General features: G+C 38.3%; 2 protein-coding genes across 12 annotated transcripts; one reads left to right on the top strand and one right to left on the bottom strand.

The window, feature by feature from the left end:
- Positions 1–61,201: 61,201 nt before the first annotated feature.
- GCFC2 (GC-rich sequence DNA-binding factor 2) lies at positions 61,202–109,812 on the top strand. Of its 11 annotated transcripts, none has more exons than XM_077843042.1 (17): positions 61,217–61,564; positions 65,193–65,291; positions 69,884–70,108; positions 71,253–71,350; positions 76,117–76,232; positions 81,081–81,267; positions 83,648–83,771; positions 84,723–84,804; positions 85,300–85,412; positions 86,364–86,563; positions 88,625–88,775; positions 92,487–92,608; positions 99,605–99,681; positions 101,847–101,913; positions 103,625–103,771; positions 107,230–107,354; positions 108,150–109,812. In XM_077843042.1, the coding sequence occupies exons 1-17, from the start codon at positions 61,279–61,281 to the stop codon at positions 108,265–108,267; spliced, it is 2,337 nt and encodes a 778-aa protein (XP_077699168.1). In that variant the 5' UTR covers positions 61,217–61,278; the 3' UTR covers positions 108,268–109,812. The 11 variants fall into 11 exon arrangements, 8 of the variants coding, with proteins under 8 accessions (XP_077699175.1, XP_077699174.1, XP_077699173.1 ...); XM_077843044.1 differs by lacking the exon at positions 61,217–61,564 and adding an exon at positions 61,651–61,808; XM_077843045.1 differs by lacking the exon at positions 61,217–61,564 and adding an exon at positions 61,871–61,891.
- An 8,910-nt stretch (positions 109,813–118,722) lies between these two features.
- MRPL19 (mitochondrial ribosomal protein L19) lies at positions 118,723–125,249 on the bottom strand. The gene is made up of 6 exons (XM_077843050.1): positions 125,100–125,249; positions 124,810–124,927; positions 122,589–122,707; positions 122,250–122,384; positions 119,258–119,439; positions 118,723–119,107 (listed from the first exon to the last, which is right to left on the bottom strand). Exons 1-6 carry the CDS (start codon positions 125,200–125,202, stop codon positions 118,886–118,888), a joined length of 879 nt encoding a protein of 292 aa, XP_077699176.1. The 5' UTR covers positions 125,203–125,249; the 3' UTR covers positions 118,723–118,885.
- Between the last annotated feature and the right edge of the window lie 18,930 nt (positions 125,250–144,179).

Genomic DNA, 144,179 nt, shown 5'->3' with positions numbered 1-144,179 from the left:
TATATTGATGTTGATTTCTGATTAGTCCATTCATTATTTAGTAGCATGTTATTTAGTCTCCATGTATTTGTGTTCTTTCCAGATTTTTTTTCTTGTGGTTGATTTCTAGTTTCATGGTGTTATGGTCAGAAAAGATGAATGATATGAGTTCAACCTTTTTGAATTTATTGAGACTTGTTTTATGGCTTAATATGTGATCTATTTCTGGAGAATGATCCATGTGCTCTTGAATATGTATTCTGCTGTTTTAGGATGGGAAGTTCTGAATATAGATGTTAGATCCATCTGATACAATGTGTCATTCAAAGCCACTATTTCCTTGTTGATTTTCTGTGTCTTTTGATTATTTAGTCTATTTGCATTTAAAGTAATTACTGCACCAAAAATCCTAAGATACCTAGAAATAAACCTAACCAAAGGGGTATAGGATCTGTACTCTAAAAACTACAGAGCACTTATGAAAGAAGTTGAGGAAGACACAAAGAAATGGAAAAACATTCCATGCTCATGGATTGGAAGAATAAATATTGTTAAAATGTCTACACTACCCAGAGCATAGACATTTTAACATGTCTATGTTACACGTCTATGTTACCATTTACACATTCAATGCAATCCCTATCAAAATATGATGGACATTTTTCCAAAGTTGGAACAAATAATCCTAAGATTTGTCTGGAACCAAAAAAGACCCTGAATAGCCAGAGGAATATTGAATAAGAAAACCAAAGCTGGGAGTATCACAATGCCTGACTTCAAGCTCTATAACAAAGCTGTGATCATCAAGACAGCATGGTACTAGCACAAAAACACATAGATCAATGGAACATTATAGAGAACCCAGAAATGGACCCCCAACTCTGTGGTCAACTAATCTTAAAGCAGGAAATAACATCCACTGGAAAAAGGATAGTCTCTTCAATAAAAGGTGTTGGGAAAATTGAACAACCACATACAGAAGAATGAAACTAGACCATTCTCTTATGCCCTACACAAAGATAAACTCAAAAGGATGAAAGACCTAAATGTGAGAATCTATCAAAAGCCTAGAGGAGAACACAGACAGCAATCTTTTTGACCTTGGCCACAACAACTTCTTACAAGACATATCTCTAAAGACAAGGGAAACAAAAGCAAAAATGAACTATTGGAACTTTATCAAGATAAAAGGCTCTTCACAGCAAAGGAAACAGTCAACAAAACTAAAAGGCAACCTATAGAATGGGAGAAGATACTTGAAAATGACCTATCAGATAAAGGGCTAGTATCTAAGATCTATAAAGGACTTACCAACTCAACACCCAAAAAAAACAATCCAGTCAAGAAATAGGCAGAAAACATGAAAGACATTTCTCCAAAGAAGACCAAAATATGGCCAATAGGCACATGAAAAAATGTTCCTCATCACTTGTCATCAGGGAAATACAAAGCAAAACCACAGTGAGATATCACTTTACACTGGTGAGAATGGCTAAAATTAGTAAAACAGAAAACAACAAATGTTGGAGAGGATATGGAGAAAAGAGAACCCTCTTACACTATTGGTGGGAATGCAAGTTGGTACAGCCATTCTGGAGAACAGTATGGAGGTTCCTCAAGAAGTTAAAAATAGAGCTACCTTACAATGCAGTAATTGCACTACTGGGTGTTTACCAAAGATACAGATGTAGTGAAAAAAAGGGATACCTGCACCCCAATGTTCATAGCAGCAATGTCCACAGTAGCCAAACTGTGGAAGAAGCCAAGATGTCCTTCAACAGATGAATGGGTAAAGAAGATATGATATGATATATATATATATATTGATATATATATATATATATATATATATATATATAATGGAATATTACTCAGCCATCAAAGAGGATGGATATCTACCATTTACATCAATGTGGATAGAACTGGAGGGTATAATGTTAAGTGAAATAAGTCAATCGAAGAAAGACAAATATCATATGGTTTCACTCATATGTGGAATATAAGAAATAGTGCAAGAGACTATAAGGGAAGGAGGAGAAACTGAGTGAGGAAAAATCAGAGAGAAAGACAACCATGAGAGACTCTTAATTCTGGGAAACAAACTGAGGGTTGCTGAAGGGGAGGTGGGTGAAGAGATGGGGTAACTGGGTGTTATACTGTATGTTGGCAAATTGAAATTAAATTTTAAAATAAATAAATAATTAGATATGTATGTACTTATTACCATTTTCTTAATTGTTTTCTGATTGTTTTTGTAGTTCTGTGTTCCTTTCTTCTTTTCCTGCTCTCTCGTCTTGTGGTTTGAAGACTTCTTTAGTGATATGCTTTAATTCCTTTCTCTTTATTTTTCATGCATCATCTATAGGTTTTTCATCTCTGATTACTACTGGATTTATATATAACATCCTATGTGTATAGCAGTCTGTATTAAGTTGATGGTTGCTTAAATTTGAATACATCCTAAAAACACAAAATTTGTACTCCCTCCTCCACGTTTTATGTACATGATGTTATATTTTACATCTTTTTCTTTTGTGTATCCCTTGACTATTTTTGTAGATATAATTGATTTTACTACTTTTATGTTTTAACCTCCATACTGACTTTATAAGTGATTAGTCTACTACCTTTAATATGTTTGCTTTTACCTGTGCAATTTTTTCCTTTCATAATTTTCTTACCTCTAATTATGGCTACCTCATTCCACATGAGGAATTCTCTTTAACATTTCTTACATGGCTGGTTTAGTAATGATGAACTCCTTTATTATGGAGGGCTGGTTCCCAGCCACCTCTGCAACTTCTACCATTTTCAATGTGGCCTTCTCTCTATGGCCAGCTGTGGAAGGACTGTTCTGCTAGCCTTCAGATTGCTTTCAGAGTTAGTCATATAAATGTGTGTCCACAGGACAAAGTGAGTTCAGGATCCTCTTACTCCACCATCTTCCCTAGATGAGCACCATTTTGTACATTTTTTTTTACCTTTACCACTACTTTCACCTTTCCTTCTATTCTGTCATTTATTAATTCATTATACTGACATTTATTGAGTGCCTATTAATGTTCTAGGCACTATGTTAGACGTAGGATATATATACTTCTCCTGCCCACATGGAATATATAACCTATTGGAGGAGACAAAAGAAGAGAATTAACATAAACAAATACAGGGGTAAAATTTACCATATGTCCAGTAAAGAAATTGCTTAAGATGAAGTGATAGAAAATAATGAGTGGTTGTGGGGAGAGTGGACATGCCTACTTAGAGTTTAAGGAAAGCCTCTGGCCTAGTTTAAGATAATACTAGCAACTACTATAACAGATAAACTACAGAATATCTATGGTCTAACACAATATATTTTTATTTTTCGTTCACATATAATCCCATCAGTTGTTAACTAGGCAGCCTTCCGGGTAGTGATTCAGAGATCCAGGCTCCTTTAATCCTCTGTCACCTCCTAGGACCTCAGAATCTTTTTTTTAATCCAATGGATAGAAACAGAGAGGATAGAAAAGCCAAGGCCACTTTTTAAGTCCTTTAGCACAGAAGTGGCCACATCACTTGTGCACACACTCCATCATGAAAAGTGGTCACATGACCCCATACAGATGCAAGGGGAAATGGGAAATGTAGTCGGTAGCTTATCAGCCATGTCCCTGAGACAACTACATGCTATGGAAAGGAACACAGATGTTGGCATCTCTGCCCTCAAATTCCTCTGAGGAAAAGATACTAAAGAAAAGATCTGAGGTGCCTGGGTGGTTCAGTAGGTTAAGTGTCTGCCTTCAGCTCAGGTCATGATCCCAGGGTCCTGGTATTGAGTCTCATGTAGGGCTCCCTTCTCTGAGGGGAGACTGCTCTGCTTTTCCCCCTGCTTGTTCTCTCTCTCTCTTTCTCTCTCTCTCTCTCTCTGTCAAATTAATAAAAAAAATCTCTAAATACAAAGAAAGAAGAGATCTAAAGCATAGCATGAGTCAGACTTGTGGAAAGCTATGGGAGGGTGGGTTGAGCCAGAAGGAACTAATATGGGAAAGCCAGCCTCCCAACAGAAAGAGCCTTTTGTGTTCAAAGGTCAGACAAAAAAGACTAAAGTGAAGTGGACAAGGAAAACAGAGGAATTTACTGATGTTAAGGCAGAAAAGGAGACAGATCTGTGGGTTTCTAGGGGCCACACTAAGGAGTTTGGGTTTTTTTTTTATCATCAAGATATCAAAATATTTTTATAATATTTGGATAATATTATCCAAGTTAATTTTCAAAATTATTTATCTACAAGTCATGAAAAGATTGGCAAGAGGTGAGAGGTGAGATTGAGAGACTAATCATGACTCTTATTGTCTAAGCCAAAGGTTGTTGTGGATTGAGCAAATGTAATGATCATGAAAATGGAAAGAACAGAATCTAGCAACACCAAGAAGCAGTAATTCTTTTGCTTGACCAGATGTGCATGTCTCATTCATCTGAGATGAATGGCATATGGTTAGCTGCCAGGCCTTGCATTTTGGCAATGCCTAGTGGCCCTGGGACTCAGGTGGCTAGAAAGAAAGGCCCCAGGAAGAGAAACATAAATGATGGGAGACACACCAGCATCCTAGTGCTCACATTTAGGAAGAAACTCTAGATGAAAGTGAGTTTAGGGCAGCCCCGGTGGCCCAGCGGGTTAGCGCCACCTTCAGCCCAGGGCATGATCCTGGAGCCTCGGGATCGAGTCCCACATCGGGCTCCCTGCATGGAGCCTGCTTCTCCCTCTTCCTGTGTCTCTGCCTCTCTCTGTGTGTGTCTCTCATGAATAAATGAATAAAATATTTTTAAAAAGAAAGATTAGAATATTTAAAAAAAAAAAGAAAGTGAGTTTAGCACACAAATATTGACAAACTACAAAGACAAAATGGGTTGGACCTCTCTTGTAAACCATGGACATGAATACAAGCAAATAATAATAATCTGTGTATCCAGATCAGCCATGTTTATCCGGTATTTATCAGGCTTAGGCAGTAGAATGCTTCCCCTTTATCTAGACTTTTAGTATACCGCTGTGGGTGAGAATTTAAAATGTTAAGGGATGTGTAGCCTTTATTTGATCTAAGACTTTGGTTTTGAAAAGTGAAAATGTTAGGGTTCCTTTTGCACATCAAAATACCATGTTAGACAAATCTGAGTATCAAAGGATCTGAGAACAGAAGATGGACATAATTCCAAATTTGAGAGATCAGTGGAAGATGTTCACTTCACAGAATTCAATGTGTTGTTCTCCCAACTTACCTGGAGGAATATCTACAAGCTTAGCTGCCTCTGATAGATTTTCTGAGAAAAGAAACCAACCACTAGCCTGTTTCAGAAACCCACAGATAAGGGGTTTGTTAGTGCTCCAATATATTTCTGGTGTGTTTTAAATGACCCTGGATTCTACATGCTGTCTACATGGTGCTTTGCAAGAACACAGAAGATTTCATTTCTGCCTAAAAGGGCTAAGATACAAATGATTCGTCTAAAGAGCTGCTTACTTGACACAGGGTTAGTATAACTGATATGAATGAAAATAAGGAGATTGGAAGGCTTTACCCAAGGCAGGCAGCCCATTGTCTGGCATAGAAGTGATTCCATTCATAGAATTAGGTGTAATGACAGAAAAGGGAGCCCAACATGGAATTATACTAATAAGGAAAGAAAATATCATCATTAATTTCTGAAAAACCAGCTCACTGCAAAGTAAGGCTTGATAAGCCCTTTTTTGGAAATCCTGGATGATTCTACTAGACTTCCTCACTTAAATAGTATTAATGATATGAATACTTAAAGGAATACTTTGGCAATTTTCATTAAAGCTTTTGAAGAGGATCAAAGCCACCAGTGGGTGGACACAGGCAGATTCTGATTAAAAAGAATGTTTAATCAGTTTTTATCCAGCTTCTTGGCTACATGGACCTCAGTCATTTTGCAAGAACCTTTGTTGAGCTGTTTTGGGAACAGACTGACTTGCCAAGTATGATTAACAACCGCGAAGGGTTGTAAAACTTAGGCATTCCTCTCTGCAGGTTCCAAACTCCAAGCATAAAGAAATGATATTTTTTAAAATAAAAGGAAAGGACTACCTCTTCGCTTTCATTTCCAAAGGCAGCCTTGTAGACTAGTACTTTTCCCAGGAACCAGATGATCAGATTGACCGGCCAGCACTGCCACGTCCCAGCTGGAGGACTCTGGCAGGGTGTTTAACCCCTCCAAGCCACACCTTTCATTTCTACAAAACAAAGATGTTAGAATCAATGGCCTCTAAACTGACTCTTTTCTGTTCTAATGTGGAGCCTCTCAGACACAGTAACAGATTGGAAGCTTCACGTTGAGTAGTAAAGACCACAGAAAGCACCCATTAGGAAGGCCAGTGAAGACACTGACAGATTGGGCGGCTTTGCCTGTGTTCCTCTGGATGGGGAAGCAACATGCCAAGTGTCAGTTTCAGTGCTGAGCTTCCCCCCACAGATCTAAGCTTGCACCACACTCAGAGCTCCAACCAACCTTAATGGGACCTGGTGCACACATCAATGCTGGGAGCAGCGGCTGTGCTACAGAAACCCCTAGAACGGAGCCAAAAGGAAAACTATGGCTGTAAATTAAAGCTTGCCTTTTGAGCAGGCTGAATTTGATTTTCAGAGGAATAAAATGTCTTGATTTTTATGGGCTCCCTGAGAACACCTACACTTTACCTTATGGGGGGAAAGTAGGATTAGAAACACTGTTTTTAGTGAATTAATTCTTTCAAAACGATGGTGTCACAGAACAAAAGAGTATCCCATGGTCTCCCAGTGTTTCTGTTTTCACGGTGTGGCTTGTCACATCACATGATAATAGTCTGGGATGCAATGCAACAGAAGAGAATGCAGAACCATTTTAAATCATTTTTGTTTGTTGTCAGTAAGTTGCACTTACAAAATTAGTAGCACCCTGGCACAGAGCTTGGCAAATCGGTCAAGAAATCATTTCAATTGCCTTTACAGTTTTTAATAAAATTTAATTTGATTATCAGCTGGATATCATCAGCACACAAGATGCTCAGTATATAGAATATGATAGGAGAAACTGAGGCAGAAAATTAATAGTATTTCAGAGCATTCTGGAGTGGAATGTAATTTTTAAATGGATAGTGGGGAAGAGAGAATACCTATCATACAGAATAAAGCTGTGCTAAAAGATGTTCCTAGTTTACCTGAATATTTAAATAGGCCATTTTCAACCTATTGCTTTCTAAATACCCTGAATTTCTTCCTTTGAATACAGCAGCAATGGCAAATAACATTAGTTTATTAAGTGCTTCTGTTCGGGGATATTGTTTTAAATATTCCATTTAGTCATTCAGCAAAGGGTTACTGAGCACTGACTCCTCACCCTGTACCTATGAGGTGCTAGGCGTAGAGCCACCCACGCCCTCAGCACCCACCTTACGCCCTAGAGGGGTGACAGAAAACTGTGGAAGGAGCCTCGGTGTCCATCAAAAGATGAATGGATAAAGAAGATGTGGTTTACGTATACAATGGAATATTACTCAGCCATTAGAAACGACAAATACCCACCATTTGCTTCAACATGGATGGAACTGGAGGGTATTATGCTGAGTGAAATAAGTCAATCGGAGAAGGACAAACATTTTATGGTCTCATTCATTTGGGGAATATAAAAAATAGTGAAAAGAAATAAAGGGGAAAAGAGAAAAAATAAGTGGGAAATATCAGAAAGGGAGACAACATGAGAGACTCCTAACTCTGGGAACGGAACTAGGGGTGGTGGTAGGGGAGGTGGGCCGGGGTGGGGGTGACTGGGTGATGGGCACTGATGGGGGCACTTGATGGGATGAGCACTGGGTGTTGTTCTATATGTTGACAAATTGAACACCAATAAAAAATAACTTTATAAAAAAAATAAAAAAATAAAATGATTTTGGCCTGTCAAAAAACAAAAAATAGAGGGGTGGCAGAAACTGAATAAACACACTCATCCATACATGATTACAGACTGTGAACAGTGTGATTTAAAAAAAAAAAAAAAAAAACTAAGATGCTCAAGGAGAATGTAACAGAGAGAGAAGGGAAATCCTCACTGAGAAAATGTCATTTGAGTCCACACCTGAAAACATCCATCTGGCAGCTAGTGGGAGGATAAGTACTGCAGAGATGGAGATCTTGAGGTCAACTAAAGCTTAGAGAAATTAACTTTGCTGAAAGCAATGCAGCTAGTAAGCCGCAAGCAAGGAGTCAAAGGCACGGGGAATACCAGAACTCCAATAACAAAGCTGCCCATGGAAATTAACAATAATTCATTCTCTATTATTACATAGATGAATTCATCACATCTCATGCCTCAGATCAAATGCCTCTTCTCTGAAGGTATTGGAAACTAAACTTCTTCTTTCGTGTACAGTATCCTACAATGCCTGGGCAAATCATTATTGTTATTACTATTATTTGGCTCCCTCAAAAGCTCCAGGCGTTGGAGCACTGCCAATGACAGGAGATACGAGGTTCACTGAACCAGAAGAATCGTACCATAAATCCTGATGCCATTTTCAGAACAGTAAAAAGCAAACAACCCATAACATTATAGAGCAAGATGAACAAATATCACCTTCCCCCCGAATATCAGAATAAAGTGCATTAGATAAATAGAAGGCCCACCATCTGATACAAAGGGTGCAAAGAACTGCTGATGGGAAACAAGTGAACAAAATCAATCCCGCTCTCTTGACTGGATATACCAGGTTACCCAGTAGTTATCTGTGGAGCTGTCAGAGCCATCTGACCAGGATCCACTCCTAATCAGCCTCTGTTTCTGTTTCTTCCCAAGTAGCATCTCAAAAGTAAATAAGTCATTACCTCAAGAGTCTCTTCAAAATCATACAGCCAAGTTTAGAGCAAAGAAACGGAACTTGGAGATGCTGATAAGGCTGGATCTGTGCCAGGTACCCTTCAGGGTCATTTTCAAGAAAGATAAACTCCTAACTCTCATACAGATATAAAACAAACATATATTAAAGATTTCATTTAACTCATTACTCACTGAAGGAACTAGCAAGATGGAAAAACTGATTCAAATGAGAAGCCAAAGAAGACACATAATCAGAAATATTAAAATTAATGGGTTCAGAAATATTAAAATTAATGGGCAAATGGCAACAAAACGGTTCCCTTCCACAGTAGAGAACAGACCGTTGAACTTCCACTGGAAAGGACAGAATTCACATGTCTATACATTGCCAGGTGGACAAGGGAGACCTCCAGGCCCAGAGACCTCCTTCCAGCCTGTCCCTTGGATGTCACCAGATGGTCTTAAGCTTGTCACAAGAAAAGAATCCAAGGCCAGACCAGACAGTGTCTGAGAGGTGCAAGTGAAGAGTTGATTAAATGAGAGAGAGCTCACTCTCTCGATGTGAGAGTGGGCGAGCTGAAGGAGAACTGCATGCCCTAGGGTTTGGGCCTCTTTTATTGGCAGCTGTTAATGAAGGAGAATATTCATTATTCGAGGAGGGGATGTTTTGGGGAGCAGGGTTTTATGCCTTTTCTCCATCACTTGCTCAGGGTCTCTGTCCTTTGTCTTAGGCCTGTCTGGTTTGATCCACCTTTCTAATGGCTTTTTTTTTTTTTTAGTGCTACCAAGACGGAATCTCTGATTTTCCCAATAGCTGACCCTGACACCACCCCTCCCAGCATTGCTGGCCTCCAGGCCTCCTGTTAAAACCTACCTCTGCCTACTCGGACATATATGCAGGAATTATTTTGCATTGCCTTCCATTTTCTACGCAAAATGGCAAAATAGCACAAAGACAATGGAAGTCTGAATTGGGTAAGCCTGGGGTTGTGCTCTAGAAAGTGCATGGCTTTCCACTGAGGCACCAAATCTTCCACGCACAGATAAAATAACCATCCTGGCAGAACCAGTCCTTGCAGATGGATCCCTGCATAACATAAGAATCAAGGAAACTTTAAAATAAAAGACTTAATTCTTCCTGTGGAAAATAAAAAAGAGTCCCCTCTCCTTTTTCTTAGAGCATTGACTTTAGAGAGTTTATTTAAACTTAAAATGGTAGGTATTTTCTCCTCTCTTTGAGATCTCTGTAAATCTTTTTGAAAACTAGATAGGACTTTTGTCAGCTTTATGACCCAGGAATGTCTTTCTTAAGGACCTAGGAGCCATTTTTCTGAAATGCAAACATCAACGGAGAAAGCACTCCTATTTCTGTGAGAGGCTAGGAACCCAACTTTGGTGGGTGCCTTGCTCCAAATTGCAAAACTACCTTTTGTAATAAAGATATTCGTTTTTCCTCTAGATAAAGCCCATTTAGCAAACACAGGTGATCACCCCAATTACAAAATAAAGTTAAGATGAACTGTGTGACCAAAGGTACTAGCAAGCCCTCTTCTTTGAGGACTAGCTATTGTTTACCTTGAAACCATGTACAGAATAGATTGTCTGCTTGGCTCTACTAGGGAATGAAGTTCCTTTCTGTCTTTGTAATCTCTTAGCAACTGTATGACGCACATCACATTCTGGCTTAATACTTACTCAATAATAAATCCATTTTCTATCTCTACTACTTTTGTGAAGAGGTTTCCTAGATTGGAAAAAGATTTTCTTTTTAATTATATTTCCCCAGCAGTAATCGACCTGTCCAGGTATACCATGAATCCTAGAAGCATTCAGCCAGATAAGAATCCTATGAACCAAACCACTTGCTTCTGCTGGTCATTACTTCCTTGCCTCTAAACACAATGTGAAACTTTTGCAATCAACAAAAGAGCACTGAACAAATTGCACCCATGCCAAACATCCAATAGGCCATCAGTAATGGTATGGGTTGAGGTATACAATCAGGAGGCCTGAGGACACAGGGAGGCCCAGGAAAAGGGGAAATGTTGGGAACAAAGACGTCATCCCTTGATTGTTGTTACTGTCATCTCCAAGCATGGAAAGCTGGCTCCCGGAATATCACCAACACAACCTGTTGATAGATAAAGCTGAATTTATTGCTTATTACAATTAAGAGAGAAAACTACCCAGCAGTGCTTTGGCAACATCTAAGAAGTGGGAAAGTAAGGTCAGAATGTATTAAAAATTGGAACTTTGATTTAAACCAAGTCTGGGGGCGGGGGTTTGAGGGAAAAATTGGGGGGTTTTATTAGGTTTGTGTAAGGATTACAATACAATAGTCCAGGATTGGTGGAAACAGTAAGGTGAGGATTTTGAGGAGAGGAGTTTAAAAACTCTTAAGGCTTAAATTGTCTGTTGATGTTTTCTATTGAAGAGTTGACAGGTCTTTGGGGAAGTTCCTATAATGAACAATCACACCACTTGCCCAAATAGTTAAAGTTCTGCTAATGAAGACAGAGGGATAGCATAAAGTAACAATGTAGACAGTAAGGCTGGCTTTAATGTAGACATTAAAGGCTGAATGTGGAGGTAGATGCTTTTGATTATTAGGAACTCAGGCCAAAACTCAAATGTGCAAGAAATATTATTCTTATTTTTCTCTAACATAGCTTATATTCTATTTCAGATCCTGTTAAGTTTTGTAATGTTCATATTTATTAATATTATCCTGAATAGACATGAAAGGTTTCTGGAGCCGAGCAGATTATCCATGGACAACGAAAAATACAGCAAGATTTGTTTTCCCACAGGCCCTGATTATACTGGAAAATTCATCTCAGCCCATTGGATCCATCATGCCTCTTTTCTCAGGGCTGTATCTATGTTTCAGGGTCTCTCAAAGAACAAGGCAAGGGGAAGGAGCCCTTTCTGGTTTTCTGTGTCATCTATTCTCCAAGGAGCCCTCTCATCTGGCTCTTGGTTATCAGTCCATTGTTTACCCCTGAGTTATCCCTTCTCCCTTTCATCTGGTACCTTCCCCTGGCAGCAACTCTCTCTCTCTCTCTCTCTCACCTAGATGCTTTGGACTAAGGGAGTACCACAGCTTCAGATGGTCAACTCTGAGACTGTCCAATTGTCCCTTTGGATCTCAACTCCCCCTCTATGTTTTCTACCTTCCCAGGGTACATGGTACAAGACCCCTGTGTATGAGGAGATAGCACATACACAGATAGCCATGTACATCTCTGCTCTCATCTCCCTCTGTCTAGCTCCTGCAACCCAGGAAATCTTAAGAGTTGGGGAAAGCCCTTGCAGCTCTTACACATTCCATATATGTCTCTCCTCTGTATAATAGGGTTTCTCAACCTTACCACCTCCCTCCCCCTACCCACTAATGTGATAATTCTTTGTAGCGGGCACTTGCTTGCCCTGTGGATTGGATGATGTTTAGTAGCCTCCTACACACTCTCAATAGATACCCCCTAGTGGTGACAACCAGAAAGGCAAAATGTTTCTTGCGGGAGAAAAATGGCCCCATGTCAAAAATCACTAAAAGGCTTGAATTTTTGTGAAGACACCAGGAGGAAAGTCCCTGATTGTTTCCTTCCTGCTTGCCTCATCTCTCCCCTGAGATCTTGAACTCAGGACAGGTTCCCTGGGTGATGGGGCAAGGCAAAACGAAAGTAAATTTGGTGAAGGGAGAACACAGATTAATATTTCATAATAGTATCCCTTTACCTGAACACTCCATCTCAGTGCTACTCAAAGTCATTTGGTTGCTCATTAAAAATGCAGAATCTCAGGTCCCACCCCATACTAAATTAGAGTCTTGGTTGTATTTTAACAAGCTTTCTGGGTGATTCTTATGCCACGTAGAAATAAAGAAAGACCATCCAAATGAGCACAAGCAGAGGCTTACTAGTCAGAGCTGGCCGTAGCAAAGGAATCTGCCACACACTGGCAAAGACTTAAAGGCAGGGAGGAGAAAGGGAAGGCTTCCAGTGTACCCTGATTGGAGGTTCTTGATGAAAGGAAGCTGAAGGAGGCTAACTAGAAGTGAGACATTCTATGAGATTGGTTTGGGAACATATTTCACTTTCTCTGGTTCGCCCTAAGTTGAGAATGGGAACAAAAATTAGCAAAGCTGGCAGTTATGAACCAAGACCTAACTGCTCTGGGCAAATGGCTATAAACGTTGTGGTTTGGCTTCCCAGTCTGATTGCTGCATGGGTTGTGGGTCAGGTTCTATTGTCATATGTAGTCTGGCAATTGTCTGTTTGTATATTCCATCTCTCAGTCACTCAAGCTTGAGAAACATTGCCCTTTCCAAAATATCTGACTGAGACAAGTGCTAAGGATTTGAAGAAGGTGCCCTTCTGTAGGTAAACTGTAGCTGACAGTTTAGCAGAGAACATGAAAACTACCTGCCATAAAAACCACACTGCAGCAGAGGGCCATTAGGATGGCCAAAACAAGGTGCCCTGAGAATGGGGAGAAGGGAGATGAGGGAAGGCCCCCAGATGGTGTAGCATGTGTGGTGAACCTTGAAGAATCAGTGAGATTTCAAAACAAAAAAAAGCAAACATAAGATGAAACTGCTACTTCTGAAAAAAATAAAATATTTTTAGCCAAGAATGAGAGTATACAGGGCTCAAAACTAAAATCTGGTCTCTTTAGATTGTAGGGAAGGGATTGTTCCTACAATTCTCCTAGCATCCTACATATTATTTTTTGCTGTATCTGTCTCTTTGTACCAGAAAAGAGATAAACACCAGGGCTGTTACAGATTGATGTGTGTCCAGAAGCAAATGGCCCAACCTTCTGGCCAGGAGTATCTCTGTCCCTGATCAGCCCTTAAAGACTAAAGACACTTAAATAGCAGCACCTGTGTAGCAGGAGGAAGCCTGGAAGGACAAAGAAGGTGGGTGGTCATGCAAATAACTTGTGCATAGTGGAGAGGGAACAAGAAGGAGGGGTCAGAATGGAGAATTGAGCCAACCCTGGAACAAAAGGAAGACGCAAAATGAGGAAGGAAGGGCCAGAGGGGACAAGCATTTCTGGAGAACCCATTGTGAGCCCAGGAGGAAGAAGGGGCCAAAGTCTCCATGAAGAAAAAGAAGAGGCAATGAACTACTTCATACCAGTGGGATTACAGAAAAGTGGAAGGGCAAAGTGATCACGTGTCCAGGGTTATGTTCCCTCATGTGTGGGAAGTCCTAATGCCCAAAGTCTGTTAACTGCCCATCGCCACCCACATAGCCCAGAGTGGGGAGCCCAATGGTTGGAGCTGCCCAGTGAGTCCCAGAGCAGGGGAGAAAGGGGAGGAGCACAGGGCAATCGGTGCAGGGAGGTGCCTAGGGCTTGCTTCCTTCCCAGGGAACAAGGAGGATACAACATGTCTCTGTCCATCTCCCTTCCAGAGCCCATAGTTCCTCTGCCTTTCCCCCTCTCACTCCTGGTGCTCAACTCTTATCTTTATATGAGGAAAGCAAGCAGGTAATCTTCTAAGCTCTCTTGTCCTCCAAGAAATTTGTTAAGGCACATCCTCCTAGGTTTTCATCAATGTCCAAACACGAGCATTCCTTCAAATCCACAACAACATTTGCCCCTAATTCCTCTCTCAACCAAAAAATTGTTTCCAATTAATTTTCCCTGAGTAGCTGAAGCAAAGAGCCATTGCACATGGGTCAGGCAGGTACAACTGTCCCAGAGAGAACCAGCCCTCAGCTAAAGGGGAAATTGAGTGCAATTAGCCCTTCTATGAGAGAAAACTAAGAAAGGAAATTAATATTTGATGGCACTTTTATATAAACTCATACTCAATTTGAATAACAACACTGGGAAGCTCACACTATGATCCATGGTGCATTCACCTGTGTATCAGTAAAATACTGAGGCTGAGGGGTTGGCAAGCCAAGCCACTCCAGAAAACAGAGAAACTGAGACCTGAGCTCTGCTATGCTGCACAGTCTTCTCTCTTTGCCTCTATGACAACTTATCTCTGCCCACCCAGGAGATTAGCTTCGCGGTGTCTCTCTCCTTCAATTCCCATTGAATCTTGCTTTTTAGAAAGAATTCATTGCCAGTCATTTAAAACTCAGTCTATTTTCCCATGTGTGTACTAGAGAACCTTGGTACTATGTATTATGGGTTCCATAGGCAAATAAGTGTGGAAAGCAGAGGACTAAACAAATGTAAACATAGGTTTACTGCGGGACTTTCTCAGAGCCTTGGTTGTGACCATGTATACTGTGGAATAAGAAGCAGATATGGTGGTAGGATGGAATGGGGTACTGAGAAGGTGCATTGTGATTATCCAAAAGGGAATATGCTCACAATGTCTGGGGCCAGGTTGATTAGATTCTAATCCTAAGTCTGTCAGTGGGGTCTTGGACAAATTACAAGGCTTCCTATGCTTTATAAAATTGAGATAATAGAATTTACCGCTTTCTTGGTTTTGTTATAAAAGCTAAGTGAAATGATACATACCAGGTACCTTTAGATTAAATCTGTGTCACAGCCTCTCAGGCCTCCTGCTGCGGTGCTCACTTCCAGCAGCACATATACTAAAACAGGCCTCCTGCCGTGGGGAGTGGAGTTGACTGACAGCCCCAGCTGCCAGCATCTGAATCTACCACAGCACTTGTGTAGGCACCACACTTTTCCTCTAGCAGTGCACTCAGTGTGTCCCAGTACAAGCCCATTCCTGTGGGACATAGGACTTCTCCAGCAGGTGACTTCAGCTCTAGAGCTCCCATGCTCACTAAAACTTTGTCCTAGTGCTGCACTGTAACCGGAGATTCTTCCTACCTAATCCTCTGTCCTTCTCCCTCTGCTTTCCTGCCTGTGCCTGCTTTTCCTTTTATTGCCTTTCTTTTTATTCTGCAGGTGCTTTCCTAGTAAGTCTCTTGTATGTCTAATCCCATTTTGGCTTCGATTTTCTGGAAGACCAGAACTGACATGCGATGCTACAGCAGGGCAGAGCCCACAAAATTAGTTTGCCCATGGAGTCCCTTACTCAGGAAGCTACTTTGGGACACATTCCATGCAATGCATTTGGGAAACTAGTGAATATATCCACCTGTCAAGTTTGTCCGTAGGTAAAGACATTTTAGCCATCTGTTAACGGGAGGGGAGAGAGGGGATACAAGGGCAGAAGGATCCTCATGTTAATCTGAAATCAAATTGTATACCAACAAACTACTCAACTTAGCACATATTACTGGCTCTAGTTGGCATAGTAAATAAACTCTGCTGGTATTTGCAGACAGGAAATAATCTGTGAAACTCTAAATTTCCTTCCTGCCATAGGACACTGTGAATCTGAATTTAGCTCTGTGAGAACCCAATTTCCCCTGGAGAGGGCAGGGGGAGCAAGGACTGTATAACACCAGCCCTCAGAACTGTCATTCAACAATGCCCTCACTCATTTAACAAAGAAGTATTGAGTTGTCAGTACGCACTGGCTCCCTTCCTAGGTGCCAAGGATGAAGTGACACAACAGTCAGATGTGGAAACAACTTCACCAAATGTGATAAAGACTGTAAGGGAGTGTTAAATTCTGCAAGAACATAGAAGAGAAAGAACTTGACTTTGCCTAACACTGAGGAGTCTTTCAGGGTGACAAGCAGTAAAGGGCATTCCAGGTGGAGAGAACACCGTGTGAAAGAAAAAGCATGCCTTGCGCAGAAAGCAGACTCTAATCTTAGTGTCTAGAATTAGAGTCCAGGGTGGGAGGATACTGAAAAGAAAGGCAGAGATCAGACCCCAGTGTGCATTCCCCAGCACATTAAGGACTGTGCGTGACCCTGGGGTACCTAGCAGGACAGAGTGAAACAATCAATGAGGAATCTAAAGATGATGTCAATGAGGATGTGCATATACTCCCGCATGGGGAATTTGTTGGGAAAAAATGTAAAAAACCTTTGTCAGTATTTTTTTTAAGTGGGCTCCACACCTAGCACAGAGCCCAGTGCAAGGCTTGAACTCATCACCTTGAGATCAAGACCTGAACTGAGAGCAAAAGTTGGGTGCTTAACCGACTGAGCCATCCAGGTGCCCCTGTTGCTGATATTTCTTAAATTTGTGTATATGCATGGTCTATAACACAATAACAATGCATTCACCTGTGTATCAAAATAAAAGTAAAGGTTTCTCATATAAAAACAAACAAAACAAAACAAAACAAAACAAAGATTGTACCCTTGCTCATGTAGAAGAGACAAAGAGCCATGCAGTCTGGTTTGGAACTGAGCTCCAAACAATATCAGAGCCTGGAAACCTCCCTTGAGTAAGTGGAGCCCAAACTGGTACTTTCAAGGCCCTATCAGTTCATGATATGAGTGTAATAAAGCAGGAATGGAGCACATGAGAATTTGCACAGGAGCACACATGTGTTATGGCTTTATCCCCAGAAGAAAGTAAGCCCATTCTGTTGAAAATCATCAATATAGAATTGATTTAAAGCACTTACAAGTAATAAAATGCCCATGTTTTCTATCATCACAATAAAATAAATACTAATAGAATATGGCTTGGGAAAAATTGAGATTTCAGAGGGGCCTGTGAATTTTTCTAACAAGTAGCAAGGTAAACTGCAGTTAACCAAAAGTACAGAAAATTTCTAAATTTGAAAAAATACAGTTCTAGAGTCCTTGTGTCATGCAACTCTTCTTTACACCCTCATTTTACTCTGTGCTCACAATTTTTTTAATCTCATTTTAAAAACCCATACATATTTTATGAACTGAGCCTAAATGTCCCATCATCACAAATTCCTAGGACTCCTTCTGCTCAAGAACTGATCATTAGCGAATTCATTTTGTATTCTAGTGGTTGTCAAAGGCAGTTCGGAAGGTGTTACATTGAGTTTTGACATTAATTGATGAACACTTAAACTCATCATAACTCTGCCGGGATTCAGAACAGCAGAAATTAGAAAGATGAATTTCAGGAGATGAATCCATTGAAAAGAAATGTGACTTCAGAGTCATTACTGGTGAACGCTCAGAGTTCCGTGACATCCACACAGAATAAGCACTTGGGCTGCAGTCGAGCACGGGACTCCAGTGGGAACAAGGGGTTATTCTGCATGTGTCAAGCAAAGCTGGACCCAATCACACTTCTCTGTCCTGGCCCTGCATGAAAATGAGGTTTGCCTTATTCTGTTAACTAGTCAAAGAAGAACATCTCCACAAGGTAGAAAGAAAACTCTTTAGGTGGAAATCACAAGGAGTTCTTATTTCTATTACTACCGAAGGATTTGAAGAAATAGAAAATGTCACTCTTGGCCTAGCAGACAGGATGCAGGGCCAAGGAATTCCATCAGCTCTGACAAGCATGTCTTAAAGTCATGGAGCTGAGAGGGAAATAGAGCAGTTTTCATTGGTGGCAACGGGTACCTGCCTAGCGATGCTATTCGAATGGCTCGTTGGGAGCTCAATGTGTTGCTTGATATTACAAAGCTTTCTGAAAACAGGAAAAGATGATGAAATGATAACTACACAGGTTAAAATCAGAAAATATTCAAAATTCATAACGGCTATCCCAGTGTGGGTCTCAACCCTCTGGAGTCACACACATTCTTGGAATCCAAAATCCAATCAATACAAATGAATTCCTTTCTATTTGCTTTACTCTTCAAAGCTCCATGGGGGTATTTGCTTTGTTTTGTTTACTTATACTCGAACCTACAGGCTTTCAACTAGTCATGAGAAAAACTATGTGCCAAAAGGTATGCAGGAATATAGAAGGCTTTATGAAGACCCTATCTCAGTGAGAGCCTGAAAGTAATTACCTATGCTTTTAGGAAATACTGAATTTATTAAAATAATTAATAACTGTACCTTATTTGGCCCTGGCACGGTGCTAGCCTCCATATACTTTTATTTCTCATACATGAGGAAAGGGATGCGATTATCTCTAATTTACAAATGAATAAGCTCAGTCTTGAAAAATGCCACTGAATGTTCAGTCGAACAGCTGGTAAATTTCGTACCCAGATTTCAACCCCAGGCACCTTAACCTCAGAGCCCAGTGTACCATTTTATCTCCCAACTCTTGGCTGAGTTAACTTATTCATCAGGAATGTCAGCGAGCCATTCCAGAGGAAGATAGAAAAGAACTGTTCTCACTAAAACCAGCGTTCTGTGCAGCCAGTCAACTGCCTAAGACCCTGTATTTGATTACACATAGATTACAATGGTGTTACTAGTGATCATATAATTTTCAAAGAGCCTTCTTGTGAATATTGCATTCAACCTTGCCCCTCCAAACCATTTATAGATTTGGACGTCAAGTAATAAATAAGTCATCCCAATGATTGTAGGTTCTTCCTTTGTTTTTACTCATTGAAAGCTCTTCACTTGTGACAAAATATTGTTTCCTTCTAGTTCTTTTATGGTTTTGGTTTTCATATTTAATTTTTTTGTAAATAGTATTTACCATTTATTTTTCTAATTATGGGATAAATACATACTTGAAGCAAAAAAAAATTTTTTAAATGTAACAATCAACAAATGAAATAAAGACAAAAATCTCATATTACCACCCAGATAATCAGTGCTAAATATTGAATTATATATACCATGAATTATATATACCAATATTTTCCTATCCAGAGACATATATCTAGGTGATTCAATGAAATGATACTTTCTGTAAGATTTTGAAGCCCATTTTTCAATTACATAAAACATCATAAATATTTTCTTAGATAAATACCTTTTTAACTTCCTGCTTAGTATTTTGCCATGTGCAGATACCAAATGTAATTTTTCTAATTCATTATTTTGGAGCCTTAAAATTATTTTCAATTTTTCACTTTTATAAATAATAATGTGAAGACTATCATTATATAGGTAGCAGACACCAATAAGAAGGACAACTGAGTACCCACTTGATCCCAGTGTTAGCAAAGAATGACTGCTCCTTTGAAGGCTCACCACAACCCCCAGGTTTTATAATCTCCTATCTTTGTATCCCTTCCTATGCCCCTCCCCTTGCCTGTGGCATCTTTTCCCTATTCTGCATGAAGAAAAAGTAGGATTTCTCTCTACCTGATTGATTTCATTCTCTCTTTGGTCTTATTTTTGTTTTACCCCAGAAATATTATTATGACTTGTGTTCATCATTTCAGAAGGCCTCATTTGTGTAAATTTTCATTCTCCCAATCTTGTTCCAGTAGCATATTTCATGTCTAATTAGTTCCATATATTTCAATAGCAGCTGATAGTCTGGCTCCAACTAATTACAGCTATTAATGCAAGATAATGATATAGTGGTAATAAAAAGTTCACATCTCTTTTCATATTTTGGAATTTACTATAAGCTCCTCTGTAGCTCAGAGAGAATCATGTTTTCATTTGCTCAGCTCAGAGACTAAAAGAAATGTCAGAAATCACATTTCAGTACACCATTAATATTTCTTTGCCCAGCTGGCTGTGTGGGCTTTCAGATTGCAATCTAATCTGTTTTGCAAGCTTTTCTACCTAATTCTTGGCTTTATCCCCAGATTAGATATTGAATACTGTTTTAGCTGCTAATTTCCTTGGACAGGCCATCAGTACTACAAAACAGAGGCAACATTTGCAGTCATTTCTCAAATCACAGAGATAACCAATATAATTTGCCATAAAGCAGCTAGGGAAATATATCAATTAATATCCCACTGTTCATAGATCTCTTAAAGGTCCAGAGACAAGTAAAGGTGAATATAAAGGTGTTGATAACTGCCTTGTAAGAAGATTGGGAATTCTCTTAGTTTGTTTTTAACTTAACACAGTCAGACAAGATCATATACTTAAAATCTCTAAAATCAGAAACTCCATGAATACAGAAGCCAGGAAATTGTCCTAGAAATTCTAATATTCAGTAACATCCGTACCAAATAAATGGTGAATGAAGAGAAATAGAGGTCATTGGTAATCCCAGATTAAAATTTGTCAAAACTCAATACGAGATATATTTAACATACACTTATTCTATAGTTGATATACAAATGTGGGTTTTTTAAAATACAAAAGATTCAAATAGTCTGTTATTATGGTTTCTTATGAGAATTAAATAGTGAAAAAAAGAATTAAATAGTGAGAAATGAGATCTGTACTTAGAAAACTAAACATGGAAATTTACTAAAATGACAAAAAAGCAAGACCTAGCACTCATTGCCACACACAACTCTGGGAGAAAAAAAAGCTAAAATTGTAAAAGTTCTCATGAACAACTGCTTGAAAACCCTATGCCCTTGAAACAATTGAAAGAGACTGCAACCTGCCTGTTTCACCTAATCCCAAATTGTAAAATTCCATCTTCAAATCACACAAACTCAAAACTTAATTCCATTCTTAGGATGATAAAAACAACGCTGTAAATTCTCCTTCAAAACAGTGTTGAGCCTTTGTTCTTAGCAGTTCTCCCCCTTGTCTGGAAGAACATGAATAAACTGCTTGCACAGTTGACATGTGTTTCCCCAATGATCTTTGAGAGGTCTATAATATGTGTTAGCTGAGCTTTGGTTTTTGTTTTGTTTTGTTTATCTTCCTCTATTTGCTTGTTGGGGTTTTTATTTATCTTTTTTATTATGGTAAGAACACAACATGAGATCTACTTTCTTAACAAATTTTACATGCTTAATATCGTATTGTTAACCCTAGGCACAATGCTGTGCAGATCTCTAGAACTTTTTCAGCTTGCAAAACTGAACCCTCTACCAACTGATCAATAGCTCCCCAATTTCCTCCTATCTCCAGCCCCACCTCCACCATTCTATTCTCCATTTCTATCAGTTTGACTACTTTAGATACTTACTATAAATGGAAACATTTAGTATTTGGTCTTCTGTGACTGGCTTATTTCATTTAGCATAATGTCTTCAAGGTTCATCGGTATTAGCACATACTGCAACAGGATTTCCTTTTTTATTTATTTATTTATTTATTTATTTATTTATTTATTTATTTATTTATTTATTATAGTCACAGAGAGAGAGAGAGGCAGAGACATAGGCAGAGGGAGAAGCAGGCTCCATGCACCGGGAGCCCGGGTCTCCAGGATCGCTCCCTGGGCCAAAGACAGGCGCCAAACCGCTGCGCCACCCAGGGATCCCAGGATTTCCTTTTTTCTTAAGGCTGAATAATACTTTTATGTTGGGGCACCTGGGTGACTCAGTGGGTGAAGCATCTGACTTCAGCTCAGGTCATGATCTCCGAGTCCTGGAATTGGCCTGTGTTCAGGCCCACGTTGAGCGTCAGTCTTCAGTACTTTGGGCTTTGGGCTCCTCACTCAGTGGGGAGTCTGCTGGTCCCTCTGCCTCTCACCCTGCTCATTCTCTCTCTCTCTCATTTAAAAAAATAAAATCTTTAAAAATATATGTATTGGGCAGCCCGGGTAGCTCAGCGGTTTAGCGCCGCCTTCAGCCCAGGGTGTGATCCTGGAGACCCGGGATCGAGTCCCATGTCAGGCTCCCTGCATGGGGCCTGCTTCTCCCTCTGCCTGTGTCTCTGCCTCTCTCTCTCTCTCTTTCTCTGTGTGTGTCTCGAATAAATGAATGAATGAATGAATAAATAAAATTTTAAAAATAAAAAATAAAAATATATGTGTTTATTGTATGTATGTCCTACATATTCTTTATCCATTCATTGGTTGATAAACATTTGGATCATTTCTGCATCTTGGCTATTGTGAATAGTGCTGCAATGAACATAGGAGTGTATATATGTCCTTGAGATCCTGATTTTAATACTTTTGGATAAATATCCAGAAGTAGAATTACTGGAGCATATATGGTAGTTCAACTTTTTAATATTGTAAGGAACCTTCATACTATTTTCCATTATTGCTACACCTCTTTACATTCCCATCAACAGTGTGCAAGGGTTCAAATTTCTCCACATTCTTGCCAAGGCTTGTCTTTTATTTTATTTTATTTATTTATTTATTTATTTATTTATTTATTTGAGAAACAGAATAAGCAAGGGGAGGGAGAGAGGGAAGCCGACTCCCCACTGATCAGGGAGCCCCACATGGGGCTAGATCCCAGAACCCTGGGATCATGACCTGTGTGGGGAGAGACACTTAACCAACTGAGCCACCCAGTAGCTCCCCCTTTTTTTTTTTAAATACTAGTCATTCTGATAGGAATGAGATGATTTCTCACTGTGGTTTTGATTTGCGTTTCTCTGATGATTAGTGACATCGAGCATCTTTTCGTACAGCTGGTGACCATTTGTGTGTCTTCAGAGAAATGTCTAAGTCCTTTGCTCACTTTTTAATCAGGATCCTTTTTTTCCTATGAGTTATAAGAATTCCTTATATTTTTTTGCATATTAAGCCCTTATCAGATAATGAATTTACAAACATTTTCTCGAGTTTCATAGGTTGCTTTTTCACTCTCAATTATTTCCTTTGCTATGTGAAACTTTTTAATTTGATGTAGTCCCACTTATCTATTTTCCTTTTGTTGCTGTGCTTTTGCTGTCATAGCCAAGAAATCATTGCTACAACCAATATTGTGAAGCTTTTCCCCTATGTTTTCTTCTAGAAATTTTACAGTTTCAAATCTTATGTTTAAGAGTTTCATCTATTTTAAGTTGATTTTAGTGTATGGTATAATGGTCCAATTTTATTCTTTTCTGTGTAAGTATCCAGTTTTCTAACATCATTTGTTGAAGAGACTATTATTTCCCAGTCAAGATCCTCTTGAAATAAACTTACACATATATAATCAACTGATTTTCCACAGGGGTGCCAAGATCATACCATGGTTTTTTTTTTAATTGAGGATTTAAATAAAGTCAATGCAACATTAGCTTTCCATCAGGCAAACTGCTCTCCTCACCTACTAAATACTCCAACTATTGTCTTAGTAAGCAATTGAATGTTGACACAGCATATCTCGCTCACCCTTCATGCTGTGTCTCCTGAAGCATTTGACTACTGCTATGAAACCATGGATCATATGCAACGTGCTCAAGACATCCATTCAAAAGTTCTATCACCCTCCTTAATGTCAGAGCTTTCCAAAGTTTTTCTTTTCTTCCTCATATTGTCTCCTGAGCCTAAAAAAAAAAAAATTGTATAAGTACTATGAAAAGATATTGGATGGAAGTTTAAAAGACAAGTTCTAGCCTACATTCTAATTGCTGTACAGAGTTTGTTACTTAATACCACCATTTCCCCATTTGGACGATTATACTTGTGGATTAGAGAATGAACAGTTATATGTCTATGGACCTTATACATTCTAAGTTGCATGTACTCAGAAAAAGCTATTAAATACACATACACACACAACAACAGCAGCAATTACTATTTCAGAAAGACTCAAACCTTTACTAGTGTGTCTTGAAAACCAGAAAGAGATCTTAGTACCTAATCCACAGCAGTGCTAAATAAATCTTTACCTCCTTCAAATGCCACAGCTGCTTCTGGGCCTCCTTCTGACATCCTTTTCCACCCTCAGCCCATCTGATTTATCTGTCTTCTTCCTCTTTTCCTTTCTCTGTACTTTATTATTTAATGTGTTCACTATGCATCAGAATCTCTGGGAGGGCTAGTTAAAACAGATTGCTGGGCTCCATCTCAGAGTTTGATTCAAAAGGTCTGGGATGTGACCCAAGAATCTGCATTTCTAGTGAGTTCCCAGATATACTGATGGTCCAGAGATCCCTCTTGAGAACCACTGTTGTAGATCATTTTAGTTTCTCTAGCCATGTCCTCTTCCCCCTACCCCATCTTTATAATTCTGTCTTCCATGTTCCGTTCTCCCAATTCTCTGCCACCAAAACACAAGCCTGAAAGATATTTAACTCCTCTGAGATGACAAAGACTAAATTTTTCTTGGTGGGCAGATTAATAGGAGGAAACTAAATAGTCCCACTAATAAAGCTTATACCATAATTTATATAAAATATGCAATACCATGGATAACCTCAAAAACATTATGCTAAGAGAAAGAGACTGAACACCAAAGATTACATGCTGCATGATTCACTTCGTGTGAAATGTTAGAAATAACAAAAGTCCAGTGACAGAAAACAGATTAATGGTTGCCTCCAACAGGGGACCTGAGGAGAAGATTGATGATAAAGGGGCACAAAGGAACTTTCTGGAATGATGGAAATGTTCTAAATATTGACTGTGCTGGTGATTTCTTAGATGTACACAATTGTCAAAACTCACTAAACTGTAAACTTAAAAATGAGTGAATTTACCACCTGTAAATTATGAGTCAGTAAATCAGGGGAAATATATACGTGTACATAAAGTGAAATGTCTCCAAAAATAAAAAAGATTCCATTTAAATTCAACTGGTGAATCCTACCCACTCTTCCGCTGATTTTAGAAGAGTTTTCCTGTTTTCATTTTTGTTTTTTGTCTCCTGCCCTATATGCAAAGGGATAGCTACCCAAACTCTATTACATAAAATCTATGTCTGAATTCATGATGGTGAGTGAGACTCATTCTCCTCTCCCTGGCTTGGGTTCAAAGGAATCCAAAGAATTGTATTTGTGAACCAATGAACCCTGGCTACTGTAGTTTCAATTTGAGCAAGGTTTACCCTATGAAGAGAACGTAAACAAAGCTCAACGAATGAAAGAGTGTGGTTTAAGGCAGCTCTTCACAAATCTTTCTCTGTGGCAATGCTTGGTGTGGTTCCTTCTTTTCCATCTCCCAGAGGAATAATTACACAAGTTCTGCTTTCTGCTCACCTGCCTCCTCATGTCAGATTTGGCATCTCTATTGCAAGATAATTGCTGCCTGGAATATTCAATTAGCTTTTAATTAAATATTGCTCATTAATATAACTGCAAGACAATAAAACATATGTCATTTGATTAGCCAAAAATTCAAATATAAATTACTTTCATTTTTATGCCAACATGCACTTTACCTAATGAGACATTTGTCACCCTGCTATAAAAAGATTGTATGTGATCTTATTTTCTGTTAGAGATTTTTTAAATGCCTTGCAAGCATAGTTTTAAAATTATACACAACTCCTATTCTTTTCTTTATCTCTACATTAACTATCTAGAACAGAAAGTTATATGCAGTTACATACAATGAAATTTCATAACAGCAGGTGTTTGAATATTAGCTTAGACCCCAATTTTTGACTATGCCAGTTTATATATCAAAATGTATCATCTGTTAAGGGGCAGATGTCTTTTAATTTAACAATGTAATTTTATGATTGTAAAAGTAATATATATTATATAAGAAACTATCAGTTTGACTGAGAAGAGAAATTTATTAATACATTGAGTATTTTCCTCCAGTTCTTTTTTTCTAAGAATGTTTTCTATGTTTCTTACTTTGTTTTAAAAAATTTAAATTAGGGACACCTGTATGGCCCAGTGGTTGAGCATCCATCTTTGGCTCAGGTCATGATCCCAGAGTCCTGGGATAGAGTCCCGCATTGGGCTCCCCACAGGGAGCCTGCTTCTCCCTCTGCCTGTGTCTCTGCCTATCTCTCTGTGTCTCTCATGAATAAATAAAGAAAATCTTTAAAATAAATAAATAAGCAAATAAATAAATAAATATAAATTTAAATTATATGGGCACCTGGGTGGTTCAGTCATTAAGCCTCTGCCTTAGGCTCAGGTCATGATCCTGGAACCTGAGATTGAGCCCCATGTTGGGTTCTCTGCTCAGCGGGGAGCCTGCTTCTCCCTCTCCTTCTGTCCCTCCCACATGCTTGTGTGTTCCCTTGCTCACTTTCTCTCTCTTAAATAGATAAATAAAATATTTAAAAATTTTTATATTATAGGGGCTTCTGGGTGGCTCAGTTGGTTAAGTGTCCAACTCTTGGTTTAGACTCAGATCATGATCTCAGGGTCATGAGATCAAGCACCAAGTCAGGTTCCACACTCAGCAGGGAATCTGTTTCTCTCCCTCTTCCTCAGTCCCTCCTCCTGCTCACAATGCCTTCTTTCTCTCTAAGATAAATAAATGAATCTTTTTTAAAATTTTTAAATTACATATATAGCATATATTGTCACATTTAATTATGCATTTTTCCATTTAGTATCATACTGTGAACATGTACCATGCCACTAACTATCCTAAAAATAATATAATGTTCTATCATAGAAATGAATTAAAACTTTTGGACATTGGGTTTTTTTCCTAAAGTTTTTACCTTTACAGATAAAAGTTAAGGCAAATGTATTTATGCATAATCTTGACCACATCTCTGATTGTTTCCTTAGGATTGATTTCCAGAAATAGAATTATTGGATTAGAAATATTAAGAAAATACTGTCTTTTCAGCTTCTTGTGTCTTTTTTTTAATATTTTATTTATTTATTTATTTGGGAGAGAGAGCATGAGCCTGGGGAGAGGCAGGGGAAGAGGGAGAAACAGACTCTCCACTGAGCAGGGAGCCCGATGTGGGGCTCCATCACAGGACCCTGAGATCATGACCTGAGTTGAAGGCAGGCACTTAACCAACTGAGCCACCCAGGTGCCCCCAGCTTCTTGTGTCTTTACAGGGCATGGACAGGCCAGGTACAAACATTTTCTGACCCCTTATAGATGCTGAACTTGGCCTTCCCATAGGAAGGAAGAGTGACTAATATTGTTGGGCAATTGGAAAGAGTGAGCCTCTGGTATAGGTTTGGTTCCTGGCGTACACCTATCTCTTGACATCTTGGCTCACTTAGCTCTTGAAGTAAGATCACCAGATAGGGACCCCACCACCACCACCCCAGCAAGGAGTGACTGCTTTTTAAGTCACTATAAGTAAGGTGGATAGGAGTGTACAGTAGGAAGTTAGAATTAGCAGATCCCAAGGTCTAGGATTGGAAGAGGGGCCACCAGTTCTCCAATCCACCTTACTCAACAGATCTGTACTTTAGAACTCTTTGTGCTCCTCGACTCGGTTTGAGACTGTACTTCATCTACAAAAACCTACGAAGGAGATAAGAGCAACTAGCAGGTTTCAAGCAACAAACTCTTCACTAAACTTCTAACTATAAGATAAAAAGCAAGGGCTCATGGAAGACACAGCAGTAAATTCACACTTTGAAACACTCCTTCTCCAAATACATAGCAGTCATAGAAAAAAAAAAAGAAAACAAAGAACAAGTAAAGCTGTTCTAAAACAAAAGATATATACCTTTGTAGACCATACATGGAAAAGAAATGAAAAATGGGAGCTGAGCTCTGGATCAAGAAGCAAACAGGAGCTATTAGAAATTCAGTTCCTAGGAAGTAATGGGGAATATAAGGGATCTGCTAAACCAGGCAGTGAATCAGAGCTAACCCACTGCCTAAGACAGGGTTTAGTAGAGGATCTGCACTTCATGAAAGCAGGCTAAAGAAAACTACTCTCAATTCTGCCTAGGACTGTAGGTTATAAGAGCCATGGGAAGCCAAATACATAGATAAAATTCCAAATAACATGATGATGGATCTAATGCCAAGAAAGACATTTAACAAACTTAATATGATAAGCTTGAATTTATTCCAGCTTGAAATTAATTTTATAGACAGTCTGAATGACTTTTAAATAAACATTTTAGGCCTTTCAATTACATTAATAAAGGATATATAGCCATAAAAAAGAAAAGGTGGGATGCCTTGGTAGCTCAGCAGTTGAGCATCTACCTTTAGCTCAGGTCGTGATCCTGGAGTACTGGGATTGAGTCCCACATTGGGCTCTCTGTGGAGAGCCTGCTTCTCCCTCTATCTATGTCTCTGCCTCTCTCTGTGTCTCTCATGAATAAATAAATAAAGTCTTTAAAAAAAAAAGGAAAGGAAACTATAGAATAAAAAGCAAGCAGAAATTTTTAAAAATACAGATGGATGTAAAAAAAGATATTGCTAGAAACATTAAAATATGAAAATACCAAATTTTTTAAATGAATGAATGAGACAAACTGTAGAAAAGATGTAGCTGAAGAGAGAATTGGCTAATCAGAAAATAGTCTAAAGATTCCCAAAAGCACAACAGTGAAGACAGGAAAAAATTACACATACACACATACATATATGTGCATATACACACACATACATAGATGGGCATATATACAAGTACATAATTACATATATACATGCATACATGCATGCACATGTATGCATGCATATACACATGTACATGTTCAAACACATGCATGTTTATAGAGAAAGCAATAAGAGACTTGGAGGAAAAAAAATTGAGAGATGTCAACATATGTCTCATAGGAATCCCAGATTATAGGGAAGAATATAAGGACAATTTTTGACAAATTAGTGGCTGAAATTTTTCCAGAATCAAAAGCATATGTCCTCAAGCTAAACACAGACTCAAACTACTGAGTAAGATAAATAAAAATAAAACCCAAATGTAACTAGAGAGAGGATAAAAAAAGAAAGAAATATCTTAGATATCTTACAAGCTACCAGAGAGAAAAGATACATTATTTATTTACTTGTTTTATTTTTTATTTATTTATGATAGAGAGAGAGAGAGAGAGGCAGAGACACAGGCAGAGGGAGAAGCAGGCTCCATGCACCGGAAGCCCAACGTGGGATTTGATCCCGGGCCTCCAGGATCACGCCCTGGGCCAAAGGCAGGCGCCAAACTGCTGCGCCACCCAGGGATCCCAGGATACATTATTTAAAAGACACTAAGAGATAGCAAGAGATTTTGGAAGATAATGGAGTAAAATCTTAAAAACATTGAGGAATAATAACCGTCTGTCTTGTATTATGTATGTAAGTATGTATGTATGTTCTTCACAATCTGTCCAACAACTAAATGTTAGAACATTCCAGAGTTCAATCTTTGGATCTCCTCCTTTATTTCTTCTCACTCCCTCATGAGCTTATTTGGCCTCATAGCTCTATGTCATCTATATGTCAAAGAGTTCTGTTTCAGTTATCTATTGTTGCATAAGAAACTTCCCTAAAACTTAATGGCTTAAAATAGCAATTTAACATTATCTCACACTGTTCTGAAGTTGACAGGATCAGCTGGGCAGTCTGAGGCAGGAGGCATATGTAGCATATTCATTTACAAGTGTGGTGCATAGGCTAGGATGATTCTACCTTTAAGGGCCAGTTAGGCATCTCTGTCTTTATGAAAGGTTCTAACTCCCTCACAGCATGGTAGTCTCAGAGTAATAGATCTTCTTACATGGTGTTTGATGTAAATATTTAAGAGACCCAGGCAGAAGCTGCAAGGGTTCCTATCACTCAGCCTTGAACGTTCTAGAACATCACTGCTGCCACATCCTGTTGGTTAAGCAAGTCACTAAGACTTAGAGTCTACTTTCAACACAGCTGCTAGAGTGGTTATTTGGTTATTTTCAATCAATGTGAGATCATGTTATTTCTTTGACCAAAACCCCCCAGTGGCTTCCCACATCATTCAAAATAAAAAGCAAAGTCTTCATACTAAATGATATTGCCTTATCCACTCTGATTTTTTTGTTCTTCTTAGACTTCATCTCAAAGTATTCTTCCACCACCTCCCAGCTTCATCTCACTCCAGGCACAATAGACAACTTGATGTTCTTCGAACACAGCAGATGTCATGTGCCTTCCTGCCTCAGGGCTTTGCACTTATTTTCTCTACCAGACCACTCTTCCACCAGATATCTGTAGAATTTGTTCCCTTACCTCCTCGGAGCTTTGCCAAGCTGTATCATCTGACTTCATAGCTCAGTGAGTCTTCATTGCAACACTCCTTATGCCCTCTTCCACTTTAGGTTTTCACCACAGCAATTATGATAATTAGGAATACTATTTATTTATCTATTTATTTAATCAACTATTGCTATCTCTGTTGACTAGAGTGTAAGTTCCCCAAGGACAGGACTTTTATCTGTTTTGTTTCCTGATGGATCACACAATTAAAATGGGGCCTGGCAAACTGTAAGTGCTCAATATATAGCACTGTGCTGGTAAAGAACAGTAACAACAACAAAAAACCCTCTAATTGTGGCATTTGCCAATTTCCATGGTGTATATTCTCCAATGATCCAATTTCAAGCTCTGTGTCACTAAGCATAGAATTGAGAAGCAACAGGGTCAACTGGTTCTCATGAGCCAATTCAAGTTGGCTCCAGCACACCACTATTATTTGTTAAAGGGATAGAAAAAAAAAAAAAAAAAGGAAGGAAGGAAGAAATATATATCTGTACCACAATCCAAAATGGAAGGAAATAAAGACTTTTTCAGATAAAGATTATGAAGAGCTTACCATGAACGAACCCTCATTGAAGAAACTACTAAAAAAATACTTTATTTAGAGAAGGACAAAACCAGACAGACTGCAGGGAACACAAAAATTAGCGGTAGTGCAGCAATTGATAAAATGTATTGATCAATGTAATTAACTATCAACTGTAAACATTTTTTTAATATAAGAACTAATTTTAGGGGGACACCTGGGTGCCTCAGTGGTTGAGTGTCTGCCTTTGGCTCAGGTCATGATCCCCGGGTCCTGGGATCGAGTTCCATATCAGGCTCCCTGCAAGGAGCTGCTTCTCCCTCTGCCTATGTCTCTGCTTCTCTATGTCTCTCATAAATAAATAAATCATTTTTTAAAAAAGGAGTTGGTTAGAGATACTGAACAACTTTATACTAAATATGTAAGGAAATTAAAGTCTAAAAATTACAGTGTATAGTTTCCAAACCTCCTTGGGAAAAAAAAATAGAAAATATGGAAGGCCTCACCTTGCATGATATAGGGGGAAATAAAGCAAGGGAAAAGGTTAATAAAGAGAAAACACAAAATGGTAGAAATAATTCACAATACATACAAACAGGTTAAATGCCTTTATTAACCAACAAGTATTTTTTATTCTAATTTATATCTAAGACATGTACCTAAATGAAAACAATACAGAAATATTGAAAATGAATGGATAGAAAGCTGTACCAGACTTGCAACTGAAAAATGACAGATTAAACACATGATCATATATATGATCTAGTCTGAAATACCACTAAAAACGGTAGTAAACATTTTCAAGGCATACACCAACAAAAACAAAGACAATGGTGAAAGAGACATCAGCCATATAATTTTGGAAGCTGTAAAGCAAGTGGATTCTTAGTAGTTGACTTAGCGGTAGTAAAAATCAAGAAAGCAACCTGATTTACACTGCAGACTTAAATGCTTAGGATCTAATGGCACTGGAGATCTCTGGAATGGAGAGAAATAAGGAAAATTAGACTGCAAATAGAAAGACTGGCTGAAAGTGTTTAAGCAGCAGTTCCCCAGATCCCCTCACAGGGGATCTAGGAGTTGAGGAGTTGAGTTGAGGGTTCTAGGAGTCATACATGTAAAGCACATAGAGTAGTGCCTGGCACAGAGCAAGTGGTCTATATACATTTGCTGTTACTACTCCAAAGTGAGAAGTGGATAGATAAATTTACAAAACATGGAGAAGGAGCAGTATTAGCATGCTACAGAGGTAGTAAGAAGTACTAAAAGACTCCTCTAAAAGAATTTAAAGGTGGAGCACCTGGATGGCTCAGTTAAGTGACTGACTATTGGTTTCAGCTCAGGTCCTGACCTCAGGGTCCTGATCTCAGGATACTCAGATGGAGCCCTGAGTGGAGCCCCTGCATCCAGCTTGGTGCTCAGCGGGGAATCTGCTTGAGATTTTTGTTTTCCCCCTCCCTCTTCCTCCTCCTCTGTTCCTCTTCACCTGCCCTGCCACCCACTCATGCACGTGTGCACACTCTCTCTCAAATAAATAAAATCTTTATTTAAAAAAATTTTTTAAATGTTTAAACTTAAACATATCTCATCTTAGGGGAAGGAAATAAGGTGTACTAGGTTTTTTACAACAAACCTCATGGAATATTTGACTCTATAATTGTATTTACGAAAAAAAATCAGTAAAAGAAAATGAGAAATAAAAAAGCAGGGAAGCTGTCAGGCACACTGAGAAATACTAACCAGAAGAAAGATGGTGTAACAATATTCATACCAGATAAAATAGAATTCAATTATTTCAGAGGGATAAAGAGGGACATTACACAATCACAAAAGTATAATACTTTTGAGCTTGTATGTACTAGCAGCAAAGCTTTACACTAGATAAAGCAAAAATTGATTATAAGGAGTGTTTTTAAAAACATAAACAATCGTATTACCACAGTCAGAAGTTAGTATTTTAGGCAAAGGGGAAAAAACAGGATATGGATTATTTGAGCAATTAAATTTATAAACTAGAAAGTCTCAACAAATAAAATTTAAAAATCCAGATCATGCAGACCTCATTCTATGTCCACAATGAAATTGAATTATATATCAGTAGTAAAAATAACATTTTTTAAAAGATACCCATATGTTTGAAAACTTAGGGAAAAAATGGTGTCTTAACTCATAGGTTAAAACAAAATAATAATAGAAATTACTAAATAAAGAGAAGGATAATAATAAAAGTTCTGGAAGCAAAACTAGTGGATACTGAGATGCTTTGCTGGCTCAGTTGGTAGACTGTGCAACTCTTGATCGCAGGGTTGTGAGTTCAAGCCCCATGTTGTGTATAGAGATCACTTAAAAAGACAAAATCTTTAAAAAGAAAAAATTAGTGGATACAACTAAAACAAATGCTTAGTGTTACAGTTAGATCTTTAAAGGCATGTATAAAAAAAACAAAAAGATAAAAAATGAGATAACTGTTCAGCTTGAGTCAAAAAACTGAAAGAAAATAAAAACTAAAGAAGATAGGCTCAAAATTAATTCATAAATTAGAAAAAACAGTAGAGACAATAACAGAAAAGGCAGTTTCTTTGAAAATATGAACAAAATTTACAAGTCTCTGGCAAAAATGATCAAGAAAAAAGATTCAAAGTATTAAGAACAAAAAAAATAGTATATTAAGCAAAGGGTTTCCTATGCTTCATTAAATAAATTGGACGTAGAACTGAAATTTTTATATAAGAGAGCAATATTTTAAAAACACCTTATCACCCCAAAAAGTGTAAACTTGAATAAAATGGACAATTTCCAGGAGAAATATAAATTACCAAAATTGACTCAAGATTAAATAAAAACCAGTGTGAGCCAATAATCATTAAATAAATGGGAAGAGTTAAATGGATGATGGGTATTAAGGAGGGCACTTGTGATGAGCACTGGATGTTACATGTAAGTGGGGAATTACTTAATTCTACTCCTGAAACTAAAATTATGCTATATGTTAACTAAGTGGAATTTAAATAAAAACCCAAAACTAAATAAATAAATAATCAAAAGTTTTTCTCAATCTTCCAATAAGAGACAACAATCCTAGATAGTATCATAGGTGAGTCTTACTAAACCTTAAAGAGCATCTAATCTAGTGTTTTTCCATAGAAATATTATGTAAACCCCTGTGTAATTTTGTATTTTGGCCATACTAAAAAGGTAACATTCATTTTAATAACATTTCTTATTTACAATAATGAAATATTTCATTTTGATAAATAATAATAGAAAGTTTATATTTAAAGTATCAGTGAAATAACTTACATGCCTTTTTCCATTCTAAGTCTTTGAAATCTAATAAGTATTTTATATGCAATTAATAGTAGCCATTTTTCAAGAGCTCACTAGCCACATGTAGCCACTGATTGCCATATTATAAAACATAGCTATAATCTCTATTTTAGAAACACTAAATGATAGAAAAGGAAGAGTTGTCCAATTTATTTAATAAGGCATAGAAAACCCTAATACCAAAACCTGACAAGAATAGTATAAGAAAAAATTTGTGGACCAATCTCACTAAAAGCATAATAAATAATTTTTTAATTATATAAAAATTCATATGAAAAATTAAGGCCAAGAATATTCAAGATGACTTGGAAACAAACAACCAAGTACAGCTTGCCCCAACAAATATTAAAACTTATTTTAAAGCCATGGTAATAAGATTGTGTGATACTGGTGCAGGTCAGACAAATAAGCCAAAGGAACAATGTAGAGAACATGGTATGTGACAAAAGTAACACTGCACAGCAGAATGTTCTGCTCAGTTTATGGCTTTAGGACAATTTACCCACAATTTAAAGAAAGAAAAAAATTCTTCTCAAGTGCACATGGAACTTTCTCCAGAATAGACCACATACTGGGTCACAAATCAGGTCTCAACTGATACCAAAGGATTGGGATTGTCCCCTGCATATTTTCAGGCCATGATGCTTTGAAACTTGAAAATCACAAGAAGAAATTTGAAAGAAACTCAAACATGTGGAGGTTAAAGAACATCCTGTTAAAAGATGAAAGGGTCAACAGGAAATTAGAGAAGAATTAAAAAGATTCATGAAAACTAATGAAAATGAAGATACAACCATTCAAAATCCTTGGGATACAGCAAAAGCAGTCCTAAAAGGGAAATACATCACAATGCAAGCCTCCCTCAAAAAATTGGAAAAAACTCAAATACAAAAGCTAATCTTGCACCTAAAGGAACTGGAGAAGAACAGCAAATAAAACCTACACCAAGCAGAAGAAGAGAAATAGTAAAGATTCGAGCAGAATCAATGAAATAAAGACCAGAAGAACTGTGGAACAGATTAACAAAACTAGGAGTTGGATCTTTGAAAGAATTAATAAGATAGATAAACCATTAGCCAGCTTTATTAAAAACAAAAGAGAAAAGACTCAAATTAATAAAATCATGAATTAAAAAGGAGAGATCACAACCAATACCAAGGAAATACAAACGACTTTAAAAACATATTATGAGCAGCTATATGCCAATAAAATAGGCAATCTAGAAGAAATGGACACATATCTGGAAAACCACAAACTACCAAAACTGGAACAGGAAGAAATAGAAAACCTGAACAGGCCAATAACTAGGGAGGAAATTGAAGCAGTCATCAAAAACCTCCCAAGACACAGAAGTCCAGGGCCAGATGGTTTCCCAGGGGAATTCTATCAAACGCTTAAAGAAGAAACAGGGATCCCTGGGTGGCGCAGCGGTTTGCCGCCTGCCTTTGGCCCAGGGCGCGATCCTGGAGACCGGGGATCGAATCCCACATCGGGCTCCCGGTGCGTGGAGCCTGCTTCTCCCTCTGCCTGTGTCTCTGCCTCTCTCTCTCTCTGTGACTATCATAAATAAATAAATTTAAAAAAAAAATAAAGAAGAAACAATACCTATTCTACTAAAGCTGTTCCGAAAGATAGAAAGGGATGGAAAACTTCCAAACTCATTCTATGAGGCCAGCATCACCTTAATTCCAAAACCAGACAAAGACCCCACCAAAAAAAAGAGAATTAGAGACCAATATTCCTGATGAACACAGATGCAAAAATTCTCAACAAGATACTAGCCAATAGGATCCAACAGTACATTAAGATTATTCACCATGACCAAGTGGGATTTATCCCCAGGATGCAAGGCTGGTTCAACACTCATAAAGCAATCAACGTGATAGATCATATCAACAAGAAATAAAACAAGAACCATGTGATCTTCTCAATAGATGCAGAGAAAACACTTGACAAAATACAGCATCCATTCCTGATCAAAACTCTTCAGAGTGTAGGGATAGAGAGAACATTCCTCAGCATCTTAAAAGTCATCTACGAAAAGCCCACAGCAAATATCATTCTCAGTGGGGAAACACTGGGAGCCTTTCCCCTAAGATCAGGAACAAGACAGGGATGTCCACTCTCACCAGTGCTATTCAACATAGTACTAGAAGGCTTACCCTCAGCAATCAGACAACAAAAAGAAATAAAAGGCATTCGAATTGGCAAAGAAGAAGTCAAACTCTCTCTCTTTGCAGATGACATGATACTGTACATAGAAAACCCAAAAGACTCCATCCCAAGATTGCTAAAACTCATACAGCAATTCAGCAGTGTGGCAGGATACAAAATCAATGCCCAGAAATCTGTGGCATTTCTATACACTAACAATGAAACTGAAGAAAGAGAAATTAAGGAGTCAATCCCATTTACAATTGCACCCAAAAGCATAAGATACCTAGGAATAAAACTAACCAAAGAGGTAAAGAACCTATACCCTAAAAACTACAGAACACTTCTGAAAGAAATTGAGGAAGACACAAAGAGATAGAAAAATATTCCATGCTCATGGATTAGAAGAATTAATATTGTGAAAATGTCAATGCTACCCAGGGCAATATACACATTTAATGTAATCCCTATCAAAATACCATGGACTTTCTTCAGAGAGTTGGAACAAATCATCTTAAGATTTGTGTGGAATCAGAAAAGATCCCAGATAGCCAGGGAAATATTGAAAAAGAAAATAATCACAATGCCGGATTTCAAGTTGAGCTACAAAGACATCAAGACAGTATGGTACTGGTACAAAAACAGACCTATAGATCAATGGAATAGAGTAGAGAACCCAGAAATGGTCCCTCAACTCTATGGTCGATTAATATTTGACAAAGCAGGAAAGACTATCCCCTGGAAAAAGAACAGTCTCTTCAATAAATGGTACTTGGAAAATTGGACAGCCATGTGCAGAAGAATGAAACTAGACCATTCTCTTACACCAGACACAAAGATAAACTCAAGGGCAGCCCCGGTGGCTCAGCGGTTTAACGCCGCCTTCAGCCCAGGGCCTGATCTGTAGACCCAGGATCAAGTCCCACCCTGGGCTCTCTGCATGGAGCCTGCTTCTCCCTCTGCCTGTGCCTCTGCCTCTCTCTCTCTCTCTCTCTCTCTCTGTGTGTGTGTGTGTGTGTGTGTGTGTGTGTGTGTCTTTCATGATTAAATAAATAAAATCTTTTAAAAAAAAAGATAAACTCAAAATGGATGAAATATCTAAATGTTAGACAAGAATCCATCAAAATCCTAGAGGAGAACAGGCAACTCCCTTTTTGAACTTGGCCACAGCAACTTCTTGCAAGATACACCTATGAAGGCAAGGGAAACAAAAGCAAAAATGAATTATTGGGACTTAATCGAGATAAAAACCTTCTGTACAGCAAAAGAAACAGTCAACAAAACTGAAAGACAACCTACAGAATGGGAGAAGACATTTGCAAATGACATGTCAGATAAAGGGCTAGTATCCAAGATCTACAAAGAACTTATTAGGGATCCCTGGGTGGCGCAGCGTTTAGCGCCTGCCTTTGGCCGAGAGCGCGATCCTGGAGACCCGGAATCGAATCCCACGTCCGGCTCCCGGTGCGTGGAGCCTGCTTCTCCCTCTGCCTATGTCTCTGCTTCTCTCTGTGTGTGAGAGACTATCATAAATAAATAAAAATTAAAAAAAAAACAAAGAACTTATTAAACTCAACTCCCAAGAAACAAACAATCCAATCATGAAATGGGCAAAACACATGAACAGAAATTTCACCAAGGAACTACATGGCCAAAAGCACATGAGAAAATGCTCCGCATCACTTGCCATCGGGGAAATACAAATCAAAACCACAATGAGATACCACCTCACACCAGTGAGAATGGGGAAAATTAACAAGGCAGGAAACCACAAATGTTGGAGAGGATGCGGAGAAAAGGGAACCCTCTTGCACTGTTGGTGGGAATGTGAACTGGTGCAGCCACTCTGGAAAACTGTGCGGAGGTTCCTCAAAGAGTTAAAAGTAGACCTGCCCTACGACCCAGCAATTGCACTGCTGGGGATTTACCCCAAAGATACAGATGCCGTGAAACGGCAGGACACCTGCACCCCGATGTTTCTAGCAGCAATGTCCACAATAGCCAAACAGTGGAAGGAACCTCAGTGTCCATCGAAAGATGAATGGATAAAGAAGATGTGGTCTATGTATACAATGGAATATTACTCAGCCATTAGAAACGACAAATACCCACCATTTGCTTCAAGATAGAACTGGAGGGTATTATGCTGAGTGAAGTAAGTCAATTGGAGAAGGACAAACATTATATGGCCTCATTCATTTGGGGAATATAAAAAATAGTGAAAGGGAATAAAGCGGAAAGGAGAGAAAATGAGTGGGAAATATCAGTGAGGGAGACAGAACATGAGACTCCTAACTCTGGAAAAGGAACAAGGGGTAGTGGAAAGGGAGGTGGGCACTGAGGGGGGCACTTGACGGGATGAGCACTGGGTGTTATGCTATATATTGGCAAATCGAACTCCAATAAAAACACATACAGGCAGCCGGAGTGGCTCAGTGGTTTGGCGCCGCCTTTGGCCCAGGGCTTGATCCTGGACACCCGGGATCAAGTCCCGCGCGGGGCTTCCTGCCTGGAGCCTGCTTCTCCCTCTGCCTGTGTCTCTGCCTCTCTCTCTCTCTCTCTCTCTCTCTCTTTCTCAAGAATAAATAAATAAAATCTTTAAATATATATATACAAAATAATAATAATAAAGAAAGAAAGAAAAGAAAAGAAAATTAAATTAGATCCCTCCTTTCCGTCCTACACAAAAATATGTGCTACGTGATTTAAAGACCTAAACATAAGAAACAAATCTTTAAAACTTCAACAGAAAATATGATTTGTAGTGGGGTTTCTTAAACAAGATTTCTTAAACAAGATCCCCAAAAGCAAAACTTATTTGGGTAAATATTGATAACTTTTACTACCCTAAGTTTTAAAACTTCTGTAAAACAGAAAACATCACAGAAATAAAGTTTAAAAATCATGTCTGGCTAGAAGAAGATATTTATAATGATAACACTAACAAAGGAATGGATCTGGAATGTGTAGGCATACTTAAAAATCCATAAGCAAAAGATGAAAAATCCAACTGAGAAAACAGACAAAGAAGTATGAAAAGAAAAATGTTCACACCAAAAAAAGAAACACAAATAGCCATTAAACATATGAAGAGGGCCACCTGGGTGGCTTAGTTGGTTAAGTGTCTGATTCTTAATTTCAGCTCAGGTCATGATCTCAGATTCATGAGACCAAGACCTGCATTGGGTTCCATGCTGGGCATGTTTAATATTCTCTCTCTCCCTCTGACCCTCACCCCCACCCTACCTCCACCACTTGCCTGTTCTCTCTCTCTCTGTTTCCCTCTAAAACAAAACATATGAAGAAATGTTCAACCTCAGAAGTGATCATGTCAATGCTAATTAAAAAGTAATGAAAAAACATGCACATTCATGACATTGGTAAAATTTTAGTTTAATGATTCCAGGGATCAGTAAGAATACAGAGCACAGGAACTCTTATGCACTGCAGATGTATTAATTTGAACAAGCAATATGGAAGGCAATTTAACTTAATAATATCTTGTAAAGCAGAGAACCTGCAGGCTCCATCAGCAATTACACTTCTAAGTAAATACCCTTGAGAAACCCTTCTTATTTATTGTATAAAACAATTTAATTTTCTCTTTTTTGTACTACCTTTACCCATTCCAGACAAGGTCCAGAGGAGACTCTAGTTCCTCAATCCCACACATCAAGCTATTTTAGTATGTTCTCTTTTTCTAATTTTTTTAAATATAGTTGACATACAATGTTACATTAGTTTCAGGTGTAAGACATAGTGATTCAACTTCTCTATATGTTACCCTATGCTCACCGCAAGTATGACTGCCATCTATCACCACATAACACTATTACAGTATCATTGACTATATTCTTTATGCTGTGTCTTTTACTCCTGTGACTTATTCATTCCTTAACTGGAAGGCTCCTATTTTGCCCATCCCTCTAACTTGTAAGGTGGTATCTCATTGTGGCTCTTTTTTTTTTTTTTTTTTTTTTTGGCCTTTGCACAGCTTTTATTATGAAGCTATGAGCATCCTGTTTGCTGGGTTTTTTTTTTTCTGCTAGTTTAAAGTCCATCCTATACGTTTGCCTACCTGTCCTGTTTCATAGGAATTGAGTCATACAATATGTGACCCTTCCTGACTGCCTTCTCCCACTCAGCATAATGTCTTTCAAGATTCATTCCTGCTATAGCATATACTTGTACTTAATTCCTACTTATTGCTAAATAATATATCCCATTATAGATATGCTATGTTTTTATTTATCTGTTTCAGTGGATGAACATTCAAGTTGTTTACACTCTTAAGCTATTATGAATAATGATGTCAGGTCTACAAAATTGGTACATGAATGGCCATAAGTTTTCATATTTCTTGGGTACATAACCAGGAATAGAATTACTGGATCATATGGCCACACTATATTTAGCATGTTGAGGAAGTGCCATACTGTTTTCCAAGGAGATCATACCATTTCACGTTTATACCAGCAACGTTTGAGGGTTGGTTCCGATTTTTCACATCCTTGCCAACATTTAGTATCTGCCTTTTTAATTTTAGCCATCCTCGTGGATATGAAGTGCTATTTCACTGTGGTTTTACTCTGCATTTCCCTCATGGCTAATAACATTGAGTATCTTTTCATGTGATTATGGATCATTTTTATATATGCTTCAGAGAAATGTTGATTCAGATCCTTTACCCATTTTTTAAAAGTTATCTTTTGACTTGTACCTGTTCTTTACTTATATAGATGCAAGTTATGAGATTGAGAGAAAACATTTGCAAGTCACCTTTCTATCCATTGTTTTTCACTTTTGACTTTGAAGAACGAAAGTGTATTTAATTTGATGAAGTACAAACAGCCGCACTAGCGGCTATGTGCACATTTGTCCGCAATAAAAGAAGTGTACTCATTCCCCTTCCCCCTTTTCTAGTAGCAGGTTTTGCTTTTTGTTTTGTTTTGGTTTGGTTTGGTTTTGGGTTTTTTTGTTTTGTTTTGTTTTGTTTTGTTTTGTTTTGTTTTTTGCACATCCCTTTTCACTTTACAGTACATTTGACTATAGTGCACAACATGATTCCAAGTCAAAACAGTGGCCCATTGGGCACTGAGCTTCTGATTGGTGAAGGGCAGTCCAATCAGTGCTGGTGTACTGGGTTACTATATGTCTATATGTCTGATTCTGCTTTTTGTTTGTTTATTCATTTGTTTGGGTGTTTTTTATTCCACATATGAGTGAAATCATATTCTTAGTCTGACTTATTTCACCTAGCATCATACTCAGCAGATCCACCCACGTTGTCCCAAATGGCACAATCTCATCCTCTTATGCCTCCATTATATTCTAGTGTGTGTGTTTGTGTGTATCACAACTTCTTTATCCATTCATCTGTTGATGGATACTTGAGTGAGTTGCTTTCATATCTTGGCTATTTTAAATAATGCTGCAATAAACATGGAGGTGCATATATCTTTTCAAATTAGTGTTTTTATTTTCATTGGGTATATACACAGTTGTGGAATTATTGGATCATGTAGTATTTCTATTTTTAATTTTTTGAGGAATCTCCATACTATTTCTACAGTGGTTGTACCAATTTATATTCCCACTAACACGGCAAGAGGGCTCCTTTTTTTCTACATCCTCACCAACAATTGTTATTTCTTGCCTTTTTGATTTTAGCCATTCTGACAGGTGTAAGGTGATATCTCATTGTGGCTCTTATTTGCATTTCCCAAATGATTAGTGATGTTGAGCATCTTTTCAGGTGTCTGTTCACTATCTACATATCTTCAGAAAAAAATGTCTGTTCAGGCCTTTGCCCAGTTTTTAATCAAATTTTGTTGTATAAGTTCCTTATATATTTTGGATATCAATCTTTGATCAGATGTATCATTTGCAAATATCTTCTCCCACTCACTAGGTTGTCTTTTTGTTTCGTTGATGGTCTCCTTCACTGTGCAAAAGCTTTTTATTTTGATGTTGTCCCAACAGATTATTTTTGCTTTTGTTTTTCTTGCCTTAGGACACATATCTAGAAAAAATGTTTCTCTGGCCAATGTCAGAGAAATTACTACCTGTGCTCTCTTCTAGGATTTTTATGGTTTCAGGTCTCACATTTAGGTCTTGAATCTATTTTGAGTTTGTTTTTGTGGATGGTGTAAGAAAGTGGTACAGTTCCATTCTTTTGCATGTGGCTGCCCAGTTTTCCCAGCACTATTTATTAAAGAGACTGTTGTTTCTCTATGTATATTCTTACCTCCTTTGTCATAGCTTAATTAACCATGTAAGTGTGGGTTTATTTCTGGATTCTCTGTTCTGTTCTATTGATCTATGTGTTTATTTTTCTGCCAGTTCCACACTATTTTGATTATTACAGCTTTATAGTATATCTTGAAATCTGGGATTGTGATACCTCCAGCTTTGTCTCTCTTTCTTAAGTTTGCTTTGGCTAGTCAGGGTCTTTTGTGGTTCTATACAAATTTTAGTATTATTTGTTCTAGTTCTGTGAAAAACTGCTGTTGGTATTTTGATACGGATTTCATTTAATCTATAGATCGCTTTGGGGAATACGGACATTGCAACAAAATTAATTCTTCCAATCCATGAGCATGGAATATCTTTCCATTTGCTTGTGTTGTCTTTAATTTCTTTTATCAGAATTTTATGTTTGCCGAATATAGGTCTTTCACTCCTTGATTAAGGTTATTCCTAGGTATTTTATTCTTTTTGGTACAATTATAAATAGAATACTTTCTTAGTTTCTCTTTCTTCTACCTTGTTATTAGTGCATAGAAATACTACCAATTTCTGGGTGTTAATTTTGTATCCTGAAACTTTACTGAATTCATTTATTACTTCTGGTAGTTCTTTGATAGAGTCTTCAGCGCTTTCTATATAGTGTCATGTTATCTGCAAATAGTGACGCTTTAACTTCTTCTTTACTGATATGGATGCCTCTGATTTATTTTTCTTGTCTGATTGTTGAGGCTAAGACTTCCAGTAGTATTTTGAATAAAAGTGTAAAGATGGACATCTTTGTCATGTTCCTGATCTTAAAGGAAAAGCTCTCAGTTTTCCACCATTGAGTATGATGGTAACTGTGGGCTTTTCATATATGGCCTTTATTATGCTGAGGTGTGTTTATTATGGTGTTTTCTTACAACAAATACAAAAAAAAATCAGCTTCCCTGAGATTATACCACTCCCAATAATACAAAAGTTGATATGACCAATTTTGTTTAAAATGCTAGTTTTCCTTACCATCACACTTTCCACTATAGTAAGAAAACATTACCAGAAGTAGAAATAAAATGCAAGTTCTCTTGGAGTCCAGTTGCGTTAGAATAAAGCCCAAAATCCTTAGCAGAGCCAATAGGTTGTGTACACTTTCTCACTGGCCTGCCTTTCTAGCATCATACAGCCCCACTACTCAGTTCTTCCCTGTGTCAACGTAATAAGCATCACCTCACTCCTTAAATTCAACATGCCTTTCCCATCAAAAGGATCTTGTTCCTTCTTCTTGAAGGAACTGCCTTCTCTACCTCCTTTGTCTTGCTAATAGTCAGTTTACAGGTAGCACTTCTTGGCAAAACAATACTCGATAAATATTTTTGATCTGACATAGACTGGCTAAACACTCAAATGATTTGTCGTGTTTGACTATTTATATTTAGGAATTGAGCCTGATATAATGCTCTTCAAAATGAGGCCTCAAACTGGGAGCTATGCCCAAGCCCAGAGGGATTAGCAACCTGGGAAGGCAGATAGCAGGTTGATATCAAGATGCCAGTGGGAACAAGATACATGTAGGATCAATGAGGTATACCCTCTTAGAGAAAATTTTCATCACTCCCAAAGCATGACATGAATAGAAATATGAAAAGGAATATCCTATAAAGCGAGATCATCTCAAGGGGATATAGCAGCTCTTTTAGTTACCGGGATCTTTTCGTGGTCCTGTCAAAAATATCAGTAATGGTGTTTTTGTGCCTTCATCCATAAAGTGTAAAACCAACAAAACCCCATTTGGATCATCTTTTGTGATTCAGCTAGCCAGATGGTATCATGGCTTAGTCAGAGTGCCTGAGTAAATTATCCAGAAGGGACACACAGACTCCCACATTTGATGCTAGTTCACCTACCTATTTGGCCCTGGCCAGCCTGGCAGTGTGAGACATTGGTTCTCAGAGCAGCACTATTGTGTGTAGTTATCTGGCCGCTGCTCTTGCCAAGCTGCAAAATCTCAGGCGACAGGGTTACTGAGGGTACAAGTGTCTGCTTGAACCTGTAGCACTCTAGATTCCAGGACAGAACATGTCTGGCCAGGAGTTTAGGCTGACAGGGAAAGGATGAAAATACATTAAGATAATACATCTCTGGAGCACCGTGAATGTCCCAGTCTTTCTCAGCTGCTCCAAGCTTAGGTGGTTTGTAGGTCTTATTCTGTCATTCTGTGCCCTCTTGAGGCAGGCTTCGCATAGCCCAGATCTCAGTAGAAACTGTCCCTCATGAGATAACTGGTCTCAAATGTGCCCAGCTTCCTGGGTCTTGGGTCAAAAAGGCAAGAACTTAAATAAAAGGCAAGAACTAATTACCCAGAATTTCAGCATTATTTAAATGCAAAGGCAAGAATGAATTACCCAGAATTCCATGAAGCATTAGGTTCCTATAACCAGGACCAAGGATATGGTACAAAGTTTGAGTGTTAAGTCCTGCATCAGAATAAACATCCACCCATAGACCTAGAATCCTTGGAGAAATTAGTCTGCCCACCAGAGTATACATTTGCCACTGAGATTTGTAGTAATTAGGAGAATGAATGGGCCAGGTGTCCCAGGATAGTATCCAGGGACCTGAAGGCATAGTACCAAATATGCTTCACTATTTGCAGTGAATATATCTCTTCAGATATCCTCAGGGTCTCAGAAACCTTATCTAATACCTCACCCAGTGAGCCTCGAGGTTGGTCCATAGATAGTGCCAGTCACCCAAGCCCTGCCAAGGTCTATGGATGGCATTGTTAAACATCTATGTCAAGCGAGGCCACCAAACAAATTGCTTGGCTCAGGCTGGAAGTCAAGTTGTTTTCAAGCAACAAACAAGAGCTGATAGAGAGGTCCTACCCATTTCTCCTTTTCTACAAGGCAAGGACCTGCCATGCTCAACTCCCACATAAACTGCAGATGCAATTCGTAGATGCTGTAGGGTTAAACAGATCTAGAAAGGGTGCTATGATATCAATGGACAAAATGGGAAATGTGTCCATTAAGGACTGCCAAAGCCAAAGTAGATAGTGCCCTCATGTGGGGAAAAAAAATTGAAGAAAACACACTTCCATGGGTGACCTGCTGCTATTGAATATTTTTCAGAAGTATACAGGAGGCTTTCTTTACACTTCACCAACCAAGAGCAGCCCGCTAACAGTCCTCCACAGATCAAGATGGCTAAAATTCTGAAGCCAAATACTACATGACAAAATACTATGTGAAAAGAACAAATAATTAACTTTATCATATAAAATTTAAGCCCAAGAAGCTGTATGGGGTTCAACAAAATCAGACAACTTATTTTTACTGTAAAGAAGTAAATATAACATCTAGTTAATAGGAAATCCATTTTTCCTGCCACACTAAATAAAGGTGAAGTTTTTTTTTTTTAAAGATAGTTTGAATGGGTATCCAATTATTAATCTTCCCTGTGGAAACACTTGGGCTGTAAGGCACAGCCCCCGGCAAGGGAAGAGCAGCAGGGTTTCCCAAGCTCACTCGTGATTTTTTTTCTGGGAAAGGCAGAACAGTGGCGTTTGAGAGCATTGGGCACAGAGCCAGATCTTCGTTCAGTTCCCTGAGTGCAGAGCACCTGTGAGGGGGTGGAGGTGCTCTCTGAAAGGAGAGGCAAAGTTGAGAAGAAGAGAGAGGAGGGTCTGAACTTCCAGGGGACTGAAGTCTTGTGTCAATCTGCAGGAGTGGCATAGTGTCCCGCCAGCTAAGTAAGTGTGATAGTATCAATACCAGTACCACTATAGAAAGCAGCAGATCCTAAAATTAGGGCTTTTCTCCTGGAGAGCTGGTTGTTTACCAAAATACCACTGTTCCTATTACTTAGTCTTCCAATCTTTTAACTCTCTTACACTTTGATTCCTGCTACCTTTACTCTTCATCAGCTATATGCTTATATTCCTTCCACCTGTCCTATTTCCCTTGTCCAGGCACCTTCCCTGGACCTCACTTCCTTCCCTAGTCTGTCTGGACTCTGTCCCATCAGACTTCTCTGTTGCTTACACTCTTAACTACATAGTCCCACCCCGTCTACAATTCCCCAACCATGAACCCATGGAATCTATGCCTTTTTTTTCTACTTCATGGCATCCAATGGCATCCAAGAATTGTTGGAGAAAATGGCATAGCTCTGAGTGTTGGTACCATTTAAATATGTGGTATATTTAAAAAGACAGCCTCACAGTCTCCTCAATGCTACTTGGAAATCTACTTGTGCTTGACCAGCTGAGCTGTGGTGCAACTTATACCTAATACATGTTCCATTAACCCACGATCCCCTGCTGTCACAGGATGAGTTGTTCCGTCATCTGACATGACAATGATTATGCAGTACCACTTAAGATTCTGGATGACATACATTGGCCAACTGCAAAAAGGCAATTACCTGGAACAAAATGATTTTCATTCACTTTTGTAATAAGTCTCAGAGCCAGGAGCCTAGAATATAAATCTTCAACAATGAAAATATGGCCCACAATCTACCTAGATCTATTTTAGAGAGCCAAGTAGCTTTTTCCTTAGCTTAGTCACGGGCTGTTTTACTCACTTTCTGGTCTGTAAACACAAGAATTGCTATAGCATGTATTTTTCCTTCACTAGTTAAGAATAATTCTAAGGCTATGTGACTATTCACTATAGCTCCAGTTAGCGAACTTAAATTCAAACTGGTTTATTGGGCTTGCAGAGACAAAGATGTAAAATTCACAAGTTTTACTAATTTTTGACTTTTTTTCTGTAGTGCTTTTTTTTTGTAACCATGGGAATTGTAGCCTATGTTTTATGTATAAAGACGGAGATAGTTTTCCTTATAGGAGATTTTTCAAATAGCTTGTGCTTGCTTCTTTTTACAGATCTCTGGGCATTATTTTCAGGGAAGCATGATTTGATTTGCCAAGATCAATTAATTTGATTTGATTTGCCGAGATCAATTAATTTTCTGAAAATCTCTAACACTTATCCTGAATACACAGGTTATATTAGTGTGTGGCAAGCAGGTGTATTTCACCTAAGTAGTACTCTAACAGAGACATTATACTGAGAGTGTAAGGATAAATTAATACAGCAGGAATAGGCAAAAATTTTGTTCCTCACATTGGGCAGATTCCTTGAGTGGAGTTAAGCAATTCCTGCAAAGCAGGTGTATCTCTGAAGAAAACAAATTGACTGTTACAGGAAAAATGGCCCTAATATGAAATCTTATTTTTGAAAGGCTAGGTTTTGCTGATGCAGTTGTAATGATTTTAGCAAAAGCATTTTACTACCATGAGGTCGAAATTTAATTTTTTACAAGACTAACTAAAGGTTAGGATTAATGATGTGAGGAAAATTTAAGTTCTGGAAGATCCTATAAAAGAAAATCTACCTTTTGAAGCGTTTGAAGGAATGCTTATTAAATTTGTTGGCAGTTAAATTTATAGCCTAGCTATGATCTGAGAAAAATATATCAGGAAGTTTTGGTTTCTTCTTCAGTGGCGAACACCATACAGAGTCTAAAATGATAGAATAAAGATAAGGGAGATTGTATTGAGAAGGCTTTTAGCTCATAGAGGGTATCAAAATACAATAATATATAAGATTAATGGTAAAGTAAAGGAAAAGCAAATGGGTGATAAAAGATATAAAATAAATCTCTTCTTAGGTGGAGGCAGCTTTTTCTATAATTAGCAATGTATTCTGTCATCTTGAGTAAAAGGTTTCTGTAGTTAGAGTCTTCTGAAAAATTCCTTAAAAATATAAATTTAAGGTCTCTGAGTGGAATGGACAAAAAGTAGTCAGAGGAAAGTAATATATGTCTTGTAAATTGAGATTAAAACCTTGAAGTTTTACCAGATGTCAGTTGTTAACAAAACCAGGTAAGGTTTATTCCACTGAGGCTTGAGGGCAGATTTTTCTCTAATGTCTCCTTTACAAGACTAAAATCAGGTTTCAGATCATGTAGAGTCTACCTAGGTGAATGTTTAGAAATGTAGTTCGTTGATAATTAAGCTGGAAGCACCATATGAGCCTCCGGTAGTGTTCAGTTATATCAGCTTACAATGGGCTAGAATTTAGGATTGGAAACAATGCCCAAATGCTTGAAGCAATCTGTTTTTAACTCACAAGGTGATAACTTACGGTTCCAAGAAGGAGAATCATTATTGTTATCACAGCTAATGGCAAGAATTAAGCCTTGAAAATGTGAGGTTTCTTCAAACTTAGATAGTTATAGTTTTTGAATTCCCTATGTTTTCTTCATTTTTCCTAAGGTTTGTCAATGATACGGATAGTGGAGACTGTGAGAAAAGATAAAGCTAGATTGGAGTGAAACTCAGGAGGATTTTTCCCCAGTATGAAAACTAAGAAGCTAAGAAAGTGAGTTGACTAAGAGAGATAAGGAAGCAGACATGCTGACAAAAGATATGGAAAAGGAGTCTAATTCCTACTTTCAGGTCTGCCTAAGACCCATCTATATTACTACGCACAAAACACTCTGTATTTTCATAATAATTCTTCCTCCTCCTTTTCCTTCTCCTTCTTTGCCTAAGTAGCATTGATATTTGTTATTTGCTCCCCCTGACTAAAGATGAGATAACTTTATCAATTAGAATAACAACTTCAGTAATTCAAAACACATTCTGTATGTTTAAATTATGAGCACATAGAAAACTTGAAAACTATTGTGATTATGTATTTTTAATAGTGTAGTCCTTACATTTGAGAGATGCCTAAACTACTTATGGATAAAACACCGTGACTGTAATTTATTTAAAAAATAATATATGAAGAGAAAAGTGACTAGTAGAGATGAAACAAGTTGCCCATGGGTTGAGAATTATCAAACCTGAGTACATTAAACTGTTCTGCATATTTACTATATATATTTGGAAGTTTTCCACAATTTTAATGAAATTGAATTATTTGGATATTCATATGAAAACATTTTTTAAGATTTATTTATTTTAGAGAGAGAGTGGAGGGAGGAGCAGAGGAAAAGGGAGAGAGAGAGAATCTCAAGCATACTCTGCTCTGAGTGTGGAGCCCAACACAGAGCTCAATCCCAGGACCCCAAGATCATCACCTGAGCCAAAATCAAAAGTTGGATACTTAACTGACAGAGCCATCCAGGCAGCAACCATATGAAAACATTTTTTAAAACATTTAAACTTTTAAAGAGGAATTAACACTGCTACTTCTCAAACTCTTCTAAAAACTGGAAGAGGAAGGAATACTTCAAATTCATTTGAAGAGTTTTCTTATAGTGTCCTTATCTGCTATTAAGGTCCGATAAGTACACTACAAGAAAAGAAGACTACAGACTAGTATTTCTGATGGATATAAATGCTATCAATGCAAAAATTCTCAACAAAATATTACCAATCCAAATTCAACAACACATTACAAAGACATGATCAAATGGGGCCTATGATCAAATGATCATGATCAAATGGGGCCTATCCCTATGATACAAAGATGATTGAACATACAGAAAACAATTAATGTGATACACCACAGAATAAAAGAGAAAAATCATATGATCTTCTCAATTGACATTTGACAAAATATAAAATCTTCTCATGATAAAAACCCTCAACAAATCAGGCACAGAAGGAACATACCTCAACATAAAAAAGGCTATATATGACAAACTTACAGCTAACATTGTACTCAACAGTGAAAAGTTGAAAGCTTTTCCTCTAAGATCGGGAACAAGAAAAGGATGCCTAATCTCACCATTCCTATTAGACATCTTACTGAAAGTGCTAGCTAGAGCAATCAGGCAAGATAAGGAAATAAAAAGAAAATAAAGAAATTGGAAAGGAAGAAGTAAATTGTTGTTATCTGCACATGATATGATCTTATATGTAGGAAGCCCTAAAGACTATAAACACATACACAAACTTTTCCTTTAATAAAGGAATTCAACAAAATTGCAGAATACAAAATCAAGACACAAAAATTAATTGTGTTTCTATGTCCTAACCATGAATAATCCAAAGAGGAAATTAAGGGGTGCCTGAGTGGTTCAGTTGGTTAAGAATCTGCCTTCAGCTTAGGTCATGATCTCAGATCCTGGGATAGAGCCACCTGTGCCTGTCGGGCTCCCTGCTCAGTGGGGAACCTGACTCTCCCTCTCCCTCTGCCACTCCCCCACTTGTGCTTTCTCGCTCTCTTGCTCACTCTCTCACTGTCTATCTCAAATTTAAAAGATGTTAAACCTTAAAAAAAAAGGTAACTAAGAGAATAATTCCATTTACAATAGCATCAAAAAGGAAAAAAATTAGAAATAAATTTAATCAAGGAAGTAAAAGACTAATACACTGAAAACTGCAAAACACTAATGAAATTAAAGAAGACAAAATGGAAAGACATCTGGTATTCATGGACTGGAAAACTTGGTATAGTGTCATAATATTCATATTACCCAAAATGATCTACAAATTCAATACAATCCTGATTAAAATTCCAATGGCATTTTTTACAGAAGTAGAAAAAATAATCCTAAAATTCATATGGAACCACGAAGCATGCCAAATGGCCCAACAGCCTTAAGAAATAAGAACAAAGTTGGAGGCTTCATGTTTTCTGATTTTAAGACCTACCACAGAGTTACCATAATTAAAAACAGTATAGTACTGCCATAAGGACAGACATGTAGAGGAAAGATATGAAATAGAAAATCCACAAATGAATCCACACATAGAGTCAGTCAAATGATCTTTGACAAAGGTGCCAAGAATACACAATGGGACTAGGATAGCCTCTGCAATAGATAGCACTGGGAAAACTAGAAATCCCCATGAAAAGGAATGAAATTGAAACTTTGTCCTACACCACACACATAAGTCAACTTAAAATATATTAATGCAATGAGTTCTATCCTTAAACTGTAAAACTCATAAAAGAAAGTATTAGGGATCTTCATGACATTGGTCTCAGCAATGATTTTTTTATATATATAAAACCAAAAGCACAGACAACAAAATAAAAAATAGATAAGTGGAACTACATCAAACCAAAAATTTCTGCACAGCCAATGAAATACTCAACAGAAAGAAAAGAGCACCTATGGAAAGGGAGAAAAATATTTGCAAACCACAGATGTGATAAAAAATTAATACCCAAAATATACAAGGTTCTCCTACAACTTGATCACAAACAATCTAATTTTAAAATGGGCAAAGGTTTTGGGGCACCTGGGTGGCTCAGACAGTTAAGCATCCAACTCTTAATTTCAGCTCAGGTCATGATCTCAGGGTCATGAGATGGATTGCCATGTGGGGCCATGGGCTTAGCGAGGAGACTGCTTGAGATTCTCTCTCTTTGTCTCTCTCCCTCTGCCCCTCTCCCCTGGGTCGGTGTCTCTCTCTCTCTCTCTCTCTCTCATAAATAAATCTTTTTAAAAATTGATTGATTGATTGATTAAATAATTGATTTAATGGGCAAAGGTTTTGAATAGTTTCTCCAAAGGTGTCACCAGGTATGTGAAAGATGCTCAATGTCACTAATCATTAGGGAAATCCAAATAAAAACTCCAATGAGATATCACTGCACACCTGTTAGGACAACTAAATACTAGTTGTATTAAAAAATTAATTAAAAAATTAAAAATAAAATTACCATTTTAATCAGCAATCCCACTTCTGAGTATTTATCTGGAAGAATTGAAATTAGGATCTCAAAAAAATACATGCACTCCCATGTTCATTGTAGCACTGTTCACAACATCTAAGATTTGGAAACCACCTAAATGTCCATCCTCCAATGAATGGATAAAAATGTGGTGTATACATACAATGAAATATTGTTTGGCATTAACAAAGAAGAAAAATCTGCTATGTGCAACAATATGGATGAACTTTGAAGATATTATGTTAAGTCACAGAAGGACAAATTCTATATAATTCAACTTATATAAGGTATCTAAAATAGTTAAACTTATAGAAGCAGAAAGGAGAAGGGTGGTTGCTAGGATCTTAGAGGAGGAAGAATGGGTACTTGATGTTCCACAGGTATAAGGTTTCAGCTAAACAAAATGAAAAATTCTAAGGATCTGCTCTACAGCACTGTGCTTATAAGTAGCAATACTGTACAGTACACTTAAAATTTTGCTAAAATGGAGGTGCCTGCCTGGTTCAGTTAGTAGATCATGTGACATTTGATCTTGGGGTTATGAGTTTGAGCCTCATGTTGGTGTAGAGATTATTAAAAATAAAAAATCTTAAAAAATTTTTTTTGTTAAAAGGGCAGAACTCATCTTAAGTGTTCTTACCACAATTTATTATTGAAATATAATTGGCATACAATAATATATTAGTTTCAAGTATAGAATATATTGATTCAATAATTCTATACATTACTCAACACTCACTACAATAAGTATAGATACCATCTATCACCATATTAAAATGTTATTAAAATATTATTGACTATATTCTCTATGCTGTACTTTTCATCCCTGTGACTTATGTATTTTATAATTGGACGTTTATAGCCAAACTCTTTTTTAATCCCCTTCATCTATAACACCCATCCCCTCACCCACCTCCTCTCTGGCAACACTAATTTGTTCTGTATTTGAGTCTGTTTGTTTTTTGTTCATCTTTGTTTTTTAGATTACAAACATAAGTGAAATCATGGTATTTGTCTTTCTCTGTATGACTTATTTCACTTAGTATAATACCATTTAGCTCCAGCCATGTTGTCACAAATGGCAAGATTTCATTCATTTCTATGGCTGACTAATACTCCATTGTATATTTACGTCACATCTTCTTTATCCATTTGCCCATCAATGGGCACTTTGGCTGTTCCCATACCTTGGCTATTGTAAATAATGCTGCAGTCAATATGGGGGTGCACATATCTTTTTGATTATTGTTTTGTTGTCTGTGGGTAAATATCCACCAATGAACTTACTGGATAATATGGCATAACTATTTTTAATTTTTTGAAGAAACTCCAAACCATTTTTCCACAGTGGTTGCACCAATTTACATTCCCACCAAAAGTGCATGAAGGTTCTTTTCTCTCCACATCTTTGCCTGAACCTTATTTCCTGTCTTTTTGATACTAGCCATTCTGACTGGTGTGAGGTAATATCTCATTGTGACTTTGATTTGCATTTCCCGGATAATGAGTGATGTGGAGTATCTTTCCTTGTGTCTGTTGACTATTCGTATGTCTTCTTCGGAAAAATGTCTATTCAAGTCGTCTGCTCATTTTTTAATATAGTTCTTTGGGGATTTTTAGTGTTATGTTAAGTTCTTTAAATATTTTGGATATTAACACCTTATCAAACATATCATTGGTAAAAATCTTCTTCCATTTACTAGGTTGCCTTTTTGTCTTGTTGATGGTTTCCATCACTGTGTAAAAGCTTTTTATTTCAATGTAATCCCAATAGTTTATTTTTGCTTTTGTTTCCCTTGCCTGAGGAGACACATCCATAAATATGTTGCTAAAGCCAATGTCCAAGAGATTACAGCCTATGTTTTCTTTTAGGAGTTTTATGGATTCAGGTCTCATGTTTTAGGTCTTTAATCCATTTTGAGTTTATTTTTATGTGTAGTGTAAGAAAGTGGTCCAGTTTCTTTCTTTTTGGGTTTTTTTTTTTTTTGCAAGTAGCTGTCCAGTTTTCCCTACATGATTTATTGAAAAGCCTTTTTTCCATTGCATATTCTTGCCTCCTTTGCCCTTAAAAAAAAAAAAAAAAAAAAAAAGGCACTTCCCGGAAGCCAACCTGTAGAGCTAATTTGGCTAATAGCAACCTGACCACTGGGAGCAGGACCCCATGTAAGTTGTGACCTTCTGGTCCCAGCACAAGGTTCCCATCATAGTAAGTACTCAAAGAATAGATACTGAAAAATTAAAGCACAACTAGGTCCATATTTTATGGATGCATTTCTACAATAACTTAGGAAAAGGAACTCACTCAAAGGAAGGAAAGAGCAATACTTTACTTATAAATGTGACTTTGCAAAGTTTTGTCATCTGAGAAGTTTTGAAATAGGTTGACTTAAAAGTGAATATATAACCCTTACTTTTAACAAGAGTGAATGAAAAAATAGCTCTATAATAAGAAGGAGGCAATTTCCAAAAGATTATTTGACACAATTCTTCTGTAAGTAGCCCATGTCTCACTAGAGGGAGCTCAGAACCCACTAATCAGGGGCAAGAGAAGCTGAATAAAACGTCGTTTCACTTTAGAGAAAAAAGAGTCTGAGTAAATATGACATTGATTTTTCAGAGGTTGGCAATTTTTCATATTCCAACTATTAACTTCAATTTTTAATTATAATAGGTAAATAATACAAAGCCTCCTAATAGTCAGTCAATTTAATAACCTATTATTGTAAGTAGGGTGTGGGGCAAAAAAAGAGACTCGGCATTATCTTCACCTTCTTAGGGGAAAAGTTCCTAGTGTTCATGAAAAACAGCAAGTAATATAAGTCAGTAATGAGTTTAGGTACCCCGAAAGGCTGTTTAGAGAAACAGAATTCTTGCTCCTGGCCTCTCTTTTCCTAGCTCTGTGGGTAAACATGTAGGGCATTGTCCCCTTTCAAGTTGCACCTTCTTGGGGTACTTTTGGGAAGGGGTCTTTCTCACAGCCACACCAAAGCCAGTATGCTCAAAAGCCTGCTTCTCCTCTGTCACCTCCTGCGTTTCCTCTGAACACTTCTACTTGAAAAACTAAAGAGCCACCATCTCAGAAGTGCTGCCCCACCGTGGCCTCAGCTGTCAAGTCCTTCATTCCCAACAGCAGTGTTAATTCAAGACTTGGAGCAAAGTTTTACTAAAGGCTTGAGGAGAGACAGCATCTTAAAAGTCCCTTGTCCCACTCTCCTCTCACCCCGGCAACTGGGAACTTCTCATTAAGCATCATTTCTCCTCAGGTTCCAAAACCACTACCACCCACAGGTTTCAAAACCTTACTCCGTCTTTTGATGTCTTTTCACATCTTTCTTTACCCCAGTCTAGGGTTCCGATATGTCCTATTCAAGCATGTCTTAAATATTGTGTGGGACATACTTATACTAGAAAACAATTCCTTGTGGCGTGCCTGGGTGGCTTAGTCTGTGAAGCATCTGCTTTCAGCTCAGGCTATGATCTCAGGGTCCTGGGATGGAGCCCCATATCCAGCTCCCTGTTCAGGGAGGAGTCCACTTCTCCCTCTCCCTTTGCCCCTCCCCCTGCTTGTGTGCACACTCTCTCAAATAAATAAATACTTTTTAATCTTTAAAAACTAAACAAAAACCACTTCCTTGTTTATCTGAAATTCAAATTTTACAAGGCATCCTATAACTTTTCTAAATCTAGCAACACCACCCTAGAGCCTTTACTTTGCTTCCCCAGGGGGTCAGAGGAGGAAACTCAGGATTCCTCCCCCTTTGTTAAGAGTCCTATTTTATCTTTTCCCATTCAGACAATATCCAGAAGAGATAACTTATCTCACTTCTCTCCCTTGGAATATATATTTAGTTTATGTTTTAAATAGCCAAGTTTTTCAATCTGATAACATATTTGCATTCAACAAGTTAAAGTGATTTGTTTTTCAGATTTCGTTATCATGATTGAAGAGAAGTGTTTCAGAATTGCCTCATCCACACATTTAGTTCATTGAATTCATGTTAATTCAATGTGTACTATGCATTAGACCCTATACTAGCGAGGTACAAGGATATCAGGAGAAAGAGGGGTCCTGTCTGGCAAGGCAGTGTAATTTAAAAAGGAAGTAAATAACTAGCTCCTATCAGCTGACATCTCAGAACCCTGCTGAAAAAGTGAAGTCTGCCTACTGTTTTAACATCTCAGTTAGACGTGGTTTGTGAGTTGGTGACTTTTGAAGGGAAAGGGCAGCCTTCTGAAACACCAGCATCATACTTAGATTATTCTTAAATAAACTGCTTCCTTTGTGAGCAACACTGGGAGTGAATTCTGTCCTGCTGATCACCTTTCAAACTAAGACAAATGCCTAAAGCAATTTTGGAGACTGGTGGAGAATCCTTTTTGAGAAAATGTAGACACATGTCCCTTATGGTGACTGACGCCTGTAGTTAGATAAACTCAATCAATGTGAATAGATTCTTATTAGTTTTCCTCTTTGAGGGTGATGTAGTTTCTAAATTTTGAGGTACATAATGGCATTTGCATGCTATTACAGTTTGATATGAAATTCAACAATGATTCTTACCCAAAACATGTTTTTTTAATCTCTTAGGAGTATCTACCCTATTACCTTGCTACTCAAAGTGTGGTCCTCAGACAAGCAGCTTTGGCTTCTCCCAGGAGCTTACTAAAAATGAGGACTCTGGTTTCACTACAGACCTGATTAATAAGCATCCATATTTCCACACCATCCCTAGATTATTTGAAAAAGACTAGGCTTGAGGAGCACTGTCCTAGAGCCTAGCATGGTGTTTGGACTAGTATGTGCATAATAAATGCTCGTTGAATTGTATAAAGCATGACTCTGTTTCTTTATACAGTGCATAAAAGAACACTGGCTTTCCCTCTAGTCACAATTATGATCATCTCATTTTAAAGTCATAATCATAAAGGGGCGCCTGGATGGCTCAGTCAGTTAAGGGTCTGCCTTCAGCTCAGGCCATGATCTCAGGGTCCTGGGATCAAGCCCCACATGTCAGTTCTCTGCCCCGTGGGAAGTCTGCTTCTCCCTCTTCCCTCAGCCCCTCCCATTGTTCATACTCGCTTTCTTTTTCTCAAATAAATAAAATCTTTAAAAATAAAAAAAAAGTAATAGTCTACTTACTGGTTTTACCTTAACTGCTTTGTAGTGTGATTTAGAAAGACACCTTCCTCTGCTTAGGGAAAATAGAGCAGCACTCACTGCTGGACTTGGGAATTTCACATGGATAGGCGGTATGCCAAAAAAGCACTAGACCAAATGAAATATTCACTGACATCCTGGACCCTGCCTTCAATCTTTGTAGTTCTTTCTAGCTATAAAGAATGCTTGGCCCATGTGTTGGGAAGATCTTCCTTTAAATAACATAAATATCTCCATTTCCAATCACTTGCCACAACCCTAATAAAAAGTCTTTCAGTCAGTCCCCTAATTTTACCTAGATGTTTTAAAGTTCTCTTTAGAAGTCATTAATAAAGTATGAATAACTGATAATACTTTATTATAGCATTCCCCAAGTGTGTTTTAGAAAGTATAAATTCATCAAGATGAGCCATGGAAAGGAACTAAGTCAATCAGGGAAATTCTGCCCATTGCATAACCCTTTGGTGGAATATAGTCAGCAGTACAATGGTAGGTGTTTAAAAATTGGCTCTCAGGAAGAAAAGGCCTGATTTTTGAGGTCTTTAAGTTTCTGTGGTATGTATATTCCCACCATGGCTGATTCCAAACTACCAGCATGACATCACCAAACAAAGAGTTGGTAGTAGATGTGTAGGAGGAGCACAACAATACACAGTATTTCTACCATACAGATACGGTGGACGTAAATAACCTCAACAGCACAGGTAACAGAAAAGGGTTGTAGGAAATAGGAAGTGGTGAGTTTTGAGTACCTATTGCCTATATTTTTTGTATATTTTATTTGATTGTATTTCTGTAATTCCATTTTTAATGATGACTATGTTTAACAACTGGTTCACACACTGCCTGAACATTTTGCAATCACCTGTCCAGCATACACAGGAGCTGACCTCAGCTCACCAGTGAAAGAGCTGTCTCACAGCTCAGACATGCATAGACTTGGTTCATGCCACACACAGAGAAGAAAATGTGGCTCATTCCCAAAGCTAATACCCTAGAGAAAGATTCTACTTGGTCTACCATGGTTACGTGTCTATTCTGATCCTGCTAGCCTTGTCCCAGCAGGTGGACATAGCTCCATAAATCTGATTTGGAATGGGGGATAGATTTCTAGAGGAGAATTGGCTTAATGGTAGAGTATATCACTTAAAATGCATGGTAATGTCCATTTTAGCTATGACTCTACCCTCCAATCAATTTTTAAAATACAATCCTTATGAGACTTCCCAGGCAAGAAGTGGGGTTTTTTGTTGTTGTTTTTTGAGCAACTGGGGTTTCAACAGTCAGTAGAAAGAAGCTAGAAGTGGTATAGTCATCTGTGATGGTGAACTTCATACTTTTTTGCTGGCATATTCCCTCAGAAGTTTCAAAAATCCATTATCTCAGAACATTTTTAGGTATATATTTATGAGTGTATCATAAATTTTGACAGTTGCCAAGGATGTAATTTCTGGCGTATTGCACATATTGTCACTTTTTAAAAGATCTATTTATTTATTTGAGAGAGAGAGTGCGCACTGAGGGCAGGGGGAAATCTGTTTCTCCCACTTCTTGAACAAAATTACTAAGGAACCCAACTTCCCGACATGATGCAATCTAAATCTGGCCCTGCTTCCCTTAGCTCTCCTTAAAAACCTCCTAGCACAAAGCAAAATAGTCTGAGAAAGACAAATACCATATGACTTCACTCACAAGTGGAATTTAAGAAAAAAGAACATAGGGGGTATTAAAGGAGACAAACCAAGAAACAGACTCTTAACTACGAAGAGCAAATTAATGGTTACCAGAGGGGAGGTGGGTGGGGAATGGGCGAAATAGGTGATGAGCACTGTTTTATGGAAGTATTCAATCACTAAATTCTACACCTGAAGCTAATATTAGACTGTATGTCAACTAACTGAAATTTAAATAAAAACTTGAAACGAGGGGATCCCTGGGTGGCGCTGCGGTTTAGCGCCTGCCTTTGGCCCGGGGCACGATCCTGGGTACCCGGGATCGAGTCCCACGTCGGGCTCCCGGTGCATGGAGCCTGCTTCTCCCTCTGCCTGTGTCTCTGCCTCTCTCTCTCTCTCTCTCTCTCTCTCTCTCTCTCTGTGACTATCATAAATAAATAAAAATTAAAAAAAAAAAAAACTTGAAAAGAGAAAAAATCTAGCACAAACCCAAATCCTGGGTAACAAGCTCCACTCTGTCTGAACTCTGTGCAAAAATCAGTGATTCATAATCAAAAATTATTTTGAGGGGGATCCCTGGGTGGCGCAGCCGTTTAGCGCCTGCCTTTGGCCCGGGGCGCGATCCTGGAGACCCGGGATCGAATCCCACGTCGGGCGCCCGGTGCATGGAGCCTGCTTCTCCCTCTGCCTCTCTCTCTCTCTCTCTCTCTCTCTCTCTCTCTGTGATATGACTATCATAAATAAATAAAAAAATTTTAAAAATTATTTTGAGTGGTCGACTGAAAGCTGGAGCTGCTCCTCTATTTTCGTTAAAATCAAGACATTGGAAACAGTCTGATTTCCAGGAGAATTGTTGAGTTCGGAGGTATTTATTCTCTCATCCTGACAACAAAACTTTAGATGCTGCGGGAGTTTTTACACGTGGGTGTATATACTATTGCACATTCAGAATGGATAGAGAATCATGTCTCTTTGTAAGAAGCAGAGAGAGAAGACGACATGGGCCCTGTGTGGATGCATGAACACCTGTGCACCAGGGCAGACTAATGAACTTATTAAGTAAAAACAAGAAAAACTTAGACAAATTTTCACACTGATAGCTGTTAAAAAAAAAAAAAAAAAAAGACATTATGAATTTATGGCCCTTACCGGAGAAGACAGGCATGGAGAGAGAACCAAAGGGAGGGTTCTGGGGCAGCTACATATAGAGGGAGGGGAGCCTAGGGAAATTTCCCTCTTAAAACAATCCTTCCTACAAACCTCTTGGAAAGCCTTCCTGAACTTTAAAGCACGAACTAAAACTTTTGTGGAGCATGGGGCCAAACCCGGCGAGAGAATGCGAAGGAACTCCACGGTTATCTGCTTCAGATGGATGTGGTCAGAGGCGTCCAAGTAAGAATGGGCTTTACCCCCAGTCCCCCATCAAGGCTTCCTCTCTCTCAACAGCGCGACTGGATCCAGTCCAAGCTTCCCGCGGGGTCTGCCATCCTTCTTACTGCCGCACATCTTTCTGAACAACACCCCCTTTTCTCTGATGCATCCCCCACCCCCCCATGAGCCAAAGCATTTAACCAGGCTCTGTTGAAACCTTGCCCCCTGAGAGCAATCTTTTGGTTTTTGCGTACTTCTCTATCATTTACGTGCAGATTTTCCTGTTTAGCTTTCAGAAGCAATCTCCCCAAACACACACACACACACAGTATTCTGGTTTGTTTCTTTTAATTCTTGGTTGGAGAGAACTTTACTCTCTTCAATAAAGCGGAAGGCAGCGAACGGGGTTCCAGTCTAGGAGGCAGGTGCAGCGCCTGAATCTTAGAGTTTGCCCAAGGAGAACCGGTGAGCGATGCTCTCCGCAGCGCCCAGCTCCGGGAGGCTGCCGGACTCGGCGGAGCAACACAACCAGGCCTGAGAAAGGCCTTGCACCTCCAGGCCGCCGCCCCGCAAACCAGTCCACAGACCCGAGCGAAAGGGACAGAGCGCGCATGCGCAGGGCGCAGGGGGCGCGCGCACGGCGGCGGGACCGCGCAGGCGGGAGCGCGCGCCGCCGTGGACGCCGCACGCGGGGGCGGAGGCGCGCGTCGGGCTCGGGCCTCGGCCATGGCTCACAGGCCGAAGAGGACTTTCCGGCAGCGCCGAACCCACTCTAGTGACAGCGACAGCACCGAGGAGCCGTCTGCTGAACCCGGGGCGCCGGGGGAGCAGGCGGCGCCGGGCCTTGGGGAGGAAGGGCCACCCCCGGGAGGTGGCCGTGTGGAAGCGGCGGACCGGCATGTTCGGGGCCGCGGCCCTCGGAGCCGGGGCCGGGGCCGGGGCCGGGTGTGGGCGAGTTCCCGGCGCGCCGCGGGGGCGGCTCCGCGCGCGGAAGGCGGCTCGGGCGTCCCAGGTGAGGCAGGGGAGCGGGGCGGAGGGGCGCCGGAAGTGACGGGGGTGGGGGCGGGGACGAGGCCCGCGGGGTTCTGGGGAAGGTCCTGGAGCGGTCCTGGTACGGCTTCCGGTACCCACTCGCCCGCTGCCCGCATGTCCGCGTTGGGCGGCGTGGGGGTGGGGCGGGGGGCTGGAAGGAACCCTGCGTGGTTTGTGGCTCCTCTGCGTTTGCACCATCGGGTGAACTCCCACCGGTTGCAGTTGTAAGTGCAGTATTTGCTGTTTGTGAAGAACCTAAATCGTCACAGAAGTCAAAAAAAAATTTTTTTTTTCCTAGTACTTTGAGGTAGGGGAAAGTGTTACGTACTTTTGGAAACATCCTCAATTATTTTTCCAGAAAACACTTTGACCAGAATAGTACATTAGAAGAATATAGGTAGCAGACACTTGGAACGTTTTCTTGTGCTTGTTTTGTTTTTCATCAGTTATCTGCAAGAAGGGAAATAAGAATAACGCTCCAGGGGCACCTGGGTGGCTCGGCGGTTGAGCGTCTGCCTTCGGCTCAGGGCCTGATCCCGGGGTCCTGGGATCGAGTCCCCCACGTCGGGCTCCCTGCGTGGAGCCTGCGCCTCTCTCTGCCTGTGTCTCTGCCTCTGTGTGTCTCTCTTGAATAAATAAATAACATCTTTAAAAAAAATAACATGCTACGTCACTAAGTAGCATAATGGATTGATGACGCTGTAGACTGTATATGGCGTTAAGTACAATGTAGTTTGAAGTACCCTTTCGTTTTTAAATACAGAATTTAAGCAACGTAAAGTTGTTGACAGTTGTTCCGTTTTGAATTGGAGCTTAATAAAAATGCAGTTTTCTGTTAGTATTGAGGTAGAATTTTTCTCCACCACTATTTTTAGTACAAGTGATTTTGGTGATTTCTTTCATTACGACCTTCTGTTTGTCTAAAGCTTTGAAGACTTTTTGTATTTTTCTACTCTATGGAAGTCACCTGGTCAAACTTTAATTGGGAGAATTGAGGCCAGGAGTTGCCTTTTTGCTTGCATTTAAAACAGTGGTTCTCAAAACTTTTTGGTCTTAATATCCCCTTTATGAGACTATCCCAAAGAGCTTTTGTTTCTGTAGATTGTATCTATTGATATTTACCATGGTAGAGATTAAGATAATTTTTTATTCACTTTTTCTAAATTAAACCATTACCTGTACGGATAGGTAACATTTTTGAGGCGGGACACTCTTCCAGAAAATAGAATGACATTGTTTCAATTTACAAGTCTTTAATGTCTGGCTTCAACGAATAATACAGCCGACTTCTCAAAGGTGCTTCTGTATTCAATCTGTTGTGATGTTTCATTTGAAATATGAAAAGAAAACCACAGGTTTGTGGTGTAATAGGAATACTTAATAGCCTTTTTAGATGACTGAGGGTGTTCTGTTTTGATATTAAAAAAAAATCAACAAAAAATAGTTTCTTGAAGGTCATTTTGCAACATGGCAGCTGAAATCATACTTGTCAGTTTTTTTATACTCCATTACGTGAAAATCCATTGGTCTGTTTTGCATTTTCAATGAATCTTTTACCCATGCACAATTGGTAAAATCTTGCATTGACTGTTGGAAACTCTTGGTTCAGTGGGTTTGCAAATGCTGGTACATTTTATATAATATCCAAAAGAATCTGTTAATGTTACTGTGTTACTTCTCATAATCATCAGTCGTTAAGTGATGGAAAGATATTAAGTTCACTGTGTAGCATATAAGTTTTCCAAAATTCGAGTTTTCACTTGAAATCTCTAATTCTTGAAGTGATAGGCACATCTTTGCCATTTTTGAGAAAATGTGTCAGGTAGACATGTAGAAATAACTAGAGTTTGTCAGTCATTCTTTCAAATAAAACTGTTGCTTCTTGAAGACAGTGGCTAGTTCAACGTACAACTCATACAGATGCTTTTCAGTGAGGCAACCATTATGTTTCAGTATGCCCCCCAGAGTGCTTAATACACACTTCCGTTTTGTTCCATAGACTATTTAAAAGATGTGTCCTCAAAGGTCAAGATTGAATAAATTTAATAACTTTTTGTTGCTCTATTAAGGATGGTAAGTTTACCTGTTTGTTTTCCTGGCAATGCATGGCAGTGAAGAATACAATGGCCGCCACTACAGATTGCTGTCACTGTCTTGATTCATATTAAGAAGGCAGGAGTTGGGATCCCTGGGTGGCGCAGCGGTTTGGCGCCTGCCTTTGGCCCAGGACGCGATCCTGGAGACCCGGGATCGAATCCCACGTTGGGCTTCCGGTGCATGGAGCCTGCTTCTCCCTCTGCCTGTGTCTCTGCCTCTCTCTCTCTCTCTCTCTCTCTCTCTCTGTGACTATCATAAATAAATTAAAAAAAAAAAAAAAAAAAAAAAGAAGGCAGGAGTTTTACCCACCACTGTTTTTGCTTCATTGTATAAATAGCAACAGACTAAAAAGGGCAAATAACACGATAATACTGTGTTTCATACTTTCAATACTTTCATAGTAGTCTTGAACTCACAGACCTTCTGAAAGGGTCCTACAGACTTCCAGGGGTTGATGGACCATGCTCTCGAGAACCACCCCTCTAGTGTTAATCCATTTTGAGAACAGGTAGAAGAGTTGTTAAATAGTAGCAAAGAACAATGTAATCAGTAGTTACATTCCTTTGTCTTCTAAGTTTTGATCTTTAGATTTTTAAAATTCTATATAGGTCTGTTAATTAAGGGATATTTTGAAGATAAAGAGTACTATTTATGTAATCTTAAGCTTTAAAGTTGTTCATAAAAAATACAAAATAATTATAAATTAACCAGTCCTTTTTGTCAATAATACTATGATTCTTTCACATTTTATTCAGCCCTCACAATACCCTTATGGGTGTTATCTTTGCTTAATAGATTACTGGACAGACTGTCCTTCCCAGAATCACTTAGTGGAAACAGAGATCTGTGATTTGACCACAGTGCACATTACAGGTACTACTTGCCACCAGTCATTGAAATAGGACATAAAGAGAATCTAAATTCCAGAATTAAATAAAATTAGATTGAAAGCCCTGCTTCTCCACTGAATAACTTTGTGACACTGGACATGTTATTTAGCCTCTCCAATTCCTAATGTCCTCGTCAATAATAGTACTTACTTTATATAATTGTGAAATTCTGTAATTGTATGACATAGACCTTGTAAAACAGATTTAAGTGTGCCTAGCATATAGGAAGTGTACATCAGGATTTTTTCTTTTTGAACTTGTTCACTACCATTATTTTTCTTTTTTGTTTTAAATCTTCCTTCACTTTTTGTCATCATCTTTTTTCTCTGTTTCCTTCCTTTTTCATTGCATCTTCTAAGAGAATATTATTAGATAAGTAGATCATATAAATAGGGTAAATATATGCATTTATTAGGTCATCCATTGATTTCAGAAAGAAGGGAAATGGAGAAAGATCTGTATATACACCTCACATACATGGAGAAAAATTAAAACACTGTATGTGTATAATGCTATGTGTTGTGTAGAATTTCAATTACTGATTTCCACTATCTTTTGACTCTTTCTTGTTATATTCAAAAAATGTCCTGTTATAATCCAGAATGGTTGATCTTTCAACAGATGAAGAGGGTGAAACACATCATTCCTCAGAAAGTAAAGATGATCAGAATTCATCATCCAACAGCTCTAGCTCTCTGGAAGAAGAATTTTCATCAATAGGTTAGTAAATTTTGTAATTTTGATAAACTTTATTTCTAGTATCAGTATCTTCTATACCAGTGATTATTATTTTTGGTAACACAGCTATAGTGAAGTATGGGGCAAGTAAATCATTACCAAAATTGTCAGAGTGCCAAAATCAATTGCTCTTTTCCATTACATGACATGCCCAAAGTCAGACAGCTTGTAAGAGGCAGAGCTAGAATTCAAACCCAGGCAATCTGCTCTAGAACCTGTGTTCTTAACCACTGTGCTACACTGGGTGATTGATGCCAATATCTGAAGGATGATAAGAATTTGTTAGTGAAGATGTTTTGGGTACAGGATATAGCAAATGTAAAAAACTCTAGGGAAGATAACATAGCATGTGCAGAGAACTAAAAACAGATGTTAAAATGAAAAGATTTGGTTGGAGTTTAAGAAACAGGAATAACAACAATAAAAAAGACAAATTGGAGTCAGATAATACAGAGTTTGGGAGAACTACTGAAAGTTTTATGCAAATAAATGGCATGACCATTTTTGTATTTTAGAAAGATCCGTCCAGTTCAGGCAAATTCAGGCAAATTGCCACTTGTGAGCCAAATATGACCCATCACTTGCTTTTGCAAGTAAATCCTTATTAAAAGACAGCCACTCTCATTAGTTACATGTTGTCTGTGGCTGCTTTTGCACTACAGTGACAGTTTAGAAATTGTAACATACATTATGGCTCACAAAGCTGAAAATATTTCTCTGGCCTATTATTCAGTCTCAGGGATCTAGAACTTGTGCTGTGGACCCTTGACAGTCTTACTAAGTCTGAGCCCCCTTCTGAGAAAATAAAAATATGTAGCTTTATAAAAGAAACAAATTAACTTGAGATATAATTGTTTAAATACATTTTTAAAGACTTATGTGTTTTATTAACTTATTAAAAACAAGAACTAGTAACTCTTATAATTTTTTTTTCTTACACAACTTCACAAGTTACAGAAGTAGAAGTACTTAGTGATGAAACCAGTATTAAGAATTGAAGCCTCGGGGCAGCCTGGTGGCTCAGCGGTTTAGCGCCACCTTCAGCCCAGGGCCTGATCCTGGAGACCCGGGATCAAGTCCCACATCGGGCTCCCTGTGTGGAGCCTGCTTCTCCCTCTGCCTGTGTCTCTGCCTCTCTCTCTCTCTGTCCCTCATGAATAAATAAAATCTTAAAAAAAAAAAAAAAATAAGAATTGAAGCTTCATAGATAAATGATGCCTTGTGTAGACTCTACATATGATGTCCATTAGAATTTTCTGTGATGAGGGGATCCCTGCGTGGCTCAGCGGTTTAACGCCTGCCTTTGGCCCAGGGCGCGATCCTGGAGTCCCGGGATCGAGTCCCACGTCGGGCTCCCGGCATGGAGCCTGCTTCTTCCTCCTCCTGTGTCTCTGTCTCTCTCTCTCTCTCTCTCTCTCTCTCTCTGTGTCTATCATAAATAAGTAAATGAATAAACCTTTAAAAAAAAAATGAATTTTCTGTGATGATAATAAAATTTTTATATTTTCATTGTCTGGTATATTAGCCACTAGCCACATGTGGCTATAAAGCTCTTGAAATGTGGCTGATACAACTAAGAAACTGGATTTTGAATTTTTAAATGGTCTCATATGGCCAGTGTGTACTGTATTATACAATGCTGCTATAGAAACTAATGGATTAGAAAGTATAAGCCAGTAGTTGTAAAGTGTTAGCAGGATTGCACGTGCAAGGAGAGAGGACAGTGTTTACAGATGTATGGGATAGTTTTTTTTTTTTAATTGAAGTTCAATTTGCCCACATATAGCATAACACCCAGTGCTCATCTATGGGATAGTTTTTAATTATCATGTGACAGAGGTGTTACTGGCATGTAGTGCTCTGGAGGCAAGAAATGATAAATGTCTCACAGAGTACAGGACAGTTCACAGTGAAGAATTGTCCCTCCTCAAAAGCTCATTTTAGAAACCCTGAAAGTTGAAGATTTGTCCTGTGAAAAACTTTTTTTCTTCTGGAGAAGAAAAGATGAAGGAATGCGAGAAGTCTGTGGATTGGTTTGTGGACCCAGGAATGCAGTTATTTTTTGTTCCAACAGTGGAACTATTAGAATGATCCAATAGTGGAAAATATCTCTCTTGAGTTGTTGCAGATACTGCATGTTACACATGGGGCATGATATTAACCTGTATTCCTTAAATAAGATGATGTATGTGAAAATTATTTAACTTATAAATCTGCATGTTTTTATTGTAAAGCAATATGCTAACTTTATTCATTCCACATGTGGCGGGCATCTGCTTTGAGCTAGGTGTTGGGTATAGACAGGACAGGATAATAACTCTTCTCTTGAACTTTTCCTTCTTTATTGTAGCTTGAGAGAGGATTAGTTTTATTTAGTATTAGTATTTTACTAGTGAGTCTATTGCCTATGATTTATTAAGCCCCACCAAGTCATTTGCAGATGAATCACTTCCAGTATTTCTGCTTTTGTATTCATACACTTGAGTATTTGAACCTAAGTGTATCATCTTAACCCTGGTTTTACATTAAAATTTCCTAGACGGCTATTAAAACATAGTGCTGCTCAGCCCCACCTCAGATCAACTGAATCTGAATCTCTGGGATGAGGAGCTTGGGTACCAGTAGATTATCAAGCTTCCTAGGTGACTCTAATGTGTAATGAGGAGTCAAGAAATGCTCATGTAACCTGTTGTGAAGGTTTGAGTCTTGAGTCTAGGTTATATTTAGCTGTTCCTCCCAGCTTTAAAGACATGTCTTTTTATCTTAGTCCACATCACATTAAGATCATTAAACTAGGAACACAAACTATGGAGCCCTCTAGTAGATCCCTGCAGTGCTTCATAATCAACATATTTGGGGGGGGTGGGGGGTAATTATTCAACTAGTTAAAAATCAAGTGCACTATGTGATTTTCCCCACACATTTTAATGTAATTCACAATGAAAACATGCATCTGTTAAATGCTTTGGGAAAATGAAGAAACATCTGATCTGCATCATTTCCCTGATACTAATCTATAAATTAGTACTAGTCCATAAAAAGTAAATCACTTGATTCAATATTCCTTGTTCCTTTTTTTTTTTTTTTTTTTTTTAAGATTTCATTTGTTTATTTGAGAGAGAGCACACATACTGGTATGGCGACAGGGAGAGGGAAAAGAAGAGAATCTCAAGTAGACTCTGCACTGAGCACAGAGCCCCACGCAGGCTCAATCCCAGAACCCTGAGATCATGACCTGAGCCAAAAACAAGAGTTGGACATTTAGCCATTTGAGCCACCAAGGCGTCCCTGATATTCCTTGTTCTTAGTGAATATATTTTGATTTTTAGTCATCACCTGTTACTGTTTCATAATTTAAGAACTTGTTTTCCTTAGCACCAATGTCAAGCATATTGGTCAGTAATTTCTATATTCTCTTTTTCCAAAAGTTGGAACATTTCCACATCTCCAAGCATAGGACATCTTTTTTTGTTTTGTTTATTTTTCAAAGAATTTGGAACAGTTTGTGGTAAAGTTTAGAACATTTTACTTGAGCCTTGGTCGTTTGACATCCCTAATTAACATTGTGAAGTGCTTGAAATAGTGAAAATTTCCTTTACCATTTTGTTTACCTTAGTATTTTGCTTAAATACTAGAAAGTTTTTCCAGAAAGTAAAGATAAATTTCAGCTTAGATCATACATGAAGAAACTTGTTTTGAATTGGAATAATACACGTTAATGTGGTTTATATGCTATAAAATAAAACCTAGAAGCACCTGGGTGACTCGGTTAAGCTGCCTTTGGCTTAGGTCATGATCCCAGAGTTCTGGGATCGAGGCCAGCATCAAACTCCCTTCTCAGCAGAGAACCTGCTTCTCCCTGCTGCTCCCCCTGCATTTGTGTGAGTGCGTGCTCTGTCAAATAAATAAAATCTTAAAAAAAAAAAACAAAAAAAAAAAAAACTAAAACATGGGTCTATTAAAAGACAGCATTTAAATATTTTTCACCTGATAAATGAATCTGATTATTTTCTTTATAATTTTTGTAACTTCTCATTTATTCATGTGGAAATCACCACAGGATCTTGATTTAGCTGTGTGCTGGTTTTAGTCTCTTTCTCACTTCCTCTATGCCTGGATACCACAAGGAGAGGAGAAGGGCATAATACAGCATTCTTTGTGCATCAGATTGGCCTGTACCCCATCATTCGAACCTCTGCAGGTCTCACAGACTAACCAACTCTATGCTCAGCTCTATCCCGCTTCCCAACCCTCATAATCTGAGAGCTTCTAGAAATGAGAAATAGTCTTCAGCAAAAAGTCAGCAACAACATCTGATGAGTAAGAGAGCTAGAAGATACATTGAAGTGGTATCGTTATATTTTCTGATACTTCTAGATTAGGTTCGTTTTCTAATTTACATTAAATCTCTATAAAAGTAATCTTATTGATGTAGGTTTTGAGTTCTACAGTTACATTAATACCAGAATTGGAAAAAATTGAAAAGACACTGCCTTTTTATTTTCTTTAAATACAAGGAATATGTATTTCTGTTGGTGTTTGTTTTTCATTGTCTTCCTCTTTGTTTCTTTTAGTAAATATCCCTGATTCAGCTTTTATTCAGGAAGCTCGCAGAAAACGTGAATTGGCCAGGGCCCAAAAGGACTTTATCTCTTTGGATGTAAAACATACCTCTACCATTGCTGAGATGAAGAAAAATAGTAATGAAGATCCTGAGAGTGAGCCTGATGACCATGAAAGGAGAATACCATTTACCCTAAAGCCTCAAACCCTTAGACAAAGAATGGCTGAAGAAACAAGTACATACTTAATTTATTTACAATATATAAACATTGAGGGATTTTTCACCCAAATATAATATTATGTTAAAATTTTCCATAAAAACAGAATGTAGTATCTCATACTTTAAAAGATGTTAGAAGTTGGTTTTTATTTAATACAAATTTGGTAAATGACATCATAGTCTCTAAAAGATCTATTAAGATGTTATTATCAAATAATGTGTAATAACATTATTATCTGACCTTGATCTTTTTTGGTAAGTTAAAAAAAATTGTACAGTGTCTTATTTTTGATATTGAAAACTTTCATTGTCACCTTTATAAAGATTTTTTTTTTTAACATGGAAGCATCTATAGGGATTTTAGATGTTATTTATTTATTTTTTTATTTATTTATTTTTTTTTTTTTTAATTTTTATTTATTTGTGATAGTCACAGAGAGAGAGAGAGAGAATGAGGCAGAGACACAGGCAGAGGGAGAAACAGGCTCCATGCACCGGGAGCCCGACGTGGAATTCGATCCCGGGTCTCCAGGATCGCGCCCTGGGCCAAAGGCAGGCGCCAAACCGCTGCGCCACCCAGGGATCCCTAGATGTTATTTATTAAGCTCTCCCCTGCTCTGATGAAAAATTTCCTCTACCAATAATCCTTAGATCTAATAGGACTATTTTTACATTCGTTATTTATAAACAATTACATGTTTTATCAAAATTTTTATCATTTTGAATAATATTTTTTCAGAATGAGACTTTTGGTTTCCTCATAACCCAGAAATTAATTTTCAATATTTAGATTCTAGGATAGAATTTATAATTCCTAATGAGGATTATCAAATGTTTCATTTTTTTTCTAAGTTTTTCCCCCCCCATATATGAAACTGCAGTGTTTTCATTGGGACGGTTTGTTGATGAGTACAGGTGCCCAAATTCAAATCCCAGCTTCAGCACATTTTCCAGACAAGTTATTTAATCTCTTGATAGGAGTTTCCTCATTAAAAGAAAGAAAAGGCTGTTAGTAGTGCTTTCTTCCCAGAATTACTGTGAAGAATAAGTTAACACATATAAAGCTGCTAAGCCAGTGCATTATAAGCCCTTCAAAAATGTTAGCTGATGCTAATAGAATGGAAAAATATAGACTACTCATGAATTTTTTTTTTTCCTAGCACCCAGAAATGAAGAAACAAGTGAAGAAAGTCAGGAAGATGAAAATCAAGATATTTGGGAACAGCAGCAAATGAGGAAAGCAGTTAAAATTACAGAGGTAGTAATTTTTTATACCATATATATTAATTTTCTGTGGCTGCTGTAACAAATTATCACAAACTTGGTGGCTTAAAACAAGAGACATTTATTCTCTTACAGTTGTAGAGGCTAGAAGTTTGAAAACAAGGTGTTAGCAGGGCTGTGCTCCCTCTGAAGGCCCTAGAGGAGAATCCTTTCTTGCCTTCCAACTGTCACTCCAGGTGTTCCTTACTTTGTGACTATATAACCCCTGTCTCTATCTCCCTCTTTATATGGCCACCTTTCCTGTACCTCTGTATTCTATTTTATAAGAATATTTTTCATTGGATTTATGGCCCACTTGGATAATCCAGGATATTCTCATCTTGAGATATTCCACTTAATTACGACCAGAAGGACCCTTTTTCCAAATAAGGTGATATTCACAGATTCTGGGGGTTAGAACATAGACTTGTTTTTTGTGAGGCCACCATTCAACTTATTATACCTTATATATTATGTTCTCTTCCTACTAAATGTTAAATATCTTCTACATATTATAGGCCACTTGAGGGGACTATATTTTTTTAATTTTATAGTAATTGTAACATACGGTAGTTATGTAAATGTGAAGTGTTTAAACAAATAAATAGATTTAAAACGAAACTAATAAAAATAATACTGTTGTTGAGGTCAGGAGTCCTAGATTTGGATTCTGGCTCTACCACTAAAATATATGCTCCATGAGGTCAAGAATTATTATTAACTGTTCAGTGTTTTATCCCTCTGTGCCTAATACTATGAGTGCTCAGTAAATACTTGTGCAACTTTGTGCAAATTATTTAGCCCTTTTTTTTAAAGATTTATTTATTTATTTTCGCAAGCACACATGCCCAAGTGGGGGGAGGGTGCGGAGTTGGAAAGGGAGAGGGAGAGAATCTCAAGCAGATTCCACATTTAGCATGGAGCCCAACATGGGACTTGATCTCACAACTCAGATCACTACCTGAGATAAAACCAAGAGTCGGATGTTGAAACAACTGTGCTACCCAGGCACAACAAATTATTTAATTTTCTAAACTTTTCTCATCAATAAAATGGGAAGACAATGTTACCTACATGAGTAGGTGGCTATAAAGTTCAAAATCATAATTTAAATCAAAGCACTTATAAATTATATGATAGTATACAAATATAAATGTTTCATATTTTAATCTGTTTAACAAGAATGCTTTGAAAGATTATTTGCTCTTTTAAGTAAGAAGGTATTGTTAAGATTTCCATGTTATTAAAAGTAAAAAGTTAAGTGAAGGTAAGCCTTTGGTTGTAACAACATTTAGAAATTTCTGACCAGAGCAATGATATAGAGGGCTATTTTTATCATGTAAAAATAATAGACTTGGTACCCCCTCCCCTCTTCAGTAAAATCAGTATAGCAAAACAACATGAAACAAAATACTTAGAAAAAACTGCCACAGTCTTTACTCTGACTGCTCAAGTTTGCATAATTCCTTTTTTAAATATTTAATTGTAGTCATAGTGTGTGTGTGTGTGTGTGTGTGTGTGTGTGTATATATATATATATATATATATATATCAGAAGTTCCCAGACTTCCCATTCGTGGAGCCCTCAGTATGAGTAACTTTATCCTGGTGCTTCCCCAGGCCAAAAGAAGTACCAAACAATTTCATTTATTAAGTAGTTCAAGTCAAAGAATTTAATAATATTTATGTCCTGATAACTTAGTATCTTTTGGAAAAAACATAGATAAGTTGAAGAAAAAAGTCTTTTAATTTCATTTTTTTAATAACCACAATTATTTAGTAATGGGGATGCACCTCTTGGGCACTGCATGATGTTTCAGACCTTGGAATCAAATTGTTCACTGTCATTCTCACCTCCTTTCCAAATTGATTTTCAGTCACTACTTCCTTTTTATCATATCCACCAAGAACCCACCTTCACTAATAAGACTCCACCAAAGGACTCTAGGACGATCTAATGTTGCAACTGTGAACAAATTAAAACTAGTAGTCCAACAAATGATGAATATGTATTTCCCTAAAATATTTATATTTAAAATATTTCATAGCATCCTTTTGAGTTCATTGGGATGCCTTAGCCTGTAATTTCAGAACCACAGTATGCATTACAATTTCAAATTCTGGTTTTTTTCTTGACATGTTATAAATATTTTCCCCTATTTCTATTACATAGTTTTAATAGTGACTAATTTTTTAAACTGTAAATATTTATTAGAGTCAGTGAATCATAATTTCTTAGCCATTCCTCCTGTTGGCAAACATTTTAGGTTATTAACAATCTGAATTTTTTTTCCATTATTAATAAGAATAGATGGGGTGCCTGGCTGGCTCAGTCGGAGCATCTGACTCCTGATCTCAAGATTGTGAGTTTGAGCCCCTTGTTGGGTGTAGAGATTACTTAAATAAAACTTTAAAAGAAATAATAAGAATTGGTAAATATTTGCTTGCCCTTTTTTCCTTCCTTTTTTTCTCTCTTGTTCAGATGTATGTTGAAGGATACTTAGGATAATGGCGAAGAGTGGTATTACAAATAAAGGACATGAACATTTCTATGGCATTACTGCATTTTTCCATATTGCTTTCTAAAGAAAATTTAGATCAATCTGTAATACCACTGATATTATGAGAATGTTTCATTGCAGTCTTGGCAGCTTAGGTGCAGGATTAGTTGCACCTAAAAAATGGAATCTCAGACTATTTGATTTGCATTTTTTATTATTAACTGTGGGTGCATTTACTGGTTTCTTTATTGAAAATCTACCACATGCCACTGTATTCGTTTCTTATGACTATTGTAACAACCACAAACATTGTGATTTAAAACACAGAACTTTATTTTCTCACACTTCAAAAGGTCAGAAACCCAAAATCCAGGTGTTAATAGGGCTATACTCCTTCCAAAAGCTCTAGAGGATAATCTATTCCTTGACTGTTCTAGCTTGTGGTAGCTGTTGGCACATAGCTACTCCTCTCTCTGCTCCATCTTCATATCTCTTTTTTTGCGCCCCAGAATGCCCTCTCCTTCTCTTACGAGGATATGTGTATTGTATTTGGGACTCATCTGGATAATCCAGGGTAAGCCCCTTCTCCAAATCCTTAATCACATCTTTTGCCATGTAAGGTAAAATTCACAGGTTTGGGAGGTAAGGACATAAACTTATCATTTTGGGATCACCATTCTGCCACTATCCCACTTAACAATAATAGACCCTACTATGTACAATCTTTATAGGGGAGAGACAGCCAAACAAAATAATTGTAGTGAAATCTTAGAGGTTCTTTGACAGAACTATGTACAGCGTCCTGAGATGGCACATAGAAGTAAGTGGTAGGTTTTATAGGTGAATAGGGAGATTTGGTAAAGCCTCTGCAGAAGTCAGTCCTATTTGGATGGGTCTTAGAAAGATGTGTATAATGTAAGGGATTTGAGAGCAGATATCTGGATGTAAAGACATAAGATTTGAAACAGCCTGGCTGGTTTGAAGATTTGCAGGTGTGATTAGAGATGAATGGGAGAATTGGTTAAGAATTAATATGAAAGGGGCACCTGTGTGGCTCAGTGGTTGAGCATCTGCCTTTGGCTCAGGTGGTCCTGGGATCGACCCACATCAGGCTCCCCAAGAGGAGCCTGCTATTCCCTCTGCCTATGTCTCTGTCTCTCTTTCTGTGCCTCTCATGAATGAATGAATGACTAAATAAATAAACAAACAATTTTTAAAAATAAGGAATTAATATGAGAAATGATGATGCCTTATGGAAAATATAAGAAGGATAGTTAAGCCACTGATTTGGCTAATTATCTGGTCCACTTCTTTGCATGTCTGTGTCTAAAACATACTCTTCAGAACTCTTTCAGCATTCTAAGGTGGTAGTGATAAACTACGATTAGCCAGAGGACAATAATATGAAATGTTATAAGATGTACTAGTTAGTACATCTGGGAATAGAATATGGTCCTTGACTAGTAATAGAAAACCGATATAACAGTAGCTTAAACAGAACTAAAAGCTTTACCTATATACCCTTCAGAAGACTTTCATTTACTTTTCTTTGACTGGACTAGAGTTAGGTGGATACTTCTATGATGGAGAACATAATTTTCTGAGAGTACATTAGGTCATAAACAAAAGTAGCTTTAAAAACACTGAGAAAGGGATCCCTGGGTGGCACAGCGGTTTGACGCCTGCCTTTGGCCCAGGGCGCGATCCTGGAGACCCGGGGTCGAATCCCACGTCGGGCTCCCGGTGCATGGAGCCCGCTTCTCCCTCTGCCTATGTCTCTGCCTCTCTCTCTCTCTCTGTGACTATCATAAATAAATAAAAAAATAAATAAATAAAAAATTAAAACACTGAGAAGCAAGCTTTTGTGAAAAGATTTTGTAATTTGCTTCTTGCATGTAATTTTAAAATTATATATTTCGTTTTTTGTTTTGTTTTTATTTTTGAGAGAGAGTAAGGGGGGGCATGGAAAGGGAGAGAATCTTAAGCAGATACCACCCTGAGCCTGAAGCAAGGCTCAATGTCATGACCTGTGCCAAAAATCGAGAGTCAGATGCTGAACCAACTGAGCCAACCAAGCACCCCTAAAGTTCTGTATCTTAAAACAGAAAATTATAAAAACATTTTATTGTAACTATTAAAAACATCAAAGGCATGGAATTTAGATCTGGTGAGAAATTGAAATACCCAGTTTGCTTTTGTGCTATTAATATTTATAAGATTAATGAGTCTTTTAAAACAATACAAATTTTCATATTTTTAGGGACGAGACCTAGATCTTTCCTACAGCAGTAAACCTCAAACACTAAAGAAGTTTGATACTTCAATTTCATTTCCACCAGTAAATTTAGAAATTATAAAGAAACAATTAAATACCAGGTAAGTAATACTGATTTTAAAATACATTTGTCCTAAACATTTAATAGTAAAAAAAGCACTGTGTTCTTAATTCAGTACAAATATTAATATTAAATAGATTTGTAGGGAAAAAAATATCATCACCTGTGTTACCACACTAACACAACTGATTTTCTTTTCTGTATGTCTTTTTAGTCTTTATAATAGATACATGCTCCATGGTTGAAATCTGTAAATAATCCAGTTTTGCTTTTTTTCTTAATATTTTTATAAGCCTTTATCTGCATTGTTAGCCTTAATTTTTAAAAGTAGTAAGTTGGGAGTGATGGCAGTAAGATGCCATAGTCGGAAGCCTCAGACCTCATTTCCCTTTAGAGACACTAATTTAATATACAGTCCAAAAAACCTTCCAGAAACCAGTTAGAAAGTTACACTGTGCAAGGCAAACTCAAAGCCAAGGATATCCACCTGTAATGGGTAAGAAAAGCCATTTCATTTTAACTGCATCAACCATTCTTACAAGCCCACACTACTTGTGAGACTGAAAGAGCTCAACTCACATCTTCTCCATTGAGAGGGAAAAAAAGAAAAGTAGAACATACCTCCAGTGTTTTGGCTTTTGGAGGGACTGCTTGAGGGACTGTTTCTGCTTCATCTGTCTCAGAGCTATAATAAGGAACTGTTATACCTTAGATGACTTGGGGCCCCAGAGAGCTAAAGACCACTCAGTTGTGGCAGAGCCAGAAAGCCTACCATACTGCAGACAAACACCAGAGGGAGCAAGAGACTATGAATGCCTAAAGAAGAATCCCATGATGTCTCTAATAGGGAAATTTAATATAGAAGCCCATAAAAGATTTGAAGAGACTCCCCCTGTTCCTCAGATCTCTAGCCAGGCTGATGGGTGATGTCCCTCCCCTCTATGAAACTATTTCCCTTAAGTACATTTTCAAATGCATAAGACAACAACAGAAAATACCAAGAGACATAAAGAAACAGGAAAACCTGGTCCAACCAAAGGAGCAAGATAAATCTCCAGCACCATCTCTAAAGAAACAGATCTGTGAATTACTTGACAAACAATTCAGAATAATCTACTTATAGAAGCTGAAAGTGCTATAAGAGCATACACACAACTAAACAAAATCAGGGAAACAATACATGAACAAAGTGGAAATATCAGCAAAGAAAAACTGGAAAAGAACCAGAGATTCTGGAGCTAAACAATATACACTAAATTGTAATAAATATATACTATATTGTAATAACACAATAAGCGGCTGAAAACTTTAGTAGAGAGGATTAGCAACCTGTTTGATCAAACAGAAGAAAGAAGCAATGACTTCAAAGACGGTCATTTGAAATTATCAAAGAAGATGAAGAAAAGCGAAGGCTAAGGGGCCTGACATACTGTATATGTCAAGCAGAATAACATATACATTATGGAATTCCAAGTAGGAGAAGAGAGAGTGGGGCAGGGAATTATCTGAAAATAAGTTCAAAAACTTACCAATTTGAGGAAGAAAATAGACATGCAGTTTTAAGCTCAAAAAGATTATAAGAAGGATGCACCCAGGGAAGCTCACACTGAGACACATAATCAAACTTCCAAAAGACAGAAAGAGAATGTTGAAAGCAAAAAGACAAAAGCACCTTATCAGATACTAGGGAACCCCATAAGATTATTAGTAGATTTCTCTATAGAAATATTATAGGCCAGAAGGAGTAGGATGATGTATAAAAAGTGCTGAAAGAAACTCCCAGCCAAGACTATTATAATCAATATAATTGTCCTTTAAAAATCAAGGCGAAATAAAGACCTCAGACAAAGCTGAGGGTGTTCATTATCATTAGACCTGCCTTACAAAAATTGCTATTAAAAGTCCTTGAAAAAGGACTGAAAATGGTTGAAATGAAAGAAAGCCAGCCAGTAACATGAAGCATATGAAAATACAAGGCTGGCTGGCACATCAATAGAGCTTTCAACTCTTGATCTGTGGGTTGTGATTTCAAGCCCCACATTGGGTGTAGACTTTACTTAAAAGTAATAAACTAAATTTCTGACACAGCCTTGGTGTGTGTGTGTGTGTGTGTGTGTGTGTGTGTATAAAGCTATGGTAAACATAAATATATAAACAAATAGCTATTCATGTACTATTGTAAGATTGATGTGAAAATCACTTTTAGTTTAGGTATAGAATTTAAAAGATAAAAACTGTGACACTGTTATTGAATACAAAATTTTAAGATGTGATTTGTGACATCAATAACAAGTGGAGGAAATATGAAGGAATAAGTAGAATTTTTTTGTATGTAGTTGAAGTTATCAGCATAAAATAGATTATTAGAACTATGTTTTTTGTGATTCCTATGATAAACACACAAAACTTATAGAAGATGCACAGAAGAAAATGAGAAAAGACTAAGGGCATGTGTCTACAAAAAAAAATCAACAAAATACGGTAGCAAGAGAAGAAAAGGCAGAAAATGCAAGACAGAAAATTTACAAAATGGCAATAACAAGATCTTCTTGTATTAGTATTACCTTAAATACAAAAAGATTAAACTGTTATTAAATGACGTAGAGTGGGTAAAAAAATAAGATCCTGTCGCAAGAGACAGGATATATGCTGTCGCAAGAGACTCATTTAGATTTAAGAATACATATAGACTGAAAGTGAAAGGATTGAAAATAGTAAACTAAAGAGCAGTAGTGGCTTAATTAAGAACTGTTATAAGGGGGACGCCTGGGTGGCTCAGTGTTTGAGCTGTCTTCAGCTCAGGGCAGGATCCCTGAATCTGGGATTGAGTCCCACATTGGGCTCCCTGCGAGGAGCCTGCTTCTCCCTCTGCCTCTGTCTCTGCCCCTCTCTCTCTCTCTCTCTGTCTCTCTCGTGAATAAATAAATAAATATTTTTTAAAAAAACTATTATAAGTGACAGAATGACATTATGGCTTATATAAAGAGATCAATTTATCAGAAATACTAACAGTAAACTATTATAAATATATATGCATCTGATATTACAGCATCTATATAAAGCAAGTATTGACAGCTGAAGAGAGAAATAGCAATATTATAATGAATAGTATGAGTCTTCAGTATCCTACTATCTATAATGGATGGAACATCAGATGGAAAATCAATGAGGAAACAGTGATCTTGAACAAAACAGACCTAACCAGAATATTCCACCCAACAGGAGCAGAAGGTACATTCTTTTCAAGCACATGTGGAATACTCTTCAGGATAGACCAAATGTGAAATAACAGAAAAGCCTTAACAAATTTCAGACTGAAGTAATACCAAGTATCTTTTCCAAACACAGTGGAATGATGATGTTCATAGAGAACATTTCTGTTGCTTTTTTTTTTTAATACTTGGGAATTTATTTTCTAATATATGGTAATAGGTTCCAAATTTTCTTTCTCTGTATCTTTTGTGTAAATCAGCTTTAAAGTAGCTTCATTCCATAATCATATTGCAGCTAAAATATATTGGTCATAGTGGTTCATTTAAATGGTTTGACATAGAAAAGGACATTATATTGCATTGTGAAGTACTTTATAGCATTTTATATCATATAGTGAAGTAAATATAAAAATTTTTAGATGTACCAGTTTTAGATATTAGGCTATCTATACTTAGGGAGTTAGAAAACTACCAGCCTACTGCCTGTTTTTGTAAATAAAGTTTTATTGTCACACAGCCATACTTGAGCATTTATGTATTGTCTGTGCGTGCTTTAGTGCTACACCACACAATTGAGTTCATAGCAATAGGAACTATTAACTCCAAACCCTAAAATACTATCTGGATCTTTACAGGAAAAACTTGCCACGCTGTGTTCCAGATCATTGTTTTTCAGTACTGATGTTAAATGATGAAGATTGCCTTGATTCAAGACTATTTTTGTAGTAACCTCACTATTATTTACTATCTTTCTGAAAGTCCTTAATTGGAAGAAAAGAGCTAGAATTCACAGATTGCATCTAAAATTGCATATAACGTGGGACTTGGGTTTTTTTGTTTTTTGGCTTTTTTTGAAATTTTATTTGAGACCGTTGTCTTACATGAATTATAGAATAGGAAAAAGGTAGCAGGCCACTGTTAGAGATTAGCATTTCACTTTATCTGGATAGATTTTATTTTTAACTTTAGTGTATTTTTAAAAAAATATTTACTTGAGAGAGAATGCACAAGAGCAGGGAACAGGGCAGAGGGAGGAGAGAGAAAATCCCAAGCAGACTCTACTGAGCATGGAACCCAACACAAGCGTCGATCCCATGACCCTGAGATGAAGACCTGAGCCAAAATCAAGTCAGATGCCCAACCGAGCTGCCCCTATTTAATTTTTTTAATTAACTGAGGTTTTTATTCTAAAAAGAAATTACGTTTTCATGGTCTAAAGACTAAAGTTAAAAATCAAACACTATAGGGGGATCCCTGGGTGGCTCAGCGGTTTAGTGCCTGCCTTCGGCCCAGGGCGTGATCTGGCGTGATCGTGGAGTCCCGGGATCGAGTCCCGCATCAGGCTCTGTGCCTGGAGCCTGCCCCGTCCCCTCTCTGTCTCTCAAAACTAAATAAATAAAATCTTTAAAAATAAATAAAATTACCCTCTGATTAACTCAAGCACCTAAAAACTTCTAAATGTCCTTTCCTACCTTTTCCCCTGAGACCTTTCTCATTATGATACTCTCTTGTGTGCAGCAAGTCTCATAAACCCAGGTTTATGTGATTGTCCATTTCCTTGGTGGTGTCTGTAAGGTAGTTTTGAAAAAAATTTCATCAGACTGTTACTTACTGTAGTAGAAATAAAAGTTGGAAAAACAAAGCAGTTTTCATTTTTCTTTGTTTTGTTTACTTAGATTAACATTGCTACAGGATACTCACCGCTCACACCTGAGGGAATATGAAAAATACATACAAGATGTCAAGAGCTCAAAGAGTACCATCCAGAACCTAGAGAATTCATCAACTCAAGCTCTAAATTTTAAATTCTATAAAAGCATGAAAGTTTATGTGGAAAATTTAATTGACTGTCTTAATGAAAAGGTAACATGGTTATAAATATATTTCCTTTTTATAAAGAAATCCCCTTACCGTAAGATATATAAGTAAATCTCACAACTAAATACTTTCCTCTACTGTTTTCTTACACATTTTTGACATACTGTGACATTAAGGATCCCCTTAATGTTGGGCAGTTAGGGGTTTTTTGCAATTATTTTGGTATTACAAAGTTTTGTATATTAAATTATGTTAAAATTCCATCTAAGAAAAATTCCTAAAAGGAGATAGGAAATCAAAGTGTTTAAATGTCTTTGAGGCTTGTGAAACATTGCTTAATTATTCACCAGAAAGATTATATTAGTTTTATTTTTAGCTTATTTCGTTTAAAAAATGGGTTGTTTTTACATACTTATTTGGTGGGTTTTTTTCATTTTATTTTTTCCTTTTTTTTTTTTTTTTTTTTACTGAAATTCAATGAATTAACCTATAGTATGTTATTAGTTTCAGAGATAGAGGTCAGTGATTTATCAGTCTTATATAACACCCAGTGCTTATTATAGCACGTGCCCTCCTTTAATGCCCATCACCCAGTTACCCCATCCCTCCACCCATTTCCCTGCCCACAGCAACACTCAGTTTTCTATGATTAAGAGACTCTTAAAAAAAAAAAAAAAAAAAAAGAGAGAGACTCTTATGGTTTCATTTTATATATCTCAAAACAGTCCTTTGTTTCATTAACATATGTAGTCTTATTTCTTGCAAATTATTTGTCTCTCTGTTATCCTTTTAGTTCAGTGTTTTTCCTCTTTTTTCCTTCTATGGTAAAAATTGCTTACTATTTAAAATTTTTACTGTTTTATCCTACTTCATGTAGATAAACTTAGAGTTTGTCTTTTGATTTCACTTTTTTTTTGATATCCTGATGTTTTGAAATCTTTGTATTAATCAGTGAATCATTCCTTTTTATAATTTCAGGTTTTGTTTTGTACGTACTAAGTCCTTACATTGGGGTCTTGAGTTGATCTTTTTTTTTTTTTTAATGAGTCATTTAAAAAAATACATTCAGCTTTCTTCACTGCTTTCATTTACATTTAAAATACTATCAAACAATTGGATTTTTTTTTCTCTCCTCTTTTTTTAAGTTGTCTACCTTTTACTGTCCCTTGGTAGTTACTTTCTGAAGTATTTATTACAATACAGCTTTCTTTATTGATCCTTGAAGAATTACTCTGTTAAAGTCTCTCACCCAGGATCCCTGGGTGGCGCAGCGATTTGGCACCTGCCTTTGGTCCAGGGCGTGATCCTGGAGACCTGGGATCGAATCCCACACACATCAGGCTCCCGGTGCATGGAGCCTGCTTCTCCCTCTGCCTATGTCTCTGCCTCTCTCTCTCTCTCTCTCTCTCTCTCTCTCTCTATGACTATCATAAATAAATTAAAAAAAAAAAAAAGTCTCTCACCCTACACATTGATATATCCATGGTAGCTACTATGGAACATCTTTGAAGTGAGGGGATTGTTGCCCAAGAAATATAAGAATGCTGATTTTATTTTATTTTTTTAAGATTTTATGTATTCATGAGAGACAGAGAGAGGCAGAAACCTAGGCAGAGAGAGAAGCAGCTCCCTTTAGGGAGCCTGATATGGAACTCAATCCCAGGACCCCTGGGATCATGATCTGAGCCCAAGGCAGATGCTCAACCACTATACCACCTAGGCGCCCCAAGAATGTTGATTTTATTTTTATTTTATTTATTTATTTTTAAAGATTTTATTTATTTATTCATAGAGACACAGAGAGAGAGAGAGAGAGAGAGAGGCAGAGACACAGGCAGAGGGAGAAGCGGGCTCCATGCAGGGAGCCTGACGTGGGACTCAATCCCTGGTCTCCAGGATCACACCCCAGGCTGCAGGCGGTGCTAAACCGCTGCGCCACGGGGCCTGCCCAAGAATGTTGATTTTAAATAATCAGTTATTTCTGCTTCACAGGTTTCTTTTTTACTTGTCTGGTTAGGTCTCTTCCGTTCTCTGTTTTTTTTAATTTATCAGTTTCGTCAAGTGCCCTCTTACAGTCTCCCCCCCCCTCAGCTTATGAAAAATGGCTGAACTCCTCATTTTCTCTTGCTCTTTGTATCTCAAATAAAGAACCCTATTATCTATCCATTCTTATCCATGTTCCTGACTTCAGCCCATTTGCTTTCATTATTATATTTATTACTGTTTTAGTATAGTTGATTTCCTGGTTTTTATGAATATTAAAAGTGTTGGCAGCCACATCTGTATCTCACAATTCTTTTTAATTAAAATGTTGTAGTATTGAAAATGCTCCTTTATACAAAGGAATTGAGCATATACATACGCTTATGTATTTTTTATAATTCATTATTGATAACCTACAAAATGTTACTTATGTGTTTTTCAGATTATCAGCATCCAAGAAATAGAATCATCCATGCATGCACTTCTTTTAAAACAAGCCATGACCTTTATGAAACGCAGGCAAGATGAACTAAAATGTGAATCAACGCATTTACAACAGTTATCACGTTAGTGTATTTCGTGTTCAGTATGATTTATCGTTAAGCTGAATTATCAGCTGGGGAATATAAATATTTGTATTCTGTATAAAAAATGTTTTTTGCATATCTTCTCACTAACCTTTCACCTACCATTTTTAAAAACCTCAAAATATGTAGAGCCAGGGCTTTAGAATGTCTTGAATTAAGTCTAAGACAAAAAAAATAAAAATAACTTCTAATCATTTTAGTATTTGAGACAGAATATATGGTCAGATAATGACTATTTTGAGATGAGTTGACATAAATCTATAGGCCGTGTCAGAAATGTAACTTAATAAAGATTTCATGGCCCTCCCACAGATTAGTTATGGAAGTTAAAAACATTTTGGTAGGTTTCAGTAGAGAATCATCTGTAAAATCTCAAGATTCGGATTTAAAAAAAAAATAGATTTGGATTTTAGTTCTCACACTGGTTTTGTATTTTCAGAGATGCCTTCCTTTGATTAAAGTGCTGTCCAGGGAATAGTGAAAGATGGGATCGTAACCAAATAGCTGATTAAAGCAAAGTGACTTTCAAACACATGACCTATAATTATAAATTATGGTATATACTGAAGTAAAACGTAGTATGAATAAGATTGGTAATGCAAATTTAACAATTCAGGCACAGAAAAAAAACTGGTAAAAAGTACTAAAAAAAAATGCGAAAAAGAAACTTGGTAGAATTTTGTTAGTGTTCTCAAGTGCTGAACTATATTCACTAGCCAAGGTGTCAGGCTAGCAAACTCAATGCCTTTTAATATTATGGTTGGGAGCTAACATTGAAATTTCATTGCATGATGAAATATGCAATTCAGTCGTATTAAGTGTGTTTATATACACTTGTATGTATATATACCCAAGATATAACTTTGGTTTCAAAGTGTCTTTATTTCTTTTAAGAATTTGCAGTATGAAATCAATTTTATTCATTAACAGGCAAAGCTGAGACATCAACAAATGAAAGCGTGGCTATAGATGAAAAAACTCAATGGATTTTAGAAGAGATTGAATCTCGAAGGTAGCTATATAAAGTGAAGACTTAAAGCATCATTGAGCAAGTATTTTTTGCTACTTAAATATAGTTAACCCATATGATATAATTAACCATAACTGAACATTAGTTTGTGAGGATGACGTAAAACCAAGATTTAGTTAAACAGTCCTAAACCCCAGCGTTTAAAGACACACTGGTGTATTAGGTCAGTCAGAAGGAACAGGTAAATGGTATTTCTTGGTCTGGGAATTTTTTGTAACTAGCAGCCACCCGTTATTATATTGTTACCCCCTCTTTAAAGTCTGTGTAGCCCATGAGAATGTCCTATAAGAAAAAGAGGGAGAACTACCAGTTAAGATTAATCAAGCTAAAATGCCAAAAATATTAACATAAAATTGTGTGCTAATAAGGTGGTTTATATTCTGAGCATTTTAAATAAATGGTGACTCCTGCTTTTTGTTTTAAAGCATTTCTTTTCAACAGGAACTGTTTTTGTTTTCGGTTTATTGCAAAACATAGGTCACGAAGAAGACAAGCAAGGGCACTTTGTGGGAATTGTGATCACCAGGAAGGGACATCTAGTGATGATGAACTGTCTTCAGAAGACATGATTGACTTCCAAGAAACCCAAGGTTAGTTATCAAGTTTCTAATATGTCTTAATTTGAAATATTGAAATGGTAAGAAATACTTTACTGTAATTCCCCTTAAATACATAAAATATATAAAATAGTTGAAATTCAGGGAAAAAAGGAACACATTTTTTACCCCCTTTTTAGACTTTTCCTGGGGCACTTGGCTGGCTCAATCTGTAGAACTGACTCTTGATCATGAGCTTGGGGTCGTGAGCTAGAGCCCCATGTTGGGGGGTAGAGTTTACTCAAAAAAAAAACACTTTTTCTACTTCTGAGAAAAATGAGATAAAATGGAGGAACGTTGTGAGTATTCTACATCCTTACGGTTTTTTTCCCTCAGCCTTTCTCATCTTTTGTAAAGGAATGATGAACATTTTTAATTTCATTTCTCTGCTACAAACTCTATATTATAGTTTTCAATTGAAAACAATTACATTTAGAGGTACCTGGTTGGCTCAGGTGGTAAAGCATGTAACTCTTGATCTCAGGATTATGAGTTTGAGTCCCATGGTGGGGGTAGAGGTTACTTAAAAATTTTAATGGTATGAGAAAGTAAAATATGGTATATTTGAAAGAATGTGGGCCTTACAGTCAAATAGATGGGTTTGAAGAAGGGCTGTACTCTGTGTGATCTTAGGCAGGTCCATTGACTTCCCTGAATCTCATGTTGTTTGTTTGCTTGTTTTTTGTCTGTGAATAGGTAGTAACACCTGCCTTGTAGAGAAGATAGTTATACACTGAAATAGCAGGGACTCAATAAATGGTGGAGTTTGTTAGTGTCCCTATTGCTATTAAAGTGATTTATTTTTTTAATTTATACGTTAACATCAAAGGAAAGTTTTCAGCTCAGTTGATTACATACATAGTTGTACATGACTGTGTTTATAGAAAGCAAATAAAGTTCACAAACTTAAAATGCCCGAAACACAGAGACTCATTTTGTTTACAGGTGATATTTTACAGGACCACAAGAAGATTTTTGAAGATGTACATGATGATTTTTGTAATATCCAGCATATTTTGTTGAAATTTCAACAATGGCGAGAAAAGTATCCTGATTCTTATTATGAAGCTTTCATTAGTTTGTGCATACCGAAGCTTTTAAATCCCCTAATCCGAGTTCAGTTGATTGATTGGAATCCTCTTAAGGTATTTAAGCTTAACATAGGAAAGAAATAATTCTGCCACGGTCATTATTAAAATGCCCTTGTTATCAGTTTAGCTTTAAAATACAGTTGGAATTGATAGTGCTTTGGGATAATAGTTTGCATTCATCTTTTCTTGTTTCTTTTCTTTTTGTTTCTCCCTTTATTTTTAAGGCTGAATAGCACTAAACATCTGTCAAGGAAACACTTATTTTTTTTATCTACTTCTATGATAAATTTAAAACCATTTTTAAATGATTTAAAAATGTAAAAATAGTATTAGCTTTTTTTTTTTTTTTTAAGATTTTATTTATTTATTCATGACAGAGAGAGACAGGCAGAGAGAAGCAGACTTCATGCGGGGAGCCCAACGTGGGACTTGATCCCAGGTCTCCACGATCACACTCCAGGCTAAAAGCGGCGCTAAACCGCTGGGCCACCAGGGCTGCCCAGTATTAGCTTTTAAGAATTTTAGTGTGAGGAAATTCAACTTAGGTACCAATAGTACTGAAGTTTGGAGATAAGGTATTGGCAATAATTTGGTTTGGAAAGCTGCATTGAGGAGGGAGGATTTAAATGAGGACTGAAAAGTATAGGAGATTTAAACAGGAGACAAAAAGGAATTTTTTGTAAAGGCCCTTAAGGAGAAATCATAGTTCGGGAAGTAGAGATTGTATAGAGTTTCAGATCCTAAAGAGATAGGAACTTATTTTGGTAAATAATGGGAGGAGTCGCATTATGAAAGTAATAAAATGTTTTACAAAGTCCTAGCAGCAGGCTAACTTGGAGGGAAGGAAGATGAGAGATGGATATAATACTGAAAGGCTACTGCTGTACCCCAAGTCCAAGGTAGTGAATTCTTCGTACAGAGTGGTAGTGACAAAGGAAAGAGAAAGGGTGGATTACAGAGAAAGAGAAAAAAAACAAGAAACAGACTCATAACCATGGAGAACAAACTGATGGTTACCAGAAAGGAGGAGGAGGGGAGGGGGGTAGGGCGGGTGAAATAGGTGATAGAGATTAAAGAGTGCACTTGCTGTGATGAGCACTGGGTGATGTATGGAGGTGTTGAATTGCTATATTGTACACCTGAAACTAATACAACTGTATATTAACTGTATTAGAATTAAAATAAAGAATTAGTAAAATACTGAGAATCACCCTGACACACCACATTGAAAGGTGGCCCCAGTGTTTTGATTCTGGGTTATTAGAACAGTAGTAGTTCCATTAATAGAAATGAGGCATTTCCAGAGGGAAAAAGATTTTGAAGGAAGGTTTACTGATAGTGTGGAACATCCATGTGGATATGTCTAGTGAGGAAACAAATGAGAAAGTGAAATTGTAGGAATAGAGGAGAAACGAAGATAAAGATTTAACAACGTGAAGGAGACAGCCATATCCTTTTCTCTTTCTCTGCCCTAGTCATGCATGCCTGCCTGTTGCTGTGTTAGGTTCAGGGCCAGGCAGTATTCATAGTACAGGAACTAAGTTTATCTGTAAGAAAATGTTAAGTAGTTGGTTGAAAAGCAGCCTAGTTGTTAACCACTCAAGCTGAGTCGAGTACTCTGTTACACTTAGCAGAGATCTGTTCATTCATTGATTCCACAAATAATAATTGGCCATCTGCTACTTGTTTAGTAAGCTAAACCACCTATAAATACAAATTTGTGCCTATGAGAATTGAGGGAACCAGAAATGACTTTTGCATGAGGTAAATGATTTTTTATAAACAAATTCCATGGTTATTTTAAGTGCTATTCTTACAAATATATATTTTGTTCCCAAAAGTAATGTGTGGCAGGTTCTGAACACAGTGGACATTTTTGGAGTATTTGTCATATGAATGGTGCATAGAATGTAGTTTCTTGTCATACTGTTTAGACATCATGTATTTGTCATGTCATTCTGCCTAGTGTTGGTGGTCTAGGGCTAAATACAGGGGATTAAAATATGGAATTATTATGTTTGATTCTCAGAACAGGCAATTACTGAAAATATGATTATTTTTAAAATAAATTAATTTTTTTGATGTATTAAAATTTTTGATAATTTTATTTGTAAGTTTGATGCCATAGGTTTAAAACAGATGCCGTGGTTCACATCTATAGAAAAATTTATGGCTAACAGTGTGGAAGATTCAAAGAAGGAAGATAATTCTGATAAGAAAATCTTGCCTACTGTCATCAACAAAACAGTTATTCCACGACTTACAGGTACTGCTTTGTAATCTTGATAAAATTAAATTATTCTCTGGCGGAGTCTAGGATCAATAATTTCTGCTATATTCACAATTTTTTTCAGAAGTTTTTGAATGCAGAAATATGCAGTAAAAACCAATAAATGTAACTGAAGGTGGTTAAAAAGTGCTTCTTTGCACAAGTGATTGGCTACCAAACTGCTAGTATTTCTCTGCCGTTAGCATTTGTGACAGTAGTGTTGCTTTTATAATATCTAAGTCGTTTATTAGTGGCATACTTTCATTCCTATTCCTTTCTTTCTTTCCCTTGACTTCACCCCATTTCTGTTCATTTCTTCTTTTTTTAAAAAACATTATTACATCTTCCCCACATCTGCACTTACAATGGTGTTTGTGCTTCCTGAAGATTTGTTTCATCCGAAATTTTACTTGATCTGTTTCACCATGTCCCTGAGAATTGATTCTTATACCAAAGTCTCCAGAACTCTTAAAAGATGAAGCAACCACTTTTGTATTGCTTCTTAGCCAATTTGGCTAAGCTTTAAGGATTTTTCTCAGTGTATCTTGCAGTACAGTCATAGTTGTATTAAAAAGTTAATACTTTTACCTAGCTTTCTTAATGATAACACAGAATATGTATGCCTCATTTAAGTACTCTTCTAAAATCTCCAAATACATCACTTAAAATTAAAGTCCCTCAAATAAGTAGAATTATGAGAAATTAGTATTGTATATTTAATCTCAAGTTTTGTCCTGGACCCTCTTTTACTCTTCATGAGCCCCTTGGAAAATGTCATGCTCTCCTTTAGTGCCATCTATATCTGTGTTGTTCAGTGTGGTAACCAGTGACTAAATGTGATTATTAAAATTTTCAGCTAAGTAAAATTAAAATCCAGTTCCTCAGTCACCCTAATGACATTTTAAATACTTAATAGTCATATATATGTAGCTCATGGCTATCAGCAGTTATGATGTGTTTTTTCCATCATTCTGAAAGTTACTTTGGATAGTGCTGCTCTACATAATTTTAAATCCAAAAGAACTAGAGCAAGTCCAGATCTCTCTTACCAAAGTACTTTCTGAGTACATCTACTTGGATGCCCAATAGGCATCTCCAAGTCCACATGTGAAATCATACTTACCATCTTTGCAGCAGTTCTACTTCTCTTATGTTTTTTACCTAGAAAGGTATATCTCCATCTACCCATGTATTCAAACCAGGATTTTCAGTCATTCACTCCTCCATCTTTCTTCCCTGTACAAGCAATTGCCACATCTGGCTTGGGGTTTTTCTTTTAAAACCTATTTCATTTTTTCTGTTAGTTAACTTGTATTTTACAAGGGTCTACCCTGAGTTAGGCACTGTTGTTGCCTCAGCATATGCAGTAGTGAATAAAATAATTCCTTCTCTCCTGCAGCTTACATTCTGTGAAAAAGACAGATAATAAACAAGATAAAGAAAACCTAGAACATGTTAGTTATGAGGGCTAAGATGAAAAAGTAAGAGAAAGGATACAAATTATCAAAGAGAATTGCAATTTAAAATAGACTGGCCAGAGAAGGCCTTCTTGAGAAGGTCACAATTGAGACTCTGAAAGGAAGAAGTGGGCCTTAGGAATATCTGGGGAAATAAGACCCAAGGCAGTGGAAACAGCAAATGCAAAGGCCCCGAGGCAGGAGCCAGCCTGATTTGCTTGAAAAACAGCACATAGGCCAGTTTAGCTATAGTAGAGTGAGGATGGGTGGAGAGCAGAAAGAGATTAACAAGATGGCAAAAGCTGGGGTGCCTGGGTGGCTCAGTCAAGCGTCCAGTTCTTGGTTTCAGTTCAGGATGTGATCTCGGTCATGGGATCAAGTACTGCGTTGGGCTCCCCCACCCCATTCCCCGCAGAGTCTGCTTTAGATTCTCTCTCTCTCTCTCTCTCTCCCTGCACCCCCCTAAAAACCTTTTTAAAAGATGACAGGATCTGTGTTCTATAGGTCCTTATAATCATTTGTAAGACCTTAATTTCTTACTGTAAGTGAAAGAGTGAGAAGTAATTGGAGAGTTTGGAACAGAGAAATGATTATCTGCCTAACATTTTAATAGAATCACTGTGTTTACTGTGTTGAGAATAAACTGAATAAACTTAGAAAGCTTTTGCAGTAATCCAACAGATGATACTAGCTTAGGGTAGGGTATTAAAAGTGGAGGTGCTGAAAAGTGGTCAAATTCTGCATACATTTAAAGAGAGCACTAACAATTTGTTAATGGATTGGTTGTGTGGAGCAAAAGAGAGAGGAATCAAAAGTGACTGCATGGGTTTGGGCATGTGGAAGGACAAAGTTGCCATTTCCTGAAGTGGAAGAGACTGAGAGGACCACATTTAGGGTAAGGAGGTGTTATCAGGAGCTCAGTTTGACAAATGTTGAATTTGCGATGCCTGTTATCCAAATAGAGATGCCAATTAGGTTGTTGAATATGTGAATCTAAAGGAGAGATCCAAGTAGCAGACATAAATTCGGAATTATCAGCACATAGATACCATTTAGAGCCATAAAACTGACCTTAAATACTAAGGTATAAATGTAAATAGGAAAGAAGAGCTAAGTGACCTGAGTCCTGAGGTACTCCAGCATTTATGAATCAAAGAGATGACAGGCAGCCAGCAAAGGAGACCACAGAGGTAGGTGGGAAACCAGGAATGCTATCCTGGATGCCAAGAAAGAAATGTTTGTAAGGGTAGTTATCAACTTTCCCAATTGTTGCTGATAAATCAGATGGGGACTAGAATCAACCATCAGGTTTTGCAATGTGAAAGTCATTGCAATGGTAAGAATAGTTTAGGTAGAATGGTTGGAGATAAGGCCTAATTGAATAATTGAAATGAATTCAAGAGTTAAAAGGAGGGGAGAAATTAGAGATGGTTTTTGAAGAATTTTGTTGTAAAGTGAAGGAAAATCAGGCAGTACTAGAGGGAAAAGAAGGGTCAAGGGAGGGATTATTTTCAATATAAGGGAATAATTCTTCTAAGGCTAATGGGAAAGATCCAGTGGAAGTGATAGCAATACTGAAATTAAAAGGGTGAATTCCAGAAACAGGATCTTCCAGTAAGCCAAAAGGGTTGAGACATTTTGCACAAATAAAAGGTTGGCCTTAGCGAAGACCATAGGTGCTTCATCCATAAGAATGGAAGACAAGTTCAGAGTATGTGGGCATACATGTAGGTAAGTGTGTAGATTCTGCAGTAGTTGCTTGTCTGTTTTCCATCAGTTGAGGAAGTCATCAGCATGAGGGTGAAAGCAAAGAGAAAAAAAGTAAATAGTCGTCTAGAAGAGCTAAGTTCATATACTGAGAAGAAAAAGACATGAAATGATCATCTGGGTGAGAGGGAGGTGGAATGGGCCAGGGAAACAATATGATTGCTAGGCAGAGTGAAGGGCTTACTGGAGTTTTACCTTGATAAGTTTAAAGTGTATTTTTTTTCCTAGCCATGGTTTAGCCACATGGTTAGAGCCATTGACTCAGTGACAGGTGGATTTAACTATGGCTGTGACTGAGTTAGAAAAATTCAACAGAGCCCAAAAAGGACAAGGAAATTGATGTATGCAAATACATAATAGTAATGATTGGCATGGATTTTAAATTGTGTAGGATGGAAGTCTTTGCTAAAGGCCTCAGCTGTTTATTTGTGACAAGTAAAGCAATCTAGTAAATAAATTGTACACTACTGAAACTTTGTTTCAGACTTTGTAGAATTCATTTGGGATCCCTTGTCGACCTCACAAACAACAAGTTTAATAACAAACTGCAGAGTGATTCATGAAGAACTTTCCACTTGTGCAAATGAAGTTAGTAAAGGCAAACAGGTAATAATTTCTAGAGTTGTAAACTTCATGATTTATTTATAGGTTAATTTTGTTATCTTTGTTTACAGAAGATGCAAAAGAAATAATTACCAAAAAACAATTTGGGGAAAAATAGATTTACTTCCAATTTATAGAAACTAGGATTGAGGGGACACCTGGGTGGCTCAGTCAGTTCAGCACCTGCCTTCAGCTTAGGTCGTGATTCCAGGGTCCTGGGATCGAGCCCCACATTGGGCTCCCTGCTCATCAGAGAGTCTGCTTCTCCCTCTGCTTCTGTGCTCCCCCCATTCATGCTCTCTAACTCTGCTCTTTCTCCTTCAAATAAATAAATCTTCAAATAAATAAATGTAATGTTTAAAATAAAAAAACAAAAACCTAGGATTGATCATTCCTTCTTTATAATAATAAAAGAATATATCTTCATATTTATGAACACTAACAGGAATGGCAGTTATTATTAATTATAGGATATATGTACATATAATAAGACCCAGATTATTATTTTTATTCTTATTAGATTATTTCTTTCTGTTCAAATCCTTTACTTTCCACTAGGTCCCAGTTCATCAAATGCCACTTGAACATTTCATAGTATTTTATCTGGGATGCTCAGGGGAGGCAATGTGGTTAGTGACATGAGTGTAGGCTTTAAAGTAAGATTAAGGTTCAAATCCTAGTTCTAGGGATGCCTGGGTGGCTCAGCGGTTGAGCGTCTGCCTTTGGCTCAGGACGTGATCCCGGAGTCCTGGGATCAAGTCCCGTATTGGGCTCCCTATGGGGAGCCTGCTCCTCCCTCTGCCTGTGCCTCTGCCTCTTTCTGTGTCTCTCATGAATAAATAAAATCTTAAAAAAAAAAAAAAAAAAAACCCCAAAAACAAATCCTAGTTTTTTTGTTTGTTTGTTTTTTGTTTTTTTAAGATTTTATTTATTCACAAGAGACAGAGAGGGGGCAGAGACACAGGCAGAGGGAGGAGCAGGCTCCATGCAAGGAGCCCGCCTTAGGACTCGATCCCAGGTCTCTAGGATCACCCCCTGGACTGAAGGCAGTGCTAAACCACTGAGCCACCTGGGCTGCCCAACAAATCATAGTTCTAATTCAAGGTATTACTATGAACAAATTTCTGAGACTCAGTTTCTTCATCTGTAAAAAGAAGCTATCACCCATTTTTTTTAACAGAGCTTTCAGAACTAAGTAAGATGACACAGGTTATAAGACTTAACAGAGTGCCAAGTACAGAGCAGGAGTTAAATAAGTGTTCCTTGCCTTTCCCCCACCTCTCCCTTCTTATTTTAAATAAGTTTTTTTTTTTCTTTTTTAATGCGGCTTCATGCTCAGAGTGGAGTCCAACGTGGGGCTTGAACTCATGACCTGGAGGATCAAGATCTGAGCTGAGATCAAGAGGGAGCTTAACCGACTCAGCCACCCAGGCACCCCTTAAATAACAATTTATATACATCTTATCTCCTTTAAAATTACATGCTTCTTGAGAGCAGAATCATACAGATTTCCCCCTTCTCCCTCTTCTTACAGCTTTCCTCCTTCATAATAATCCCCAGTGCTAAAATTTAATGGTGTTCAGAATAAGAATGCGACATGCTTCCCTGCTTCTCAACTACCTTGGTCATTCTACTCTAGATGCTCTCCAGACTGACAGTCTCCCTCAATTTCCTTAAAGGTCAAAATATACTTAGTTTACTGGTTTAACTGTATAAATATACAACATTCTCATCAACAAACAGAATGATAAAAAAAGAATGCCACAATAAAAGATTTAACAAACTCCCACCAAAGCCTCTGAAAGGTCTCTCCTTATGTCTTATGTTGAGTAAAACTCAATTCTAAATCATGGTGAGATGAAAATCTATTTTATTGAACTTTTTTTTTTTTAAGTATAATTAAGCAATTATGATGGAGAGGAAGGCATTCTTCACCTCCCTCCAACAGGATAAAGACATATAACATGAAAATCATTGCAGAAATTAGAGATATTTAACTTAGAAGAAGATATACATGAAGATGCTGTATTTGAAGGAGGAATGGATTTAATCTATTTTGTTACAGAGCATAGAACCAGGATTAGTAGATAAGAGCCACAAGAAAGTAGTTATGGAATCTTATATTTGCTCTCTATATGGGATTATGTAATTATAACCTAAATATAAGCTAAATAGTGCTTTACTGTTTATTAAACACTTTCACATTGTTTCCTTTGATCTTCAGAGCCTTGTAAAATCTGTTGACTTTAATTTCATTTTACAGATGAAGAAGCTGGGGCCCATAGGGCGCTCACTTGTAAAAAGGTCGCTTGGGTACTAAGTGGTAGATCTGGCACTTCGTAGTTTGTAATAACTAAAATCTTTCAAAAGTGTTACGATTCACTCATGAAGTTTTTAGATTGGGAATTTTTGTTCTGGAAACCCTCCCACTATGAATGTTGAAAATGGGTTTTTGTGTAGATAGTAGAAGACTGGACTGCATCATTTTTCAGCTTCAACAGTGTTGGCATTTGGAGCAGATAATTATTTGCTGTGGAAAGTTGTCCTGTGCATTGTAATATGCTTAGCAGCTTCCTTGGCCTCTGACCACTAGATTCCAGTAGTGCTCCCTAGTCTTGACAACCAAAAATCTCTCCAGACATTATAATATTCCTTGGGCATAGCACAGTCACTCCTACTTAAGAGTCACTCCTACTTAAGAGTCACTGAACTACATAGCATCCGTGGCTACTAAGACAGTTTGCCTTGCCAGAGAGATCACTGTATTTTTTTCAGTGATGTGTAAGAAATTGAAGAGAATGAAAATGGTTCTAGAAGAATGGAATCAGACAGCAATAGTTCCCATTTTCAAAATGAGAAGTAAATGTTTCTGTAAGCTAATGCCTAGTTAAGAATGGTTTTGATTCTTGTTAAGATTCTAAAATAGATTATTACAGAGGGAGATTATAAACACTTGAAGTGGTGATTACTATAATCTATCACTGATAGGGTTCCTTAATGCAGGTGATTGTTTATCGAAGCAAATTTTCACATATTATCTCAGTTACTTTCATGGATGAATAAGATACTATGCAGTTAGAGTAGAAAGTGTATTTAAGTATGTTATGATTGTTCCTGTGGATCTAATGGGGAAAGATAAGCTTAGCAGTGGTACAGTTGGGTACAATAAACTGGAAGAGTATACAGAATACTGGACCAAGAGGGATGTGGCTATCTTTAGGGGGAGTCTTTTAGTATTAGATATCTTCTAAATATTGGCCCTGTTCAATATTGAACTGGATGAAGATATGTAAAATGCATGCTAATAAAATTTGCCAGTGGCACAAAGTTAGGAATTCTGCATAGACTTATGGATAGTAGAATAGTATCCAAAAAGATTTCAGACACTGACTTTCAAAATACATGATGTAAAAGAAATGTATATTATGTTCTACCCCTGTATTAAAACATTCAACTGCATAAATAAAAGATAGGAAAGAAACAGCCTTGAAGCAGCACAGGTAAATCAAAGAGGGACATAACCAACAGTAAACCCAATATGAGCTAGTTGTGTCACTTGAGTAGCAGAAAACCTAAGGGGAGTTCTTCTTTCTACTGAGTGTGTGCTGTTTTGAGTAAAAATGTTGATAAATGCTTTGCTCATAGATAAGACTTCCCTGGTTATGTTGCATATAATTCTGGATGTAAGGGTATTAATATTAAATAAATGGGAAGTGTCTAAGATGGTATGGAAAGAGAATCTAGAAAAGTGAGATATCAGTCTTCAAATCTGAAGAATTGTCATGTGGAAGGGAGATTAGATTTGTTTTATATATGATACTAAAGTAAATTAGGGAGGACCAAGGAGTGGAAGGTATAGAAGTTTGTTGCTCTAATCTAACAGTTAATAGCTGCCCAAAGTTATGGGCAGCGTCAGGAGATCATGATTCCCTGTCACTACGTGTTTTTAGGCATAGGTTGGTTGACCAGTTAGTGGAAATGTGAAAATGATATCAAGTATTTAGATTGTTAGTTTTCAGATTTTTTATCAACAGAACTTTTTTCACGTAAAATCTTACACACCCCTATACACAAACACACAAAAGCAAAGCTGCTTTTGTTGTGATGAGCACCTGCCGTCACTCTCCCTTGAAGGCCTCAATATCTGCCCAAGCCACCTAGAATTATCTCTCTGGATATAAAGAGCAGTGTAAAAACTACTAGATAAAGCTTATAAGAGTCTTTTCAAAGCAGTTTTAAAGAGTGTACAGAGTATGTGTGTGTGGTTGTTAAAACTTTACTGTTCAGAGAACTTTCCCCCCACCACCAAATAATGTATTTGAATTTTTGGAAAAGGTAATGAGCTTAGAGTTTTAAAATACATGAATTTGTTTTAAATAATTTTTTTAGAAATAATGTCAAACTTACCAAAAACTTCATGAGTAAAAATAGCATACTCATAGGCCTTTCACCCAGATTCACCTATCATTAATATTTTGCCCCATTTACTTTATTATTTGCTGTCCCATTGTATGTATACATGATGTTTCTCCTGAACACTTTGAGAGTAAATTGCATATTTGCTAAGAATAAAGGTAGTCTATTACATAACTGTTAGGTTTTCTTTTTAATGATCGACGGACAAAATTAAAGACAGCAGAGCCAGGTGGTAGGTTCAATAGTGCTTTAATGGGGAGCGCTCCCAGGAGGTTCAGTGACTGGGAGAGGAGGCCTGAGTCAGGGAAGTCAGGGAAGTCGCACCTAGGCAAACCGCAGGAGGGTTTATCTAGAGTTTTCGGCGGGAAGATGGGGGCAGGGCGGCATTCCGATTAGGGCAGGTCTTTGTAAGCTAAGTTAGGTAGGGTGGCAAGGTGGCGTTATCGGGAGGTTGCTGGCCTCGAGTTGGCCATTTTGAGGTCTGCGGTCTTGCCAACCCAACAATAACCATGGGACACTTACCATTTTTAGTAAACTTCCTGATACTTAATCTGCCATCCATATTCCATTTCCCATCATTTGACTCAATAAGGTCTTTTATAGCATTTTTTTAGACTACTTTTTAAGAAACAAAAATTTAAACAATGTTGAAATATCGGTCAAGGCTAGTATTCAGCATGATGTAAATTAAATGAAAAAACAAAACATAACTGTCTTTTCTAGTACAAACACTAATTTAGTAATCTGAATAAGTTCAGATACTACTTTGGGAGATAATACCTAGAAAATTATCTTTATTCTTTTAAAATAATTCAAAATATTTTAGAAATGGGATTTTAAAAGGTGAATTTTGTTTTTAACATTAAATAGTGATAAGTGGCCACTGGAGGAATATGTCAGAGATTTTTAAGTGGAAAAAGAAATAGGACTTCAGTTAGATATACTTGGGGAAAAAATATATTTGGTTGAATTCTACATTTATGAGTAATTTGGTCAGTATAAGGTTTTTGACAGCTTAATTTGTGCTATATACATTGTCACCGACTTGAAAAATACTCTAGTGTGTTTGGCATTTTTATTTTTCAAATGTGGATTCCTTTTTAAGAGTAAGAATAGGATTTTATTATAGAAATTTTAGTAATACATGAAAAAGATTTTTAATTCCCCTTTTCATCCTCATACAAGGACTTGATACCATTTTAGGATATTTTCATCCAGCCTTTTACTTCAGAGTTATAATCCTGGTGGATGTGTACATTTGTATCCTACTTCTTTCCCTTAACATTATCTCATTAAATATTTAATTTTGCATGTTACTACAGTCTTTACAAACCAGCTAAGTAATATTTTCTTGCAATGGATGGATATAACATGTTATCCTAAAGTCTCTATGATTGAATATTGTGGTTGCTCCCATTCTTTGATATACAAACAATAAAATGAATGTGCCAAAGTGAATTTATTATATCGAAGGACATTGATAAACCAAGAAGGGACCCATAGCTAGAGTATATAAAACGCTTCTACTAATAAGAGAATCTAATTTTAGAGACATCTGGGTGGCTCAGCAGTTGAGCATCTGCCTTTGGCTCAGGGAGTGATCCCGGGGTCCTGGGATCAAGTTCCACATCAGGATAGCCATAGGGAGCCTGCTTCTCCCTTTTCCTATGTCTCTGCCTCTTTATCTCTGTGTCTCACAAATAAATAAATCTTTAACAACAACAACAAATACATAAACAAGCACCTTTTAATTAGATACTTAGCAAAACGTCATGTCCAAATGGCAAAACATGTGAGTGGATGCTCAGAGTGCCTGGGTGGCTCAGTCGGTTAAGCATCCAGCCCTTGATTTCGGCTCAGTTCATGATCTTAGGTCCTGCCTTGGGCTCCAAGCTCAGCAGGGAATCTGCTTCTCTCCCTCACCCTGTGCCCCTCCCCCTGCCTGCATGCATGCTCACCATCTAAAAAGAATCTTTAAAAGAATATGAGTGGATGCTCATCGTCACATTATTCAACAGGAAAATAAAAATTAAAACATAATAAAGTATGACTGCATACCCCAGGAATTGCAGACATTAAAAAACAAAAGGATACCACATATTAGTAAAGGTGTAGGGAGACTGGATTTCTCATACATGGCTGGTGGAAATGTAAATGGGATATCACTCCTTCAGAAAACAATTTGACATGATGTACGAAGTTGAATGTATAAGAATAAACTAAATTCCAGCAATTCCATCCTTGTTTGTGTATCTGTTAGAAATGTATGCCTGTATATATTAAAAGACATGTATAAGAACTTTTATACAATGTTGTATGTAATATAGACCCCAAACTGGAAACCATATGAATGTCCCATCATTAGTATTCATGTGACAGCATATACTATATATCAATGAAAATGCACTAGCTACAGCTGTATGCACCAACGTGGGTGTAAAGTTCTTTGTACCTGATTGATATTTATTTTAACACCTGATTCTATGTGTATAAATTTGTACTTTACTGTTAACATTACTTCTTTTGGTAAATAGACTTCTAACTATGACTATCACTGATGCTTTTAAATTTCTTATATAATAGGATTTACTTAAATCCATTGTTGTGAGAATGAAGAAAGCAATAGAAGATGATGTTTTTATTCCTCTGTATCCAAAGAGGTAAGAGCTGTTAATTTCTAGATTATATGAAATAGCTAATCACGTAACACAGATTTAAGAATGTAATGCAAAAGAAACTATTACATGTTCTCTCAAACATACATATGCCTTTTAAGATGCAAATTGTGATTTCAACAAAATATGGCACACTTTTTCTATGCCATGTATGATACCTGGCACAGTTGGACATAGGTTTTTTATGTTAAGAACATGACAGATGGCATCATAGATTAAATCTAGATTCTGGAGCCCAAATTTACCATTACTAGATATCTGACTTTGGACCTCTGTGTGCATCAGTGTCTTTGTATGCAAAATGAGGTATTACTGCCTACTTCACAGGACTTTGTGAAGATGAACAGAGTGCTCAGAATAGTGCTTGGCACAGAAAGCCAGAAACTAGCTGTGAATGGTGGATTTGCTTTAGGAAACAAGTAGGGTGTTTTTGTTTTTGTTTTCCTTGCTTGAGACATTCTAGAAAAAAGTTGATACATTGATGTCAAAAAAAAAAATTACTGCCTGTGCTCTCTCATAGGATTCTTATGGTTTCAGGTCTCACATTTAGGTCTTTAATCTATTTTATTTTTGTGTATGGTGTAAGAAAGTGGTCCGGTTTTCCAGCAACTTTTATTGAAGAGACTGTCTTTTCCCTTTTGTATATTCTTGCCTTTTTTGTTGTAGATCAGTTGCCCATAAAGCGTGGATTTATTTCTGATTCTTTATCCTGTTCCATTGACTATGTGTCTATTTCTGTGCCAGTACCATAATGTTTTGACTACTACAGCTCTATACTATGTCTTGAAATCTGGAATTGTGATACCTCTAGTGTTGTTCTTTCTCATGACTGGTTTGACTATTTGGAGTTTTCTCTTGTTCCATACAAATTTTAATATTATTCTAGTTTTGTGAAAATGTTGTTGGTATTTTGATAGGGATAGCATTAAATCTGTAGATTGCTTTGGGTAGTATGGACATTTTAACAGTATTGGATCTTCCAATCCACAAAAATGGAATTAACTTTCCATGTGTTTGTACTGTATTCAGTTTCTTTCATTCATGTTTTATAGTTAGCAGAGTATAGGTCTTTCACCTCTTTGGTTATTTCTAGAGATTTTATTCTTTTTGGTACAGTTATAAGTGGGACTGTTTTCTTAATTTCTCTTTCTTCTACATTATTATGTAGAAATTTCTGTAAGTTAATTTTGTATCTTATAACTACTGAATTCACTTATCCGTGTAGTAGTTTCAGTGGAATCTTGAGGGTTTTCTGTATACAGTATCACAAAGCATATAGTATTTGATGCATATTGATACATTTGCTAAGAAGTCATTAGTTTATAATACTAGATCATGAACTGAAGCTATCCAGTGACTATTTACAGGATAGAAGGCTTTTGTGGAGAGAAAAGAAGGAACTTCTAAGCTTTCTGGCTAATTTGAATTGTTTAGAGATATCTGCATGTAAAAATCATGCACTGTTAAGGTTTGTTTTGTAATGTTTTAAGTAAGAGATCTATTCATTTATTTCAAAAGTATAAGTATGTAGTTTTTAAATTTATATTTAAAATGGGGTCCTACCTCCCTCCCTCTCGTGCCATCCATCCAGTTTTTGCCTTTCCTCCTCCATACACATATATGCGTGCAATGATAATCACTGTTAGTAACTTTTTTTTACCATTCCAGAATTTCCTCATGCAGTTAGAATACTTACATATACTCTAATCTTATCCCCATCCCCCCGCTTTCTACAGCAAAGGAAATACAGTTTTAACCATTGTCTTGTGCCTTACTTTTTTTGACTTAGTACATCTTTGAGATCTTTTCATGTCATCACAAGAGTTGTTTCTTCATTCTTTAAGCTACAGAATATGCCTGCATATAATGTACTGGAACTGGTAAGCATGTGAGTGGTAAAGCATTACCAGCAATGCTGTGGATAAGTATAGACCCACCACTCTGTTCATGTGCAAGTATACCCACAGAAGGTATTCTCAGAAATAGGGTTGTTGAATCAAAGTGTAATTGTAATTTTGATATCAGAGCACTCCATTTACATTCTGTTAATGTGTTAAGATGTAATCTGGTTGGTTAAAAAACTGATTTTTTTAGACTCTGGTTCTGAAAGATTATTGTTTGCATTTTGTCCTTTCTCTGTTTCAAATTAGCACTGTAGAAGACAAAACATCACCACATTCAAAGTTCCAAGAAAGGCAGTTCTGGTCAAGTGTAAAGGTAAGCAGAAAAATACAAAAATAAACTTTATTTTAAATCCAGTATACTGTAGAGCTGAGATTATCAAACTTCTGTAAAGGACCAAAGAGTAAATATTTTAAGCTTTGATGTCTCTGTTGAACTATTCAACCCTGCCTTTGTGGTGCAAAAACAGTTATAAAACATTATGTAAGCAAATGAGCATGGCTATATTTCAGTAAGATTTACTTATGGACACTGAAATTTCAGTGTCCTAATTTTCACATGTTACAAAATACCCTCTTTCTTTTTTCCCCCAGTCGTTTCAAAATATAAAAACCATTCTTAGTTTGCCAACTCTGCAAAACCAGGCACCAAACTAGATTTAACCCACAAGCCATAGTTGGCCAACTCCTAGTCTAAAAGATGAAGCATCAAGTCATTGCTAAGTCAGTGGTAATAAGGAGGGATGGTAAGAAATTGGGTTCAGAAGACACTTAGGATGAAGCGCTGAAAGGACTTGATGACTAATTATAATTGCATATGAAGATTATGTAGGGTGCTAGCCAAGTTTCTGACTTTGGCAACTTGGTAACTTACAGTGACATTCTTTGAGGGCATTGGAGGAGATACAAGAACAGGTTTGAAGGAAAAATAAAGTTCTGTTTCAGATGGTGAATTGAAGTTATCTGTGGGAAAAATACAGGCGTAGATTTAGGAGTCTGAATTGCAGGGGACAGATTGGAGTTGGAGATTTGGGAGTCAACCACATGTAGGCAGTATTTGGAGCCATGGTCATGAATGACAACCTCTCAGTAGATGGAGTGAAGCATGAGAAGGTGGCTAAGGACACAACCTTGGGAAACATTGACCTAAGAGGCAGGCAGAGAAAGTGAAGTCTTCAGAGAAGCTTTAGAATTATGAAACTTAGAGCAGTCATAAGAGGGTGGCATCATGGAAACTAAGCAAAGGATTTTTAAGAGTGAAGACAAGGTATTAAATGCCACCCAAGAGAATTAGGAGAAAGACTGAAAATGTTTACTGGATTTGACAATTAATAGGTTATGAGTGACCTCCGTAGGCATATTATTTAATAGTGTGAATCCATATTTATTATGTGGATGAGTCAGGGAAAAGACTTTCCAGGAAGAGAGAGCTCAACAATGACACAAAGTGTGGAAAAGCATTTCATGTTAGAGTAATAAATATAGTACTGGGAAGAAAATGGAAAACACCATAAAATTCACAGAAAGATATGGATTGAGAGGAAGGAAGGCAACCAATATTAATTTTATTGGAATTTCTTATGAGGGTTTTAAATTTTACATATCAGAGCAGTGAGGTGGTCAGGTTTGATGGTTTCTCAGGATCACACATTAGTAACAGTGGCATTGGCTTTTAACAGTATTCCTTCATGAATCCCTGTGTCCTGGTGGTCTTGTACCCAATGGCCCCAGACTCTGGGAGTGTGAGTTGAGGAGGAAGATTATTGATCTGGAAAGGCTCCAGTGAAGTTATTTAAGATGGGTTTTAGGTAATAGTCCTAAAAAAAATAGGATGAACAAATACATGAAGTTTGAAAAGAATTAGGTATTTATTCAGAAATGTTTTCTATTGATTGTAAAATTGATATTTTTACCAGTGCTACTGGAGTTTAAAATAGTTTGACAAACATTTTATGCTTGTTGGAGACTACTGCAGTTTTCCTTTAGAGAAACAGTACATACTCACTTGATACTTTATTTTATTTTAGCTCTTCCGCAATATTCTTCTTTGGAATGGACTCCTCCCTGATGCCACCTTGCAAGAACTAGGTCTAGGGAAGCTACTAAACCGTTACCTTATTATAGCTCTACTTAATGCCATACCTGGGCCAGATGTTGTTAAAAAGTGCAACCAGGTAACTGTGAAGATTCTAATTTTATCATTTTTAAAAATTCAATTAAAATCTTTTGTGGGGTGCCTGGCTGGCTTAGAAGAGTATGTGACTTTTGATCTCAGGGTCATGAGTTTGAGCTCACCTTTGGGTGTAGAGATCGCCTTAAAAAAAGTTTAAAATCTATTTTATAACAGAATAATTAAAATTGTGAAAATAAATAAATAAATAAAAAATAAAAAAAATAAAATTGTGGTACTCACATAATAACAAATCAATCTAATAGACTAGAAACTCAAAATCAACCAACCTCTCACTATTTAAGAATTAGTATACTGGTTTGAATTGTCACCAGCAGGGAAAAGAAAAATTATTTAATAAATGGTGCCAGGCCAACTGGTTAATTCTTTACAAAATGAATTTTAAATCCTCAACTTTGACTAAATACCAGCATAAATTTCAGATGAAATAAAGTATAAAAATGAAACTGTAAAATATTGTACTAAGAAGACAAACTTAATCTGTTTGTAAGGGAGTCCTTTTGAACTTAAAAGCAAAAGAAAAAATGAAAAACTGTAAGCGATTTGATGAAAGTATAAAACTTCAGTAAATGAAAAAAAACATTTAAAAGGTATCAAGAGGGGGAGCCCAGGTGGCTCAGTGGTTTAGTGCTGCCTTCAGCCCAGGGTGTGATCTTGGAGACCTGGGATTGAGTCCTGCATCAGGCTCCCTGAATGGAGCCTGCTTCTCCCTCTGCCTGTGTCTCTGCCTTTCTCTCTCTCTCTCTCTCTCTCTCTCTCTCATGAATAAATAAATAAAATATTTTAAATAAATATTAAAAAGTATCAAGATTATTTGATCATTGTTAAAACTGGAAGATAGGTCCTTTGGGGTTACCATACGTATTCCTTCTGTTGGTGTGAAATTTTCTATAATGAAACGTTTAAAAGGAAGGGAGTTGAAAAAAGTTATAAGCCATAACAAAGACTAATGTCCACACTTTTAAAAAGCTCTTTAAAATTAGAAAACAATTCAGATATTCCAATTAAAAATGGACAAAAGACAGGAAATTCACAAAAAAAAGTAAAAATAATTTCTAAACATGTGGAAATGATTAACAAGTACTAATAATCAGAGAAATGCAAAATAATTAAGGATATTATTTTACCTATTATGCTGACCAGGTATTGGGGTTTTGGGGGTTTTTGTTTGTTTTTGTTGTTGTTGTTTTGCTGTTATTTTCTTATTCCTTGTATTGTCCTAAGCATGAGAAAACGACAGCACATTTCAGGGCCACTTAGAATGGGTGGTACAGGGGTTCTGAGAAACAGTCTGTGCTGGTGGAATGAGGGATAGAATTCTGGAGACTTCTGGCATGATGGCTTCAAAACTTTTAAGGTTCATACCCCTCTGACTTAGGGTAAACGCTTTGAAGTAAGATTGCTAAGATAAATCAGAGATGCACATGTAGATTTGTTAAAGAAAAAAATTGAGATCTAACTGGCTTTATTAAGGATCTGTGAATCAGGCAGTATTCCATATCAAGTAGAGAGAGGCTCTCAGGAGCTGTACAAAATGTAAGGTTTTCGTAAGAAAGCAGGTGGGGAAAGAAAGCTGTTAGCAAAAGAACATGATTATTTCAGGCCAGGACGTGGTCTTTTTGGGGAGAGGACAGGGATATGGGTTTTATCATGCAGATGACCTCACTAGTGCCTATCCAGAAATCTGGGGATTGACTGTTAAAAAGTAACATTTCTGGGATGAGTTGAAACTGCAGTTAAGTCTTAGGTTTGCTGTTGTAAGAAGTAAATGACTCCATTTGGGGCATGTTTCTTTATCAGAATTTAAGTACAAAGAATATTCTTATAGCATTATTTATAATAGAAATGGAAACAACCTGAATATCCAAAAACATTGCCTATTCATCAGATAAAAGTCATAGTTAAGAATATGGAAAAAAAGTTTATAAATATAAAAACAACATGAAACATTAGATAGCAATTCCTAACCCACCAGATATTTTGGGCTATGATTTTTTTCATCATATAGTTTTAAAATACATTATCTCCCCAAAACTGAATTCATTGTCCATGCTATGTATTTCAGGTTCAGTTTAGTCCCCTTTGACCATGGGTCTACTATCAGAAGTAGGGAAGATGCAGGACATTCTCTCCACAGCTTATGGCTAGAAAACCTTGCCAAGGGGGCAGTTGGGTGACAGGTGGTTGAGTGGCCCACTCTTGATTTGACTCCGATCATGATCTCAGGGTCTTGAGATGGAGCCCTAAGTTGGGGTTCTTTCCCTCTGCATCCCACTCCCTCCCCACCCTCACTCACACACATGCTCACTCATTCTCAAATGAATCTTATTTTTAAAAAAAAAAGGTAGATAAAACCGTGCCAGGACAGTGTGGCTTTAAGTCCTCTGATCATTTATGGGGAAACTAGGTAGTTCTGTGAAAATTTTATTGAGATTGTGATGCAAACCAAGAGAAAAGCATGTGCAAATAACTTTAAATTTCAGTCCAGTCAGGGCTGGTTTTTAAACCCTAAAGAAGAGATAAGTATTTCTCCCCTAGGCAGTGTGTCTACATTTTTTCTGGATAATTGAAAAAGGTGATTAAATAGGATAAGTCTTTTTCCTCAACTGTGTTTTCAAAATAGTACTTTCCAGAACTTTCATTTAATATTTTTATAATGTATATGTGGTGTATTTTGCCCAGCTTTTTACTTTTATAGATAATGATCTTGACCTTACCAATTATAGCATAATCTGTCCAAAACTTTCATTGACTATGATCTCAGGTTTTTATTTCCTCCCATTCTCTCTCTTTTATTCTTCCTTCTGCTATGAAGAAGGTTTTGTGTTCTTAGGTTTTTTTACTTAAAACATTTTTTTATTTTTACCAAAACTTTCCCCAAAATCATGTATTTCCTTTAGCATAATGGTAAGTGTTGGTGTTTTCCCCATAAAAGAAAAATTGAATGCAACTAACTCTGTATGCTTCCATGAACATTTAAAGCAATATATTAACAAAAAAAAATCCATGACTTTTTTATTCTATGTATCTTACAATCACCTACTTGATTCCTTATGTAGATCATATGCTAGGTCACCCAATTTCTTAGTATGAAATAATACAAATGCATGTATTTTATATTTATGTTGACTATAAATGTTTTGTGTTTAAGCATTTCTGGTGTTTAGTTTTACATTATGTTTGTACAGATTTAATAGCTTGGGAATAGAGAGTATAGAAAGTATTACAAATACCCCTAGAGAGTAGTCATAAAGAATAGTCTATTTTAAGCTGTTGGCATTAAAATACAATTCTCTAAGAAGTATAAACTCTGACAAAGAAAAATTCTCAAAATGTATTCAACCGTAAACTGTAAAGATTAAATGAAATGATTGATGTTATTAGCAAAAGACATTAGATAACTGTCATTAATAAAAACTGACCATGTGTTTTAATTAACAGATAGCAGCATCATTACCAGAAAAATGGTTCCAAAACTCTGCCATGAGAACATCTATTCCTCAGCTAGGAAACTTCATCCAGTTTTTGTTACAGTCTGCACATAAATTATCTAGAAGTGAATTCAGGTAATTTTGCATATTTATATCTCCATAAGAATAATTCAAGGATTCTGTTTTACACTCCGCAATTTTTAGAAAGATTTGTACTTTTATTCTAATTTTAAAAGTCTGTGGAGACTACCACTATAGAATTTATAGATATTTTCATGTGCAACCTTTGGAATCACTATTTTATACTTATACCTCATGCCTAATAGTTCAAATTTTAAATGTAAATGTCTTCCAAAATAAGCATTTCCAGAAAACTATCACACAGGGGAATTTAGGAAACTATAAATAAAAAACTTCTTAATAAGTGTATTGTTCATTTTCCTGACCATTTTAAAATCTCAGCAGTTAAGAACGGGTCTGCAGGCTATTTACCCAGCAATAGCTAGATCTGTTTTGGATATTTCACTAATAGCATTAAATGTTTAGTAAAGTGGTGTTTTGATAAACCACTTTCTCCAAAATGAAATTTTAAAAAAAATTTTTAAAAAGCCCAGATAATAAATAAATAAATAGCCCAGATACATAGCATTTCTGTAGGTAAATATTCCCACTGAGGCTCCCACCAGAGTAGCCCATACAAGCTGATAGCCCCACACCATAACTCAGTTTTCTGATAGATTTAACTGCTTTTTATAGTCATTTGTGTTAAAATTTGCTACCATACATCCACTAATCTACATTTAAACCCTGTATGGAAAAGGTAACATTTGAATATTTTATGCTACTGTAGATATTGGCTTAAAATTTTTGTTTCAGATTAATGACTAATGATTCACTATGCTCTCCTAAACATTTTCCTTTATTTTTCAGAGATGAAGTCAAAGAAATAATTTCTATTCTGGTGAAAATAAAAGCTTTGAATCAAGCAGAATCCTTCATAGAAGAATATCACCTAGACCATCTGAAATCAATAATTGAAGAAGTTTGAACAAGCTGTAGGAAAGTACTAACATGAGATTTTAATATAATCAAACTTGCCTCCTTTGTTTGGGGATGAGGTGGAGCCAGACCCCATCCCTCCATTCCTTTTACTTTCTGGTATCATGAAAGGCTGCCCCCCTGTGGTGCTTGCAGGAATTAAGCACACAGGAGCACTTAAGTTTGTTTAACCTATTCCCTTGGATTCTTTTGACTTCTAATTTATGAAGTTGGGAAACCTTGCTATTTGGACTTTGGTGAGTGTTCTGTACTGAACCATAAAAACATATGTATGTTCTCTTCATTTTAACTATTTCTTTTTACAAATAGGTTAAAATGGAAATTTTAATTGGAATTATTTGCTAAGTATTAACTGAGACATTTTAAGGTTTTTGGTAACTATCGATTGTCAAATTGTCCTTCAGAAATCTGTACCAATGTATTGTGCCAACACAAGTGTAACAGAGGGCAGTGAACCCCACGCCCCCAGCATAGGCATTATCTTTTTTTTAACTCCTCGCAAATTTAGTAGATATAAAACATTTAATTTTTCATTTTGGCTATTAGAGAGTGAATACTTGTTTTTTGTCCATTTATAATTTTTTTTAAAAATCATCCATCTTATGGATTTGTCAGAACTTTATATTTTAAAGATACTGATGTTTTTGCCTGTCCTATATTATAGTTTCTTCACTGATATATTTTTTCACTGATATTTTTATTTTAATTTTATGTATGAAGTGTGCTAAGGAAGTACTTGTAGGTAGTAACTCTTTTGTTAGGGTTTTGTCATTGGTGGTAGGCTTAGACAAGAAACAAACTTTCTGATAATGAAAAGAAATTGAAAAAATTACTGGGTAGCCCCGGTGGTGCAGCGGTTTAGCGCTGCCTACAGCCCGGGTGTGATCCTGGAGACCCGGGATCAAGTCCCACGTTGGGCTCCCTGCATGGAGCCTGCTTCTCCCTCTGCCTGTGTCACTGCCTCTTTCTCTCTCTCTCTCTCTGTCATTCATGAATAAATAAGTAAAATCTTAAAAAAAAAAAAATTACTAAAACTCTCATTTAGAAATCTTTTCTTAAATATATTTGTTAAATAACTCAAGGGCAACCCTGAATATGTATTTTATAAATTATTGCCCCAAAGATAACCAGGAAAAATTTGATTATATAGGATTTGAGTATGTGGCTTCTGCAGCGTGTGGCTTCTGCCATTATCACCTCTAGTTTTGAAGCTGTGCATATTTTAACATATTGTTATGTTATTTCTACTGCAATGAAGATTTTTGTGATTCACTGTATGAACAGTTTTCTTTTAGTACGCAAATTAGGAATAGGAATAGAATGTCTTCTAGAAAATTCAAACCATTACTGAAAGACAATTAGCATTCCTGCACAATTAACTGTCCCAAAGGAACTGCTGATTTCATTTTAATTTTATCCTTTCAGATCTTTTCTCTACTTACACGTGTATGTTAACATAAATGACAGATCTTTATTGCGTATATGAAATTTCTAATTTTTATTAATAAAATTATATTTGGAAATTTCCCTAAAACTTTTGCATTTTTAATTAAAGATGTGTTGAGGGGGTTCCCTTGCATTTTTAACTTGGGCAGAGAGATTGATCTTTTGATAGAATGGAAAGTATTAGAACTGCTTTCAAAACTATAAATTAGGGGATCCCTGGGTGGCTCAGCAGGTTAGTGCCTGCCTTTGGCCCAGGGCGCGATCCTGGAGTCCTGGGATCAAGTCCCACATCGGGCTCCCTGCATAGAGCCTGCTTCTCCCTCCTCCTGTGTCTCTGCCTTTCTCTCTCTCTCTCTCTCTCTCTCTCATAAATAAATAAATCTGTAAAAAAAACTATAAATTAATTTAAACTCCCAGTAGTTTATTTTTTTTTAAGATTTTATTTATTTTTTATTTATTTTTTTTTTAATTTATTTTTTATTGGTGTTCAATTTACTAACATACAGAATAACCCCCAGTGCCCGTCACCCATTCACTCCCACCCCCCGCCCTCCTCCCCTTCTACCACCCCTAGTTCGTTTCCCAGAGTTAGGAGTCTTTACGTTCTGTCTCCCTTTCTGATATTTCCCACACATTTCTTCCCCCTTCCCTTATATTCCCTTTCACTATTATTTATATTCCCCAAATGAATGAGAACATATAATGTTTGTCCTTCTCCGACTGGCTTACTTCACTCAGCATAATACTCTTATTCATGACCAACACAGAGAGAGAGGCAGAGACACAGGGCCACCGCCGGGCCATTGAGGCTGCCCAAACTCCCAGTAGTTTAAATTGCACTAATACTTGGTTTCATTATTCTTGGAGTTTGAACCTCAAGATTTTTATCCATCATATACTCTAACTGAGAATACTCAAAAAACATTTGTGAAACCTGCTTTTAATTTAATCCCCAGTGCAGATTTTTTCTTTTTTCCTGTGACCATGGGATGGATGTGAAGGCAGGCAACACTAGCAAGAACAAAACTGAGATAGCAGTTCTTCTCCCAGCTCAGTTCTCTCCTGGGATTTTTCAGCTTTTTGTTCACATAATGTGAAGTTTTTACAGAATCAGATGACTTTTTTAAGACTTACTCATTATGGCTGTTAGGAACCCAAAAAGGGCTATGAAAAAAAAAAAACACCTCAAAACAATTGAATTCTGCATTTTTTAGGCCTGTAACAAAATATTTATGTAGATGGCTCCCCAAAATACCATACAAAACCTGAAAAAGACATTTTAAGAAAATAACAGACCAATATCCCTCATGAACATAGGAATAAAAGTCCTTCAAATATTGGCAAACTGAACCTAGTAGTATATAAAAAGGATAATTCATCTTGACCAAATAGGTTTTCCAAGAGGGCAAGGTTTATCAGCTTTCATTCACTTATGAACAGAGTAAAAGAGGAAAGCCATATGATCATCTCAATGATTATAGGAAATGCATTGGACAAAATTCAACATCCTCTCATAATACAAACCCTGGAAGTAAAAAACTCCTCAGTCTGATAAAGGGCATCTGCAAAAGAACATCTGTGCCTAACATCATACTTCATGGTGAAATACTAAACCATGGATGTCTGCTTTCACCATTTCTGTACAACATTGCCCCATAGGTCACAGCTATACAGTCAAGAAGAAAGCATAAACATTGATACACAAGAGTTTAGAACAGTCATTCACAAGTGATATGACCGTTTCCATAGAAAACCTTATGCAATCTGCAAAAAATCAACCGGAACTAATAAATGAGTTTATTAGCAAGATCTTAGAAAAATCAAAGCCCAGGGCATGGATTGGAAACAAATTAACAAATTTTAGAAACCATAGCATTCCAGTAGCAGCAAAAAACATCAAATACTTAGGAATAAATTTATAGAAAGATACGCAAGACGTCTTCTTGGCACTAAAGGGCAACACATTGCTGAGACGATGTTTTTAAAACTTGAGAGACCTAGGGCAACCCTGGTGGCGCGGCAGATTAGCGCCGCCTGCAGCCTCGGGTGTGATCCTGAAGACCTGGGATCGAGTCCCACGTCAGGCTTCCTGTAGGAGGCCTGCTTCTCCCTCTGCCTGTCTCTCTGCCCCTCTCTTTCTGTGTCTCTCATGAATAAGTAAATAAAATCTTTAAAAGATAATAATAAATGTAAAACCCACACACAAAAAGCATGTATGAGGGTAGCCTGGATGGCTCAGCGATTTAGTGCCACCTTTGGCCCAGGGTGTGATCCTGGAGACCTGGGTTCGAGTCCCACGTCAGGCTCCCTGTATGGAGCCTGCTTCTCCCTCTGCCTGTGTCTCTGCCTCTCTCTCTCTCTCTCTCTCTCTCTGTGTGTGTCTCTCATGAATAAATAAAACCTAAAAAAAAAAAAAAAAAAAAGCAAAATCCCTAAACATTTTTTCACAAAGCAAAAATAACAATGGCCAGTAGGTACACGAAAACCATTATTAGTCAAAATCACTAATCATTAGGGAAATGCAAATCAAAACAATGAGACACTAGCTCTTAGGTAGTGATGATGGCATCATCAAAAGAACATGGAAAAACAAATGTCCGTGAGGATGTGGAGAAAAGGGAACCCTGGTGCACTGTTGGTAGGCTTTTAAGTTAGTATAGCCCCTGTGAAAAACATTATGGAGTTTCCTCAAAAAATTAAAAATAGAACTACCATAAAATCCAGCATTTACACTTCTGGGCATATATCTGAAGGAAACAAAAACCACTGCCAAAGAATTACTTGCACCCCCCACATTCACAGAAGCATTATTTACAATTGCCAAGACATGGAAAACAACCTAAGTGTCCAATGGCAGATGAATGGATAAAGAAATTGTGTTATGTATGTACACACGCACGCACACACACACCTCATACACAGAATATTACTCACCACAGAAAAGGAATTCCTGCCTTTTGTGACAATATAGATGGACTTTGAGAGTATTATGCTAAGTGAAAAAAATCAGAGAAAGACAAATACTATATTCACTTAAAAGTGGGAGTAAAACAAATACTCATAAGGAGATCAGATTCATAGTTACCAAAGGCAGGGGGTAGGGAGGGATGGGCAAATTTGAGGAACGTGGTCAAATGTACAAGCTTCCAGTTACAAGATTAATGAGTACTGGGGATGTAATAACGTACAACACGATGGCTATAAACACTGAAGTAGGGCATATTTGCAGGTAAGAGAGAAAATGCTGCTAAAACTTATCACAAGGAAAAACCCATTTTTCCCTATTTTTTTGGTATATGTATGAAAGGATTAAATTTATTGTGGTAATTATTTCACAATATATGAAAGTCCTACTATGCTGTATACCTTAAACTTACATAGTGCTGGATGTCAACTACACTTCAACAAAACTGGAAAAAAAACACAATGATAGGAAAACTTTGTGTCATCTTTACTTGCCCTTTTGATGTGGCAGCAGTCTTGAAAACGGCACCTATACTCAGTGCTAGACCTTGGTCCCTATTTCTGGAGGGAAGAGAACAGACCTCACTCACAAACTATGGTTTATCTCTATTTTAGCCTCTCTTTTGGTATCTGAGGACTGAACCAAAGCAGAAATCTGTCTTCCCTAACTTGAAACTCAGTCCAGAAAAGCAGCAGGCATTGCTCAAAATGGGCGTAAGGCAAACCAACAATCCACAAAGGCCTAGGTGCAAAGATAACAATTACAGTTTTACCACCTCAGGTCTGGGAGAAAAAGCTGGGGAAAAGAGAGTTACTTTGGGAAATTAGAATATTCAAAATATACAGGGAAATACAGAAAGCCACACAGATGTTGAGGGCAAGAAGCATGCTCAGAAAAGACCTGAGAAGATCTTAAGCTTTTCAAGTCAGGCTGCTGGACTTAGTGCAAGCCTGGATACGTGTTGAGGGAGTAACTCAGAAAAAGAGACAACTGGCAAAGACTAGGAGAGGCATTTGTTCTAGTTCCTGGCTTTCAAGGAAATACTATCCAAATACAAGTTAACAAACAGACTTCAGTGATCAACACAATAAAGGATCGATTCTTTGCCAAAAAGTTTGGAAATATCAGTAAACAAATGGACTACAGTCCAATAATCATAATAAAGGAAACTCTGGAGAAGGGAAATCTGATATCCAGAATCATGTTATAATATTTAAACGTCCAGTTTTCAACAACAACAAAAAAAGTCACAAGACATTCAAAAGACACTGGAAAGTATGGCCATTCAAAGAAACAACAGAAAACATCCCCCAGAGAACCACAGGCATCAGAATTAGACAAAAATTTTAAAACAACTCTCTTAAATATGCTCAAAGACCTAAATGGAACCACAGACAAGCAATTGAAGAAATCAGAAAAGATATGTATGAACAAAATGAGGATATCCATAAATAGAGAAATTTATAAAAAGAAACCAAATTCTGAAGCCATAAATACAAAATTGAAATAAAAAGTTCACTAGTGAGGATCCCTGAGTGGCTCAGAGGTTATGTGCCGCCTGCCTTTGGCCCAGTGCATGATACTGGAGTCCCGGGATCGAGTCCCTCATCGGGCTCCCTGCATAGAGCTTGCTTCTCCCTCTGCCTGTGTCTCTGCTTCTCTCTCTGTCTCTCATGAATAAATAAATAAAATCTTTTAAAAAATAAATAAAAGTTCACTAGTGGAGTTCAATAGCTAACTGGAGCAGACAAAGTAGAACCAGCAAACTTGAAGACAGAGCAATTACAATGACCAAGTCTGAGGACTAGAATTAAAAAACAGAAGAAAAGTGAACAAAGCCTGGAAACTGGTAGGACACCAGCAGCCTCTTTTGTCTGATGTCAAGAGTCACATGCTCTACTGCTCTACTAAGCCAGCAGGCCCCCTGAAAAAGAGCACAGCTGTAAACAGCAAGTGAACAAGAGCACAGGGGGCTTTAGTAATAACAGACAAAATAGACTGAAAGCAAAAAATTATTAAAAGAAACAAAAGATATTACACATTGATAAAAGTCAATTCACCAAAAATTTAATAATTTGTGCCCCAAACAGGGCCCCCCAAATCCAATAGACATTGACAGAATTAAAGGGAAAACTAGACAATTCTACAGTAATTGTTGGAAATATCAATATTCCACTGTCAAAAATTGGTAAGACACTGAGAAGACTAATATGGAAAAAGAAGACTTAACATTATATATCAACCAGGCCTAAAAGGCATACATAAAACACTCCATCCAACAACACAACACACATTTTTCTCAAGTGCACATGGAAGACTCTGCAGGACAGACTATGTTAGGTTACAAGACTCTGAGTAAGTTTTAAAAGAAATCATGCAAAGTATCTTCTCTAACCATAATAGAAAGACACTAGGAATCAGTAACAAAAGGAAAAGTGGAAAAATCACAAATACGTGGGAATTAAACAGCACCAATGGATTAAAGAAGAAACTGGAAAGAACATTTACATATGAACCAGAAATTATATTCCAGGATATACACCTGGTATATAAAGAGAACATGAAAGTAGCAGCTCAGAGATACACGTCTGTCAGCATTCTACAGCATTATTCACCAAAACCAAAAGGTGAAAATAACCCAAGTGTTCATCAACAGATGAATGGACTAAAAAAAAAAAAAAAAAAAAAAAAAGTCTATTACATGATAAAATATCATATAGCCAAAAAAGAAATGAAATTCTGGTATGTTAGAAAATGGGTGAATCTTGAAAACATATTAGGCAAAATAAACTAAAAACAAAGTACAAATATTGTGATTCCACTTAAAAGAAGTATCTAGAACAAAATAATAAAGAGTGGGATTTACCAGGAGCTTGGAGGAAGGGGATGGGAACAGAGTTTTACTTGATGGTCACAGAGTTTCTGTCTGGGGTGAGGCGAAAGAGATAGTGGTGATGGCTGCAGGACACTGTGAATGTAATTAATGCCACAGAAATCACACATTTAAACATAGTTAAAATGGCAAATGTTATACTATATATCTTACAATAAAATTTTTATCCTGTACACATTTAATAGCTTAGGATTTGTTGCTGGAGGAAAATTCACAAAAATTTTAAAGATAATTTTACAGAGTGGAAAACATGACTCCCTGTGCTGTTATGAGCACATATACTTATGAGCGGATCATATTTACGCTTTGGATCTTGGAATGTGTCATTCATCTCCTCTTCTATCAAGGTTGAAGTGTGTTTATCGAGGTAATAACTGAACAAGCCTTAATGGTTATCTTTTGACAAGTTAGAAGAAAAATATAAAATACAGACCTTTGCTAAAACTTTATATGAGAAGCTATCTCAGCAAGTTATCCACAGAAGTGGTTACATCCACTGCTTTCTGAAAGTAGTCAGATGACCATGGGACAACTAGTAGCGAAAAAGATCAAGGATGCGCTGAATGTTGAGAACCCCAAAGATTAATATCTAAAAATTTTTGGAGAAGAAATCTATATAGGTCAAATGAATGATTCAAATGACCACTAAAATATACCACAGGGAAAAAGACAAAGCCACAGGGAAGGAGAAAACAGAACAAGATGCAAGCAGCACGTAACACTTCTCATATGAAAGAGACATAAAACCACAGGAGAGAACAGGACAAGAAACAATCAGAACACCATTTTCATAGTTGACAAAGCATCTGTATTGACTGTCAGGCTCAAGAAAGGCAAAGCAAGCGACCCGCGGAGAAAGGTGAGAATCAACCTAATTCACCCCTCAGAACCATCCAGTCAGCAGTTCCAGTGCCTCAGCAATGGGGAGTTAAGGGCAGTGGTTAAAATAACCTAATGAAAACTATTTGGCAGTTATATCTCTAATATCCCTTCCCCTATTCCTCACATTGCTTGTCTGGCCCTCCCTACAACAGCAAAAGTCCAGAAGTTTATCCTCTAGAGAGTGAAAAGGGTTTTCTGCATTTTAGGCACTATGTGGGTAGCAAGCCAAAAATGTGTTGTGGGGAGGGGGAAGATGGACAAGATGGACAAGATGGTCATATACGCGTACAGTGCCAGAATCTTCCGCTAAGGTTCCCACAACACTGGCAGACAGATCTTTACCATCCAGGAAGGTGACTGGAAGCCTCTACTCTGGAGAATCTGACCAAACCAAGACATTCACGCGGAGGGTGGGACAGTCCACAAAAGTCCACCCAAATAACCCTGAAAACAATCCCTTCTTGCAAGTCCAAGGCTCCTACTCAGCTTTTTAGTCCACTCTTCAACCAGAAGTAGACAGTCAAGAATTGCCAGGTGTCCTGGTAACGCCTGAAACAGGAAGAAAAAAATACACACAGAAAAAAGAAATTTGAAGAAAACAGATTCTGCAGAAAAATAATTTCTAAAAAACAAAAACAAAACAACAACACACAAACACTATCATGAATATACTCTGTGGTCACAGAGCAAATCCATAGGCAAGAATAGAGAATAAGAACAAAGTACTATATAAGAAAAGGAACATTCAGAAATCAAAAAGGGACCTTCAAGTTCAGAAATATGAGGGCAAAGAAAGGTTGGAAGATTGAATTAAAGAGCTAAAAGACAGAGATAGGGCTGGGGCAGGGAGGGACAGAGATCGAGTCCCAGAGATCCAACAACCAGGTAAGTGCTCCCAAAGGAGAGAAGCAGAAGGGAGGCATCAGTGAACAGTAACTTTCCCTGGAACTGAAAGGTCCAAGTTAGCATACTGAAAAGATTCATCAAATGCCCAACATACAGGATAAATCTATATAGACCCACTCCAAGGCACGTCACTGTGAAATTTCATTACCTTGAGGAGCAAGACTGTCTACAAGCTTTCAAGTTACATGCAAAGAACAGAAATCAAAATTGTTTTGGATTTCTCAACACAACTGGAAACAAGACAGTGTGGCAGTATCTTCAAAATTCTGAAGGAAAATGACTTCCCACCTAGAATTCTACAAAATATCAAATATGATAGACATATAGGTCTCGAAAGATTTACCTCCACACATACTTCCTCTAGAAGCTACCAAAATGCATGCTCCAGAAAAAGAGTTAGTAACCAATAAAAGGGGGGATAAAAGAATCCAGGAAACAGATCAGCACAGGAGAGATGTGAATGCAAATCCCAACGCAGCCAAGCACCAGAGGGTAGATCTAGTTGAGGGGTGCCCTCATTAAGCCCTGAGCTCGGACTCTTGATAACCCAAGGAACAGCATGCTCACGTAAGCCTAGCCCACATTACCTGGAGGCTGGTTTTTACCAGGTCATTTATATGCCAGAATTTCATTCCACTTTCAGCTACACGGATCAGCAAGGATACTCACATTATCCTAGAGAAGTATTGTTTTGACCTGTCCTGAGAGGGAGTTTGATTCATCATGAGCTAAAAACCAGAAAATAGAGAGCTTGCTACTCCCTCCAACCACATTTCCACCAGTCATCAATTACCTATGCTATAGTCCCACCAGCTGTCCTGTGGTGGGCCCCCTATTGAAGCAGGACTCTCATGACTTCAGCCATCTCACAGTGACTTTTGTAAGCTCTCAGGGGAAATGCAGCCAGACTGTGACCAAAAGACTTAACGCTCTCCCTGAAGGCTTCATGTAATAATGATGTTGTCCTTTTATATCTGCCAACAGGTTTCCCAAAACTAGATATGCAGTTCTGGAATGGATAGGTATGTAATAAACTAAAAGAAAAGCAAGGGAATGATTGACATAAAGTCAGGACGGTGCTTGTATCTGGGAGGGGTGAGGGATGTAATTGCAGACACACAAGGGTCTTCTCAAATCCTAGAAAATGTTCTATTTCTTGACCTTCTTAGAGATTACTAAATGTTTTACCTCTTACCCTGAGGTGGGTACATCAATGTTCACTTTATCATTACTCTTCATACTTTTTTTGTCTTTATAATTTATTTCACAAACTTAAAAAAATCGTGCCTCTTCCATGTTCAGAATCCAGGCTCACTTAAGAATATTTCAGTAATGATTTGACTCTAAAGTAATAAGCTGGTATGCTAATTTTATTTTTTTACAACAGTACTCATAAACAAATCAATGTTTAGTTATTTAATGACTATGTCCTCATATATGAAATTAAATTGGTCTTTAAATAAATTCTCCGGGAGTCAGTATATCCTCTGCAAATAACCAAACTGATTCTCAGAATCAGGACTTTTTCGATGCTTCAATTTCATCCCATATTGCAGCTTCAATTTTTGAAGTATCATATGTCCTCATCATATCAAACTCAAGCCATGGCTGACTCCATTTCTGAGCTTCTTTCATTTTTTCTTCAGTTAAACAGAGATCAAATCTGATGCCTTTAATATTAAATTTTGGACGTTCCCAGCGTTTGGACCAGGGCTTAGGCTTCATTTTTACTTTCAGCTATGGAAGATAAATAAATAAGTAAATAAATAAATAATTAATTAATTAATTTTAGGCTGACAGTCACAAGCAAAAATTCTACAAGTTTTTGTTACGATGACTCTTTCTTATCCTACAGACAACTTTCAGTTCCAAAACTACAACTTATACCTGATTAACAGGAACTTCGTGGCTAGGTTCATGTGCTACTGGCTTCATATTCATATCAAAAGTGCTATATTCGGGAAGGGCATCTCGTAAGTATAGCAAACTATCATCCAGTCGTTTCTCTAACTTGATCACTTGGATCTCCTGGATTCGAGGATTATAAAGTTCAAAGCAAATCTCAACACCTAAAAAGAGAAAATATATTCTTATAATCTAAACCCAGATGTCTGCATGCATATGCCTCATACAACAGTAAAAACTATTTCATAATGGAACTTAGCAAAGGGTTCTACACACAGGAAATGTGACGTAAATCTGTAATTTTTAAGATGAAGATTATTAAAAGAAAAAGAAACTAGAGTCCGTGTAGATTAAAAAGCGAAATAATGAGTTAGAATGACAGTCTAAAGAAAAATGTCTTCTATAGTCATACAGCTCTTCACTTCTGATAGTATTAACTTGGAGAGAGTTTGAGAAAATTCTTCTCTGTGGTGTTCTTATTTATATCCCAATTATTTAAATAAAACTTGGCCTTCTACATTAAGGGCGACATGATTAATGATGTAAAAAAAGAATAAATAAAATTTTGTTCTAACTTCGGTTTAGAAGCCCCTCTTAAGGATGGCCTGGGTTTTAAAACATGCTGGGGCTCTCTATATGGAGCAAGCTAGGAACAGCTCTGAATGCCTCAAGATGCTACAAGTAATAGTTGAAGATACATCGTCTGTAGTATCAAACACTTAAGGGAAAGAGTACACTCTCAGGTTTCCTGAAATAATCCCATGAGAAATACAAATATATATGATCAACATTAACATCTACTATTTAATGCCAGGATTTATTTAATCCATTACTTACTGTATACCTCTTCTGTTCCAGGTACTGATTTAGGAACTGTACCTATAGCAAACTCAAAATAGGCTAAGATCCTTTTCCTCTCATAGAGCTTATATTCTAGTAGATGACAAACAATAAATAAACACACTATAATTTCATTTACAATTCTTAATTTAAAGTAATTTCATACAGTCAAGACAAACAGAGTGATAACACTGTGGCTGGGGAATAAGTAGTATATAGTCAGGGAAAGCCTCTCTGAGAAAATGATTTAAACTGACACTAGAGGGGCACCGGGCTGGCTCAGTCAGTAGAGCATGTGACTCTTGATCTCTGGGTTGTAGGTTTGAGCCCTATGCTAGGTGGAGAGATTACTTAAAAATAAAAATCTTAAAAAATAAGTAAATAAATGGATACTATAAATAGCCAAGAATGCTCAAGGCAAAAAGAACAGTAAATGCAAAGGCCCTGCAGTCTTAACAAATTTGCCATTTGGAAAAAAACATAAATAGATTCTTTTGGCTGGAACAATTTTGTTAGTGGGCCAGGAAAGTAAACCAGAGATAACACGGTTGCCGACAGGGGGCAGTGGTGGCATGGACAAGAGTGGTAGCCCTGGAGATGGAGAAACAAGCCAAACTGGGATATATTTTTTTGAAGAATAAGCCAAGAAAACCTGATTGACTAGATGTGGGAAAGACAGTAATTAAAAATTGCTCCTAAATTATTAAGTGGGTGGACAGTGGTGCCATTTATGGATGTAGAAAAATCTGAGAGCAGCACATTGTGAGGGGAAACAGAATTCTATTCTGAACTTTAAAAAAAAAATGTATTTATTTGACAGAGAGAGAGAGAGAGAGAAATTGAGCACAAGCAGAGGGGAGCAGCAGCAGAGGGAGAGGGAGAAGCAGGCCCCTCGTGGAGCATGGAGCCCGATAGGGGGCTCAGTCCAAGGACCCCAGGATCATGACCTGAGCCAAAGGCAGATGTTTATTTTAACCTGAGCCACCCAGGTGCCCCCTGAGCTTGTCCTATGCCTAAAAGACATCCAATTGGAAATGTTGAAGAGGTAGTTATAAGTGCATATCTGCAACTTGGAAAAGGTCAATTCTCGAGGCACAGATGTGGAAGTTATCATCAGATGGATGCTATTTAAAGCCAATAGGCTAAAAAGAACCATCAAAGGTGTACCCATGCGGAAGGTCAAGGCAGGTTGCAAAAATCAAAAATACTTTATTTTGTTGTTTTTGCTTTCTCCCTGCCCCCACCTGTCCCTGAAAGTACTTTAGAGAAGGGCAACAGGAAATGAACACCTTCGGAGTATTCAGTGTCTAGTACTTCCTATACAGTATCAAACACAGCTGACCACAACCCTGGAAGGTAGAAACTATTATTATCTCAATTTTAAGAAAGAAAATCAAACCAAAGTCCATCTAACTCACACCTGTGGTCACGTCTTTCTGTCACAAGACTTCTCCAAGCACATGGCCTGATCAAAGGCACACATTTCTGCAACCAGTCAAGTCCTGCTGAGCCCTCCACGCAGGGTGACGCAGGTCACGACCCAATAAGGAAGACAGTCACTGTTCTCACTGTTCAATGTCTTTGAATATAATACTTCACTGTCGGGGATTGCGAAGCACACAACTTTCTAAGTATGAAAACTTTACTGTCCTGCCATTTTTAGAATTTTGCCACTTGGGCCTCTTTCTTACTAGGCATAACAAACAAATTTTGCCTTTTTAAAGATTCCTCTGATTCTTATCAAACAGTGATTATTATGATGACTGTCATAATATAAAGCGAAATGGGGGCATTCATTTTAGGAAAAGGTGACTCACACAGACATCATTATGTTTATCTTAATGTTCTCATGGGTCGTTTACTCCAAAAATGAATGTCCCCACACTGCTTACAGTGTCTTGTCTCCTCCTGTGATGCTGCCAGAGGCTGGAAAGTCTAATGGTCGCAGGCCGTACTACAGCCACCCTCATGGGAACACTGCATCGACCGTTTATCCAGTAGCTTCAATTCTCCCACCATTCTTAGGCCACAGGCCCCACGGCAGCTCCCGATGTCTTATCCGAGGATGCAGAACACAAGATGGAATCCTGAGAGAACATGTTCCAGAAAATCAAACTAATGAAGTGAAACCTACCTTGTCCTTCAATAGTATTCCTAAGGATAAAAGTAGCTCCAAGGCCTGCTCCTGATCTCTGGATACAGATCCCCAGAAACTGGCTGGCTTTCCCATTGGCGTACAGGTCAGCTGTAGTAACACGAAGTATGCTTCCTAGAAATTCAGAAGAGAAGTGAACTTTTACATGACACACAAACAACATTTCTAGGTAACCTCATAACTTCCTAAATATTTTAATATGTTAGGAAGAAATACCTCATCTGGGCAAAACATAGATATGTGGAAAACAGTCTTCTCCAAGAAAAGAAAATGAACCCCTCTCACCACTAATAATAAAAGCATCCAGCTCTTACTGACCCACGTAGAACTCTGGAATATGGAGTATTTTTCTCCTTTCTAACATATCTTTTCTTTCTATTTGAAACTTCAGAGGATTTGTTCTTCCCCTTGGAGGAATAAATTCAGGACTCAAGAACCTGTGAAAAATATAAACAAAAAAATTTAAGGCAACCTTAAAGGAAAAACTGTTATTTTTACCAAAACAATGAAAGACTATGTTGACATGTTTTATTCTTTCTTCTCTAAAGAAAAGTCAATTATTTACTTCCAAAATTGTTGTCAATGCTCATGAAAACAGTTAAGTTCCCGAGTACTCACCTGGCACTGTGTTAAGGGTTTATGAAAACCGAGAGCATAAATTAATCCTTACAACAAGCAGGTGGGTATGGGGTCATCATCATCTTTTCACACATAAAAATGAAGCTTAAAGAAGGTAAGTAACTGACCTATTATTATATTAGCTATAAACTTACCAAGTCAAGATTTTTTTTTTTAAGATTTTATTTATTTATTCACGAGAGACACAGAAAGGCAGAGACACAGGCAGACGGAGAAGGAGGCTCCCTGTGGGGATCTCAATGCGGGACTCGATCCCAGGACCCCGGGATCATGCCCTGAGTCAGAGGCAGATGCTCAAACACTGAGCCACCCAGGTGCCCTCAAGGCAAGATTTAAACGTGGTCATGTCTGTCAGACTACAATGCATATGGCCATAAACCACAAGCCTCGCACTGAGTTGTCTGTGTTAAAATAAAATGACACTGGAAAAATTTAAATCTAGAAATTAGTAACTGCAAACTAACTTTAAAAGTAATCTCCCCATTCCCTTCTTTAACTTCTCTAAGCTCACTTCTTTAAAAGCATAAATGACACTACAGTGAAAATTCACGTCCTTATTACCCATCCCAAGAAATAAAATTTTCAATATACTTGGAGCTCCAGTGTACCCCCACCAACAGTTAATTACTATGGCGCAATTCATTAAATTTGGTGATGATTATCCCTTTGAGTTTCCTCCTTCTCCTTCATGTTGATTCACCAGTCTCTCAGGAGCTTCCCAGGTGTACTCTGAAACTGGCCCCCATATTCTTTTTTTTTTTAAAGATTTATTTATTTATTATTTATGATAGACATAGAGAGAGAGAGAGGCAGAGACACAGGAAGAGGCAGTAGCAGGCTCCATGCACCGGGAGCTGGACGCAGGACTCGATCCCAGGACTCCAGGACCGCGCCCTGGGCCAAAGGCAGGCGCCAAACCGCTGAGCCACCCAGGGATCCCCCCTGGACCCCATATTCTTAAGGGCAAGTAGATATCGAGGAAAGCAGCAGGTCAGTGTAGGTGGGCGGGTGGCAGTTTCAACCACAGCGGAGTGAACTTACATACAGGCTCGTCTTGGGCGGCAGCAAGACGAAGGGATCCCCAAACCCACTGCCAAATCCTAAAAACTTATAAAGACTAAGTGGGCTCAGTCACATGTACCTCGTATGTGTTCTCAGTACGACATGGTCATCTCAAAGCTCTGCCTCTAGAGCGGCCTCTGGGAGCAGGAAAGGCAAGCAGAACCCACCTTCCACGGGGCAGGCGAGGGGGTGAGGAGGTGGATCCAGCCACAGCTCAATCAGTGCTCATGTTTTTTTTGTTTTGTTTTTGTTTTTAAGATTTTACTTATTTGAGAGGAGAGCCAGACGGAGCATGAGCTGCGGGAGGGGCAGCGGGAGACGCAGACGCCGGGCTGAATCCCTGGATCCCGCAGCGCTGAGCTCGAGGCCTGGGCGAAGCCCGAAGCTGAGGCCCCAGCGGTCGCGTCTTTTTGAGGACGACGATCTCCAACACGCAATTTCCTCCCCTGAGATTTTGTTAAAAGCCGCCAAAAGAATTAAAATAGCAACAACAGGAACACCCACATGCACTTTTCACTTTGTTTCGCCAACTGCCGACATTTGGACATATCTGCTTCACACGTACATGTGATTTTTTTTTTTTTCCTGGACTATCTGAAGAATGTCAAAGAGCTAGGTGTTTCACGCCTCAACACTTCGGAAGGCTCCCAAGAGCAGGGTCTTTGTGCTCCAGTCATCCCAATACCTCTCCGACACCTGGGACTTTCTGCGGGCTTGGGAGAAACCAGGAGGGAGTCCTGCCCACAGGCTCGAGCAGGCCGAACCCCCGCCAAGGCAGGCTCGCGAGCGCGCAGACCCCACGGGCGTCCCGGGACCCGCGCCCGCACGCGGGCCTCACCTCCTCTCCTCACGCGGAGCCCGGCGCCGGTCCACGATGACCGGTTTCGGCGGCGGCTTGAACGCGCCGGGCTCAGAAGGCCCCGTGCTCTGCGGCCGGCCCGGCCCCACGCGGGCCCCTGCGGGAAGCGGGCGACAGGCATCAGCAGAGCTCGCCCCGAGCTCCCGCGGCGCCCTGCCCCCGGCTCCAACCCGCGGTCCCGCGAGGGCCGCCCCCGACTTCTAGGCTCGCCTCCCTCCAGCCTGGCCCTCGGCTCCTTCGCCCCAGCTTGCGAGCCCCACTCCACTCACGCCAGGCGATGGAGGCTGGCGCAGGGAGCAGCGCCCCGGCGGCTCGGAAGCCTCGGCACAGGCCCGCTGCGGCCCCACAGGCTCCCGCAATGGAGGCCGCCATGCCTGCTCGCTAGGGGGGCCGGACTACAACTCCCAATACTCAGTGCGGCGAGGTCGCGGCTACCTGACGTTGATGGCAGCTGTTATGGGACAAAATATCTAAGACCTTTTTCCCTCCGCCCCATCCCACCCTTACTTTTTCCTCACCACTCTTCCCATTAACCCCAACCTCGGCCTAAGTATTGTAGGGAAAGGACGTATTTCTCTAGTTCCCCAGGATGTAACAAGTTTTAACCCTCCTTGGGGGTGTTCTCTAGCCTGGAGAGCTTCTCTCTCTCTTTGAATCAATTCTGTCTTCACTTTCTCAGGCTTCGCTACTTCAAAACCCCCATTATAGGCTCTTACTCTTACTAGGTACCTCCCATTGGCACCTAGGATCTCATCTGCAGTTCAGTTTTTATTTTAATTTAATTTTTGATTACTTGTGTGATTATTAGATTGTTGTCTAGTTCCAGCATCCTACTCGGGCCCGAGTGCATGGACTAGGTCACCTCTTGCCCCCTGTGTTGGCCTCCAAACCGCCTCCCCACTATCCGCTGTCCAAGTAATGGCTTCAACATTCAACCTGTTGCTTCACCCAGAAAATCTCCTTGATGTCTCCCTGTCTCTCCCTAGGTAAAGTTCCTAAAACTACCCCTGGCACCATAAAATATTTCAGGAATCCTTATACTTTCTCATCCCATCATCCGTATCTCTAATCTGGGTCACTACAAACCACCACACCTGTATTCTCATGCAAGTGGTTTTCCTGCCTCCAAATCCGTCCAGTTCTCCAAGCATCGACCCAAAAGATGGCTCAGACATACATACCTCATCCTTATCATTGCCCAGTTTAAATAAAGCCTTCCCTAGTTTCCTGTTGACCCTGGAATAAAAATCAAATGGCCAAAACAAAAACAACTCCACAAAAACAAAACAAAAGAAATAGCCTCTGTAGCTTGCCCCCCCACACCCCCTCCCCCCATGTACTCTATTGGGCCATCCTGAAGATACATGAGCTGTTACACCAGCCTGAGAAAGAGGGCCATGTTTCAAGGACAGAATTTAAGGTGCCATGAGGAGAGACAGTGCTATTTAAATTCCAGCTTTCTTGATTAGAACAGAATTTGTCCCGTAATAACAAGGAATTACACTACCAAAGTTTCAGATTAGCTAAATTTAGACTTTTTCTGCCCATCCGAAAAGGAGACTTCAAACCTTTAAGAGAAGAGGGGAAAGGGAGCAGAGACTTAGATAATTGTGACTGGTAGTGGTGATGATTTTCCTGGGCTAACTAAGCCCAGAACAGCTTGATCATCACTCTTGCTGGGGCTGGACCTATGAGGTGAGAGCAGAGAAAGAAAAGGTAAGACCTTCAAAGGAGGAGGGCAGGACTTTGTGAACATTTCCAAGTCATTCCTGATGTACCGCCCTTTTAAGGATGAAAAAATGATTTTGTAGAGTTTCACAAAACTAGGAGAATGAGTCTGAAGAAACTTATCGTCTCCTCCCATATTCCCGCTTACCCAAAAATCCATCAGTTCACTCTGACATTATCTTAGCGTGAAGAACAAGCTGTAGTTTTAATTATTCCACCAAAGAACTACACAGAGCAAAATCAAAGAGCACAGAGCTGCCAAAACCATTTTGTGGGAACTTCAGTTATATTACTTTTATATTTTATACTCAGAGAGAAGAGCATGAACAACATTATATGGTATTCAGCCAAGAAAAGAAACTGTTCCAGGCAAATACCCCACTTCAGGTTATTGCTTATTATTTCATCCTCTATGCCTTGTACAGTGCCTGACACTTGATAAATATTTCCAAGTAAATTTAGGAAGATAACTCTAGTTGCACTTACAAAATGAATAGGAAGCAAGAAACTGCTCCAAAAGAGTGATATTGCTAACCTAAAGAAAAAGAAAAAAAAAAAGGTTTCAGAATGTGATCCCTGGATCAACAGCATCAGGAACATGTTAAAAATGCAGATTATCAGGTCCCCCCAAATCTAGTGAGTCATAAACTCTGGGGGTGGAGGTCAGCATTCTATTCTTTAAGGAATCTTCCATGTGAGTCTGATGATTGTTCAAGTTTGAGAATCATCGGTGTAGCGCAAAGGAGATAGGAAAACATTTTTAGGAAATCAATCTGAAGCAAATTCAGGCAAAACAATGTTATCACATGCATTAGCTGTGAGATTTTCAGTATCTTCTCTCTGCCCTAGTTCCCTTCTTGGTACTAGGATATTGGTACACCTACCTCACTTGGTTGCTGTATAAATTAAATTCAGACAATCCATAAATAAAGTTCTTAAGTAGATGTCTGGATTACAATATATTAATATAATTAGCATTAAACTTACTTTAAAGATGAAAAACAACTTCTAGACCAACAAGAAGAGACTATAAGCTAACCCATGTATTAACTCATCCAAAGAAAAAAAAAATCTTTCCTTTTGGAGAGGGTTGGTCATCATGGTAGTCTAGAAAACCGGTCTATTGGCCAGTCATTGCCCGGCCAAGATATTGGTCAGTCATTGCCCACAAAGGGAAGGAGCTTTCACCAAGTGATTTGGGAAAATTCCAGGCCCATTGATGAGTTCCTCTTGGGATTTTAACCAACAGTTTTGGAGTTTTGTCTGGTTCCACTGATGAAATTATCCCTGAACATGAGGTGATCCCTTTAGACTACTGCCACCAAACATTTGAAACCTATGCTTAACTTCCATTGTTCTGTGTTTATCAAGCAACTCACTCATTCTTATTTGACATTGAATTTTGCCTTCAGGGAAAGTGCTTGGCAGAGAAACATAAGTGTTCTGTTATGCTGGCCAGAATGATTACTTTTTGTCTCATTATAAATTAATAACTAGCATTTGGTGTTGTCATATAAGTCCTATAAACCCAGTTCATGTAAATCTGACTAAAGATGAATCTGTTTTGCTGAGCTGACAAAACTGTTTCTGAGTTTCCAAACCAGAGGGCAGACCCAGGGTCATGACAAATTCTCTAAAGGAAACACATTATATGTGAAGTCTTGTGGTATATATCCTGCTAGATAAAATATCCTGATATCACCTCAGAAGCCCCCCCTCCACACACACACACACACACACACACACACACACACAGAGACACATACGCATGCGTGCGCACACACACCCTCTATTAGCTATCTATTGCTGTGTGAGAAAGTATTCCAGAATTTAGCAGCTTAAACCAACATTTATTATCTCACAGTTCTATGGGTCAGGAATCCAAGGATGGCCTAAGTGAGTGATTCTGACTCAGGTCTCTCTCCAGGCTGTAATCAAGATATGATCAAGCAGTCATCTCAGAGCCCAGGTAGGAGGAGACCTACCTCCAAGCTCACCCACGTGTCTGGTGGCAGGCTGTCACTGGCTGTTGGCTGGAGACATCAATTGCTTACCACATGGGCCTTTCCGCAGGGCATAATATGATGGCAGCTTCCCTCAGAGCTGGCTAGCAAGAGACAAAAAGGGAGCAAGGCAGAAGTCAGTCTTTTTGTTTTCTAATCTCAGAAGTGACATCCCATCATTATTGCCATGTTCTACTCATTAGGATCGAGTCACTAGGTCCAGCTCACGCTCACAGGGAGAGGACCATAGGATCATAAATACCAGGAAGCAGAAGTTATTAGAGGCTTTTCAAATTTTGCTGAGGTCAGGAGTAGCAAGGGCCCCAGATTCTAGGCTTTTCCAGTTCTACCAAAGCAGTTCCATTATATATCCGTTCTGTGAGAGAGAGAGAGAGAGAGAGAGAGAGAGGCAGAGAAGACACAGCAGAGGGAAAACCAAGTTCCATGCCAGGAGCCCGATGCGGGACTCGATCCCAGGACTCCAGGACCACACCCCGGCCCAAAGGCAGGCGCTAAACCGCTGAGCCACCCAGGGATCCCTTGTGAACTAGACTTTCATGGCAAGATTCTGTTTCCACAAAAGGTACCAAGGCTAAATATGCTTGAATCCACTGGGGTGTACACACTAATTGATGTTGAGAGCTGAGACCTCCTGCATCAACAGAAACTTAACAGAAGACAAGATTGTAAACTATTAACTTTCCTGTGTGCTTCAAATAATTGTTGTAAACCAAGTTAGCTGGGTGGTTTGCTACCTGGGCAAAGAGCCTTCTTATCAAGAAAACAGTTCACTGGAACCACTAAGTCACTTATCAGAACAACATTTCCTTCATAAAAACATACCTGAAGATCCTCACCTCGCCATGTCCACCAATCCTAAACTATTATGTCAGGAATTTTGCTCAACTCCAATGCATTCCCTGCCTTGAAAAAATACTTTAAGTCATGAAAGCATAGACTCCATGACTCCAAATGTCTCGCCTTACCTTTCCCTTTGAGTCTATCAGGCGGTGTTTCTACTGCTGCAATAAGCAATAATCAGCTTTGCTTGGTCAACAGGTTTTTAATGGTGGGTCGTTGTGCGGAGTCAACAGTTGGCCGTCCATTCATTCAACAAATATTTAGTTAGCCCTACTATGTGCCAGGCACTATGCCGCTAGGCACTTGTCACATATCAGTAAACCAAACAGGTGAGAAACTCTCTACCTCAGGGAACTTACACTCTATTGGGAACAAAGACAATGTACCAAACACATATGTAAAGAAATATAACTAAATTATGTGCTAGATACTGATTAGTTAGTCCTATGAGAGGAAACAAGGCAAAAAGGAATAGGCAGGATGGGATCTGCAGTGGTGTGTTCAATTTTAAGTGAGATGGTTTACAATTCACTAAGAAGGTAATCTTTTTTTTGTAGGACTTTTTAAAAGAATTTATTTGTTTGTTTGTTTATTTATTTATTTATTTATTTATTTATTTATTTATTTTTGAGAGAGGAGAGCATGAGCAAGGGGCAAGGCAGAGGGAGAAGCAGACTTCGCACTGAGCAGGGCTCCATCCCAGAAGTCCAGGATCATGACCTGAGCCAAAGGCAGATGCTTAACCAACTGAGCCACCCAGGTGCCCAAGAAGGTAATCTTTGAACAAAGACCTCAAGGAGTCGAGGGAATGAGTCATGTGGCTACATGGGTATGTAGGAGAGTTTTCCAGCCTTAGGAAACAGCAAGCACCAGGGCCCTAAGTTGAGAGGGTCCTTGCCCTGCACAGCACAGAGAGGAATAGCAAAGAGGCCAGAGTGCCCGAAAAGATAGAGACCAGCAGATGAGGTCAGAGAGAGAATGGGAAACCAAATTCTGCTGAGCCTCGTAAGCTTCTGTGAGGACTTTGCTTTCACTCTGAGTGGAAAGGACAGCTGTAGAAGCATCTGAGCAGAGGGGTGCCATGGTCTCACACTAGCTGGATCACTCTGGCTGCAGCACAGAGAATGGATGCAGGACGGGTGCAGGGATGGATGAGGGTTGGGTGCAGGATGGAAGCAAGGGGACCAGTTCAGAAGCTTCTGGAATAACTGGATAAAAACTTCATCTAGTTGAACATGGTGAGGGAAGTATGTTCTGAGAAGAAGGGGTTGCTTCTCCAGCAGATGAAAGCTGCTCAGCAGGTCTAATGTCTTGGTTCCCAGGCAAGCAGGTAAAGGGAGGGGAGCTCTGGAAAGAGCCATGCAAAGAGGAAACAACAGGAGAGTATGGTGCCTGGGCACATGCTCCCATAACTATTTGAGTCATGCCTGGACTCTTGTTTTAATTTTTTTTTCAACAGTGCCATTCCCAATAATATGCCAATTTGTTTCTTTTCTTTCTTTTTTGTCGTAAAATGTACATAACATAAATTTTACCATTTTAATTATTTTTAAAATGTATTTATTTTCAGTAAGCTCGATTTCCAATGTGGGGCTTGAACTCATTACCCCAAGATCAAGAGTCACTTACTCTATCAACTGAGCCAGCCAAGTGCCCCCTCTGCTAATTATTTTTAGGGTACAACTCAGTGACAATTCAATTGCAGCCTTGCACAACCATTACTCTAGCCATCTCCAGAACATCATCCCCAATAGAAACTTTGCACCTATTAAACATTAAATCCCCACGACGCTCTCCCAAGCCCCTGGTAACCTCTATTCTACTTTTTTCACTCTAGGAATTTGTCTATTCTAGGCACTTCATATGAATGGAATCATACAATGTGTGGCCTTTTGTGTCTAGCTTCTTCTACCTAGCATGATGTTTTCAAGGTTCATCCATGTTGTGGCATGATCAGAATTTCATTCTTATTAAGGGCTAAATAATATTCCCTTTGTATATGCTACATTTTGTGTATCCATTCATCTGTTGATGGGCAGACATTTGGTTTATTTCTTCCTTTTGGTTATCGTGAATAGTGCTGCTAGGAACATTGATGTAAGCTTATCCCAGTGCCTGCTGTATATTCTTTCCCGGATACACCTTGGGGTAGAATTGCTACATCATATACTATGTTTCACTTTTTGAGGGACTTTCAAATTTTTTCACCACAGCTGCACAGTTTGCATTCCCAGTGGCAAGGTAGGAGGGCTCCAGTTTCTTCACATCTTCACCAACACTAGTTATTTTCTCTTTCTTTTGTTTTTTTCCCTTTTTTTTTTTTTTTTTTTTTTTTTGAAAATAGCCATCCTCATAGGTGTGAAGTGATAGTTCATTGAGATTTTGATTTGCATTTTCTTGATGATGAGTGATGTTTGGGATCTTTGCATGTGGTTGTTGTCCATTCACATTTTCTTTAGGGAAATGTCTACTCAAGTTTTTGCTCATTTAAAAATTGGATTGTTTTTTGTTGTTGTTGAGTTGTAGGAGTTCTTTATATTATGGATATTAATCTTCTATCAGATACATATGTCTTGCTAAATAGTTTCTCCCATTCTATCGGTTGACTTTTCACTGTCTTGATAGTTTCCTTTGATGTACCAAAGTTTGTAATTTTGCTGTAGTCCAATTTATTAATTTTGTTGACTGTGCTGTTGGTGTCACATCCAAGAAATAGCCAAATCCAATATCATTATGTGTTTTTCCTATGTGTTCATCTAAGAGTCTTATAGTTTTACCTCTTATTATGTCTTAGGTCTTTACTCCATTTTGAGATAAATTTTCTTTTTTTAAAAGATTTTATTTATTTATTCATGAGAGACACACAGAGAGAGGCAGAGACATAAGCAGAGGGAGAAGCAGGCTCCATGCAGGGAGCCTGATGCGGGACTCGATCCCAGGACTCCAGGATCACGCCCTGGGCTGAAGGCAGGCGCTAAACCACTGAGCCACCCAGGGATCCCAAGATAAATTTTCTATAGAGTGTAAGGTAAGGGCCCAATTTCATTCTTTTGCATGTAGATATCCACTACAAACAAACTATCTTGGGATGTTCTGCAGAATAGCATTAACAGCATAAAGAGACAAGCTTGTGATTGGCTATCAAGCAGCAACATGTTCATGAGAAATGTCCGATCTTTAAGGACCAAAAAGTAGTTCTCAACAGCATTCAGAATACCTTGTTGATGTTTTGCTATCTGAAGGGGGTGTTTTGTAAAGCCCCCCATTATATCCCCTTAATTCATAGGGATGAAAAAAAGTCCCTTTACCAGGAAAATGCAAATGACTTTCCTTCCACTGAAAAAGTGCATTGCATAATATGATAATACTTTTGTTGATATTTTCCTAATATGTGACAAGTGTTAAATGATTATTCTTTTAAAAATATAAAATCATGGGGCACCCGGTAGCTCAGTTGGTTAAGCATCTGCCTTCAGCTCAGGTCATGATCTCAGGGTCCTGGGATAAAGCCTGTAGTCGGGCTCCCCTCTCAGTTTCTCCCCCTCCCTCTGCATCCCCCCACCCCCACTCTGCACACACACACCCTCTCTCTCTCAAATAAATAAAATCTTTTTAAAAATGTAAAATCAGGGATCCCTGGATGGCGCAGCGGTTTGGCGCCTGCCTTTGGCCCGGGGCGCGATCCTGGAGACCCGGGATCGAGTCCCACGTCGGGCTCCAGGTGCATGGAGCCTGCTTCTCCCTCTGCCTGTGTCTCTGCCTCTCTCTCTCTCTCTGTGACTATCATAAATAAATAAAAATTTTAAAAAAATAAATATTAAAAAAAAATGTAAAATCATGGCTCTCATACAAATATAAAATAAACACCTGTGAAGGGTCACCTGGGTGGCTCAGTGGTTGAGCATCTGCCTTTGGGTCCTGGGATCAAATCTCACATCAGGCTCCCCACAGGGAGCTTGCTTCTCCCTCTGCCTATGACTCTGCCTCTCTCTGCGCCTCTCATGAATAAAAAAATAAAATCTTTTTTAAAAAAAGTACACACTTGTGAAATGTCCTATTTAGCTCATTAATTATTGAGGAAAGCAATAGGGTGTTATATAACTAGTCTGAAGGGGACTCAAAGTTGCCCACACTTACATTCAGAGAAGAAGTGCTGGAGGGAATTCACAAATAGATGCCACTGGGTGACCTCACATTTGAGGTCTAACCAAATGCTATTTGTTTTCTATGGACAAGAATTACTGAATTACTACCAGTTTTCTATAACTTGCAGAGTTGTAAAATACCACAGAAACAAGAAAGGGTTGAGGTGATGCTGATGGGTGAACTCATTTCAGTCTTTCCAATTTTCCTATGGAAGAAAAGTGTACTTGAAGCTGTAGTATGCTGGTTTGATGGTGGGAGATTTCACTTTCCCCTGAGCATGAAATTTCCTTTTTGACAGCCACTACTTGTCATGGGTGGTTTTCTTTTCCTTGGAATAAATAAGAGGAAGAGAATGTGAGCTGAATGGGTACAATTGGGTTTCTTTCTTCTCTTATTTTATTTGTGAGTTCTCCAATAAAATATCGTATGTCCCAATAAATGTCCCAACATGTTATAGCAACCTCACTCCATTGTTTGCTTTTTTAAAAAATGTACTTTTCAGTCACAAAGTAAAGCGAGGGTTGATGACTCATGCTCATTCTTTTTTCTTTTTCAACATAATATTTATCAAGCATCTGCTGTCTTTTAAGAACTGTTAGAGGCACAAGAGATGCCATAGTGAGAAAAATAAGTCCCCTGCCCTCATTAAGCTTACAGTCTTGTGAGGGACACAGGCAATAGGTAGAGTGAATAATATCAGGGAGTAGTAAATGCTCTGAAAGGTAAGAGAATGAAGTGGGTAATGTGAACCAAGTGAAGGAGCAGGCCATATGAACACCTGCGGGAAGCTAGTAGCATAGAGACAAAAAATCATAGGAGCATCAGTAGCCTGCAAATCTAGAGATTCATATTGGTATATTTAACAAACTTTTCCTGTGCCCCTACTGTGTACGTGGCGCTGTTCTGGGTGCTTATAAACCCTTGGGGGGGGGGTCAGAATTTTGTTGTCCATTAGGATATGGAAAGAGGAAGGTATATTTCTGTCTGTTGGTTTCTTGCTCCCTCTACTCACACCTCCTCATTATACATGATTTTTCAAAATCCAACTTAATTGGTCCTTCTTCCAAAAAGCATTTCTCATCACTCAAGCCAAATTGGCCTCCACTGCGTGCTCTCAAAGAACCTGTGCATTTTTGTATTAAATCGCTCGTTACACTTGATCATAATCATCTCTTGGTTGTCTGTCTTCCCCATCTGATTGCTCACCCCCTAAAGGCAAGCTCATCGCTCTAGTGCCTCTAATAGTTCTTAAACCTTTGCACTTTTGAGGCCCAGCGCAAAACCTGGAGTATCTTTGCTCTTGTTAAGTACAGGCAGAGAGGACAAAAGTGGTGAGGCTAAGGGGTCAGGAGGCTCTGCACTTTTTTTGATTTTTCCATCTAAGTCTTCTGAAATAAGGTATTTTGGTTTTAAAATGGGAAAGCAGGGCAGCCCCGGTGGCCCAGCGGTTTGGTGCCACCTTCGGCCTGGGGTGTGATCCTGGAGACCCGGGTTCAGGTCCCGCATTGGGTTCCCTGCATGGAGCCTGCTTCTCCCTCTGCCTCTGTCTCTGCCTCTGTCTCTGTCATGAATAAATAAAATCCTAAAAAAATAAATAAATAAATAATAAAATGGGAAAGCAATCTGCTTTATTTCTAAAACGTGAATGCACAGACTGTGGCTGGCTCTTCCTTTACATAAATTTTTCTACAACATGACAAAAGCAGCATTGGTCCTGAATTAAGCTAATAGCTACAGTGACAGGAAATGGTGAAGCTAACTCACAGGAAGCCATGATAACAACGTACTTCTAATAACTACATCATGTGATGCACTTTATAAGGATTTTCAGTCCAAATGGCTGGGGAGGGGCAGGTTGCTTCTGTGCTCTCGGGAAAAGGAGCATTCTCTGGACTGAGAGGCCGAGCTCCACACGCTGATGTTAGGCCGTCCTCTGGTGGACACAGCGCCACACAGCAAGGCGGGAAGTTGGAGGTCCACACCACAGTTTTTCTGGAGAGTCCCTTCAGAAGGCTTGTGTTTTTTCGACTGAATGGTACCCTCTGCAAATACCCCAGGAGATATGTTGGAGAAGAAACCCTGGAGCAAATATACCAGGTTCTGATATTCCAGACGGCCCTTTGCTTAACTAATCCTATTATTACGAATATGCATAAACTCTGAGTAAGCCTCTCACAATATTGCAGACTGTGTTATTCCGAAGCAACAAGGAAATGGAGGCTTGCAGGAAAGTAATGACTGGTCAAAGGTCACACAGTCCATGTGTTGGATATTGTACATAGCCCCAAATATGGAGCACCTGCTGTGAGCCAGTCATGGAGATGGATGTAGAGAAATAATTTACTCTGAAGAAAGATACAGAGTGTTGGTTGCTGGGATGGAGGCGAGCTGAGGCAGGTGGAAGAGCATTTTGTTCAGACTAGGCCAGCTGGGAGGATTCTCTCAGCAGGAAGGAGAATTGATGAGTCCTGAAGATACAATGTACATAACTGAGGAAGTCAGGAGACTAGAGAATGTATTCCCCTCCCTCCCTGATACACAAAGAGGTGACTCCAGCTGGAAGATGGATGAATGAATGTAGAATGCTCTATTTTACAGGTGGTTCTGGAATCTCCACTATATTGGACAAGTTTTCTGGAAAGTTGAGTTCCTGTTTTGGACAATAAAAATATATTTTCAAACCAGTGGCCAATATTTTTAAAAATGTATGATGACTGAGATCCTTACTACAAAAATCAGATCGTTATAATATTCTCTAGATTGTTCCTCCTCCTCATCCTTGATCTTGGGACATAGCAAACCAAACTTGACCACCCTCCCAATGGAGTCCCTAATTATTCCTGTTTCCTATTTTAATAACATTTGGAGCAAATGATATTCTTTCAGTGGTTCAGTTCTTTTTCCCTTGCCTCCTTCAGCAACCCGAGATGGATGACATCAGGGATCAGGCCCCAGCTCTCTGGAAAACACTGCATTCTCAGGGCCCTGAAAGGCAGAGCTCCACAGCGCTGATGGTTAGGCCGTCCTCTGGTGGATACAGCGCCACACAGCAAGGCGGAAAGTTCTAGCTCCTGAGAGGATGAGGATGGGAGATGCGACCGGGGCATGAAGGGATTTGGAAGTCATAATGATTTCTTCTTTAGGAGGCCACTGACGGGTATTCAGAGATTTAAAGAAAAAAAAAAAAAAACTACAAGGGTTTTATATCCCAGACGAGCACCGCCCCCCACCCCCACAACAAAAAAAACAAGATGACAAGATCAGGTTTGCACTTTGGTAAGGTCTTTGTAGCTGCAGAGTGGAGAATGGATAGCAGCCCCCTTTTGGGAGATGATTTAAGAGGTAGACGCAGTGACCCCAGCAAGACATGACAGTGCCCTGGATCAGATGGCAGGCATCTGAGGGCCAATGGGAAGTGACAGTAGAAGTGAGGACAAAGAATCTACAAGCCTTGCTAATTGACAGGGTGTGGAGAAGCTTCTGATTTCTTTCTGGGCAATTCAGTGAGTGGTGGCATCATGTGCTGAAATGGGGGCTTGAGTGGGGAGCAGATTTGGGGGAACAGGCCAAGCTGCTTTGGAACCATTGACTTTGAGGTGCATATGTCACCTCCAAGCAGGAAAGTCAACTGGAGGGGTGCCTAGGTGGCTCAGCATCCAACTCTTGATTTCAGCTCAGGGTCGTGGGATGGAGCTCCAAGTTCTGTATCTGACTCCACGCAAAATGGGGAGTCTGCATAGGATTCTCTCTCCCTCTGCCCCTCCCCTTGCTTACGAGTGTGCATGCTCTCTCTCTAAATAAATAAAAAAAAATCTTTTTTTAAAGGAAAGAAAGGGGGCAACCCTGGTGTCTTAGCAGTTTAGCACCGCCTTTAGCCCGGGGTGTGATCCTGGAGACCTGGAATTGAGTCCCGTGTCAGGCTCCCTGCATGGACCCTGCCTCTATCTCTGCCTGTGTTTCTGCCTCTCTCTGTGTGTCTCTCATAAATAAATAAAATCTTAAGAAAAAAAGAAAGAAAGAAAGAAAGAAAGAAAGAAAGAAAGAAAGAAAGAAAGAAAAAGAAAAGAAAGAAAGAGGGATCCCTTCAGCCCAAGGCGTGATCCTGTGAGACACACACACACACACACACAGGAGAGAGAGAGAGAGGCAGAGGGGTGGGGATGTGAGACAGGAAGGGGACCTAGGACAGAGGCCTGGTGAACAGCACCTTCTAGGGCACATGTAATTATAGGTAAAATGAGCCCTATAGTATCCAGCGAAGCAGCTGCCATCTGGAGCTGCCAGAGAGAAAGAAACTGGGTGTGTGGACAAGCTGATGGAAGAGGGGAGACAGCAGATGGATGGTCAGCCAGCACCAAAGTCCTGGCATGTCTGATGAGAGGAAGCTGACAACTGGCAGTAGATACAGTTCCAGAGAGTGAACCTTAGTGAGCACCACTTAGTAGGAAGCCGCATTGCTGGTGTTAAATTAATTAGTACTTTTTAGAGAGCATACGAAAGTGGAGGGATTGATTTTTGTTTTTTTTAAGCAGGCTCTATGCCCAAGAGGCTTGAACTCATGACTCTGAGATCAAGAATCACATGCTGAACTGACAAGCCAGCCAGGCACCCCCAGAGTCCAGGGATTGAAAATACTAGCAGAGATGTTACAGAGTAACTTGCTGAGACAAAGCTAGTAAGTCTTAGTGTTTTTCCCCCACCCCCACTGGAAGGCAAGCCTCCTTTGTGTGTCTAAAGATGCGAGTTGGCCTCTCTTCCTTCCACCCCCAGGGAAACCCAGAGCTCATGGGTTTCAGGACTCCAAGGAGATATGCTTCTCCCTGGGAAGATAGGAGTAGAGACAGCTGTTTGGAGGAGCGGTTGAAGCCCCCTGATCCAGAGAGATTAGCAGATCTAGCTGCTAGTGAAGAAGGAGAGCTGGGGTGTGGAGGGATGCACAACGTGTGGGCAGGGGAGTCTGCCCACTGTTGGGGGTACAGAAAGATGGATGGGGAAATCACTGCAAGATGCCAACCATGGAAGGAGCTGACTGCAGGAATCGGCCCCAGACTATTCAGAAGAGTTGGACAGGAAAGGTGAAAAAATAAATCATGAGTAAAATCTACCTCCTACTTATATTTCCCATCAACTTCATGGTTAATTTAGTTCTACAAAATGGATCCAAAGTTGAGCAAGGTTTATGGGCAACCTTTGGAGCCACACCTCACATTCAGGCAATAATATTTTTAAAACTGTGACACAGATGCTCCTGTTAGGGGTGGCTCAAAATCCTCACACATTCTTAGCCCTACTACTCGGGACTGGGATTACTCACTTAGGAAGGTCCCTTAGGGTTCTCTATTTCCCCAAATCTTAAGGATGATACTTCAGGTGCCCCTGAGATGGTGCTAACGCCCTCCGTCTCAGAATGTGCTGGGAGTTTCCTCACAGAGCCTGCAATTATCCACTTCTAAGCCCTTGCCTTTCACCAGCATGCTGTCAAACCTCGGCAAGTCTCCCCAAAATGGTTTTGAATAAGGTCTGATCTCTATAGCAGACACCACATTCAGTTCTGAGCTCAGAAGGCCCCTGCTTCTCCAGCTGTGTCGTATTTCAAAGCTCTTTATGTTGCTCCATCATCTACTCATCATTTACCCTTCATTCAGTTTGTTAAATATATATTGATATGCTACCCTGCTAGGCACTGAGAGCTCAGGCTTCTGCCCTCAGGAAACCAATCCTGAGGAAACCTCAAGCAAGTTTTTTTTTTTTTTTCAAGCAAGTATTTTTAAACCAAGTGTTCACTATTATAGAAGTCAACGAAGTCATGTGATTTTTTTTTTTGTAATAGCTAAATAAGATGCTATTTTACCTTTCAAAATTAAAGATGTGGAATGTTGGCAAATTGAACACCAATAAAAAATAAATTTATTATTAAAAATAAATAAATAAATAAATAATAAATAAATAAAGATGTGGGAAAAATGATTGCTTGATCTGTGTGCAATCCTTGGAAGGAAACTACTGTATTTATATATCTTGATATCATTAGCAAAGATGTACTTGTGAGGCTAAAAATGTAACGGAAAATGAATTGAGCAGAAAGTATACGAGAAGACGTCAACATCTTTCTTGATAATCTTACAAAGGAAGAAAGCGTTCGGGTTGAACAACTAAATAGATAAACCAAGAGGAAATATGGCTTAGGTTGTGTTGTCTCCTGCTCCAGGATCATGCCCTGGGCCGAAGGCAGGCATTAAACTGCTGAGCCACCCAGAGATCCCCACAAGTTGGTTTTTTTGTGTGTGTTTGTTTTTGTTTTCAATAAAAAACTTCTTGGGGACACCTGGGTGGCTCAGTGGTTGAGTATTTGCCTTTGGCCCAAGGCCTGATCCTGGAGACCCAAGATCAAGTCCCACATTGGGCTCCCCGAATGGAGCCTGCTTCTCCCTCTTCCTGTGTCTCTGCCTCTCTCTCTCTTTCTCATGAATAAATAAATAAAACTTAAAAAAAAAAACTTCTTGGACTCTATTGATTAGTATTTTTTAAAAGATTTTTATTATTTGAGAGAGAGAGCTAGAGCACGAGTGGGGTGAGGGGCAGAGGGAGAAGCAGACTCCTCGATGAGCAGGGAGCCTGATGTGGGGCTCTATCCGGGGACTCTGGGATCAGAACCTGAGCCAAAGGCAGACACTCAACCACTGAGCCACTCAGGCACACCTTTTGATTAGTATTTCTTTTTTTTTTTTAATATTTTATTTATTTATTCATGATAGTCACAGAGAGAGAGAGAGAGGCAGAGACACAGGCAGAGGGAGAAGCAGGCTCCATGCACCTGGAGCCCGATGTGGGATTCGATCCCGGGTCTCCAGGATCGCGCCCTGGGCCAAAGGCAGGCGCCAAACCGCTGCGCCACCCAGGGATCCCCTTGATTAGTATTTCTTAAAGAAAACTTTAGTCTCCTAGTTCCACATTAGCAAAACACCACTTCCTAGTCAATTACAAGCTACTAGATTTAGCCTACAGCACCAATATTCCTTTGATCAATTTATCAAAAAATGTGAAGGGCTGCTGATTGTGGAGACAGAATTTTGTAGTGAATACATCTTTGAACTTGTGGTGAATACATCTTTGCAGAAATCTAACTAAAAAGGCATTAATTAATGCCACTTCCAGCTCTTTCCTCTGATGGGCCTTACCATCAGCCAAGCAAGCGAGTGCCTTCAGGTCAAGACCATGCTGGGGAAAGCTTTGTGTTAGGTGTCACTGCTCCCAGGATATTCAAAGAATGCAGAGTTTAATGACTTGTCCAAAGTCACTTTCACTAAACTAAATGAGTATTTAGCTGAAGTCAGGTCTATCAGCTCCCCCAAATCAGTGCTTTCCACGGCAGGGAAGAGAGAAAATTTGCTGAATGTGAGAGTCTAAGGGTGGAAGGTCAATCCTTACTCCTTCCCAACCAGAACCACTGATCTGGTCTACTGCATGTCTTGAGCATCTGGCTGAGATTATATCCAAAGAATTGCACTTGTTGGTTGAAAAGAAAGAAAAGAAAAGGAAAAGAAAAGAAAGAGAAGAGAAGAGAAGAGAAGAGAAGAGAAGAGAAGAGAAGAGAAGAGAAGAGAAGAGAAGAGAAGAGAAAAACACCATGCATTACATGCATTACTCAGATACTTTGAGGCTGAGTTAAATAAGACTGGAGGAGGGACACCTGGGTGGCTCAGCGGTTAAGTGTCTGCCTTCTGCTCAGGGCATGATCCCGGGGTTTCAGGGTCGAGTCTCACATTGGGCTCCCTGCAAGGAGCTTGCTTCTCCCTCTGCCTGTGTCTCTGCCTTCTCTCTGTGTCTGTCATGAATAAAAAAATAAAATCTTTAAAAAATAAGACTGGAGGATTATTATCAAAGCTCTCAGCCTATAATAGTGTTTCTCAGGTCTTGTGTACATAAATTGTCAGGTATTTCTGGAGATTTCTAAGTCCCACTCTGAGATATCTGATTGAATGATCTGGGGAGAAGCACAGGAATTTGTGGTTTTAACGGGTACCCCAGGAGAATTTGATGTGGTGTTGAGAGAATTGCAGTTTGAAAAATAAGCAAAGATATTTTGAAATAAATACAAGCTGTGAATTCAAGAAATTGTCCAATCTTCCCCATTCGATGCAGATGCCACCCCCTTCGGAAAGCCCTCCTTGAATGTCCCAGCAAAGACTTGTCTTACAGCTTGGATGTCTACCCTGATTTGAGTCTGGGGAGAGAATGGTTAATGGCAATGAGAGAGAAGATGAGTCTTAGAATCCAGTATAAACTCCTTGACATAAAGCTGGGAGGCTAATGAACAGGGGACATGTGGAAGGAAAAGTTAGGGTGTTCCAAAGCCAGCAGAAAGGAGACTTCCAATCAGAACAAGTGAAAGAAACAAAAAAGGTGAACAAAGAAATTATCATCCTGAATAATATCAAGTGGTATTTATTTGTTAAGAATTTAGAGGCAGGCACGTTTCTAATCTACAAATCAAGGCCTGATAACTGGCTGCAGGCCAGTCCTTCTCTGCTGGGAGCAATGTTCTGAGAATCCTTCCTACTGGACTCAGTATTGCTGACACATCCCGGGAAGCATTATGGACAAGAATGTGAGGTCTAGGAAGCAGCAGTGATAGGATTAGTGGCAGCCCCTGGGTTCTGTTGCAGGAGTTACACGCAGCAATCTGTAGGTAGGGGGAGCTTGAAGCTGTGTTTGCTGAGGACTTTATGTGACATTGACAAAAATTATAATCTGCATCATATTTATCCCAGATAGAGATCAGTGAGAAGGGCTTGTGGCTTAAATGCCTATCCCTAGCCATCCACCCACATGGGGATAGAACTTGATGATTAGTTGGTTTTAGTATCTTTCCTCCCCTTACTGTTTCCCCTAGGAGAGAAAGAAGCTATGAAGGTTCCGGTGTTATTAAATTTACACTTGCCTAGGTTTGGTCCAGCTCACATTAGGAAGGGCATGCTGTTTCTGCGGCAGCCAGGACTATCAGCCACAGACTGTGCGGCCAGAGGTCTGTGTGTGTTAGTGGGTTATTTCCCACAGGTGCTACTTGTCCTTGTGGCCATGTAGGCCATGAGTGCTTCCCAAACCTGGCTGTTTCCTCTCAGTCTCTTGTGTGGGATTTTTCTCCACATGTTTCTTACATGTCCAGAGACTCCTGGCTTGCTGGGCATCTCCACACAATTTCCCACAGATAACTCAAATTCACCATGTTCCAAATTAAATTAATCACGTCCTACCTACCCAGATCCACTTCTTTATCTCTATCTTGATGGGTGAAATACTCAGCCACTCGGCTGCCCAAACTACAATGTTTGGAATGCTCACTGACTCCTCCCTCTTGCCTACCCTGGATCAACCATCCAAGACCTTGTCTTGCTGGTTTTATTTTATAAATATGCCTCAGACCCACCCCCTCCTCTGGATCCTTTGCCACTGCTCTGGCTTAGGTCTTCATCATTTCTTCAGTAGATTTGCAGTCACTTCCTTACTGATCTCTCTTCCAAGGGTTTTCAAAGGAGAAAAGGCTACTGGCATTTAGGAAAGGACAGCTCTATCTCTAGCTAAGGTATCTCTTCTGACCTTGGAATTTAGCACATGAAAAAGATTGGCTATTCAAATCAATTCAAAGAAGTATAAACTACTCAACAACAAATTGTGTCCATACCTATGGGAAAAGATTGAAATAGGTCCTTACCCAATTATGGAAGTAGGCTCCTGAAGGTTAAATAAATTAATAAAAAATTATGAAGTCATAGAAGAAAATATAAAACACACATACCTTTTGATTGGTTCCAGTTTAAGATGGCGACATAGGCAGATCCTAAATTCACTTCCTCCTATGGACATACTGAGCCCATAGCTACACATGAAAAAAATTTCCTCTGAAAATAGTCCAAAGGCTAGTTGAACAACGACTACACCTTGGGCAAAGAGAAGAAAATCACCTCAAAGTGGGGAGGAGAGCGGGGAGGACACAATCTTGCTGTGAACCTTACCCTCAGTGCAATGACCAGCAGTGGACACGAAACTCAAAATCTGGAGCATCTCCTTGAGGAGTGAAGGGTTCCAACCCTACATCAGCACCCTTAGTTTTAAGACCTACATCTAAAAGATGAACCCCCAAACATCTAGCTTTGAAAACCAAAGAGCTTGTGTGCCTGAGATGCACAAGACTAGACTCGACTCTTAAAGCACCCATAGGCTGAGACTTACGGCCCCATGGCCCAGGGCAGAAACAGTGATAGGGCTCAGACTTTTAGGTGAAAGAGGCTCATTTGCTTATATTATTTTTTTATTTTTAAAAATATTTTATTTATTTGACAGAAAGAGAGTGAGAAAACAAGCAGGGGGAGCGGTAAGCAGATGGAGAGGGAGAAGCAAGTCGGCTCCCCGCCGAGCAAGAAGGAGCCGGATGTAGGGCTCGATCCCCCAACTCTGGGATCATGACTTGAGCTGAAGGCAGATGCTTAACTGGCTAAGCTACTCAGGTGCCCCTTGTTTGCATATATTAAAGTGTGAGTCTGAGAACAGGCATCTAATCTAACACACACGGCGAAGAGCCTGCTGGAACACCCTCCCAGGCCAGAGACAGGT

The sequence above is a fragment of the Canis aureus genome, chromosome 12, assembly GCF_053574225.1.
Source record: "Canis aureus isolate CA01 chromosome 12, VMU_Caureus_v.1.0, whole genome shotgun sequence".
NCBI classification, from domain to species: domain Eukaryota; kingdom Metazoa; phylum Chordata; class Mammalia; order Carnivora; family Canidae; genus Canis; species Canis aureus.
The sequence above is the reverse complement of the archived record's forward strand: the minus strand, read 5'-3'. Positions and strand labels throughout refer to the sequence as shown.

Coding starts and splice junctions, on each gene's coding strand:
- GCFC2 (XM_077843042.1), top strand. CDS start 61,279: ATGGCTCACAGGCCGAAGAGGACTTTCCGGCAGCGCCGAACCCACTCT. Junction 61,565..65,192: donor AGGCGGCTCGGGCGTCCCAG/GTGAGGCAGGGG, acceptor ATCTTTCAACAG/ATGAAGAGGGTGAAACACAT. Junction 88,776..92,486: donor AGTTATTCCACGACTTACAG/GTACTGCTTTGT, acceptor ACTTTGTTTCAG/ACTTTGTAGAATTCATTTGG.
- MRPL19 (XM_077843050.1), bottom strand. CDS start 125,202: ATGGCGGCCTCCATTGCGGGAGCCTGTGGGGCCGCAGCGGGCCTGTGC. Junction 124,928..125,099: donor GCCAGCCTCCATCGCCTGGC/GTGAGTGGAGTG, acceptor CGCTTCCCGCAG/GGGCCCGCGTGGGGCCGGGC. Junction 122,385..122,588: donor TATTCCAGAGTTCTACGTGG/GTCAGTAAGAGC, acceptor CTGAATTTCTAG/GAAGCATACTTCGTGTTACT.